This window comes from Onychostoma macrolepis, chromosome 18 (genome assembly GCF_012432095.1).
Source record: "Onychostoma macrolepis isolate SWU-2019 chromosome 18, ASM1243209v1, whole genome shotgun sequence".
Lineage (NCBI taxonomy): Eukaryota > Metazoa > Chordata > Actinopteri > Cypriniformes > Cyprinidae > Onychostoma > Onychostoma macrolepis.
In genome coordinates this window covers 14,389,950-14,534,128 of record NC_081172.1, presented here as the reverse complement: position 1 = coordinate 14,534,128, position 144,179 = coordinate 14,389,950, and the positions used below count along the sequence as shown (strand labels likewise).

Genomic DNA, 144,179 nt, shown 5'->3' with positions numbered 1-144,179 from the left:
TACTCACCTGCCATTACCATCTGCCTAAGTTGCTGTAAATAAAGTTACCTGTGTATCTTCTAATCCTCTGTCTGAGTCTCCTTCCATAACAGAAGACCGGACCATTAAAGGATTCAGCAACATGAGTGCAGCTGATCTGTTCCAGGAGATCGTGGATGCTCTCGAACAGATTCTCACTTCTGCACCAGTTCCATCACCACCACCTATACCACCAGACATCAACACTGCCAATCCTTCTTCTCCGACTATCATTACCAGTCCCATGGCCAAACCAGCGCCCTTCTCTGCCTCGGCGGAGGAGTGCAACAGGTTTTTACTGCAATGCTCGCTTGCTTTGGAAATGCAACCGCATCTGTATCCAATGGAAAAAGCCAAGATAGCATTCCTGATCTCCCTGCTGACGGGGTGAGCGCTCCAGTGGGCCGAGACCATCTGGTCACAAGCTGGTACTATAACCCTCTCTTTTGGTAATTTTGTTGCCCATTTTCGAGAAGTCTTTGGCAGACCAGCAGGTGATTCCTGTCAGTAAACAACTCTAACATCTCTGTCAGGGGCTCTCTTCCCATTAATGTTTATGCTCTTCAGTTCAGAACCCTCGCAGCGGCTGGAATGAGCGCTCGCTCCTCACCACCTACCGGCAGCGATTAGAGCCGAGAGTGTGGCTTCAGCTCGCTGCCTATGACGACTCCTATAGTCTGGAACGTTATATACAGCTGTCCATCTGATGTGCCACCCGTATGCAATCTTGTATTGAAGAACATCAACTGTCATCTTCCACTCCACTCCTTCACCGGCCAGACGCCATCAGCCCTCCAGAACCAGGTCATGAGCCTATGCAGGTGGATAGTGCTCAACTCTCTTCATTGGAACGGCAGAGATGGTTGACCCAGGGCTTATGTTTGTACTGTGGAGCCAGTGGGCATGTGATCGCCGCATGCCCAATTCGTCCACCAAGACCCTTGGTGAGTGCCATTAAGCTATCAATAATCAATATGCAGCCCCTCACCTCTATTGTGAAGCTTACTGCCTCCGGTAGCTCCCTTTCAGTACACGCCCTCCTTGACTCCGGGTCAGCCGGGAACTTCATCTCCGGGAATCTCTGCCACCAGTTCAAGCTCCCGACTACTACCACCAAACCCACCTACCAAGTCCAATCGGTAACCGGTAGACCACTCAGCCGAAAACATGTACGTCACAGCGTTGGACCTCTTCACTTACAAGTGTGACAATTACACGAGGAAACTCTGCATCTCCTGGTTCTGGAGGATTCCACTGCTGATGTGATCCTAGGGCGCCCATGGTTTGTGCAACACGATCCCATCATCTCCCGGAAAACTGGTGAGGTCCTGAAGTGGGGCAGTACCTGTTTCCTTGACTGTTTCCTTCACACTCCTCAGCCATCATCTCTTCAGCCTGAAACACTCACTGTCAACTCCACTACCATCGAGAGTCCCGTCGAGAAACAGTCAGTGGATATTCCCACCTGTTACACCCCCTTCAGTGATGTCTTCTGCCCGAAGAAAGCCTCCCATTTACCTCCGCACCGGCCATGGGACTGTGCCATAGATCTGCTTCCGGGTGAGCCAGTGCCCCGTGGTAAGATTTATCCACTATCACTCCCAGAACAGAAGGCCATGGAGGAGTACATTGAGGAAGCTTTACATCAAGGCTATATCCGCCCTTCTACGTCCCCTGCTGCTTCGAGCTTTTTCTTCGTGGCCAAGAAGGACGGAGATTTGAGGCCTTGTATAGATTACGGGGTGCTGAACAAGTTGACAGTCAAAATCCGCTATCCACTTCCCCTTGTCCCAGTGGCATTGGAACATCTCTGCGGAGCCACAGTCTTCTCTAAGTTAGACCTCCGCAGCGCGTACAACCTAATCCGGATACGTGAGGGGACGAGTGGAAGACTGCCTTCATTACCCCTACTGGTCACTATGAATACATCGTCATACCGTATGGATTAGTAAACGCCCCCTCTGTATTCCAGGATTTCATGCACGAGGTTCTCCGGGAGTATCTTGTTACGACCCGGGGTAGCACCTGTTCCCTAGAGGGGATCTGTTCGCCTCTAGGTGCCGTTTTGGGTTCTGGTTTGTGTGTGTTTTCTTTTGTCTGTTTGCAGGGTGGCAACGAGTGGCAGGTGCAGTGGATTTCAGATGATGAGTGGACTGATATAAGGATCTCTGTCCTACAGTGTGAAGCTTCATTTGGAGCTCGACTTCTCTCCAGCACCAGACTTTGAGCCTTCTTTAATTGTTTTCTTTTCTCTCCCCCTTTTGGGGTTTATTTTTAGTTTAATTTACTTTAATAAATGTTTATTTTGAGTTAACTGATTTTGTGCGTGGCCTCCCCATTATTGTTATGCTGCCCTGAGCCTGGTAGTTTGTAACAATCTCCATCGGTTCATTCCCGTCTACATTGATGATATCCTAATCTACTTCCGGAGTATGGCCGAACATCGCCACCACGTTGCGGAGGTCCTGCAATGCCTGAGAGAATTCCATCTGTTCCTCAAAGCTGAAAAATTATCCTTCCATCAGTCCTCAGTGCAGTTCCTTGGCTACATCATAGACCACAGTGGTATCCAGATGGATGAGGGGAAGGTAGAGGCCATCTGGGACGTATCTCATCATCAGCTTCAGTGGGCAGTGCGCAGAACCAAGACGACAGCAGACCTTCGTAGGGCTGAAACTCCATCATACCAACCTGGTTAGAAGGTCTGGCTGTCCACCCGCCTGCCCTGCAAGAAGCTCAGTCCCAGATACGTTGGCCCCTTTACCATCATCAAGCAAATCAATCCAGTCACGTATCAACTTCAGCTTCCCTCACAGTACAAGATTCACTCTTCCTTCCATGTCTCACTACTCAAACCTTATCATCCTCCCGTTTCTGTCTCCACAGAGCCTGGCACAGAGGAACCCCCTCTCCCGTTAATCTAGGAGGACGGTGCCATCTATACAGTCAACGAGATTTTGGACTCCTGGCGCCGTGGTGGTCTCTTGGAATATCTTGTGGACTGACCACGAGAACCAGACAAGTCCTCTGCTCAATCTGACCTGTGTTTCAGCCTAGAATTAAACCACGCCATGCTGGTTTCATCTGGCCAGAAGAGAACTGCCCCCTGAATGTTCCTGGTTGCTCCCAAGGTTTTCTACTCAGTTTCTGTCACCAATGGAGTTTTGGGTCTTTGCTGCTGTAGCCTTTGGCTTGCTTATTTGGTGACACTTAGCTGATTACACAGACATTATTGGAAGAGAGCTGAACTGGATAATGTCAACACTGAATCACCAATTAACTGATTTTAAATGGAAAAATGTCCTCTTGCGTTATTGACAAACTATTTTCCTGTTTGACTCTGTAAAGCTGCTTTGACACAATCAGTATTGTATAAAGTGCTATGTAAATAAAAGTGACTTGATTTGATTTTATATTATATACTGTAACACTTACATTTATGTACCGTAACACCTGGTTTATTTTTTTATTTTTTTACTTCTGCCTCATTTTAAAGATGTAATTGTGAACATTAATAATATTTGTAAATGTTTGTTTGCTAACATTTTGTTTAGCTTGTATAATTTTTTCTTAGTTCATTAAAGTTTAAACTGAATTTTGCAGTTGTATTACAGATGTAATGTTTGTCAACTGGAGCTTTAAAGAGATAGTTCACCAAAAAATGAAAATTTGCTGTTAATTTAATGACCTTTAGGCCATCCAAGATGTAGGCCCTAGGTGACTTTTTTCTTCTTCATTCCTGTATGTTTAGTTTGCAGGGCTCCAGACTACGACTAATACGGTCGCATTTGCGACCAAAAATATTAATTTGCGAGTGAAGTTTTTTGCTGCGATCGCCACTGGCGACTATATATATTTACATGTTATGACTTAAATATTTGCATGCAATGCCTTTTTTCCTGATTGTTTTGCGATCAAATCTTTTGTTATGTTCCCGTATTAAATTTAAAATTAAAAGACGATGTGCATCAAAGTTTTAGTGGAAAAAAGAGTTTGAGACAGTCCTCGTCTCTGCCGCGCAGCAGCGCTGAATCACAGTCTGCTAAACGCAGGGCCGGATTATCCATAGACGGGATTGGGCGAGTGCCCTGGGGCACCAGCCAATAGGGGGGCACCAAGTGATTACGATAATGACAAGACCTTTAAAATATTTTTCATGTTTTGTATATATTATTTTGCTGGAAGAGATACAGATGCATAGAAAATGAACAGTTAATGATACAATATACAGAGAGAATATCAAATATATGCACGCATATAAAGAATTGCGATTGGGTCAGGTCCCAGTGTATTTGCCCCTCCCCAGTCAGAGTCGAGCATATTTATTCACAAATGGATAGGCAGCATCGACTTGGCGGTTGTGCGAAACGTAAATTTAAAAAAAAGAAGAGAAAATATCATGACACATTGCCAGGGCTATACAGGGCGACTGAAAAGTAGCTACTGTGTGCGACTATCAAAACATATTTAGGAGCACCTGTGCGACTAACCCGATCAGCCAACCCATTCTCACTCCCAAGGCGTCAAAAACTGAAGCATGGTCAAACGCCTTCGGCGTCACTATGAAGACGCCAAAAGTGCTAAGCGTCATTATATGACAAAATAGGAACTCCATTGCTTTCAATTGCTTGCTTTATGCGTCAGGTCAAGACGCTTATGGAAAATGACAATACGTTCTCCGCCGTTGTTTTCAGTTGTTTGTCTTAGTTTAATGGTTTGCATGCATTTGTAAAAAATATAAATAATTTTATATACATTTATACTTTTATTGGAGCACCTTACCCACCCCTACCCTAAACCTACCCACTTCTGAACAACATAAAACACGTAACAGTTAACAGGCAAATGTAAGTTAAGTCACCGGTGTTTATTGCAAAACTGCCCATAAACAAGCAGTATAAAAGCATTACAAACAAGTCGTGCTGCATTCCAGGTCTTCTGAAGCCATACGAAGTCTTTATGAGAAGAAGAGAGCAAAACATAAGGTTTTAATCGCTGAAAATGATCCCGCTCCGTTAACGCGCTCACATCTCATTCAAAAGATACTCAAGTCCCGTAGCATGACGCAATTGGTCACGAGACACAGAAGAGCCAATAGCCTGTCAGAACAGCAAAACGCAATCGGTCACGAGACACACAAGAGCCAATAGCATTTCACAACCAAGGCTTCTTCTGGCGGCATTTTTGAATTCGCGCACAGACTGCATACGGATGAGCTTAACGCGTCTACTCCTCTCACAAATCAAATGTTTTGCCTCGGAAGACTTGGAATATTAATATTTTTGAATAAATTATGACAGTAGTTGTATCTGCCTGTTATATCTTGTGTTTTATTGACAAATTTAGGGGCAGGGGTTGGGTTATGTGCTCATAATGTGTAAATAATGTAATATAAATAAAACTGTTGTGGCTGTTTACATTGAAAAATCACACCCCAACATATATGCAATAATGGCAATGTTATTACACAATATATAATTTAATTATGACGATAAAATTCCCAGTATGGCGTCGGCATATTGACGCTAAGGGTTTCCTATTTAAAGCAACGGAGGACCCTGCAAGTCGAAAAATGACGCTAAGGGTACCTTGAGCGTCAAAAGCGACGCCAAGTGGTCCTGACCAAGCTTCAATATGTGACGAGTTGGGTGTGAGAATGGGTTGGATCAGCATAGGCTATTTGTGTTTGCGCTGAGAGGAGCTTCAAAGATTTCTACTTGCGTGTTTGTGCAGCGTTGAGTAATGTATCGCAGACATATGTTGATTCCTTGAATGCAATGTTAATCAGAATCCACTCACTGCTCAAAATACTTTTGTTCATTGCTGAGTTATGCACGCTCACAAATGCTCTCGTTATAACAAACAAAGTGTAGATGGTGTAAATAAGAGATTCGTTGTGCAGTGTAGAGAGCTTCATTGATTATAATGGAGTTTTGTGAGATTGCTGAAGTGAGTAACAGCTTTTAAAGATTATTAAAGGTGTTTGTAAATGTGATATTAAATTAATACAACAGCTCAATAAACAATAAGTTATATAAAGTGATGTACATTGTATGACTTTTAACAATATTGCCTGATTTTGCTCTATTTAGTCAAGGAACATAGTTTCAAACAGTCACAGCCGAGCCGCTGCGTCTCCATTCAAACATAGCGGTGTTTCATTTATGAATGAACCTGCGTTTTTAAATGAGTCTAGTGAGTCAGTGATTCAATTACCCACTCATAAAGTGAGTCACTTGCTTCGTTCCTGAATGAATCAGCTGTTCAAACGAATCAGTGATTTACCGCCACCTGTTGGCAGTTTTATTTTATGTTTAAAGTGTCCTTTCAGTTATTTAAATAATTTCAATCAAACAATAGTTCTATATTCAAAATGTTATATTTAAAACATTAATCTCACAACATTGTTATGAATTTAAAACATCCATGCCACCTCTGAGCCTCTCTAAATGTCTGTAAATTTACCTACATGCCACTTTTGTGTTCTTCTGTGCCACCTTTGTAGTGGAAACTAATTTTGTTAAATGATTTCTTTTGATTAGTAACTTATTCTTCTTATTCTACCTGTTCTTATGGAATTTTTTTTTTTTATTAAAAACGGGGGCACTTCAAATGTGGTCACCCTAGGGCACTACACTGTGTTAATCCGGGCCTGGCTAAACGCAGCTCAGTTGTGCAGCGCGACAGAGTTCGAAATGACGGAGACGTGCAAGTGAAAGTGCAGAAAAGCTGTGTCTATTTCGTGCAAAACTTGAACAAACTATAACAGGTAAAGCGGTCAGCTGTGTGGATATTGGCAATATCGTCAACAATTCTCATTTATAATCATTACTAATATGGCTTCTTCTTACCAAAATCTTAGTCTATGCTGTGTTAATGCGTGAACTTAATATTATTTGTAGCGCACTTGCCGTCCAGTAATCGCAAAAAGCTTTGTGCTCTGTCACTTTTTAATAAACAAAGTATCAGCTTTAAAACGATGCCAAATTCATAACGAAATTCAAACAATACGGTTTTGGCGCTCTTTAATGCGGCAGGTGCGATCGCTTTAGCGCAAGTGAACCCATTATCTCTTCTATTTACTACTATAGTACGAAATGAACCTGGATTAACATCAAAAGGTAGGCTATTTTATAAGAGAGCCTACAGTAAAACCTACTGAAATGTCTCATGTAATCACTCATTCTGTGTCAAACTGCAGAAAATGTGTAAAGCTTGTAAACATTGCAACGTAAGACATTTACCTCAGAATAACCATTCAGTGTCCATAAGCTAGAAAAATAACTATAAAGGAGCATTTTGCTATATTTATGCGCTATTGCATATTAATATTTTTACTTAATCTATACATGATTCAACTCCTCTTATAAAATTGCATTTTACTAATGAAGAAAAACAGACTGAATGTGTGAAACCCAAACTACACTCAGTGGCCAAGTGATGCTTATGGTCCATTATATTAGTACAGATTCTGTGTAATGAACAATTCTTTGTGACTGTATATTTCAAGTTGGAAAAGACATTTAGTTCCCACTTTAAGTGAACCTTAGTTCCCAGGTCGACCTGATCATCTACAAGATGGATTAAAATGCTGTTAAAGTCAAGAAAAGATGAGACATAAACACATGACAGTATGATTGAAAAGTTAAAATGTAGGAAAATAATAATAATGATAATAAAATAAAACACTTTTATTTTGTGGCGCCTAAAACAAATAATATGTTTTTTTTTTCTTATAAGAGCCAATGGCTCCTTACTCTATTTGTTTTTTGTCTGGAGCCCTGGTTTGTATGAAAAATGTTATAAATGGAGATTGTTATTAAATAAAGGCTATTATATGTTGTAAAGTGTGTTTTTAGTGATTGATAAACATAAAAATATATGTTTATGTAGTTCTCCAGCAATTTCTTATGATGCCCTATTTGGTTTAGGTTTTGATTTATTATTTATAAATCTTAGTTGTGGTAACATATAAAACACAAGGAGTAAAGGGTTAAATTTTAATTGACATAACTTGCTGTAGTCTTCTAAATGTTTGATCAATTAAAACATTTTAGTTGAATGGAATATAAAACTAGTTCACAAAAGCTTGAGCCAACAAAAAAAACAAAAAAAAAACAATTCAGATAACACTTTGAAGTCAGAAATTGACTGAACATAAAATTTCTGTGGAACTAGTTAATAAATAATAATTAGTTGAAACCGCTTGAAATTTTTTACAGTGTAGAATGTTTGCTCTTCAAGTCTAACCAACTGTGATGATGTCATCAGACTGTTTGCATACTGTATTGATCTTTTTTTCTTAAATATATTTGCACACTGACATGTGATTTGATTTTCTTTGAGGTTGATTTGTTTGACCTTTATAAGTTTGTCCTCGCTAATTGCACATTAGTTGAAGGGAATTTAGTGCTGTCATTCAGGTGTTTGTCCTCTTTGAATGTTGCTTTCTGCTCGTTACAGTGATAAACGTTACAGTAAAATATTGACACAGAAAGTGCGTACATTATGTAGTGGATAATTCTCCCAGAAAACCTTCTTTTGGGTTCTGCAAAAAGAAAAAAGAATAGAATACATATATGAAATGAGGATGAGTAAATGAAAACAGAATTTTTTTTTTCTTTTCTTTTCTTTTCTTTTTTTTGGGGGGGTGGGGTGGGGGACTTTTAAATATATTGAAAAAAGTAGAAAATGAATTAAACTGGATCAACGAAAATTAATGAACCTTTTCTTAAGGATGAAAAGTCAGGTCTAGAAAGCTACAAATGTGAAAATGTTTTATTTTGAATTATATCAACATAAAAATATATAACCCGTGGGTTAACGGCTACTGGGGTTGAAGGAAGCTGTTATCTGATGCAGCTGTTAAACAAAACGAATTGGGTGCTTGGATATGAAGTGAAATAATGGACCAGTGAGGATGTGGCTATTTGTTTGATATATCCATTCATCCTCTCTATTTTAGAACCTGATATATGTGGAAAAGTCACCATATCCCACAAATGCACTCTGGATAGTTTCTGCAAACCACAATTTAAGTGCTTCATTGCTTTGGTTTGCATGTAGAGCTCTTTACGTGATGCAGTTTATTGGCTCACTATAATGCATCTTGTTAAACCAATACAGATTGCTGCTGTTGGGCTTGTCTCTATTCATTACCTGAATCCTGACTCCCAGAGGCTTTCCCCCTTTTGCAGCTGCCACTGACTACTTTGCTCTTATAGAAGATGTTTCATTCTAGGATGGTGATAAACGGTTGGTCTTTCAAAATTTGGATCAATTATATGATTATGAGAAAGATATAAATGTAATACAATTGAGGTGTTTGCACTTAAAGAATCATTTGTGACATACGTGCAAATTAATATCCTCTTGGCTGACCTTCAGAGAAAAAACATGTCATGCTATAAGGACACCCAAAACCAGTATAATTAAAATGTAACATTTGATTTTTGATTTAAAACTCGTAGGACAAGTGCTACACGTAGTGTTCCATTAAAATGATAGCATCAATTTCCACTCAGCTGATCTCTAATGAGTTTTCTGCCATTTTCAAACAGAGCTGTAATTGAAAGCTGGTCATGCAAGACATTGCAAAGGAAGCATTCTGTCACATTACAAGCTTCAAGACAATCACTGAAATATTTCCTTGTTTTTAATACCTGGTCATTTAAGTTCAGTCGCTCGTATATACAGTATATTATACTCACTGGTCAAACATTTGAAATAATAGAGATTTTAAATATTTTTGAAAGAAATATCTTTTGTTTATTTGATCATAAAAACAGCACATTGATTGTAAAAACAGTAATTGTAAAATATTTGAAAACATTTAAAAATATATTATATTACATATTATTTAAAAAAAAAAAAGCAATACAATATATATTAAAAAATAAGTTTTTTTAATGGTTATATATTCAATATATTCAATTTGTATGTATTCAATAATTTCAAAAATGATATAAAATATTATGTTTTTACAACTTTTTTTTTCGTAACTTAACAATCCCTTTATGCATATAGTTTCACATTACACTCTACCTGATCTAATTAAATGCAAACAGCTTGCTTTCTCCTGTTGCAACATACTTCTGAAGAGCAAAGTGCTTTACGATAGCAGCTCATTCAGCAAGATGCAATTAAGCAAGAAAAAGAACACTTAATTAGAAAGTTTCGATTAAATGCAGACAGCAGTCACATCTAAAGCCTCTAACACTACATACATATAGAGAGAGCCTGGTTCTATATATCTATATCTATATCTATCTATCTATCTATCTATCTATCTATCTATCTATCTATCTATGTATCTATGTATCTATATATACATAATGTGTATGTATGTATACACACACACACACACACACACACACACACAGTATATACATACTAGTATATATATATTTATATATATATTTCAGAATTGGTGCAAACTGCTGTCCCACAACCACAACACATCACATTTAAAAAGCATTTAAGTATTCAAATCTTAGATGTTTATTAAGATCCTTATATTATATGAAATCCTTCTATTAAATCATCATTTATTGGGTACTTTCAATTGGGAGGTGGCTGTCCCAAACCCTGACCCCTAAATTTCAACTTATGAAAATGATATTGAAATCATTTTTTTTTTTTTTCCATTGTTGTTTTTAAAAGTATCTTTTTGCTTCTTTTAAAAGTGAAGTTAAAATAAAATATATATTCATATATCTATGAAATTTATATAAAAAATGTGTCCCGCATTTTTCATGTCACTACCGAAACAGTGTATGCTTTAGTCTATTGGCTGAGACTGATGTTAAATAAACCCAAAAATTTATGATCAGGAAATATTCCTGTGTCTCCCTCTCTCATAGCTACAAGGTGTGAGTAGACAGGTCTCTTCATTTTGAGGTAAATGTGTTCAAAAGTCTGAACAATCTGTGTGTAACTTTAAGGAACATCACTACCGAACACCTTTTTTTTTTTCTGCAGTTAAGCACACTTTTTGGGAGTTATTCCATAGCATTTAGTTTTTATACTGCTGTTCAGAACTGTGCCAGCTAACCATGTGCTGATTAGCATCTTTAAGCTAGGTTCAAAAGTATCTAAAATTGTCACTACATAAACAGTCACTACCGTATTTGGTGAAATTTTCGATAGTGACATCTTTGTTTTTTTGGTTGTTATCCCATAGAATTGTCACTACTGAAACAGTTACTACCAAAACATGTCATGTACACAGGTAGTGACAAAAGGGAACACATAATCCTCATATTTGGAGAAAATAAACAAAATGTTTTAGTTTTTTTTGCATTTTAGTATGTTTTAGTATGTAAGTTAAAATTCTGTAATGTGATGTGCTTGCTACCAAAGCATTACTGTCACTACCGAAAATGTGCAGTCACTACCAAAACATGGGATGCTTTGTCAAAAATAAAGTATACCGAATTATCAACTAAGATGTTATGATAGTTTTTGTTTCAATGTATATTCATGAATGAATGAATCCTTAATGAATCCTTAACTTTGAAATCAGTATGATCAACTTTTTGCCTTTTACAAAGTAAAATTGAATTCAAAATACAACAAATCTCATAAATTACACATTAAATATTGTTAAAAATGTAATTGCTATTCAATTACCGCTAAAATTTTGGAAACACTAGAATATGGAACACTTATTCACTATTAACTCCGACTTTTCCCTCAATAAATTCCTAATTTGCTGCTTAATAATAGTTAGTAAGGTAGTTGTTAAGTTTAGGTATTGGGTAGGATTAGGGATGTAGAATAAGGTAATGTAGAATAAAGCATTAATATGTGCTTAATTACTACTAGTAAATAGCTAATATTCTACTAATAAGCAACTAGTTAAGAGACCCTAAAAAGTGTTACCGAATTAAAAAAAAAAAAAAATTGAAAAACAAAAACAAACAAAAAAAATACAATCTAGATGTAAGTAAAATCTGAATAGGTCGATATAACCCTTTTAATTAAATTATTATTACTGTGTTTCAGTAGTGACAAATTTGTGGATAAGACAAACATTCCAAAATTTTCTGAAAATACAATATGAGAATTAACTGCACAATTACTAGAAATGTGTACCTTGGATATTATACAATTTGCAAACATACATTTTTTTTTTGGAAAATTTAATTTTTTTTCCAAGATGTTTCCAATTCTGAGTTTGGACCAATTCTGTATAGAATGCCCCATATATATATATATATATATATATATATATATATATATATACAGAATATACGTATATAGAAATAGTGGGGGGAGAACTGAAGATATTCTATTTGCATTATTACAGATGTAGCCCTCCAGCCCAACCCCCATAACCCTGATTTGTGCCTTTGAAGTCTGCATGGAAGAACATAAAGAGCCGTTTGAAACCAAGGAAAATCTGTATACATATCCTCTTACATTCCTTTAAGATCAGGTAGCATTTATACTGTTTATTGTGAAGGTGTGAATGTACTCGGTAGTTTCCAGGAAACAAGGAGTATTAAATAACAGCAAAACAAACAAAACAGTAGCAACAAGCACACCTGTTATGAGAGTCTATTGAACCTAAATTGATTAAATATATAATGTCAGCCCACAATAAACATTTTCTGATGTGTATTAAACCCCTTTCTGTCAATTTGTCTTCACTTTGTAGTGTAAGACGGATATGAAATATTGATGGACTAAGCATCATGGAAGCACTCCGGAGTGCTGGAGAAAGGTCTAGCCCTTTCATCGCCGCAGCACAAAGGGAGCTATCATTTAGTGAAGTCTTTGTTGCTCCCCACCAAATCAATATTCGCTGACATTTTTAGTAAGGGCTGGGCCTATGGGGGGGTGTAGAAGCAAGCAGTGCTGGAACAAAGGCAATGCTTTTGAAACTATGACAGGCATTGCATGGCCATTAGCTTCTCTCTGAATCCTGCCGAGAGGTGGAGGAAGAGGGGGTGGCCACCATGGAGAGACTGTCATTTCAGGTCGTTCTGTTTCATCAATATTCAACACTCAGTGACACTAACACCTACCAGGATGCAACTCGGTGTACAGAAGAGGTGCAAATAATTAAACCGGGATGAAAACACCTGCTTAAATTTGAAACTATAATACAATAATGTCAATAACAATTATAAAAGACAAAAATACAATGTAATCAAATCAAATTGGTTATTTTGTGCTAAATATATCTGTGGTAAAATGTTATGGGACACTGTAAATTTATTTAATTCCTCCAGGAGTCTCATCCGCAAATTAAAATTCAATTATTCATATGAATAATCCTAATGTAGGATACCGAGATGAAGGAAATGCATAAATGCGCTCAGTTATGTAAATATTATTTACATAATTATTGGGCATGAAAATCAAATTATGATACCCAGGAATGAGGATATTAATTATGGCCAATTTTAAAAAAAAGAAAAGAAAATTGGTAGTAGTGATGAATAATGAATAAATGGTGATTTATTAACAAAACTACAATGTAATCTATTAATGTATTAATCTATAAATATATCTATAGATTAGATAGATAGATAGATAGATAGATAGATAGATAGATAGATAGATAGATAGATAGATGCTCTCAGTTATGTAAATAGTATTTACATAAAATATGCATGGACATCTAATTATGATAAATAAACGGTCATTTAATGACTAGACAAAAATTTTATAATATTAAAAAATGCTCTGCCATAAAATACTATTGTAACATAATTATTATTAAAAATATAATAACAAATCACCTTAGAATATGATCCCTGTGCAGAATCACGAATACTATTACATTTCACTCTAGACTTCTGGAATAACATATTTGGTATGTATGTATGTATGTCTTTTCTTTTTTTTTTAACTGAAATCAAAGCGAGAGATAGCACAGTGAATGTGACTGTGGATTACAATATCGACTGGAGCGGTAAAGTTTATCTTTATCATGCACAGACTGTCTCAGGCGATTGACGAGATCGAAGCCAGCTATAGGAGTTCGCCACTAGGCTTCCCTCGAGGAAACCTCTCCAATAAAAGGCATAAAATAATGAGGGGTAGCAAGTGAGGTAATATTAATGATTGAAAAACTATTCCTGTCAGAGCCCTCACTGGTTCAGTGGAACTTTGCAGGGTTTTTTATTAACATGTTGTGTGCTGTCGGTGTCAGAGGCTGAACGGACAGACTAGCCGTGGGCTACTCATGTGTGAGGCTGCTGCATTTCTCACTTTTTGACCTCCACACTAGCTGACAATTCACTCTCAGCAATGACAAGAAACTGCCTCAGGCTATTCCTCGCTCCAGACATAAAAACATACACGAAGCAGACTCGTTTTATATTTATTGGATTCTGAGGTGTTTATCTGTGCATTCAGAGAGACCTGTAGCTCTCCCTCAAACACAAACATACTGTATACAAGTCCTTTTCTGCCTTTGTGAGATAAAATAGAGATATGAGACATAAAATCACACTCTTGAGATGTAAAGTCACAATTATGAGAAGTAAATCCAAATTGTGAGATTTTAAATCACATTGTGAGATATAAAGTCATAATTGTGAGATATAATGAAATGTAAGTACAATAAATAAATCTAAGATTGCAAGATACAAAGTCATTTTACGAGATAAAGTAAAATTTAAAGTCACAATGTGAGATAAATTGCATTCCCAAGAAATAAAGATGCAACTGCGTGATATAAAGTCATATTGTAAAACCTTAAGTCGTATTGTGAGATATAAAGTCAGAATTATCACATACAATAAAGATGTGATTGTAAGATATAAAGTTGCGTTCACAAGAAATACAGCTGATTACATGATATTGCAAAATATAGTCACTTTGTGAGAAATAAAGTTGCAATTATTAGATTTATTTGCAATTGTGAGATATAAAGTGGCATTTGCAAGAAATTAAGCCACAGTTGTGAGATATAAAGTGACATTGTGAGACTTAATGCCAAAATTTTAAGATATAAAGTTGCATTTACAAGAAATAAAGCCTCAGTTGCAAAATATGAAGTCATATTGCAAGATATAAAGTCACTTTATGGAGCATAAAGTCATAATTGTGAGATTTACTTTAAAGTTACAATTGTGAGATATAACCCCATAATTATGAGACATAAAGTCACATTGTGTAATATAAAGTCCCAATTCCAAAAAAATAAAAATAAATCTGCAACTGCAAGATATGAACTCATATTGCGAGATATAAAAGTCATAATTGTGAGATATAAAGTCGCTAACATAGTTGTAACATTCCCCGAAAGAGAAATTGTAATTGAAATATAGGTTGAAAATGCACCGACACCTTTATGTATTTGTTTTCTATTCCTCCCTGCAGTCATTCAAAAACTGATATTTAATCCCACCTGATGTCCCTAAGCAAGTGCATATACCTATTCATTTACAGAGGCAAGACTATTCTTCTTGTGCATGGCAGTTGAAGGCTCCGATATTTCACTCGTGCCAGTGAAACCTGGGAGATAATCAATATGACATGCCAAACAATAGAACACAATGATTGGAGTTTAATACCCTCAACTCGAGAATCGCTAATGTTCCTGTTGTAGAAAATCGATCCTTCTAACACCACAGCAATTCGAACTTAAACGCGCACTGCTGGACGATTACAGCACCATCGATGGGAGTCTCAATAAAAACAAAAAGTAATAAGATAAAGATTGAATATTTTGGGGGGTTTCAATACAGTAGCAAGGGCATTTCCCTCCTGTAAAAACAAATGCTCAGCTCCTGTTTATCAAGAGACTGTGAAACATCCAGAAAGGGTATTATGATATGTGCCTGAGGGATTGATACAGAGATAGACGGATGAGCTGTCATTTTAAGAGAGGATACTGTAATACAATCTATTTACTTTGTCTTTCGTTCTTGATAAAGCTATGGGTCTTATTATAAGCTCTTACATACAACATAAATTAGACTAAAAACAAGCCTGTTGCACTACCGCACAGTCTTTAAAGCTAAAAGATGATGTGTTCAGACATGTCTTTGGGAGTAAGGGAAGCTTTTAAAGAGGGGCTCGATCAGGAGGGCTACAGATAATTAATTAAACACAACCAGGGGGAAGCTGATGACAGCCATATTGCTCTTCTTCTATAATAGGGTGTTGAATTCCCTGCCCCTGAGGCTCGCTGCCGCTCAAGAACCTTTTTCCAATATCAGGGAGGTGATAAATATTCAATGACGCAGAGACTTGTGGGCAACAATTGGATCCGTTTCTCTCTGTGTTTGAAGGAGGAGGAGGAGGTCGCTGGTGGAGTGACATAATGCGGTGATTCTGTGTGAAAGCTGAAGTCAAGACTTTTATCAACGCCCCCTGGGATACTCGCTCTGATCTCCAAACCCAGAGACTCCAATGACCAATCCCCAGATGTCAGTAACTAAACCCCAGAGCTCACTGCATCTATGCTCTTCACAGGTAGATGCTAAAAACACTAGTGTTATTGATAGACTGACCAGAGAAAAGGTGCGCTCTGTACCTTTTTGCTTATGTTTTTTCTTCATTCCACTGGTTCTGGACTTTATACACTCTAAAAAATGCTGGGTTAGATACAACCCAGCGCTGGGAAAAATATGGACAAACCCAGGAATTGGGTTGTTTTGACCCAGCGGTTGGAATTAAATGTTTAACCAGAGGCGTCATGCCCATTCAAAGTGATTTGAGATTTTTGCAGCTTCCAAAAGACAAAAAATAGCGATTAATATTTTCTATATTTAATACAATCACACCAGCGTGATTAGAACATTCAGTACGTCATATCATCAGCTGCTAAATTCAAATGTGCATTCGCTGGCTGGCGCTAAGCCAGAGACAGAAGCGTTTTTACAATACTGTGCATTATAACCAATCACACACGATGCTGTTGAGCTTATGAATGCAGTAGCCAATAAGAGGCGTTCAGATGAGTTCCAGTTCTACTTGCTAAGAGAATAGGTGGCGACACGTCTTTATAGTGAGTCAGTTGAATCATTATTTACTCATTCATTCAGGAAATGTCTTTATGAGTGAGTCAGTGAAGCCTTCACTCATTTAGTAATTCATTTAGTAATGAAGCAGTCAGGGTCTTTATGATTTAGTCATTGAATTGCTCACTCAACCGATTAGTTTGAAAATGCTAATTAATTCAGAAACAACACATTTTCTGCTTTGACTTTGTTTTGAACTATTTACATTGATGGAGAAAAAAACTGAACTGCTGAATCCACCATGTTTTTGATGTAAGAGCGTACACTGCCAATTGTATCTTGAATGCCCAAGGTTTCTGGTGACATCCACTTTCAGTTATTTTAGCTGTACAAAAGCAGTCTGTTATGCTGCTTGATATTATTTACCACCATGTTTACACACACACAGCATAAACACACTGTTTTTTTAATAATCAAAAACTACTGAGTACACCTTATAACGTTAATTTAGGAAATGTAGTTATAAAGGTTACATAAGTGGATAAAAGTAAAGGTTTGCTCTGGAAAATTCACTTGCTGTCAATGTGTGTCTGGCCTTTTGCTGACTTAAGTCATTGGCTGACAGACTGATCAATAGAACAGATTAGTTCCCACTGTCAGCTATCACCTTTCCCTTGGTGTAGGGTATTTGAGCTCGGACTAGTGGTTTTGGGAAGCAGTGGTAAGTGAAGGAGGATTTGAAAGAGAGGACAAGAGAAAGAAAGAGTGTGTAAATTAGAGTTATATTCCTGTTGGACTACATTATAAAGGTTTCAAACCAATTTCAATGCAGAATTATAAGAAAATAATACATTAAGAAGACATTTTAAAGATTGAAAATTATTATAAAAATACTGGTAGAGTAGGGAGGGGGGCAAAACATTAATTTTGGTTACTCGACAAAAGCATGTCTGGTGTTGTCACATGAACAAAGACGGAATATGAAACGGCGATAGCGCCCATCCCAGACTGCTATTATCTAACCGCGTCCCCTCAGTCAGCCAGTGTCCCAGACTCTGACCCTAATTAAGTCATCAGACACAGGCACTTGACCAGGGGGTCGCCTTCTCCACTGCAGTCTGGATCCGTGCGGCTCACTCTGAATGCTAAAAACACTTAGAAAGCCGCTCTGATAACCTGCTCCTCTCATCACCGGCTCTGGCCGTGCTCGATTACAATACTCTTTGGGTTCACTGACTGTATTACTTATGCTCTGAGTTTTAATAAAACATTTCATACGTACTGAGAATGAAAAAGCAGCTTAATTATGGCTTCAGATTGACAAGGCTCTGACCCTTTTCACTGAGTTCAGGGCCATAATCAAATTATCAAACATAAAGCTGTTTCTGATAAAGGATGAGGGAATTATTGCTTTGATTAAAACAATGCAGCGTAATTTCAATATTCAGTTAGTGAGATTTTTTATGTTTTTGAGTCTCTTATGCTCACCAAGGCTGCATTTTTTGATTCAAAATAAGTGAAAACAGTAATATTGTGAAATATCATTACAACTTAAAATAACTATTTTTAATGTAAATATATTTTAAATTTCTGTGATGGCAACTGAATTTTCAGCAGCCATTACTCCAGTCTTTAGTGTCACATGATCCTTCAGAAATCATTCACGATTATTTGGTGCTCAAGAAATATTTCCTATTATTATCAATGTTGGAAAAAAACAACAAAAAAAAAAAACTTTTGTGACATTATAAATGTCTTTTCTTTTGATTATTTTAATGTGTTAATAATATTTGACTCAACATGCACCACTGATAAACAATAAAAAAAAAAAGAACAGCAGAGACAGTAGGCCAAATGTCAAAATAAACTTTCCTAAAATCTTAGGAAAAGATTAAATGGATAGTTCACCAAAAATGAAAATTCTGTCATTAATCACCTTCATGTCATTCCAAAACATAACATAAAGTCGTTATTTTTGTTTTATTTGCACACAAAAAGTATTCTCATTGCTTCATAAAATTATGGTTTAACCACTGATGTCACATGGACTATTTAATGATGTTGTTACCTTTCTGGATCTTGAACGTGGTAGTTTTCTATTGAGGGTCAGAAAGCCCTCAAAAATATCTTAATTTGTGTTCCGAAGTTGAACGAAGGTCGCTCTCAGATTTCATCAAAAATATCTTAATTTGTGTTTCGAAGATGAACGAAGGTCTTACGGGTTTGGAACGACATGAAGGTGAATAATTAATGACAGAATTTTCATTTTTGGGTAACTATCCCTTTAAGATTTTTTTTTTTTTTCATACTACCATAATATTGTACTTTAACACAAAATAATATGGCCCATGCAATATTGGATCAATTTATCCAAGCATTGCTGACAAGCAGTTTTCTCCATCTAATTTCAGTTGATCTGGAGAGTGATTGTATATAGGGGTGAAAAAACAGAGGGTTCTTTGCACACTATAATCCTATTAACATAGATCACTTACACATGGTACAGCAGCAAGTCAATGGGAACAAGGACATGTGTAATCGCATTGCTTCAGAAAAAGGGAGATTGCCCTGAAGATACCTAAAGCGGTGTTTATTTCATGCTATTGATGCTATGGGTGGAGGCTTTTGACACACACATAAGGTGGTGTCAAGGAGCTGTATGGCTGCATGGCTGTATGTCGAACATTTAATCACATCCACTTGACAGCAATTTTACAGTATTTAAACTGTGTCAAAATCACAAAGAAACACTGTAATTACCATACACCTGCACCATTATTTGTCACTCAAGACTGTAACTCTGCGCCCACCGGTTTAGCCTAATTGTGTATAATATTCAGCATTCCGTGCCCCTTATTATGTTTAGGAATGTATATTAGATTTATGTTTAAACAACATCCGCCCTTTGACCTGCATCATATTGATCGCTCTTTTTCCTGCAGCTTCTGTTTCCATAGTAACAGAGCTAACCCTTGGGAATGACCTTTTAACAGACAGATACTATTGGGTAGTCTTCGGTTTGTAGGACAAACACTCACACACACTGGCTCAGGTGTCAAAATAGGCAATGCATTTAATCACTGGCTGATTCATCTCCATCCAAACTGTGGATAATGGTACCGGTGACTAATGACTCCATCAGCCTGTCATCCACAACACCAGCCATCTGCATATAATATGACAAATAACTTATAGTTTTACCAGGACAGGTCAGTGGCGTGACCTCTATTGATTTTTTATTGATTTGAGCGCAAGATAAAATCTAAATGTCTTATATTTCGATAATAATACTTGATAAATGTCCAGTACTTTATAATAAGATTCAATTTGACATTTGGTTCAACATGAATTAAAAAAATATATATACATTTTTTACAACATTTATTAATTTAGTTTAATGTAAATTTATGCTACTGTTGAAAAGTTTGAGGTCAGTAGGATTTAAAAAAAATAAATATTACTTTTATTCAGAAAGAATACATTAAATTGACCAAAAGTGATAGTAAAGCCTTTTATATTTTTTACTTAAAAAAAAAAAAAAATTATGTCTTAATAATTAATTTATATATTTTTATTATTATAAATATTAATGTATTATTGTTCATTATTAATACTATAATTCAGCCATACATTTAAATTCTGTCATCATTTACTCAATTTTGGCTGAACTATTCCTTTAATTCATGTTTGTTCACAATATATTAACTAATGTGAAATATAATTAAAAGTAAATAAATAAATAAATAAATGCTATTAAAGAACCAAATCATTCTAAACAAATGCATTCATGTTTGGTGTGAATGAATCGAAACTTGTAAAGCATTACCATTAACTTTTATTAAAAGTGTTAACAAATAATTTGTGGATTAGCTGACAAAGAGATTATTGTGCACTGCGACGTATCACAGACTTTCCACCACAGCTTTTTTATGTTTGTATGTTAGACTAGCAAATGGCTTTTTCTGGATTCAAGATCCGAGAATGGAGGCTCCAAATGACTCAGAGCAAAGCCAAGACTACTGCTGCTTTATGAAAGAACACCTGAGAGTAATTTACCACAAAACACTGGAACAGTCAAGTATAAGACACAGCCTGCAGCTGTGCCTGTTGTTTATGAGTGAGAGAGGACAAGAAAAACAGATAAAGAGAGGTTCCTATAATTAATCCGTCTCTCTGGCTGTGTTGTTTCAATTGACAAGAATCTGAATCAAGGGATGATGGGATATTTTAAGGACACATGTAACTTGATAAAAGCCAAAGACGTCCTTGATTATTGTGTGTTTTCTCTCAAACACAGATTTACTGGGGCATGAGACCCAGTAAAATACTGCTTGTCCCACTGATAAACCCTTTTCTGTTGATGGAGATTAGCATGTACTGACTTGATAATCATTTTCTGTGATGATATTTCAGCAATCATGTCATATGTTTTCCATTGGTTGTTTAGAATAAGAACTAGCGATTCACAAATGAGTCATTATTGATCCAATGGATCAAAAGCTTTTGAAAAACTGGTTGTGATTCAATTTGATTCATTCAGAAAGTTCACTCGTGCATGGAACCGTTTGTAGCGGTTTCTCACACCATAGCCTATTTACCTACAGGCTATTGTTTGAAAAGACTCACGTCTTCTATCATGTGTCAGGGATGAAGCAGTACTTTATTGCATACTTAAAAAATGCAATAAAAGGTTATAGGAAATACCTTGTTCATGATATTGTACCATCTAAAGTGCTAGGATCAAAAGGCAACAGTTTAGACAATAAGCAATCTGCAATCCTCATTTGACAGCTATTCAACAGTAGCTCTGCATTTAAATTAAACAAATTTCATGTTTTGTAATACTATATATGTTTTATAGGTACTCATTTGTTGTTTAGAGGCTCTTAAAAGCACAAAATAGGCATAAATTTTTCACTATAGTGAAGGTGAGTGAAAACGTGACTGCTAACAGCTAAGCTATCTCCAGATAATACAGACATTCTTGACCAGCATACACACAACCCCCATCCCACCCTGTTAATTTCTGCTAAAAATGGAAAGTGTAATATAAACTGATAGTTCTGCTGTTGAAAATGTTTGTTCTGGATCCAGCTATCTCAGCTGTGCTGCTCAGTTATGCTAATGAGCTAAGGGAGTCTCTGATTCATACGGTATTTGGAGTTCCCTAGCAAGCACTGAATATATGTCATGTTTTTCAACTGCTAGTGTTGGTTACCCACCAGTTTGACATGGAAAGTCTGAGTGAAGACATTAATTAATTTAATCTTATGTCTGTGTCTATAGTGTCCATACAGGGGTGTCTTTTTATGCCATAGCTGCAGACTACATGCAGCTCTTTCATTATTGTGCTCGATGGTGTCTAACCTCACATAATGAACTCCTTGTTGGTGCTAATGGTTACTATTATAAGACACTGTCAAAAGTTCCACTTACAACAGCCCTCTATGACATTTACATCACAAATGTCTGGGAAATTGGCCACACTGGAGCAGACTGTAAGTATTTTGAATGGCTTTGTGTCATGAATTTAATCCTGCACCTATGTTGTTTGGTTACATAATCAGTGCTGGGTTTTTTAATAAAAGTTGCATGTAACAGAAGTAGCATTCAATTTTTTTCCCATATTGCAATGAACAGTCTGACAGTCTGAGTTATGTTTTAATTAAAATTTTAAACATATATTAAGAAAAAAAAAAAATCATTCACAATAAGGTCAATAACATGCATTTTAAAAATAGATAAGGAGAATTTCCATTTCATACCAAATTCAATGTAATGGAGAACACGCATTGCAATGTTTCTGTGATGCTCAGTGCTTTCGGATGTCTTACATTGAGTAAAATATGCACATACTGATTTGCTTGAGTACCAAATCCTATTTAAATCCCCCCATTCAATGGCCTCTTCACATGGCCTGAAATGCAAATGGGCTTAAATATGGGTGTATTTTCCATTATTTGTTTGGGCACTAGAGAAAATGCAAGTGGTTCCACTTACACATGTGAGAGCCCTTCAGATCCCCTGTTTTATTCCTGTGTCTCCTTCCTTGTGTCCAAACACTGTTTGGGGTTTGATGACAATTTCAAATGCATTCCTCCAAATTAGACTGGCACCCAGTCACATCACGCAGCAGGGAGGACTGGAGCGCAAAAATCGGCATCGCAGTTTTGCTATGCTAGAATAAGGGGATTATCTTAAGAGTTTTTAATCTCTCACAGACACAAGTAAACATTCATTCTTGCATCGCTTCCTCATGCAATTAGTTTCCATCCTGTGAGAAAGAGAATCTTAATCGATTACAGTTGAATGGGGGTGTATGTTGCTCTTTTAGTTTGGCTTATCTGTGTGAGACTATTTTACACAGAGCATTTTATTATTCACAGTAGGATGTCACTCTCGATATCATCACCAAATAATAGTGAAATCTATTATGTGGAAGTGTTTAACGGGAATGTTTAATGATTAATGGAAATGATTAACAGGAATTTAGTGGTAAATATTTATATAAATCATTGTAAAAAGGGCGATGCGATGAAAACTAGAAACAATAGGGGAGTCCTTTTTATTAATATTCTCATATTTATTTACAAAGTCATTTTGGATTGCAATACTAGTTAGCATCATTAAATTATTGTTGTTATTAAAACTACCAAAACACGTTCGTTAATTTGAAAGAAAAACAAAAAAAAAATTATATGTGTGTGTGTGTGTGTGTGTGTGTGTGTGTATATATATATATATATATATTATGAAAAACTAATATTTGAAAAATTAAACAATTAGAAATGCTAATTAGAAATCCTTGGCATCTAACTAAGTTGAAGTACTAAGATTAATTAAAATGAAAACTGATGTAAAAATAAATTAAAGCTAAATAGAAATATAAAACAATAACTAATGAAAATGACAAAAGAATATAACAAATTACTAAAACCTAAACTAACATTTAAATATGAAATATATACTAAAACACAAACAAACAAACAAACAAACAAAAACTAAACATTCAAAATATTAATAAATGCTACAATAGTAAATTATACTAAAATGATGCTGTTTTAAATTTTGTACATGATTTAATTGTGGAAATGAATTCTAAATTAATTCGAAATTTCTAAATATTAATAAATACATGATTATCATCAATTAAATCATATACCATTGAATGATTAATTAATATAATTTATTTTATAGTAGTTTGTAAATGATTGTTAACTGTAAACTGGTTTTGAAAATGTGCAATAGAGATTTCACCCTTGTAGCAGATTTCTAACTGGTTAACCCTTAAACACACCTGGGGTCTTTAGTGGCCCGGGACATCGTCCGCTACCCTCTCTCATCTATCCATTATCAACAGATGCTGAATATACCTGAGTGTAAGTGATGATGCTGGTGAAGCAGTTGCCCAAAACGCCCTTTCAATTTCCAACAGAAAACAAAATATGCAGTATTTTATTACTTTGTAATTGTTATTAAATTACCATTAATGTTTTATACTATTGTGGATTTTACTATTGTGAATTGTGGTTTAGAGATTCATCCAAGTTAGATATACATTCCAGGTCGCTAAAGACCAAATGTTTTATAATAACTGGTTAAACATTAATGAATTTAAGGGTTAAATTGATTGTGTTACAATTCACTTACATTCACTAAGGTCTCCCCTACTGCAGTGTCGTATAGTAAGAAGTATAACAGTGAAAAGTCAGAGGTCGCCTTGCATTTTTGGTTTAGCTTAGCATGAACATGTATGAACAAGAACATGCACACACATAGAAACCCTCAGCCGTTCAATCTTCACACACTCACACCTGCCCCATCTGAAAAATCTGGTTTGGCATAGCAACCCCATGTCCTCTGAGCACCTGCAGTCTCTCCAACAAGGTCATTGGCAGCATAGACGAGGCCTGTCTGAGGTTTGCCAGCAGCAGGACAAATGAGAGGAAAGCGTTTCTTGTTCCAATCCAGCTCTCCAGCAGAGGTGACAATGGTTAAAGCAGCATGCCAATCCTGTCTTTGCAAAGAAATGCAATCACACAAATTTTTCATATCCTTTGCCACCTTTGGAGGTTTCCTACAAGTCTGTTTCAAATGGGATTGCCGGAGGATCTGTGGTTTTTGGTCTATGAGTAGCTCAATTGATTATAGACCTCTAGACAATTGTTTGCTGCAAAAAAAAAAAAAGATGGTAAAACAAACGCAGTGCAATACAAAATTAGATGTACTAGATGACGGCACAGTAAGTGCATTTCACTAATGTAATTTGTGCAAGTGTTGCCAATCATTAGCAACTGCAAATAAAAGTTTGCATTAGCCATCATATTTGTAAGTGGCTGTCATTTGATTGTCGAGCACAGTAATTACAAACAGGTGCACTAGCTAATTGCAATTAAAAAACAAAAACTCTTCCTGCAAGCAACCCTTATATTAAAATCTTAATATTACCATAACCACACTTTGAGAGATCATTACACTTGTACTTTTTGTAGTTTAAGTGGATCAGCATGAGTGATGTTGCCCTAATTATAGAGGAGTGTTTTGTGTGCATGCTAGTTTGTGCTGTTTTCATAGACTATGGCTATGAACATAGTTTTTTTTTTTTTTTTTTCAAATAGTATGCAGTAGCATTGGCTAATATTCTATTCCGAACATACTGTATAGCCTCTGTGGTGCAGTCCTGCCAATCATTATCAATGTGCTTTGATTTGAAGGCAGGATGCTGTTTATTATTCCTGGAGGCTTGTGAGTTAAGAATGATCCTCTTAGAATTTAGCTGAATTTTGGCAGAAGGAATATTTTAAGGAATTATATGCTGATCCTCTTGAACACTCCAGAAGGCACTTATGCATGAAAACGACGGAACAGAGCTGATGACCCAATCAGAAGAGACCCTTCTGAGAATGAAAGAACTTTGTAGTGTTTCTACATATGGATGCAATCCAGAATGATCTAAATGCACTGCTGTGTCTAACCAGCCCATGCGAGTGATTCTGTGTGATTAACATTGAAACCACAACACAATGACAGTAGTTTGTGGTCTGGCCATGATATAAATACCATATCATCATATTTGCCAACTGTCAGTTTTTATTCTTTTAAACATGCATGATGATCATACAATTATTCTCAGATTTATTTTTGCCTAATTATTTCTGCTAAACAAACAAACTTTCATATTCCCAGTGACAATGCATTGTCCCTTATACTTTAAGTTAAATGCTATAATTGATGACTTGACATTTCATTTTTAAAACAAACTCCAGGCAAGACTGCCAATATTAAAATAAAAAGGGGAAATTACAAAATTTAAGTAACTCATTTTATAAAACAGAGTTAAGTATTCGGTGTAAAGCCACTGTGGCTTTATTATCAGAGATTAGTTTCTTTAGAAACTTCGCAATTGCCAGCTCACTTCCTCAAAAGCAGCCCAAAAACCTGAATGTTTTGGGACAGCAGCTCAGGTTAAACTTTAGGGCTGCCATCTTAACTACAACTATTTCCACTAAAAAAGATGAAAAAGGACATACAATTTGTATTCAAAAGTGTTCTGTGAGCAAGAAGGACATAATACAATTCCTATTAAGCTACATGACACTTTAGAGCAGGTAAAACTCCAATTTACAGGAGAAACTATAAAACAGAGGTGAGAGATACTTAGCTGAAGATATTGCTGTTAACTAAAATGAATTTTTCCAGATCATGGACAAAAAGCCATTCTAGCTAATGTAGTTCATCTCTCCGATGGCCTGGCCACACCCAGCCAATAGTCCTTTCTCTTGTGTCCCGGTACGTCCATAACCGCTGATTGATTGACCCCTTCAGGCAGGCCGACCGAAGCAACTAAAGATCCTCAGTTTCACGGCTTAGAAAAACTGAAGTATAGAGTTGCACAGCATTGAGCTTTAGGGTGATTGTATATGGAAGAATAGCTAGAGGTGATATCTTGATAAACTGATAAACCATATATGACAGTATATTCTCACTTATATATTGACTTATGTAACATACAAAATAATTATAAAAGAATAACATTTAACATTACATTTATCTTCAGAATGAAGCATAATATACATTTCTGACATTTATGATTTGACTCACCAAGTACTGAACATGCTTTAATCTTTTTGTTCAAACAAATTCTTTGTAGCTTTAATCACACTTTTTATTTTTTGGTATGTGACTTGTTTCCATACTTTTCTGTGGAATTTTTTATTTATTTTTTTAAATCAGACTAGATTTAACAGGAATAACTATGTATTCAAAAGTCACAGGTATGGCTCAAATGTTTGTTTCTAGTACTGACAAAAGTGAATGAATTGCAATGTTTCCATTATGATACAGTGGATATGTTTGCTTATGATGGAATTTTACTTTTGAACAGATTTGCTCAGATTTTGAACAGATTTTGGATCAACTGATACAAACGTCTTACCTAATTAATCTACAACTAGTTGTGCAGCATGAATGGTCTTGCCCCTGCAGGTTTGAAATATTAGAATGGGAAAGAGGTATTGGGGTTTGGGTGGGTGGAGGGTTAGGAGAGTCTATAGGGGATTACTTTTTGTTTCATAGCAGACTCTGTTAACAGCTATCATTCATCAAAGTTCAGTGATCTTAAAGAAGACTCGGAAACCTTGCACAACAAGATCATTGTACGCAAGTACAGACCTAAATATAAAAAAGATCATATGTTCTGCTGTAAATACTGCTATATATGGAAGCCCGTTTCCGCCACTGAATAAAAAAATAAAAAAGGTTATTGCGACTTTTTTTCACAGAACTGCGTGATACAAACTCGCAATTGCGAGTTAAAAAGTCATAATTCTGAGATATAAACTCGCAATTCTGAGAAACAAAGTCAGAACTGAGAGATATGAACTCACAATTCTGACTTTATTTCTCAGAATTACGAGATTATTTCTCGCAATTCTGACTTTTTTTCTCAAAATTGTGAGATATAAACTTGCAATTGCGAGTTATGAAGTCAGAATTGTGAGATATAAACTCACAATTCTGAGAACATATCAGTCCCCTCCCCCCCTCAAAACTTTAACTCGTAATTGCGAGTTTATATCACGTAATTCTGACTTTATAATTCACAATTGCGAGTTTATATCTCACAATTCTGAGAACAAAAGTCAAAATTGAGAGATATAAACTCGCAATTGCAAGGAAAAAAGTCAGAATTGCGAGTTTATATCACGCAATTCTGAGAAAAAAAGTCATAATTGCGGAAATGGGCTTCCATTATTCTATTACTTTTTTTCACAGAATTGTGAGATATAAACCCGCAATTGCGAGTTACAGTATAAAGTCAGAATTGCGAGATACAAAGTCAGAATTGCGTGATATAACCTCAGTCAGTCTCTGTTAGCTGAAGATATTGGGGTTGCTGATCGTTTCCACCAAGTCAGGCAGGGCATTTGACATTTCCAGAAATGCAGTTTTGCAGTCTGACCTGACTCTGTTGGGTTATACACCCCAGCGGACACCCATTCATAAGGGTCCCTCTTTCAATAAGAGGGTCTTAGATGAATTTCACATTGGCCTTTATAAAGGGCAGATTCTCAATAGCAGAGTGATGGTCACCAAAAGAAGACGGTACATGAAATATATATTTTGAGGCACTCTCTTTCTTTAAGATTTCACAAATGAATTTATTCTATATAAGTGAAGACAACATTTTGGGGTGACGACTTGTACATTTCAGAGTTTTTGTACTATAAATATGAGGTATACTGGACCAGATTACAGAGAAAGTAACTAGTATCCATACAATATTGACATCAGAAACCCGAAATCGCATATACAAAAAAAGAAAAAAAAGAAAGATGTTTGCCATCTTCTCGCCATGAGCTCCTCAGCTGCCATAAGCAATCACAAAGCTACACTGAATTTCAATGAAGCTATTTTCTTTCTTTATCATTGTATTTCTGAAGGATCATGCGACACTGAAGACTGGAGTGAATGCTGCTGAAAATTCAGCTTTGCATTACAGAAAGAAATTACATTTTAAAATGTATTAAAATAGAAAACATAATTTAAATTGTAACAATATTTCACTATTTTTACTCAGTTTTTTTTTTTTTTTTTTTTTCTATTATCGATAAAATAAATGAAGACTTTATGAACATAAGGGACTTCACTTCTTTCAAAAACATTTAAAAAATCTTACCAACCTCAAACTTTTGAATTCAGCAATTTTCTGATGGCACATGCCGGTGGATCTGATCAACGCTTATTTTACATCCATAACAAGCATCTGGGAAGAAAACAAGGAAACATGCAAATTTTCTGCAAATGATAGGTTAGCGTACATTACAGTATTTTACATCAATACCCAGTCAGTCTGCATCTGCAGTTTAAAGGAGACCTATTATGCCCCTTTTTACAATATGCAATATAAGTCTCAGGTGTCCCCAGAATATATCCGTGAAGATTCAGCTCAAAATACCCCACAGATAATTTATTATATCATTTTGAGTGGAAGCAGAAACACGCTGTATTAGAGCATGTCTCTTTAAATTCAAATGAGCTGCTGCTCCCCGTCCCCTTTTCCAGAATAGAGCTGCACCATTACAGCTTGTACCTGCTAAAAAAAAATCTGTTTTGGTTCTGATTATCATGTTTATCATGCTGAAATCATGCGTTTTAAACCATATTAATTTGAACTTCTGATATATGGTTTTCTGAGCGCACACATCTGAAGCACACGTACAGAAAGCGGCTGTCACACGGCATGTGAGTACTAAACTAAGTTCTCATTCACACAAAAGTTTACATTAAAAACACACGAGTTACAAAAACAGTCGGTTATGTCTGTGAAGGTAAACAGCTGGGAAATAAATCGCTTTTTTATTTTATATCTGTGTGGCAGCAGCAATATACAGTAAATAAATCAATAAATCAACTGCTCTGCTGTCTCCTCTGAGGCTGGGACACTAAATAGTGTTCTGTGCTCAACTGTGCAGCCAAAGGTAAAACAGTTAACATGTTTTGCTCAAACTTTCACCATGGCATTAAAACTGGTACACCGTGCTCACTTGTGAAATCAAAGTTGCTGGGTTAATCTTTTTCACGTTTCCTTGGTTGGTAGATGCACCAGGGACATGATTATAGCACTTAAAACCTGGAAAAGTCAAATTTTCATGATATGTCACCTTTAGTGAATCTAGATGTTTATTTGAGGTGTTAAGCTGAGCAAAAAGTGCAAAATGTATTGTTTTGGATTTCAGCAACATACAGTACAGATACAATTCCAGGAGGCATTATGATGTGGGTAGCAGAATTTATTCACACACAATAACACAACCCTGCATGTGTGTGGAATATTAATTTAGGAGGTGCAATAACTTGCACAATCCCATAGGACTAAGCAGGACAAGCACGTTTTCTTTCCTGACAGAAACTTACAAATAATATTTTGCCACAGGATTGTGAACAGAACTGTTTTATTCCAGCGATTGATTGTTAGAGTCAGTCATTTACTAGTCCACTGACAGAATAAGAGCACTGTGTGATCCATAATATCCAAAGCCAAACTTAAAAGCTTGACAGGCAGCTTTACTCTAGTGATATTTTTAAATAAAATATAAATAATGTATTAAAACCCAGTCCATCATTCAAGACCCCCATTGTGGCCGCAAGCAGTTTTGTTAAGCTTTTTGTCAAGCAGTGCTTCATTGTCAAAGCAGTAAACACTAGACTCACTAAACCATCCCACTCACAACCTCAACAACTGATTCTAGTGCACTTTTTTAAATTATATTTCATGTTTATCTGCACTATTCACTTTACATAGTCACACAAATCTCATATTGCTACATAGCATATATTTACTTACTACTATATATGTACACTAATGTTCAAAAGTTTGGGGTTGGTAAGATTTTGTGGTAACACTTTATTTTAAGGTCCTTGTTACATGTTACACGTACTTACTATTATAATAACAATAAATTATGCATAATTACATGCAAGTACCCCTAACCTATAGTAAGTACATGTAGTTAATTAATATTACTCAGTAGGCTACTTACACTATACACAGTACACAGTAATTACACTGTAACAATGACACCGTAAAATAAAATATAACCGACTTTTTTAATGTTTATGAAAAGTTTCTTACATGCCATTGGATTTTTAAAACCAAACCAAAGGTTTTGACTGTCGTTTTGAATAGGTACCAGCTAACTAATGGAAGCCTCAGACTAACTAAAGGCTGTAATATATGCAGTCCTGCACTCTGTACGCGTGATATGTTGGGTCACAAATTTTGTTGTAGCAGCAATAAATGGTTCTCTTCAATGAACAAATGCTCTTGATTAGTTTCTGACTTATTTTCAGGAAAAATAGGCAGTCATGTCTGGACTGTTTCCATGGTAACAAAAACAAATCCGAACTTTTGATTGGACAAGTCTGTGGTTAGAGCCTACGTGTGCCTAGCAACTTGGAACTTTTGTTTAGTTAGCACAAACAAAAACACAACCGTCACCTGTTGACAGAATAAATGTGCTACACAGAGGTGTGGCCAAAGCTGGACTGTTATTTGCACTGCAAGTGCAGGTTATGAAGAGAAAGGTACAGGTAAAATGTCAAAATTTGAATAGCTGACTAAAATACACCTGCATTGACACACAGAGAGCTATCACTATGCTTTTACTTAGACAAAAGAAAATCAAGGCCATACATTGTAGATGTAAATTTACATATATAACATATTTCCTTACTTTGTAATTAGTTGTACATACTTTTACAGCAATTATTCATCTTGATTTACAATTCATTTTTAACATTTTAAGAAATACATTACCAGAAATACATGTATTTTTTTTTACAGAAATAAATTTTTAATATTTGAAGTTGCATATCAACATTACGTAGTGTTTTATGTAGAACATGACTTAATGATTCATAAATTAATATTAATCACAGACTATAAAAAGTGTTACCTAATGCATTAACTAATCTTTATGAATTTAACCTTACTGTGAAGTGTTAGCAGTATTTTTAGTTAGAATTGAGTGGACAAAAGCAGTCATATCACCACAGCAGATTCTGAAATTAGACCTGTTCTGTGTTTTCCTCAGAAGTGAGTTGAGCGCTGGAGTGCAAAACAGTGTAGTGTGTGCAGTGGAGAGGTCCTGAAGTCATCTATTTATTAACAGGGCCGACTGGAGGAAATCCTCAGGGGCACAAGGCTCACTTTCAGCAGAAGGGGAGAAACACTTAACACTGAAATAGACATCCACGCTCGGCATGCATCCCGAAGGGTGTGTGCTCCTGGGTGGGTTGGGTAACCGCTGTGTGCGTCCATATGGCAAAAAGCAGGAGTTAACAGTATTTTTACAATTGTACAATGTACTTTGCTTAATTAATTATATTGGGTTTATTTTTATTAGCTTAAATGGGAATTATTGAACAGAGGTTCATGATGAGTCCTCTGGTCTTCTATCATTTTAGATGATTTATTATTATTTTTTAATAAAACTAGGAGAATTTTTTGCCACTTGCAATCAAATGCAAAACTCTCTCTCTCTCTCTCTCTCTCTCTCACACACACATACACAAACTTACACATGAGAAAAAGCTTAATTTGTCATAAAAACTGTCACACTTGTGATCATGATAAAGAGGCTATAATTTACAGAGCTAATAGCTAATACAGAGCTTACAAAGATGCTAGATGAGGAGGTTTATTTTCACACATTGATTCTAAACAGGTTTGTGTTTGTAAACATTGCATATTTTTCTTAACTCACATTAATGCTTAGTCTGGATGACACTGTAATTGGATCTCAATGGGATATTGATTTCAGCATGCAAACAACTAGGCTTAATTTGTTACTGGGAAAATCCAGTCTAAATGGTTCACACATTTTAATCAAATTTAGCATTGTATTCAAAGGCCTTTGAAATTCAATGAAAGAATTGTGTGTTTTTAAGTACAGCACATCCAATCAAAAGCACATAAGAATTAAATCAGATTGACTCACCAACAAATTGTTCTTGAAAATGAAGCAACAACCTGATTTTCCTTTATTAAATCTGTCTGTCCATGAATTAATTTACTAACATTTGAAAACATACATCAACCTCTGATTTGAACCCTTTTCACACAAATATTACAAAATGAGTGTTATTATTTGGTCAATTAAGCACTAATTGTAGAAAATTAAAATAAATTACATTTAAAGTCATTAATATAAATCAATATACAACCGCAGTGCAGTCTCATATTTAAAAGGTTCACTGGCTTATATTTCCCAATTGATCCTTAATCTGCTTTTGTTAAAAACTGTAATGAGATTAAATTATTTAATTATAGTATATAGTTTATATTATTCAAATGTTTACTCACAGTATACTATTTACTACGATAAACAAACAATACAAACATACAAACCAGATGTCTATGTGGGCTGTAACTGAAAGAGCATGTAATAATGCAAACACTGAGCATGTGTTGTATGCCATTTCATCATGTTTTTATTGGCTCAGGGTCACATTCAAATGTGGCCTGCAGAAAATCATCACTGGAAGCTTGTTACACTTGTGTATGATTTTCTCTGCACAAGCTGAGCATTATAATATAATAGGCTAATATAATTTTGCAAAGCTGTAGTCTTGCGTAAGGAACATAAAACATTTAGGACAGAAAAATATATAATTGTCTAAAAAGAATTGATCATGCAATACGTTTTGCACCACAGTGCCCCATCTGGAGACACTTGGTCACACGGCCTCTAATTGTAGACACACCACTGACCACTTATTACATTCCATGTGTCTAGCATGAGCATAAATGGTTCAGGCAATGAGAGAGAGCAAAATGTCATTCGGTGAGTCATTGGAATGGATGAAGTTCCTCTGGAAGTGGCCTATTTTTTTGTATCAGCATTGATGGAAGCTGTTTCACATGGCTTGAGGAATTTACACTGAGTTTAAAGTAAGATCTCCAATCTGATTTCCCATATGGGATCTCACAATTACCGTGGTGGGACTGGGCAGCAGACACCAACAATCCTACTGGCACATTGCACATGTCTCAGCTGCCAGCGTCAATGTGTAATGGTCAGAACAGCATATCCAGATATAGCTAAAAATGCACAAACTGTAAAGATGTTCCCAAAAGGCTTACTGAAATCTCTAATTTCCGTTCTCTCTCCCTCTTATTTAGTTATTTTTACCCCATTTTCTTTGAGAAGGAGGCGTAATTAGATTTGGGGGGAGAAAAAACTGTTGCCATGTGCTTATTGCTAAAAAAAAAAAACAGCATCTATTAGCTTGCTCTTCTACCTCGACTTTGGGTTCACATTTATTATTACACCCTTTTGGATCCTATTACAGTTTCTGCTCCAGGGTAACCAAATAAATGATGTGAACAAGAGAAGCGGAGAGCGTCACACTTTCATTTAAGACCCCTTCCGCCGGTGTGACAAGGCCCATCTGTTTTAAGACCTATCTGCTGTCCAGCTCAGGCCCAGCAGCTTCAGCAAAGAGTGTTCAGGGTAGCACGGTGACAAATGACATTTCATAAAGCTTTATATCATCCAGGCCTGCTGTCTGGGGATACTCTTGCTGTCCCTGGAGAGAAAGCCATCGTTTATTCTTCTTCTGCAACACAATCTAACCTCAGTTAATGCAGCTATGTCTCAAAGGGGTGTTTGTGAGTCTCCCTCATTCATTTAATCCAACAGAACATGAATTTTATGAGTTTAAATCTCATATCTCAGTAGTACTACTTACAGTACTGAAGCCTGTTAGTGTCTTGACAGTTGTAATGTAATTGGAAGAAAATCGCAGTGAAGTCAAAATGGTGAAGACATGGAGACAATGGTGAAGTGTCATTTTTGTAAAAGCTGTTATTTATGCGTTGAAAATGTAACGCGTAGGTGGAAAGCCTCTCTGGTTTTCAGTCTGCAGATATTTAAGTGAGAGAGAGAAAAGGAGAAGTATATATCTGAATCTTGGCATTATCTTTATTGCTGTCTGCAAATACATTTGTCTCTCCATTGCAGACTCAAGCTATTATCACATGTTTTTCAAAATTATAAACGTGATTGAGCTAAAGATCATGAGTTACTTACAATAAACCATGAGACTTTTCAATTAAACGTTATAGCAGGAAAAGTGCTTGCAGATGCTTTTCTGCTCTGAGAGTTTGATGTCTTTCATGTGCAACTGTAAACTTGCAACTTGCTAAAGTTGAAGTTTGGATTTAATTCAGTTTAAGTTTTTAACATTTCATTCTGTGGACAGAGAACATGGCACCTAAAAGATGTTGATGTAAACCAGCTGTTAAATAATTATTAATTCCTCTCTGAAATATATTTTAATGTGAGCTGACAGCACATAGAACAGCCTACATTTGTATATAGACTAGCATCTAAAAGTTTGGGGTTAGTGATAGTTTTCAATGTTTTTGAACATCTCTTCTGACCAATGCTGCATTTATTTGATCAAATATACAGTAAAAACGTTTAAAATAACAGCTTTCTATTTTAATATATTTTAACAAACTGATTGTTCAGCAAGTTTTTAGTGTCACATGATCCTTCATAAATCTGCTCATAAATAGTTTATTATTAAACTAGCTGCTAGTTAAAATAGCTGCTTATTATATTTGTGGAAGCTGTAAAAAAAAAAAAAGGTAACACTTTATTTCGATAGTCCACTTTAGACATTCAGTAACTTTGCAACTAGCAGTCATTAGAGTATTAGTAGACTGTCTGCTTAATATCTTCTAACACTTTATTTTGATGGGTCCACAACATACTGACTATGAGAAACTTTGCAAGTATATGTCAACTTATTCTACTAACCCTAAACCTACCCTAACAATCTACTCTGACAGTTAGTAGACATGTAGCTACACATTAATAAGAATTAGTTGACATGTAGTTGACATGTAGTTACAAAGTTACTTATAGTTAGTAAAATGTCTAAAGTTGACTGTCAAAATAAAGTGTAACCAAAAAAAAAAAAAAAACCTCTAGGGGCCATTATTGATAAAACTAGGCTTGGACAAAAAAAATGGTTTGGCCCCAGAAAACTTTTCTCTTGCAGTGTATTAGTTTGCTGTTATGCTGTGTGGTGCTTTTTTGAGTTTCAAAACAGATGTGTGCACAGAATGCCTCACTAAGTGTCAAGTTGAGTTCAGAACAGAAAAGTGAGCTGGGTGAAGTCTCATTTGAATGTATCAAACTATGCCTGCCTCCATGCTTGACAGATGAACTGTTATCTAGACAATTGCTGTGTCTTTCTACACAATGTTCTTTTTTAGTCTGGTACAAGCTGCTTTCTTAACAGAAAGCGATTATTCCTCATAATTCGAAGAGACCATATCATGGATTTTGCTAGAATTAAAAGCTTTTAAAGTGCTACCTTGACTCCTTTCATCCCCAGTCCATTTAGACCATATTGAAACAAAGCTGCAAGAATGGCTCAACTGAGAAGTCTTATTAACGTTCAGAAAGATTTGTGAGAAATAAAGAGATGACTTTAACACAAATACACATACCTCAGAAGAAATATTCAATGATTTGGAGACCCACCAATTTGTTTTTCCAGAATACATAAAACAAAACATAAAATGGCTTTCATTTTAACTTATACGCAGTTGCGTACATGCAAATTTATTTATTTATTTTGGTAGCACTTATAGTACAGGGACCAATTGTCACTATAAACTAGTTGCTTATTAGTATGCCATATTATTAACATATTGACTGTTTATTAGGAGTTATAAAGCACGTATTCTGCATGACAAAATTCTACATTCCTAACACCTAAACGTAACGACTACTTTACTATTATTAAGCTGCAAATTATTAGTTTATTGAGGCAAAAATCATAGTTAATGGTTTGTTAATAGCAAGAGTTGGCCCTTAAAATAAAGTGTGACCTTTATTTATTTTTTTTATTTTTTAAGTTTTATGACTTGGTTTCATGTTTGCCATCTTTGAATTTCCCTGGATAGTTACAACTGAATCCATCCATTGTTAAAGCCACGTTAAGTAGATGTTCATGTGTTGTTTGGACATTAGCCCACCTAAAGTTCAATAACAGCCTCTTGCTGAGACTCTTCAATAAGTCACTTTAAGTTAAGGATTAATGTTGATGTGAAATTTCAAGGGAACCCATTAACCTACAGTAATGATGTTTCAGTATGAGATTATTCTGCTTTTCCTTGTCACAAACACAATGGTTACAACAGATTAAATCCTCAGTGTATTGTGAAACCGGTCAGGTATTATAAAATGGCACATTTTATGAAATGACCTGATATGAGCTCAATGCATTCAGCTGTTCTCACAGAATGATGGTGTGAGCGTATATGGAGATGTGCAGCTGTCTTGCATTGACAGTATTACCGGCACATTACTGCAGCCTCCCTCCGGCTAGATCAGGTGTCTGCTGCTCAGGATGTGGTGAGACAATTCATCCTCAGATTGATTCACTTCCTATTGAATTGCTCTCCAAACCTGAGGTGTAATTTAAGCTGTCCTTGTGAGTCTTACTGCTGTGCTTCACTTGAAAAGATGAGGTTATGTTTTCATGTCGTCTTTTTTCTCACCGTGCCTAACATAAGCTGAAAGCAGATATTATTTGTCTGCACTGACAAAATTTTCCTATGGAAGAAAGATCACATCAACAACAAACATTGAGGCACTGCATCCATGTAGAAACTCTATCATGCAGAATAAATTTGCCACTCTCTAATTATTTTCAAGGATATGCATGTTGGCTTTTGTTCAAATCAGTATCATTTTCAGTGAATGAGAAAGCTAAGCTAATAAATGCACCTCCTTAAGGCCAGGAATTGTCAGGCAGAGTGTGTGGTGTTAATTTGAGCTGAAGGCATTTAAACTAGAGGAAAGTCAAATGATGTGTCCTCCCTGTGAGACGTGCTCTGTCGATGAACATCGCCCTGGGCTGCTGTTTTAACTCACGGCAATTCTAGATTACCACTGGGAGATATCTGCTTCAGCGCCTTAAAAAACACATGAAGCTAAACAAAATCAATGCAGCACTGTGCAAAATAAAGCAACATTAATATTAAAGACCATCCAGGATGGGTTCTCTGTCACTGAGGAAGAATTATTTGCTGAAGTAGACAGCTACTGTCAAAAAAATAAAAAATAAATTAAAAAACAAAATTCAACACAGCATGTTCTCTGCTTGATGGCTAATATATTAATGCATTAATCAAAGGGAAATGAAAAGTGTTTGAGTGTCAAGCTCTTGCCATTTCTGTTTTTTTCCTTTCAATAATATATTCACACAGTTGAAATTCATTTTTAAGATTTACTATCTTCAAGAATCATACTTTTTTGATTAAACTTCAAGGAAACTGCACTTGCATTTATGCATTATGCATTGTAACTATATTCAAATTACAGCCTAATTGTTTTAGCCTAGTTTATTTTATACAGCAATAGCTTCTGGGTCAGTTATTGTGCTTGCTTGGTTAAAGAAATAGATCACGCTAAATTGAAAATTTGCTGAAACTTTACTCACCTTCAGGCCATCCGAGATGTAGATGAGTTTGTTTCTTCATTAGAACAGATTTCGAGTAATTTTGCATCGCTTTCTCACCTCTGTGAATGGGTGCCGTCAGAATTAGAGTCCAAACAGCAGATAAAAACATGACAATAATTCACAAGTAATAAACACAACAAGCAACGTAATGCTAAATTTCTTCAAATCTGTTTTGATGAAATAAAACCCACACTGTAAAAAGTGATGTTGACTTAACTTAAAAAAATTGAGTAAAACCCGTTGCCTTAAAATTTTAAGTAAATGATAATTAAAAAAATAAGTTAAGTGAATTGTCAAGTTCACTTAACTTTTTTAATTATTATTTACGTAATAATTTTAAGGCAACGGGTTTCCTCAATTTTTTAAGTTGTCAACTTATCACTTTTTACAGTGCATGTATTTCTTGCATTCTCAACAATTTTTTAATTTTAGATAAACTATTCCTTTCATAGATACAAACACAATATTTGCCCTGTTACGAGACACATAAATTCAATGTTCAAATTTTATTAACTTTTTTTAATTTACATAATCATTTATAATTATTGTGAAATTAAAAAAAAAAAAAAGTTCCACAATTGTTATTTTTCTAATCCTTGCTAAAGAAACCAATGGGCCTTATTCATGAAACGAGACTGGATTTCTGTGTAAATGTAAACCATGCACTGAATGTGACAATTTTACGTAAGAATAAACTTAAGCAAGATTTACACAGAAATTCGTTCTGCTCATGTTTCATGAATGAGGCCCATCGATCAATTTGAAATGTTTTCTAACTGTCCAAAACTGACACACTGACAGAAACAGTACAGCTTATGTAAAGTTTTGTGATTAACCAATAGCAGTTCAACATACTGAGTATTTGAAGGCTGTCCTCACAGCTCTAGGCCAGCATTGCATCTTCATGCTTTTCATTTCACTTCCTTCTTTTTTAAATTTCTTCATTCTTCCATTGCCAAATCCTCTCACTTCCATGCCAAACTAAATTCCAAAATGCTACACAAAGAAAGAAAATGGTAACCCAGGTAACAACACCCTTCAAAGGCAATGCAATTTTCAAAAACGTCTCATCTCCATTCAGAGAGGACCGGGGGGCGTGAGCATGCGTTGCTCTTTGATCTCTCTGGGTTCTTTGCCTTTCATAACTGCGTTACAAGATGGAGGAGCCATGACACTCTCACTAATTTGACCTGAACATGCTGCACTGTAACTTTACCTCAACATTCCTGAAAATGAATCATCATCGAAACTTCCAAGCACAATTATTCACATTTCATCCCCTGATCACAGAATCAGCCAAACAAGCAGATCACTCAGTCAAAAATCCTCATCTGCCATTATGTAATAAAATTGCAGCCTTTGATTTGATATCTATCTATCTATCTATCTATCTATCTATCTATCTATCTATCTATCTATCTATCTATCTATCTATCTATCTATCTATCTATCTATCTATCTATCTATCTGTCTGTCTGTCTGTCTGTCTGTCTGTCTGTCTGTCTGTCTGTCTGTCTGTCTATCTATACTTACATACTCTGACTATTACTACTATATATGGTCACACGTTAGTTTGGTTACCAATTCACACTGTTAACTTACTATTGACTAGTTGCCTCTTAATTTGCTCCTTATTAATAGTTAGTAAGGTTGTCGTTACGTTTAGGTACGGGTGGATTAAGGGATCTAAAGTATGGTCATGCAGAATAAGGCATCAATATGTGATTTATATGTACTGATAAACAGCCAATATGCTAGTAGTATGCATGCTAATAAGCAACTAGTTAATAGTGAGAATTGTATCATTGACAAACTTTTATTAATATTTTGAATCATTTTTTGTTCAATATTTATTTCAATTTTTATTTCAATTTAGTTTTAGTAATTTTGTGGTACGTCTTTGTCATTTATATAGGGTTAGATATAATAGTACTAGATATGTAGTATAAACATTATTATGATATATATAATATATTGTGCAAACATTAAACTGTTTTCCAGGATAGATAGATTATGCATTAACCAGCATTAACTACCAATAAGTAATCTATGGCAACACTTTATTTTAGGATATCTTAACTAGTTGCTTATTAGCATGCATATTACTAGAATATTAGCCATTTATTAGTAGTAATTAAGCACATATTAATGCCTTATTCTACATCTAATTATTAATAAGCAGCAAATTAGGAATTTATTGAGGGAAAAGTTGTAGTTAATAGCGAATAAGTGTTCCCTATTCTAAAGTGTTACCTAATCTATTTGTCATAGTATTTATTTGTTTGTTTGCTAACATTGGTTAATAAAAATATTTATTGTTAGTTCACGTTAGCTTAGGGCCTTTAAATAATATTAACAGAAACAACTTTTGATTTTAGTAATATATTAGTAAATGTTGAAAGTAACATTAAGATTAATAAATGAAAATAAATAAATAAATAAAAAACTATATTCTTCATTGTCAACTAATGTCATTAACTAATGTTAACAAATTTAATTCAGTGTACGTATGCAAGACTAAATTTTGTTTGTATATTGTAAAACATAATGTTGTAAAATATATATATATATATATATTTTTTTTAGCAATTTTCAAGTAAATTGGTAAAACTTTTAAGCATGAACACTGATGTGATTCACAAATTCCCCACTGTAAATTGAATTTCTTTATGGTATCTTAACTGCGCAGTGAATGTTCTCCTAAAATGAGCAAACAAATGAGAAAACTGGTGCAGGGGGTTTTAATTGCAGCTAAAGCACTTAGTGATAATTATGGCACAACAAGTCAATCAGAGAAAAACAAACATGCCTCAAGGTTTGTTCAGAGGAGGAACAGCAGGGCTTGCTGGGGTTGCAGGGGGCTCCGGGCCTCTGGAGATGTAGACTAATTAAACAGACTTTTGTGGTGATGGTTGGGAGGGAATGCTAAAGGTTGCAGGATAGCAGGGGGAGTTCTCTGCAAACATGAGCAGATTTTGTAGGGGATGAAGGGGGAGAACGTTGCCTTCTGTGGCAGCGGGAAACGGTGGATCATGCCCACACTGGTGTGCAATTTGCAGCAATTTCCTGCTGCTGTTTGTACAAAACTTGAGGCTGTGTTTAAAGGGTTAGGATGGAAAAGCAATCCTGACTCCTGTCCAGGCACTCACTGTGTGCCCACACCAACACAACCTCCTCATTTCAACAGAGAATAACACTTGACTATGTAGATGTCAGTTACTTCATAAAATAAACATTTTTTTCTTTCTCTAGAGTAGAATTTTTTTTGTAACAAGAAAACAAACAATAACAAACATCAGAGAAAAAGGTTGGCACGTAGGACATCAACTTATATCATAAACAAAGGAAAAAAGACCAAGATCAAGAACAAAATAAGAAAAAAAAATAATGGTAAAACTTTACAAAAAGTTTCCATTTGTTAACTACATTAGATAACATTAACAACAAACTAAAATATGTAATTGTATATTGTAAAAATAGTAGTGCTGTCAATCCATTAAAAAATGTAATCGCGTTAATCACAGTCATGGACTGTGATTAATCATGATTAATCGCAAATTTAAAATACTAGGATTTACCTGTAAATGTGTTCAAAAAGAAATGCATGACAAACTAGTTTAAGGAAACACATTTCGGCCAGGTATGAGACATAATCTTTATTATTCCTTTATCATTATTCTTTTGTTTTTATTCAGCCATAAATCAACCTTTAAACTGGCAATAAAACGTTTACCAAGCCACATCGCTTCAATCCCAGTATACATTTACCCAACTATTATCAAAAGTATTTCTAAATAAATACAACATGTGTAGTATGTGAAGTATTATGATAAAATGCATTATAAATAAGAATTGGACCTGTTCTGCAGCTGCATTAGAGCTAGTATTAGCATCATGCTTCATAAGACAGTTTATGAGATTAATAGTGCACTTTTACTCAGAACTCACTCCAAACCACCATCGAGTGTTTGTAATAACTTCCTTTTGCGATTACATGTGGAATTTGGTCGTTTACTGTTGTTAAAATATGCTATTTATAGCCTTTTATGTCGCTGCACAAATTAGCATTTCAGATGTACACATTCAACTCAAGAAAATCACATACAGACCATATCTATCGTAATCGTGTGTTTTATTATCTTATATAATCTATAGTGGCTGTTGTCAAGTTTATTTCTGCTGTGTAAAAGCCTTAACATGTATGATCTGCTGAAACTCACGTTGTTTGTGATGTTACAACTGCCTCTCTGTTCTTAAGTTGCCAGGGATACAATCCAAGTATAATACACATTAGTAAAAGGATCTATTTTCATTTTATTTGTCAATATACACTTTGGGGCAGCTGCGGTACATTATAAAAGTAGCCCAAAAAAACGCAACCCATGGCTCTGTAAATTTTTCCCGCGACTGTATTTTCAAAATAGCCCACTTGTGCCGCTAACGTTACCCTGGCAACACTGGTGCTGTACCCTCATCACACAGTGATGGATAACCTTCCGCGCTGCGATGACGGGAAGAAGTTGGGGTCAAACCTTATCAAACGATTAATCTGCATTAAAAAAATATTAACGCGTTAAATGTTTTTGATTAATCGCATGCGTTAACGCGTTAACGTTGACACCCCTAAAAAATATTAAACCATTTTTTTTCTATAAGCAATTTGTAAGTGTTCAAGTAAAACTGTAAAACTTTACATGCATTTCCCATTGTTATCTTAACTGCACAGTGAATGTTCTCTAAAAATGAGCAAACATTTCCAATGAGCAAATAATAATGGTAACACTTTATAAATGATTTCATTTGTTAACTACATTAGCTAACATTAACCAACAATGAACAATACATTTAAATCATTATAGCTTTGTTAATGTTAATTTAAGCATTTAATAATACATTTTATCTGTTAACATTACGTAATGCACTGCCAACTGTCATGAACAAATAATGAAAAAAAAAAAAAAATAAAAAAAAAAAAAAAAAAAAATAAATAAATAAATAAATAAAAAATATATATATATATATATATATATATATATATATATATATATATAAGTAACATTAGCATTAATAAATGCAAAAGCACACATATGCTTTAAACACATACATGTATGTGACCCTGGACCACAAAACCAGTCGTAAGTCAGACGGATATATATGTAGCAATAGCCAACAATAAATTGTATGGGTCAAAATGATCGATTTGTCTTTTATGCCAAAAGGGTATTAAGTAAAGATCATGTTCCAAGAATATATTTTATAAATTTCCTACCGTAAATATATCAAAACTTAATTTGATTAGTTAATATGCATTGCTAAGAACTTTATTTGGACAATTTTAAAGGCGATTTTCTCAATATTTAGATTTTTTATTTTATTTTTTTATTCCAGATTTTCAAATAGTTGTCTCTCAGCCAAATATTGTCCTATACTAACAAACCATACCTGAATGGAAAGCTTATGTATTCAAAATGTATGTATATAAAATTGACCCTTATGACTGGTTTTGTGGTCCAGGGTCACATATTATTCTTTGTTAGTTCATGTGAACTAATGCATTAACTAATATTAAGATAACTTATTGTAAAGTGTTACCAAAATAATAATAATAATAAAAAAATTCTTTATATTTCATGGCATATATTTCAAATATATATATATATATATATATATATATAAATGTTGTTGTTACGCCCCGTCTAGGGGTAAAGGCACAACATGAAAGAGTACAAGGACATGGAGGAGTTTTGGAAAATGAATCAACAGTAGTTTAATGAGAACAATGATTTAAACAGTACAACTGTTGTATTTTAGCTTCAGGAGCCGACAATGCAAAAATAACCAACTAATTTATCCCTCTAAATTCCCTAGTTCACAAAAGAAAATGAAATAAAATACAATACTTCCCTAACTCCCTGTCCAAAAACAATCAATAAAAAAGGTTCCAACAAAAAGTTACTATATACAATTATTTACAGTGGTTAGCAAACGAGTCCAAGCAGGGGCAATCCAGAATCAAGGTCAAAGGACAGGCGGTAGTCAGTAATACGAACAAATGGGCAAAGCAAACTAACAAACAACAATCAATTTCTCACAAGCAAACACTCAACTAAGCACACACAGATATTCTCAGTCTTACTAACACGGTTTGTAACTAACTGGCAAAGTCAAACAGAGCAAACACAGCAAGCGAGCACAAGGCTGAAGCAGGAAGTGATGACGGAGTCTTTATAGGCAGCAAGGAGTCAGCTGACCAGGCAGGGTGTGGCCAATTAGACTGCAGGAACCAATCGGGCTTCTTCCTGGACAGAAGACACACAAACACTTCCCAAACAAAAGAAAACAGAGAGAAAGAACAGAAGGGACGTAACAATATATATACGTATATATAATTTATATATCAAATTTTGGTGTCTGCATCAAATCAAATTTACAAAAGAGATTGTATATACAAAGAAAATTGAACAACATACTTATAAAAAAATATATAAAAGAATAAGTGAACATATTGAATTTTACTATATTTTACATGATTAAAAACTTCTTGCTGACAAATGGGTAAAACCCGTTTTTTTTTTTTTGGTATATGAACTATTATTACCCTAAATGACTTGTTTTTCATTAAAGGGGTGGTTGACTGTTTTTTTCCTAGGCTTGATTGTGTTTATGGGGTGCAGTCAAACATGTGTTCATGCTTCGTTTGTTTAAAAAAACACATTATTTTTCACATAATTTACCTTTATTCCACACCTCTCTGTCCCTTCTCTGATAAACGCCACAATTATTTCCTGGTTTTATTAAGCCCCTCCCTCAGTAAACGTGATGGGCTCTGATTGGTTAGCTGGTCCAGTGTGTTATGATTGGCTGAACCACCTCTACTGCGCAGTCTAAACGTCCCGCCCATCGCCTCAGCGGCCTGTGCTCCGGTTGTATTGTAAACAATGGCGTTGTCTATATTGCTTATCAATTTGAGCCCGAATGGGACGCAGAGGATATTAGTGAAGAGGATTGCGCAGAACCTGTGTAAGCACGGCTTTTAATGGTATGCTTTTTTGTTTGTTTGTTGTTGGTTCATACTTTTAGATAAGCTGTTATTTGTAAGTGCTACTGCTTCTGTTAGCTTTTTTAATCCTAATTAAAGCCTTAATACAGCACGGCAACCGCACGCGCGTCCATGTATAATGCTTCTCATAGCTATGTGAAAATAAGTGTATAATTGGAACAGTTTATTGGTTCGGTTGTGGGGTGGGGTTTATCTGGGTTCGTGACGTAACGGACCCGGGAAGTAACTCGTTGTAGTCCCTTCGTTTTTGTAGGCATTAAACTGTCAGAATTTTACAAAGACGTTATCTCCATTTGCATTGAACTTTCAGCGGCGTAACTTTGCAGATATTGTTTATGCTCAAACAGCAACATTATACACTAACGTTAAAAAAGTGAAATCGCAATTCTTTTTTCTTCTCTTGTTTTATTTATTTATTTATTTTTAAGCAGGGCAAGGCCATAAATGTAGTTAAAGGAAAAAAAGAAAAAAACAACCCCCCCATTCCCATTAATTACATTCCATTGATTTCATTTATCAGTGACCACTTGATAAACTTTCGGTACTTGATAAAGACAGTGTAGCACTATAGCACTGGGGGGCGGACAGGCTAGTATGTGAACACATCACACAGAAGCCGCTCTAATCAATAATGAGCTTATGACAGTGATGGACTGCCTGAATCTCCAGAGAAACAGGAGACAAAAGTGTTCACTGCTCACAGTGCTGTGCCTGCCCTTGCCCCAAGGTCGTCTACTTTTTCACAGTGACTGGAAACAAATGTCTGGATAAGACAATTTTTTTTTATTACAGTATCTTCTAAATAACCTTGACCTGAAAATACTTTTGGACATGTGCGACTATATATATGGAAGACGTTTGGTGACCTAGTGTAGCTTATGAAAATATTTAATTGTTACTCCCTTTTTTGTGAAATTAGCTGCAGATTTGAGCTCTTTTAGTAGCTGGGTGGTTTAGTAAGGGCAAAGGCAATCATGATACATTGTCAGTATTTATAGTAGACTGAGTTTTTGTCCCATCTCCAGCCCTAAATTGAGGGCTTTTAAACAGGAACCACATTATGGGATAAATATATTGCATGGGTTTGACACTTGACCCTTAATGAAAACAAAACAAGCAAAAAAGGAAGTTTAACTCACTGTGGAGCTGTAGCACTGAAATTTATTTCCTTTTATTGGCCATAAAAATAAATTGGCTCCCTATCTATTATTTTAGCAAATAGAGACTTCTCTTCCCTGCTTAATTTGAGCGAAACAGTAAAAATCTCTTGCAGCCTTCACAGTGTCACATCTTTAAAGCGGCTGAATCTTTGATATTCTGTTGTGCACATCAGAGAAGACAATGCCGAACGTATTAAAATGTCATCTCAAAATGAGTTGCAAAGAACTGAGAGAACGTTCCTAGGATAAATGTTTTTAACCTATAGATGTGTTCGTTTCAGATTATGCCTGCAGAGAATTGAATAAACATGAACTTCATTTCTCTGAAGTAAAAATCAAAAGTACAATCACCTTGAAAACGGAACATAAAGTGTTTCAGTACGACTTACTGTCAATGTAAGAAATTCAAATTCTGCACACATTGGTTGAGTTCTTTTTTGAGGTCTCGAAGAAAACATGACATTGGACTACTAATGTTGGCGGTATCCCAGCTGCATAACAATATGAGTGAGTGAGTAACAAGACATTATGCATTACAAACAGTTACCAAAAAAACCCCAAACAACTTCCCTGTCAAATCAATAACTTGTTTTTAAGAGCCTCTCTCACAATGCTAAGGATCTACTACTACTAGTATAACATAGCAATTGCCACCGCATTCACATTACCACATATAATTCACCAAGCAATGTAATTTTGCGCAACAATTACCTTAATGGTTGCTGTGAGTTTGCCTGTTTTACCATTATGTTGCAAAGCTCATTTGTATTCAGGGCCATGGATGATTTTAGAATGTTTCCTTTAAATTGGTAACATATGCTTCAAATGCTCCGTCTCTAGACATGATACATTATTCTGCCAGAGCATTTAGCATACTTCTCATTGCATGGGGAAGGGCACAAGCTAATATAACCCAAACTGGTTTTTAACAAGCCCTCTATTTCCAGCTGTGTTTCCTCAGCATGAATCCCTTAGAAAATGCTTCAAGCGCTTTACTTTTTCATTGTGTAACTAAAACAATTAGAAAACAAAGTCTTGGTTTGGTTTTAAAATACTGTAAGCATTTCTAATGAAGCTTAAATGTTATTTGCCATCTCTAAATCAAAATATAAAACTAATTAACATGCATCTGGTGTGCAAATTTAAAAGTGACATTCTGTCAGAATTCTACATTTCAAAGCTGTTAAGCAATAAGATAGAAATGAGGATGTAGCTATACTGACAATATTGTTAACACCACATTAAATGTTTATACAAAGGCAATATTATATTTCTAGCTGATACCAATAAGACAGTAATTACAGTACAATACATTAAATGACAAATCTATACCATACTATTTGTTACAAATAATTCTAAACTATTTTATTAACGGTAAAAACTGAAATGAGTCTTTTTAAATTTAGGCATAGCAGAATTTTAATGGTGTAGAAACAATTTTCACTCAGAAAGTGCGAGTAAATTTCACTAATAATTACAAAGAATCAAGTAGTAACACACTGAATTAAATGTAAATTAAAAAAATTATATATCACATGAGACACGGAGCCCTGCACATGACATGCAGCGAAAAAAAAAAAAAATTTGTACTCACAATTTACTAACTCAATTCCTCGGTTTACTAAATTGTGGGCACAATTTACTAATTTGTTCCCTCATTTTAAGTAAAGCATGCACAAAATAATAATTCACTCTACTTCCTGTCCGCATTCTCATAAACCAATGTAGATGCCTCTCACTTAAAATGATTCCATGAAGTACTGCAAGGCTTTTGAGAATGTCTCTATAAATCATTCCTAATTCAAAATAAAATCCAATTAAAGTGCATCTGTCCATATCATATAACAAAAGCAACAGTTTTATGAGATTGCGGACAGGAAGTAGAACAAATTATTATTTAGTGTGTACGTTTTACTTAAAACGAAGAAACAGATTATTATATTGTAATATCTTATGTATTATATTGTGGGTGCGATTTACTTATGTGCGGGGCTCTGTAAATCTAATATTTTAAGATAACCAATGTGGTGCTTATACATAATGCATCCCTAATAAATAAACAGTCAATCTTCCATTAAAGTATTGTTTAAACATTATGTTGTGTATTTAGAACAGTGAGAATGTATAAACCAATCAGGATCACGACTATCTGTTTTATAATATGCAATATAAAATGTACGACACAGATAAAGTGTCTCTATAGTGCATGTGGCATTTATAGACTGGGAGAACATTGTAAAATTATAGGAAAAAGGTTGCAAACTCATGTGAAATATAGTGCTTGTCTCACAAACAATACATGCACATCACCAATACCAAGATCTGAAGCTCAGCACTTCCAGTTTTGTTCCCATAGGCTGATTTTATGGCCTACATTACTGAGCTCCCATGAATGCTCATGCACAGGCCAAGAAAGCATGCGCCTGGCATGCGCCTGTGCCTGCTCCGCACCCATCACCCACACCTCAACAGATTATGAATCCCAGCCCAATGAGCCTCAGCAGAGATCAGAGGTGGCCACACACAGAGGTCGACCTAAGAATTCTCCCATCACACAGTTTTTTATTAAAGCTATATTTCAAAAAGCAGAGTGTGGTGAACACACACACAGCTTCAGCGAGCCACACTCTGGCAAGCAGCTCCAGATTAACAGAGACACCGTACGGGAATGGAGATCCATCCTTGGACAAACTTGAAAACAAACTCTGTCAGAGTTCTAAATAATGCACAAAAGCTCTGAGGACTGTCTAGCCTGCAAGGAGTCGTAAATACAACACACATGGTGTGAAGCCTTGATAAAATATGCATTCGCTCCAAGTTGCAGACAGCAGGAATTTTCACCAAAGCTCAAAGCTGGAACATGGGTGACAAAGGACATTATGTTCAAAAGCGGTTTTTCGCTTGATGTGTGTTCAGCCTAGCAAGTATACACTCTCGCGTTCTTCGAGATTCTGGCAGAGGTGGGTCAAAAGACCACAATGTATTACGTTTCCATAGGCTTCACTTCACTTCAAATTGCTGCTGTACTCCAAGAAAAAAGGATCTGAAAGAGACGGTAGAGAGTGAGACTGAGGTTTATTAGGTATAATTCTCTACCTCATCTTTACCTTTAGCTTCACTTATTGCTCCCACTCTGATCTGATGGAGCCACAGCCATGAGAATTATTCTGAGACTCAAAAACTAAAGAAATATGGCTGTTTTTCTCTGTGTTTGTGTAGTTAGAAGGGAAATATTTCACCCAGGCTATTAGCAATAAACTTACAAACAGTCATCTCCCTGTTCTAGCGTGTAAAAGATAATAGAAAGCTGGACGAAAGCACAAAATACTCCAAAAATAAATGCTGCTTTCTCTCTCATGCTGGAGGAGGCCAAACCAGGAGATAATTAAAAGGGCATAAATCACGTTGATAAGGATGATGTAATTAAACACTAACACATTTCACTCAGAGTCTCTTGTGTTGAGAATGTTGAGAACACTCTCCGCTTGGAAAGAGACTGGATTGAAGAGATTTGAGCAAATGCTTATGAATGTGGGCAAAGATGTTTCATTTTCACAACCGAGACCTTTATTTTGTGCTAATGATAATAGTTACAGTGGCCCAAAAAAGTATTCGGACACTTTTGGACAACTAAGACACACTTTAAAATGTCATTCCATTGCATATACAATAACAAAATATGTAACCATGTGACATCTGCAGATCTTTTCTCAAAACTACTATAGTCTTTCTGTGAAGATTAGTTCACCAGAGATGTAGATCATCATATTAAGGTGAGACACTGCAGGTGAATAGGGTAAAATTTTTTACTAATAGTTATCGCCTTACTTACTGTCGCGGTGCACACAGTAGGGAGGAACGAGGAACACGGAGATGAGGATAAACTTCAAAATAATAGTCTTTAATGACGACATCAGGGCAAGACAAGGCAAGGTTGACACCGACAGGAACACCGAGAATAACGAATAACGAGTAGACCAGACCAAATCTAACTAAACAGGCAGGAACTAAATACACATGACAATCACTGATAATTACTAAAACACAGCTAGACAAGACTTAACTAATAAAATCACACTTAACAAGGACAGGAACAAGACCAAATATGGAAACAAGAGGCGTGAACACATGACAGAGGACTGACACTTACCTAGTTGATTGATTACATTGATAATTGCAAACATTTTTTGTATTACAAGTTTTCTAAAATGTTAGGTTTAAATATGCAAATGGGGCATTATTTAATGAAATATGCACTAATTTGCATACATTTAGTACAAAAATCTAAACACTAGATGAAGTCAGTTTCAAAATTCTTGTTTACTTTTTTTGACATATTACAGTTACATCTCATTTTGTCACTCAGACAGAAAACACTATATTTTGACAATTTTGGGGGGATTAAAATGTTGTGTATAATCAAGCAAATTATATATGAACAAATCCCTCTGTAAAAACCTTCAGGATATAGACAGGAATAAAAATGTAAAGTTTGGTGTGTGTAAGTGCTACTGAAGTGGAGATTTATGGCTCAGTGTAGGAGAAAAAACTCATTTTGAGAAAACGGCCTTTAAAAATATGTAGTGTAATTGAAATCTGTTGACACAAATAGATAAAGTGCTATAAAAGAAACACTTAACAGTGTCTTTTGGATGTTTTCGTTCTACTAGTCTGAAAAAACACTTTATGAGAAACCAAAAAGCCCAAAATCTCAAAATTGACAGGTGCATGAAAAAACAGTGTTTTTGCCTGCAGTGTCTCCCCTTAAGGATGGATAAATTCCATAAAGTCTGTCTACTAGAAAGTGTCCAAATAACTTTTGGTTAGTGTGTTTGTGCTGTATTGCTTTAATGTCTCTTGGTTTACTAATTTTGTTAAAATATGTTTTTGAGCCACTGTAGTTGCTCATTATGCTCATTAAACTATAATTAAATGTTCTCTATTAAATGCTATTTCTGGTTTATGTTCATTTATATAATTTCTATTCTGTCAAAATTTGTAGATTTTATTAATATTTTGTTCTTATGTTAATTTTATTCTATGTGCGGAGAGTCAAAAAGAATTTCACTGTAGTTGTACTATATGGTGTGACAAATATATATATATATATATATATATATATGTAATAAATGTTTTATAAAATTTGTATAAACTTGATCACAATTAATTAAAATTGTGGAGTAAATGGGTAACACTTTATTTCGATAGTCCACTTCAGACATTCTACTAACAGTAAGTAACTTTGCAAATACATGTCAACTAGCAGTCATTAGAGTATTAGTAGACTGTCTGTTCAATATCTTCTAACATTTTATTTTGATGGGTCCACAACATACAACTTTGCAAGTATATGTCAACTTATTCTGCTAACTCTAAACCGTAACAGTCTACTCTGAGAGTTAGTAGACATGTAGTTGCAAATTAATGAGAATTAGTTGACATGTAGTTACAAAGTTACTTATAGTTCGTAGAATGTCTAAAGTGGACTATCAAAATAAAGTGTAACCATTAAATGCAATTAATATGTATAAAATAAGCATAGATGTGTAAAGTGTGAACAAAAAAACAATAAAGATGTATATTTTGACATTAATATTTAAAATCAGAGCTGATTTGTTTGTTTTATTCCTTTATTCATTTCATTTCATTTCACATGTGACAGGTCCAGTGCAGCCACTTTTGTCTGCCAGCCAGCTGTGCTGCCTATCAATGCCTTATTAGATGACATGGGGCTCACAAAACAACATGCCTTTTTGGTACCGCCATTCCAAATATACCAAAAAGGCATGGAATACTTATGATCTAATTACAGTTCCTCTCCGAGTAGCTTCAGGGCTTACTGTCAGCCACTGTTCTTGCTCATCTGAGGGTCTTTACAACTGTGCATGTGCAAATCTTGTAAATGAATGCAGGCCGCTGTCTCATCCCTGCTGCCCAGTGAACTCTGAATCCATGAGTCTGTGTGTCTGGGCTCTGGGCTGGTGATGAGTTACAGAGGTATAAATCCCTTGTTATTTGGCACACAGAAAGGACTGCTCCATTGGAGGGTTTGTCACTGCAACTGCACCCCAAGACAGCATATGTGCATTCTTCGAAGGCTTGAAATCCCTGTGGCATGTGGTTCTGGGGCGTCATCCAGAGCTCCACCACCAGCTGAGCAGATTTAACTTGACAATTTGCCTTGTATGACTGTAGTCCTCATCCCAAAGGCCTGAACCTGAACAAAAATAAATAGTGGCATAAAAAACAGAGGAATAAAATAACTGGAGTAGATCTAAGGAAGCCTCTTTTGATAGAAAACTAAAAGGAATAAAAGCCTGTGTTGACAGATCGAGGGTTGGCATAAATGATATATGGGAATTCGAGCTCTATATCTGACATGAATTATATACCTCTCAAGTCTCACCATATCAACATGGAGGAAGTGAGATAACTGTGTTGTTTTATAGCCCTGATGTTGAGTCTTTGTGATTAGTATCCTCTCAAGGTGTTGAAGGATTGTTATGGCATGAAAAAAAGGAGAAAACAATGTTTAAACATGTTTCAGAAATAAAAAAGAAAGATTTCTCCATTTCCATAAAACAGTTTTTCCATTGATGCTATTCTTAGTAAACACTGAATTTGTAATTAGTCCTTGTGCAGGTAATGTATTCTAAGATGTTAATTCTAAATATTTTGAGACCACACACACTTACACAAGTAAAAGTTTTGATGAAAACAATTTCCATTGGATAAAAGGGGGAAACAACTTGATCAAACAATATCTTGATAAAGGGTTTCTTCATCATAGTGTTGATATCTGGTAACATGTCAAGACACGGTTCTGGTGCACACAGTCTCTCGTTTCTACTTGAGTTGGTCCACATGTTCCTGCTAAGCAAAAAATAGTTTCATTCATTTGCAATATTAATTCATTGCTGTGTAATGGATCTAAAAATAAGTTATGTATGATATGGAGATCAGTGATTCACATCTGTTTTAAACTAGCTTGCAGCATTAACACTCTCACAATGAATTAAAGAGATAGTTCACCCAAAAATTCTGTCAACATTTACTCACCCTCAAGTTGTTCCAAACCTTCCCCCCATCTTCTGTTGAGCAGAAGAAGATATTTTGGTAACACTTAAGTATAGGGGCTGACTCTCACTATTAACTTGTTGCTCATTAGCATATTAACATATTGGCTGTTTATTAGTATTTATAAAGCAAGCGCATATTCTGCATGCTCATATTCTACATCCCAAATCCTATCCAATAACTAAACTTAACAGCTACCTTACTGACTATTATTAGGCAGCAAATTAGGAGTTTACTGAGGCAAAAATCATAGTTAATTCTTTGTTAATAGTGAGAATTGGTCTTTAAAATAAAATGTGACTGACATTTTGAAGAATGTGGGTAACCAAACAGTTGCTGGTCCCCATTGAATTCCATAGTATGGGAACCACAAACTGGTTAAGGCTCGCCCACACTAAATGAATTTTCAAATCTTATCAGATTTTCAAAATGTGAGAGACCACAAACCTAAATGCAATAATAAAAAATAATAGATTTAACAGTTTTGTTCCTATAGCATGTGTCGCGATGTAACCAAAACGTCACACCACACACTAACAGATTCCATTCACAAACAAGCCTCAACTGTGAACACAGGAAGTCTTGCAAAATCTCTCGCGGTAAAACGTGACTTTAGAGTAAACAAATATTGGTTGACAGGCAAAAAGAAATGGCAATAATAGTGTTTGAATTGTTTTTTACAGAAAATTTGCGGAAATAAAAGAAACCAGTGCCTTTTATTTTACTTAAACCTTTATAAGTACTTATAAAAAGTACTTATGCACTATTCTATGTCATTTTTGTATTATAAATAGTAGTGCGTTCACACTGAAAATTCCAAAAAGAAAAATTGCAAAAAAGTTAATAAAAAAAAAAAACAAAGTGTGGAATGTTGGACACTTCATGCGTTCATCTGTCGGTGAGTAATACTTCCATCTTCCATCAGCTCGCTTTCTGATTGGGAGTCGTTTCATTCCACGTGACAATCTACAGTGTGTGTGTGTGTGTGTGTGTGTGTGTGTGTGTGTGTGTTTGTTTGTCCTCAGAGATCCCCCCACACAACAAGTTTCCTGATCATAAATATTCAACAAGTTTGATATTCATGATTTGAGATTGGTGCGGCACCAAATCTCATCATAAGATGATAAGATCATTTGTAGAACTATCACGGCTTTATCTAGGATTGTCGGAAGTGGAGAATTCAGACCAAAATCGGCCCGATTATCTTGTATTTTTTCCCCAGCTTTACCTACATTCTTCAAAATATCTTTTTCAGTGTTCAGCATAAGAAAGAAACTCATACAGGTTTGGAATAACTGCGTGAGTAAATGATGAAGGAATTTTCATTTTTGGGGAAAATATCTCTTTGACATGTTTGGATGCTTTTGTTTGATCTTAAAACATCTGAATGCCAGTTAAGCAACTGATAGTTTAAATAAATACAATGCAATTTAATTTATTAATATAATATAATATGCAGAGCTGTCACACACACACAATCGATCTCCGACTGCTACTGAGATAATCTGTGTCTTAGGTCATTCAATATGGTCTGATCTATTACCTATCAAAGGCCATCCAGCCGTTCCTACAGAGGCAGTATTAAATACAAACCCAAACCTCATTGATCTCCTCTCACGAGGGCTATGAAAACAATGAGTGTGTGGAGTAATGTTTCACAGAGGAAATGTTTGGAGTAGATATCTCTGAAAAGGTGGCAATGTAACCTTTAAATAAAAACATGGTTCAGATAAGCACAGAAAAAAGCTTTCAGGCTTTGAAAGAACACGGGACATTGTACTCTATTTATCTTTTGTCGCTGCAGAGATATGATTGTTTGCAAGTCTTTAGATTAGTTTGTAGGCCAAATGTTAAGCATAGAATGTATTGTCACTTTATTTTCCATTGCTACAAGAGTTTAGACAGATAAAAGACTTAAATTAACATATTTTGGTTAGTAAAAGAACATTATGATGCAATACAATTATAACAAATATAAAAATAACACACAATAAAATATAATTTATCGTAATAACCAAGCTATCATGACATGGCAACAAAATCGTCTGGCCTGTGTGTCTGATATCTGAAAGAAATATTTCCCAACTAACAAGGTGGCTGCTTTCCCTTTATGCTCAATTTGATGCCTCCCACTTTCATCAAGATGTTCTGCACTGAACCACCAAGTCAGAGCCTCTCTTGAATATAATATACAGTCTCAGTACAAAATAAAGCTCAGACCGCCACAGTACAACTAAGAGATTCCAACTCCTCTTTGTCTGCCATGCCGCTCACAGTAGAGATAAATGTGCGGCTGGCTGACTGTTAACACAGCAGGCAGGTAGACTTCCTTTGAGTTACTGCTTTCATCCAGCGTACTTCCAGAGCACTATGAAAGTTGATGATGCTGAGCAATTTCAGCTCTGACAGAGTTGCTGTAGAAATGCTGCCAACAGAAAGGCAATACATTTAGCAGCGTGCATTACAGGTGCATTTTCATTTGAGAGGCAATTACTCTCTGCAGTAAAATAGCTTTCTCACAAAGACAGCTCCACCACTGGAGGGCTGGTGATTTGTTGTGGCAGGCTACTTGGCAGGAAGTACAGGACTGATGCTGGTTTTCCAAACCATTGTTTAAAAAAAACGGTAAATTTGTAAGCAAATTACTCCACCCTGTCCCATTTGTCCCATCTGAACCGGGATTCGGTCACGTGTGCAACTCTTACAATTCAAACTTGTCATTGCATGCATGGAATGTGCTAGTAAAACAAATAAGGTTGACATCAAACTCTTCAGGCTCCACCAAGCAATCTTTGGTTAATTAATTCTCTTAGACGAAACCACAAAATATTAGTTTCTACCTGTTTCTACCTTCTACTATTCACAAGCTATTTTTTTTTAATTGTCAGATGCCAGTGATTTTCATTAAAATTAACATAAATATACCTTTTTTTTCTTGTTGTATATTGAATATTGAGTGTCATTTCCACTACAAAAATCAATTTTGCACAGATTAGTGTACTAGTGTACTTAGTGTACCCAAGTTTTAAATGAAATATGGGAAATATATTTCTATATATTATGCAAAAAGTTTAAAATATTGTTTAACTGTAGGAAATTGTCAGGGTTCTGTCACTTCGGGCTAGTGTTATTCATGGTTTTGTGACAGAGCCCTGACACTCCCGTCTTGTCCTGTTTTATGTGGGTGCGCGTGCGCTCTCTTGTCTGCGTGCCTTGTTTCGTGTTGGAGCGTGGTGTTCGGATCCAGGCACTCATGTCTTGAGTTTCGGTTTTGTGTCGGGGTTCGGACACTCACGCTCCATGTTCTGTCTCGTTGTGTGAGCGTGCGGTCTCGAGTTCGCTCGGCCGCGCACTCTTTTGTCCGTGTATGTTGTGTTTTGTGTTGCACGCAGTTCGTGTTTTTATCGGCTGCGTGCATTCATGTTATGCCTTGTGCTGTGTGGCACGCAGCTTGTGTTTTTCATTGGTATGGCAAGCCAAAAGGGTCAGATTTACGCGATAGATAAATCGCGTTAACATACAAACGCCGTCAAATACGGCGTTTTAAACAGTATTTGCGGCGCAAAATATGCCGTTGTGATTACAAACGCCGTAAAAACCGCGCGAAAATACGTCAATGGCGCCGTATCTGCCGGCGTTTTAGTGCACATGAAAAGCGCAGCTTTTTACAACGTTCATATTACCATATGACGCTGTAAAAAAAACGCCGTTTAAAGGCCAATTCACACCGCACAGACAAACGCCAACAAACAAGTTGGCTGTTGGATTTAGAATTTTATTAAAAATAACTGTCATGTTCACACTGCCCCAACAAACACCAACAAACTTCGAGTCACAAAGAGTCAAGTAACACGGTGTCTACACCGGACGCGACAGTTGTCCCATCGCGACGCATCCAGTGTACAGCGTCACTGATTATAATCAATAGAACCTCTATTGTATTTTGTCTCGTTGCACCGCGCCACTCGCGTCTGGTGTTGATGGTGGAAGTCTTATTGGGGACGAAACTGATGATCCTGTAACCAGAATCAAAATTTTATTGTTATTAATGTCTTTGCGTGTCATTCTTCACCTGAAAACATGGCGAATAAAAAGGAAAGAGGCCGTGGGTGGAGCACGCTTTAAGTGAAATATGCGCATCGTCATGGAAACGGTTCGTGGCACGTCAGAGTTTGTTGTAGTTTGTTGGAAAACCCTTTCACACTGCTCAGACATTCCACGACCAACAAACGCCGATTAAGCATGTTCAGTCGGGTGAAAACAAACTCCAACCAACGCCAACAAACGCCAACAGGGGTAACACACTGATCCAACAGACTAGTTTGTTGGAGTTTGTTGGCGTTTGTCTGTGCGGTGTGAACTGGCCTTTAGTTGCACAGAGCGCTCGTCACTTATGGCGTTTTGCTTATAGTATAATGAGCCACGCCCATTGATTTCCACAGCCAGTAATATCGAACAGTTGTCACCCAATCAATGATGCACAGAACCAGACCAGAACAATTCAGCACAGATCATTTGTGGTAATCCAATTTGCATGAGTTATTTGCCATTAAATAAGCAGAAACCTCATATCATTGATATTACCTAACAAGTTAAAGTAAATACATTAGAAAACTGCACGCTCTCAAGGACGTGCATTTAATTCATGCGCAGAATAGTCACACACTGGATGAGAAGCACAGCGCTCACAGGTACAACTTACAGGTATTGCACCCAATTCAAGACAGCAGTCAAACAGCTCATATAAAATCCCACTTCAGGAATGAACAAAGTTGCATCGATGAGTTTGAAGTACGGGAGAAAGGCGATCTATGGCTATAATTAGCTCCCTATATAAAGCATATGGACAGAAAGACAAACTTTGTGCGGAAAGATACACAATCTTTCAGCCTAGAATTAAGTCATGAACATTAACAATAATTTGGGACAAATATAATGTGATTGTTTTTTTTTTTTTTTTGGTAAACTATGTAAATGGCACTCTGTGGTGCAGCAGGATTTGGAACAGCATCCTGAGTCGCAGGACAGTCTTTAACTTTAAATTAATGTTGTTCAACTGAATGTACAAATCAAGCTGTTAGCTGAAATATCCAAGAAATAAAAAACACCAGGTGCAGTTTATGTGTCAATCAGATGCGCACTAGTTTCGTTACTACAGCAGCAGCAGAGTATTCTTTCAGAATCATCCTGCCTCCAATTCGATTAATATTAAATTAAAGTGCTATACTATACATATTAAAAAAAAGACTCTGAAGGGGGGGACTCTGGTCTGGTTCTGTGCATCATTGATTGGGTGAGAACTGTTCAATATTACTGGCTGTGGAAATCAATGGGCGTGGCTCATTATACTATAAGCAAAACGCCATAAGTGACTAGCGCTCTGTGCAACTAAAACGGCGTTTTTTACAGCGTCATATGGTAATATGAACGTTGTAAAAAGCAGCGCTTTTCATATGGACTAAAACGCTGGCAGATACGGCGCCATTGACGTATTTTCGCGCGGTTTTTACGGCGTTTGTAATCACAACGGCATATTTTGCGCCGCAAATACTGTTTAAAACGCCGTATTTGACGGCGTTTGTATGTTAACGCGATTTATCTATAGCGTAAATCTGACCCTTTTGGCTTGCCATACATTGGCTGCGTGCTTTCATGTTGTCATGTCTTGTGTGAACGCGCGGCTTATGAGTATTCTTATTAGGTGCGTGTTTGTGTCCTGTTTAGCACATGGCTGGTGATTTGTGTTGCTGGCCATGTGCTTGTGTTTTTGTTTTGTGTGAGCACATGGCTTTTGTCTTAGTTTTATGTGTGCCATGCGCTCTCATGTCAATTGTCTTGACCCCACCCATCTTGTTTCCTGATTATTGGTTAATTTGCCCCACCTGTTTTTCTCCTTACCCTCCTAATTTGCTCCCTTTATAATCTCCTTGTGTTTGCAGTCCTGTGCCAGTTCGTCATCTATATTCCTGTGGATGTATCCTTGTGTTTGCCTTGCCTCGGTTTTCCCCTACGGGGTAGTTTGGTTTGTTTTATTTATTTTTTATCAGTAAAAGCCCATTCTCCTGCACCACTGAGTCCTCGCCTCATCCCTTCACCGCAACCCTGACAGAAATTAAATAAAATGCTATAACATGAATATGAAATTAGCCTCAGCATGACAAAGGAGAAGGCCTTTTATTTAAAAAATAAATGTAATTTTCAAAATATTCCAGTATTCCAAAAAATATTCCAGTATTCCAAAATGTACTGTAATTTCCATCACAGAATTCTATTAAACACTTACAATATTTCAGATATGATGGAAAGAACATTAAGAAGAGAGAAGAAATTATTTTTAAATTATTTAGACATTTTAAATTATTAAGAAATTAAATTAAAAAATCTATATTATATTATATTATTAATAGTAGCATAATCTTCTGCAATATTTGCCTGCTGGTTATTTATCCTAAAAACGTTTAACTTTAATATGCCATTTGTGTTATATTATAGTGGTAACAAGTCTCTGCAAGCTTTCATTGGTTGTAATATAATATAATAATAACCATTACCAAAGTCCACAGAGCCAAAAGTGCCCATAGTTGAAAAAAAAAACAAAAAAAAAAAAACTAAAACTTGTAATCTGAAAAAAGTGTTGCCTTTTAGCACTTTTCTTTTTACTTTGAGAAAGGAATGCTTATTGCTAAATGCTAATCTACAATACAAATTTCAACATGCATACCGTAGTTTTCACTCACAACCAGATCATATTCACTTCATATTCTGGTTCTGAAAGTATTCCACACTTAAAAATCTTCGTTTAATCCTCAACAGTCCCTATCTGATAGAACTGGACTGAAATATGCCAAAAAACCACATATCTATATTGCTATCTGTAGGCAACCAGTTGAGCGTAAACCAATCTTGCACATGGCCCTTGTGATTGAAATCTGTATTTTCTATTACCTCTCTATAAACAGATGGCAGATAAGAAATGCCAGCAGCTTTGAAAATGCCACCTCCCTGGTTCCTTCCAGTAGGATGAAGTGTAGCCTGCAGAATGGGGTTCTCCGTGGTGGTACGGGAATGATTACCCCCAATCTGTCTTTGAGCTGCAAAGCTTCCCCATGGACTGCCATGACAGCTCAGCTCAGAGGACAAAATGAACATTTTTCACCGAGCAAATTGCTGGCTTGGTGTGATACGGATTTGCGCTAATTGACAGATGATGTGTTTCCACAGTTCTTTATGAAAGTTAATTGAAATGAAAGCAGGACTGTGAACCTTTGACCTTGAAGCATGCTTCATAATAGTGAGGCATGACCAGGTATAAGAGACAGATTCTTATCACAACACAATACTGAAAGGCACTTGAATGAAAAAATGCAGAAATATATTCATCAATTTATACACATTGTTTGAGCAGCAATCTTCATTCTCTCATTCTTCAAGAGTTTTATTAAATCTCTACATGGTTGCTGCTGATTACAGCTTACCCTAGGACACCCAAGACATGTCATACGCAAAGTAGACATTTCATAAATCATTTAATTAGGATTCCATTAGTGAATTAATCTGCCAGCTGCATGCCGTGATAAGACAGTTCACCAGAGGGTGTCCGGGGAATTTACTCATGTCTGTCTGTATCTAAAATGGCCTGTCTGTCACAGTACTGTGGGGTTTGGAAGGCTGTTTCTGAAAATGACTTGCCTTATGAATGTTCACCTCACGCCGCAGTGACAGCGGGCAGATTGCTCTCCGTTGCATGCTGCCAAAGCTGTGCGACAGAAACGCTCATCACAATACTCCTATCTGGAGAAATTGGAAAGGCATGAAATCAAGGTCAGGTAACATCAAGCTATTTGTTTACCTACAGATTCTTCAATCCAGGGGTGAAAAGGAGATTTTGGAATCACTTTAGATTTAGTTTTTTATCTTGACTGGCAAGATTGCAGTAGAGAAAGGTTATAAATAGCAGATAAAGCCCGTAGAAAATGTGCCAGTGACATGAATTCCAGAGTACATGACTGACTCAGATGAAAGACAGAAACATATTGCAAGCCAGGACTAAAAAAAAGGGGAAGGAGTATCTCCAAAACGCAGTCTGCCAGTGAATGGAATGGTCATAAATTTGTAGGTTTTGAGCGGAGTTCATTTACTGTCTTGTCTTTCATTGTAAAGTCTGAGATGAAATACAGCTATATGTTTGCACATCATTGTGGTTGTGATATTGTAGCGTGGAGCCAGTCCAGCACACAAACCACCACTTACATACGACTCTCACTGAAGTCAAACTCCATCCATTTATAGCACAGTGCACAGTGATTGCTTCACCTTTGGCTATGTTTAGGTGGAATGGCACAATATCAGAAGAAAAATTAAAGTGGTTATAATGTTTGTTCTCTTGGTAGCAATTAAAAGTAATGTGCCATCATTAATCTATTACAAATCAAATATAGACACATAATAACTTTGACTATATACAGTGCCTTGCGAAAGTATTCATACCCCTTCATTTTTTTCACGTTTTATGTTGTTGTTATATATATATAAACTGAAATAAGTATTCATACCCTTAACTAAATATTTAGCTGAAGCACCTTTTTACAATCTCAAGTCTTTTTTGTTTGATGTGACAAGCTTTGCTTATAAGCATTTGGCAATTATCTGTCATTCTTCTCCTCACCTCCTCACCTCTCAAGCTCTGTCAGGTTGGATGGGGGCAGATGCACATTTTCAGGTTTCTCCAGAAATATTTGATTGGGTTCAAGTTCTGGCTCTGGCTGGGCCACTCAAGGACATTCACAGAGTTGTCTATAAGCCACTCCTGCTGTGTGCTGGGGGTCATTGTTCTGTTGGAAGGTGAACCTTCTGCCCAGTCTGAAGTTCTGAATGCTCTGGACTGAGTTTTCATTAAGGCTATCTCAAAATTTTGGTGCATCGAGCTTTTCTGCTACTCTTATGTGTCCCTCAGTCCCTGCTGCTGAAAACAGCCCCACAGCATGAGGCTGCTACCAGCACACTTTACTTTTGGGATGGTACTCTGCAGGTGATGAGCAGACCTGGTTTCCTTCAAACATGATGCTTAGAATTGAGATTCATCAGACTGAGGGTCCTTTAGGAGCTTTTTATGCAAATTCCAAGTGTGTTTTTCATGTGTCTTCACTGAAGAGAGGATTGAGTTTGGCCACACCGGCATTAAGCCCAGATCGGTGGAGTGTTGCAGTGATGTTTGTCCTTCTGTAGATTTCTCCTATCTCCACACATGATCATGGAGCTCAACTAGAGTGACCATCATGTTCTTGGTCACCAGTCTAGACAAGGCCCTTCTCCATCATATCTGTTGTTTAGTTTGGCCAGGAGGCCAGCTCTAGGAAGAATCCTGGTTGTTTCAAAGTTCTTCCATTAAGGGTAACAGAGACTACATGCTTCTGTGATTTTTCAGTGAAGCAGAATTTTTTTTTTTTAACCCTTCCTTCAGATGTGTGGCTTGACGAAAACTTGTTTCTGAGCTCTACAGGCAGTTCTTTTGTCCCCAGGGCTTGGTTTTTGCTCTGATATGCATTATCAGCTGTTAGACTTTTTATTAAGATGTGAGTGCCTTTCCAAATCATTCCCATTCAATTGAATTTGCCACAAGGTAACTTCACTCAGAGTGTAACATCTACAAGCAATATGAATGCTCCTGAGCTAAAATTTCAACTGTCCCAGATAAGGGTATGAATACTTATGCAATGGAATCATTTAAGTTTTTTATTTTTAATAAATTTGCAGATGTTAAAAAACTGTTTTTTTTTTTGCTTTACCATTATGGTGTATGGAGTGTGGACTGATGTGAAAAAGTAATTTAAATCAGTTTAACATAAGGCAGCAACATAAAAAAAAAAAAAAAATTAAGGGTACTTTTGCAATGCATTGTATATCAAGGACATTCAGTCCATATAGGCTGTGCATGCTCTGCATAACCAAGCCATTTGAGAGACTGGCAGAGGGACTGGGACTAGCTAAATATTAACATTGCAATAGATTCCATTGTCATTTGAGGTGTAACATAAAGCTTAATAAAATATTGGGATTATGCATGTAACTGTCTGTAAATGTTTTGCCAAACGACAATAATTTTTTGCAAATCTTTGCCAACTATATGGAGGGATTCAGGTGAGTGGATACACAACTGCTTTGGCGTCTGCATTCTACTGCTATGAATTGTCACTGCTGGCATGCGGGTGATTTCATGCACAAGTGGAAAAATGTGCTGTTGATGACAGATCTCGATTACAGAAAATTACATTGTACTTGATGCAAAACTAACTCAGCTAAATATATATGCAGTATATATGAAAGTCTACTGCAAACATTACTTCTTACTTATTTAGGGGATTTGACCAAAACATGTTGAAGGTACATGTTATTTGGGAACATGCTTGAGCAAACTAATCAAAGTGAAAATGTCTCTGCCACTGATTGGCTATTCCTGGCCCTGCTTTTAAAACAAAGCCTTGGTGTTTCTTATTCATCATCTGTGATGAATTAGATTGCATACCTGGTTATTTGTACCTAACCAAATTTGCACCTAATCAGAGTGGGGAACTACTGTGTAACTTCAAGAAAACAGAAGACTATGAAGGCCACATTTACAGTGTCATGATTATTTTTCAGTAACATCTGGCACAGATCAGATCTTGTTGTATGCATTTAAATAACAAAAAACACATACAACTTACATCAATTGTTTATTTTTATACCAAAAGAAAGAAAAAAAAAAAGCCTAAAAAGTCTAAAATTAGACATGTCTGAAACAATCTAACTTTTTTATTAATAAAGTTTATCATTCTTTGTATGAGTGCATAGAAGAAATGATACTAGGAAAACATTTAAAACACAAACAATCCAGCTCAGAGGCTCCACTGTGATTATACACAAAGCTAGTCCAAGTCTTTATGGTATCCAGCCTTTATGAGTATGACATGGACAATTATCACACCAGACCCGAAAACCCATCTCTAACCATTCCACTGTACAGAGGATAGTACTGCCAGAGGCGGGCCTGGTCATAGAGCCATAAACAGATAATAACTTAATGGTAGACCAATTTGGAAGCAGCTGGAAGCAGGTCTGTAGAAGCAGCTGTTTTAACTCAGACATACACACATGGACACACACTGTATGCATGCACTGGCACACTCAAACACCACCACAACAACCTCAAGACATCTGATTTCTGCTGCATAGCTTATTATATTTGCATTTTATACATGATTAGTGAATATGCCGGCTCTTACAGTAGATACATGTGTGCAGACACACACTCACACATTGCTCATAATCCCTTAGCTTCTTCACACAACAATACACATACAGTGGCATGAACATGCAAATACACACATATGAATTTTTGACTTTAGAATTAACTTGTGTCACATTCTAAATATGTCAAACCTTTAATTGGCAAACTAAGGCGAACATTTTTTTCAAGAAATAACAATAATAATAAAGATAGGAAATAAGCATTAAAATGGGATCAAAACAAAGAAAAATGAAATAAGCAACTAAATATAGAAATAAATGATAATAAATAAATATTTACCTATTTATTTTATAATAATAGTAAATAAATAAATATTAAGGAAATTGATGAATAAATAAATAATTAAATATGCATGCAAGTAAATAAATAAACATTTGAGTAAATAAATAAACATGCATGTAAATAAATAAATAAATCCAAACTGTTTATCCTCTGTAGGGTCACGAATAAATAAATTAATATACAAGTAAGCAAGTAAATAGACAGTCAGAGAGACAGATTGATCGATACATACATACATACATAATATATAGGCTAGAAACATGTAAATGCCAATGGCTAATTAGTGTGATAGTATAATTATCTGAGTTTCTAATATGTCATGACCTGAAATTTTGTCAGTTTAGTGTCTTCTTTTGTCTAGACTTTCTTCAAAACACAGCTTTAAATAAACAAGGTAAGACCTACTGAATTTCCAGATAATTTCCTGGTGGATTAATTAAAAGCGAACAAATCTCAACTGGGATGTGAAACGAATATCCATGTCGACAATGAGAATTAAACCAGGATATCTATATAAATCTAGGTTAACTAAATTTATATTCAAACTTCACTTCACAACATTTTACAGCATATCGCTCATTACCATGCCTTTCTTTTGCTGGTGCACTGTAAGGGTTAAAACGCACATTTGCAAATGTCTCTTTGATTACAGATTCAGAATCTACAGCTATAGCCATATATCTGCCAGACCATCGGGGTGGAACTGAATTCATTACCCCACTGGACCCACAGTCCCATTCCTCATTAGTTCAGCCTAACTTCATGGGAATAAGACATCTCAATGAAGATCCATTTCATATGATTTAGAAAACTAACAGCTTATGCATATGGTCTCACCGTTACTTTGTCCAGAATCTATTGGCATTCTTAAACTGTAAATAAATCAATGCATTTGATATGTGGTAAAGCAGTACATGAATATTTATATGTGCATATATTATGGATCAGAGGGCACTTATGGTCACATAGCTTCAGGACACATATTGCCCTCTGCTGGTTGCTGCAGCACTCGTCTGCGGTCTGGGACGACATGTCTAAAGTCCTCATTAGAAAACCGTTGTGCACATTCCCGCGGCCACAAGCTAAGATACTGTAATTTTGTGGCTTGGACGGCTCCGCTCTCTCACAGGAGTTCTCCACTCCGCTTACTGATTTACTGTACTGATCTCATAAGCACAACTCAGACTGTTCATATTACTGCTGTCCACCCCAAACACAATACATCAATCAAACCCACACCTGTAATATTGCTCTTTTTAAAAGACTCACATTACTCAGGGAATATGAGAGTTGGCAGCTTGGAAACAAAATTCAAGTCTTATCATTCCTGTATTGACTTGTAAGCCTATTTTAAGGCTGAGACAGCAGCATCCTGTACAAAAATAAAATCCTGCAGGTATGGTTTGTGTCAAAACACAAGGAACCAACCATTTGTTTGAGTTAAACTAAGCAACACATCTAAGCACAGCTTGTTACACATACACATTACTGACCAGTGTGCCTGGAAAGCCTCAAAAAGAGAGAAGCCAACCTCGCCAAAACAGTGTGGAGAGAGATTTGTACTTCCATTTCTGTTAACTATCAAAGCACTCGATAATATCCAATAATATTATAGGGGAAAAGACACTGTCCTTACAGAAGCCAGTGAAATAGATCCATTTGTGGATCACGTTCTTTCTGTTAGTCACACAGATATCCTTTCACAATAAAGACGAGTAATTAAACAGCATAGAAAGCAAATTATGCGTTCTATCTAACTTGATTGTGTTGTCTGAGTGAACCAATTTATTGCAACACTATACCTTTTGGAAAATGTACAAAGATTCCCAAGGAGAGAGAGAGGGAGAGAGGTTGTATTGTGCTCGTCCTCTATCAGGAATCTCAGTCCAAAAAACTCACAATAGCAACTTCATAACGGAGTAAAAAACAGCCCCAGGCTGCATACCTCCACTAGTTCTTATTCACAGCTGTGAGAATGAGGCACATGATCCCTCATTTGCTCTTCCTATTGAAAGAAGTACATGGAAAATTAACTTTCAGTATTTCTGAAGGTTAGTTGGACATGCTGGTTTTGGTTGTTCATGCAAAAGTTATGACAAATGCCTATGACATATGACAAACTTTACACTGCAGCAGAGAAGCTGCATTTAATAGGCATATAAATTACATACATAGAAATAATGTCATGAAATTAATGTTTTGAATATAAAATAATTTCTATCATGACAACTCTCAGAAGATTTTAGCATGGTAAATGCTAATATATGACAATGTTGATATATTTGGTCTTGGCAGAATAGATCTGCTACACTGCTGCTGCTGAATTGCTGAAAAAAAGCAAGTATAGGAACTTGCTACTGCCAATACATATACATACAGTGCTGTGAGTATTTAAGACATACTGCTGCTGCACAAATAGCATATACAATAACCTGTAGCAGATCTATACAGGTGGAGCTGGGGAGGTGGAGGGTTTCAGAGGAACTCTGAAAGAGCGCTGCTAGCTGTTCTGGAGAAAGCTAACCAGCCATTTAAATGTAAAGCAGCAAGCATTGGCTGCATATACAACATGAACCAATCAGGTTATGCCAAGTAGTTTAACGCTGTCAATATCATCAATTTGTATTAACGACCCATCAGCCTGCGCCACCTAGAGTTTTATGACAGAACTTGGCATGAATACGTAAACATGGAAAAATCATTTAAAATATAAATATCATCAATTTGGAAATTACATTTATAAATCATAAAACACATACTCCGCCATGACAATTGCTCTGAAGTTGCATTTTCTTCACACACTCTCTCAGAAAAAAAAAAAAGAAAGAAAAAAGCTGCCACTGCGGCAGTACCTATTCAAATGGTACACCTTTTTACCTAAAGGGTCCCTACCGGGACCTTAAAGGTACATACTAATACCTAAAGTGTGCATATTAATACCTAAAATGTACAAAAGTGTATCTTTTGAAAAGTGACAGCTTTTGCACCTTTTTTTTTTCTGAGAGTGCAGAACGAAAGCTGCTTCTTATGCTACACTGCAAGAGTCATTCTCTTAATCAGCGTTTTGAGGGTTTTTTTAACCACATTGACAAATTGTTTTTGTTTAGTTTGTGTTGTTGTTTGTTTTATTGTTTGTTTTGTTTTGTTGTATTGATAGAATATAATATAATATATATATATATATATATATATATATATATATATATATATATATATAAATTATTTGTTTGGTTTTATCATTTTAAATAAACAAACTGCATTTACCAAATGGGGCAACAACAACAACAAATAAGCTTAATGCTCTGAAAACTGGCATGACAATATGACCAAAACAAACAAACAAACAAACAAAAAAAAACAGATAATTGGAGATTTTTAAAGCATTAACAAAACATAAAAAGTACATAAAGTTCTTAATTAATTTATAGTTTCTGTAATGTCATGACTGATAAATGTACATGCCAAAATGGTTTGGCTCATATATGTCAAGGTTTCAACTACTCTGCTCTAAACTGTAAATGTGAATAATGGGAAACGTCTCCTTGTCTCAGCTGTGAATGTTCATGAGCTGCAGTCAGAATGCCGGAGTTTTCTCCCGTGGGAATTCAAATAAAATCATCATTGTTGAAAGATTTTGGCATGAACGCCAAAAGGCAGAGATTTGCATGGAGTCATCTTAACCCTTTGCAGTGCAAATGTTTGCTTTCCAGCGTCCATGAGCAACTACCTCAGACCTCAGTTTATACATACTCTATATATGTTTTAAGGTTCTCTCTCCATTTGCAGATATGACATTTCTAAGTTAACATGAAGTTGCTGACTAGGTTGTTTTAATATAGCCTGACTTTGAGAGAATGAGGCGGGTGTTGTAATGAAATAAGCCTGCAATTAATTACGATTATTGCTGGTATCATTTACACGACTGCAGTTATAAATCATTGAAGTTGTTTACCACAGAAATGCATCTTAAAAAGTTCTCAGCAAAGTGTTTCTTCCAGACCTCTTTCTAACAGCCAAGGAGGCAAGGACATGGATAAACAAACAACTCAGCGTTCTACATCAGAGCTCATGGCGTATGAAGATAACACACTAAATTATTAAAAGCTCAGTTGATTAGACTGTTGTGCCACAGTCTTTGTGCTATTTTCATCCTAGGATCAGGTCAAACACACCAGCTCTGATTTCACACACACACACACACACACACAGAGAGAGAGAGATCCCGTGTGTACAAACTGTCTGCAGTGCTTCCATGGAGCCCACTTGCATTTGCCCCAGGATGCAACCTTTCTAAAATCTCCATTTTGACATGACAAGTTTAAACAAAGCAATTTCAAGCGCAGCTGCACCTGCCGTGTCCGCAAACGTCCTCTGCACTGTCTAGCGAGAAGACAATCATTTGTCTCGTTACACGGCTGAAATGAGCTCAGGATCTCTCTCGCTTGCTTGCAATGTGGGTCTGTTTGGACAGAAATTGGTGTGAAGAAAATATGTTGTTCAGATGGTGAAAAAGTGCACGAAAACAGTGCACACCATAATTGAGCTATTATATGGGGTTCAAATGTTTCAAAAACATTGCATTCAGTACAACACAAAGACAAATACCGTAGTAGTTTAGACATACCAGAAACAGGAAAATAGGAAAAAGCTCTATCCAATCAAATATTTTTAAGCAAATCCGTCTGTACCTCATGCAGAGATACTGCCACATCCATTGAGATTCTGAGAGACCACTGCATCACCATTTGCAATCTTCATGAATATGGATGCTCCCCTATTTTCATTCACAAGGACACACTTGTGAAAAAGAAAGAAATGATATTAGCTTAGAGCGTTAAACGGTTTGGGGCTTTCTGAACTCCTTACATGGGTGTGAGCAGGTTTTAACAGTGCTGAGGGACCGTTAAGGATAAGTGAGATTTGAGGAAGGATTTAAATAATGGCTGATGTGAAGACCACTGGAAGGGAAGAGACACATGCGTGGCCATGTACCAAACACAGAGGAGGTTAACATAACAGAAATACATACAGTAAAGTTAACATAACATAACATAACATAACATAACATAACATAACATAACATAATATAACATATAACATAAAAAAAAAAAAAAAAAAATATATATATATATATATATATATATATATATATAAAGATTGTTATATTATAGTGATAGTTGTGTTTTTTAACAAATAAATAGAGTACACACAAAGACTGAAATATGAGTTAATAACAAATGAAACTCTCCATTATAAAGAGAAGATAAAATCTAGTTTAAAACACACCAAAGTCTTAGATCTTCATGTAGTTTTTAAAAACTTTTATATAATTTTCAAAAAGTTTCCGTTTAATGACTAGTAGTAGAAACATAAAAAGTACAAACATATTTTCCTTCCTTCTATCTTTATTAATTTATAACTATACATTAAACATGAACACACACACACACACATATATATATATATATATATATATATATATATATATATATATATATACAGGTGCATCTCAATAAATTAGAATGTCGTGAAAAAGTTCTTTTTTGTAAGTTTTGTAAGTTCTTGTAAGTTATTTCAAAAAGTGAAACTTTCATATATTTTAGATTCATTGCATTTAAAGTAAAACATTTCAAAAGTTTTTTTTTTCTTTATTTTTAATTTTGATGATTAGAGCTTACAGCTCATGAAAGTCAAAAATCAGTATCTCAAAATATTATAATATTTACATTTGAATTTCAATTAATGACCATCCCTACAGTATAAATTCCGGATATCTCTTGTTCTTTGAAACAACAATAATGGAGAAGACTTGGCAATGATCCAGAAGACGAACATTAACGCCCTCCACAAAGAGGGTAAGTCACAGAGGGTCATTACTGAAAGGTGTGGCTGTTTACAGAGTGCTGTATCAAAGCATATTAAATGCAAAGTTGACTGGAAGGAAGAATTTGGGTAGGAAAAGGTGCACAAGCAAAAGGGATGACTGCAAGCTTGAGAATACTGTCAAGCAAAGCTGATTCAAACACTTGTGAGAGCTTCACAAGGAGTGGACTGAAGCTGGAGTCAGTGCATCAAGAGTCACCACGCTCAGACGTCTTCAGGAAAAGGGCTACCAAGCCACTTCTGAACCAGAGACAACGTCAGAAGCATCTTACCTGGGCTGTGGAGAAAAAGAACTGGGCTGCGTTCCCCAAAAGCATTGTAAGCCTAAGAAGTTAGTAAAAACGATCGTACGACTGATCTTAATATTACGGTCCGTTTCCCAAAAGCATCGTAACTTAAGTAGCACTTGAAAATCATCGTAGATCTACGAGTACTCTGGAGTAATCGTAAAGCCCTATGTGCATCGTAAGAAGACAGAATTATGAGGTCACCTGCAGGACAATCGGCAGATTACACCTGTAACTTTATTCAAGTGCAATGTGATTATAATTAAAGCTTTTGATTGTACTTTATTGCACACTTTACAATGTTTAAAAAAAAAAATAATAATAATAATATATATATATATATGAAATTAGGCAAAATAATTAAAAAAGGGCAGATAACCAAAAAATCAACGCATCTAAATTAAATGACTGAACAAAAAAGAAAGAATAAAAGAAGTAATGTAGGAAATGCTTCAAAGACTGGGAAAAATAGGGATAAACTCATAAAAATCTGTCAATGGCTTGATGACATGCACGAAAACCAAATAATGTCTCTACAGATATTATATACTATATAGAATAATATTAATTTACAAATATAATATGAATGTACCATATAATATATAATACAATATTAATATATAAAGTAGATTAATATTATACTTATCACTTATATACTTATTATATTTACTTATATTATATACTCTAGCAATCTCTATTCTAATTCTATTTTATCTATCTGTCTTATTTTTATAAAAAACAAACAAACAAACAAAAAACACACACACAGACACTTGACCCTCTATCAATTGCATATTTATTCTGCCTGCTTTTCTTGAAAAACTAACACTAGCTTTCTTTTTTTCTATTCTATCTACTTGTTTCTTATACATAAATAAAAAAAATAATAATAAAAAAAAAAAAAAAACACCAGGTTACTTTTTTCGATATTCTATCTACTCGTTTTCTTTAAAAAAATAAAATAAAAATAAAACCTTGCTACGTGTACTGTGTTAGGTTAACCGAGACTTGTCATAGCACTTCCATGTTGTTGCTCTTTTGTTAGGCAGAATTAGGTTAACATTTCAATAAACGAGCGTGTACTACAAATATAAGCCATTCTATAAATTGATATTTCAGCACTTGACCAACGGATAGCGACTCCTAAGTAGCACTTAAAGCATGGCTACGTGCGATTGTGTTAAGTGCATTTTTGGGAAATGCACGTGAAACAATAACGAACGTTCGTAAAATGACTCGTCTGAAGTCCACAGTCAACGCAGCCATCTACCAGGAAATTTTAGAGCACTTCATGCTTCCTTCTGCTGACAAGCTTTATGGAGATGCTGATTTCATTTTCCAGCAGGACTTGGCACCTGCCCACACTGCCAAAGGTACCAAAAGCTGGTTCAATGACCATAGTGTTACTGTGCTTGATTGGCCAGCAAACTCACCTGACCTGAACCCCATAGAGAATCTATGGGGTATTGTCAAGAGGAAGATGAGAGACACCAGACCCAACAATGCAGATGACCTGAAGGCCGTTATCAAATCAATCTGGGCTTCCATACCACCTCAGCAGTGCCACAAACTGATCACCTCCATGCCACGCCAAATTGGACCCCTAAAGGAGCCCCTACCAAGTATTGAGTACATATACAGTAAATTAACATACTTTCCAGAAGGCCAACAATTCACTAAAAAAATTTTTTTTATTGGTCTTATGAAGTATTCTAATTTGTTGAGATAGTGAATTGGTGGGTTTTTGTTAAATGTGAGCCTAAATCATCACAATTAAAAGAACCAAACACTTAAACTACTTCAGTCTGTGTGCATTGAATTTATTTAATACACGAGTTTCACAATTTGAGTTGAATTACTGAAATAAATGAACTTTTCCATGACATTCTAATTTATTGAGATGCACCTGTATATAATAATAAGTAATTATATTACATAATTAATTGATTAATTTATATAATAATAATGCATGCATTTTTAATGCATTTTTGAATAAATTAATACATCCAGGCAAAACAAAATTAGTGTCATGTCACTGACCCACATGCATTTGTTTCTTTGGGGTATTTTAAATGTCATTTGGCTAATCTCCAAGCTCAGTTTGTTACCATTCATGCATACTAATTAAAGCAGGCTAACATGGGTTTTAGCATTATGAGGGTTAATCCATTTGTCTCCCTATTTGAAAAGATCCATTATTATGATTTTTAAAAAGCGGATCGACTTTCCCTTCTCAGTTCCCTCTCAGGGCCTAAGGGGCCTGTTGCTAGGCAATAGTGGCTATCTCTGAGGTGACGTGATCTCCCGTGGGCCTGCTTCTCACTCATCACCTTCCACATAAAGACATATGCACACACACACATGCACACAGATAGGCAAAGGCATACACAGACCTATGCATAAAAAAGAAATGAAAGAGAAAGTAAGCAGGCCAAAGATAACAAGGTGAAAACTGAAAGAGAGAGTGTGAGTTAAACACATTCACGCTATCACATTGCTTCCTCTCGACTCGTGTCCTTATCTCTAGCAGCCTGTTCTCACTCACTCATTGCAGTGCTGAGAGGGGCTTCCACACACAGGCCAGGCCTCAGTCACTGCAGTGGCCCTGGAGGACAGGCAGATGGCTGGAATGAGGAAGCCATGGGTGTAAGGGCGGGCATCTGGACGTTTCCCCCTTCTCCCATCATCTCTTCTCCTCTCCAGAGCTGTGAACGGAGCACTTCAGGCGTTCATCAGCCAGAAATTAGACGAGACGTGACTTGAGAAAAATTTATCAAGAAAGCTTGAAATAGCAGGCCCCTCGGCGAGATTTTGAGACTGCAGGCCCCACAGCTTCAAATTTATTTGCCACTTCTTGGGATTCTGCAGAGATGGTGAGAGTGTTTGAATCAGGGTGGCAGGCCAGGTGCTGCTAGGGGAAGTTAGAATAAACTTTAGCAAGTTTTAGCAACTTTAAATGGCTCAAAAATTTCAAATTTACGAATTTCATTTAATACTGCTGTTATTTTAGTCAAATTCAATCACATATTCGGTGTTCCAATACTGAGCTGTCTACAGAGGGAGTATCTTAAAGCATCATAGAACTTAATTGCATTGCATGTATCCTACATGGAGAAGACAATCCCAGAATCCAGAATGACGACAAGCCAAAAAAAAAAAAACACTTCATACCCTACATACAGGATCAGCTACAATAATTATGAAGCGACAATTTTAAAGTTTGTTTGTGTACCATGTATATTCATTTGTATGGCCAATAATAACATGTGTACAGTATCAAATGAATGTATATGCATATTCTGTTAAGATGACTACATTAAAAAAAATAAATGAATAATAAATAAATAAGTAAATAAATAAATAATAATAATAAAAAAAATAATCATTGTTTATGTGCAGAGTCATATGCAGTCATTTACGCTACCGTTCAAAAGTTTTATTTTATTTTAATTATTATTTTTTTAAATTTTATTTCTTTGGGGTTTTTTTGGGGGTTTTTTTTGTTTGTTTTTAAAGAAGTCTCTTATGCTCACCACTGCATCTATTTTAACAAAACACAGTAAAAACTGCAAAATTGTGAATGATTGTTTTAATTTACTGATTTTTATTTTAATATGTTTTACAATGTAATTTATTCCTGTGATGGTAAAAGCTGAATTTCAGGCTTCGGTATCACATGATTCATAATTCTTAACGAATCATTTTATATGATGATTTGCTCATAAAGACACCTTTCTTTTTATTATCATCAATGTTGAAAACAGTTGCACTGCTTAATATTTTTGTAATCATGACAGTTTTTTTTCAAGATTTTTTGATGAATGGAAAATTCAAAAGAGCAGCATTGATTTGAAATATAAATCTTGTAACATTATGAATGTCTTCAATTTCACTCTTGATCTATTTAATGTATCCTTGCTGAATAAAAATATTCACTCTCTCGCCCCAAACATTTGAATGGTAGTGTTACTTTTGCTTTTTAACTTTAGCTTTGGTTGATGATAATCTAAAATATTATTATTATTATTTATTAATTTTTTTTTTAATGTGAACTGTAACTTGTGGTAAGAACCTGTGGTATCGCAATTCACCACAGAAGACCCCTGTATTAGAATATTGCATTGTTCCTCTCACACAGAGTTTCTGCCTTTGTAGAGCATTCCATATCAGTCACTTATGAGTTTTCTTGACAGTTAGTGAGCTGTCTATGGTGGCCGGAGGCAGCATACTGGGTGTTGGAACAGAGCTTTAGTGTGTGCCAATGTTTTAAGAGGAATGTTTAAGACAAATAACAGTGAATGGTAGTCTGAGAGCTCAAGCCAGTTTCACTAATGCCAGAGGGCCAGCAAAGACTGAGTGAATGTACAAACTGCATGAAACAGAGCCCCCATTCACCTCTTAGCACGACATGACAGGCTATGTCTGCTGAACATGGCTGTGCAAACACACAATCGCACAAGAAAACCTCCAGTTGGTTTTCAGCAAAGCCAGTAAAGTCCCCATCAGCAGAGTGTTTATCTGATCTGGGTTCAGAGGCCCCAAACAGGCCTGACTGTGGAGCGTCTCCGCAGCGATGATGAGAGACATGTGCCTGGATCCTGTGTCCATCCTCAGAGTGGCTAATCCATCTATCATGTCCGGCCCTGATAACCTCCTCCACATTTGGCCTCTCATGTCACCGCTGCTTTGTACACTTATCTGCACCATAACATTGGGTAGTGTGGGATCAAGGAGTATTAAGTATAGCCAGCATCAGGGCAGAATTGTCTTGCATGGCGTATGTTGGGTGGTTGTCCTAGAATGGATCAATGTCATGATGGTCACTTTCTCCACTATCTGTTTATCTATTCAAAAACACATTAAAAAAGCACACATAAAATGACTTGAATATACCTCTCCTTGGATGAGCATGTTTTTAATTTCTGTATAATAATAAATATTTTTTTATTATTATTATTATTATTTTATTTTATTTTATTTTATTTTATTTTGTTTTATTTTGTTTTGTTTTGTTTTGTTTTGTTTTGTTTTGTTTTGTTTTGTTTTGTTTTGTTTTGTTTTGTTTTGTTTTGTTTTGTTTTGTTTTGTTTTGTTTTGTTTTGTTTTGTGGCATAAAGTCATGATGTCAGTTGTTCTGTTATCCGGTGTTGTTTTCACTAACTCAACTTAAAACAATTAAGAAGAAAGAAAGAAAGAAAGAAAGAGAAAGAAAGAAAGAAAGAAACTGTTTTAATTGAAATTAAGCTGAAATAAAATTACAATAAAATAAAATAATTAGATGAAAAACCTAAAAGAAAACAAATAAATAAATTAAAATTATACAACTTTAAGTTGAAGTATTTAAATGATAAATAATAATAATACTACTAATAATAAAAATGACAAAAGTAAAAATGCACATTTTAAAATGTAAAAATTAAAGTTAATTAAAAATAATAATACATAATATAATAGTGCATAAATAATAATGGGTGGGGGGCATAAACTGAATGTAAAATGACATAAAATAACTGCATATGTTAAGGTCAATATTTAAAAATATCAGATAATAATACAAATGTAAATATGTAATGATATTTATAAATTAATAACCTTGAAAATATATTTAAAACCCTTTTTGAAAAATGCACTCATATGTATACCACATCACCACATGATCCAATTTTTTATAGACATAGATTTTTTTTTTTTTTTTTTTACAGGTGTTTTACCATATTGTGAATTTTCCACTGCATTGGGTTGTGTTTTAGGGTTAACAGAAATGTCAGTAAAATAAATGGATACTGTCCTGGCAGTTTATTTTTTTATTTTTTTAATTGCAAAATGAATACAAGGAGTACATTTCTAACTTGACACATGTGTTAAACTAGAGTTTTAAAAGATCTGTAATTTTCTTGTCATAGACACGTCATTGACCGATTTATGCCACTGCCCTAATGTCCACCGTGGGAAAAGTGTAGTGCTGAGTGGGAAAACCTGTGAATGTGATGCAGAGCTCCATGTCTGTGTATTCAATATGTGGCTTTCTTACACGTAAACAGAAAAGACACAATATGACAAAGAAAAGTGAATGAGAAAGAGAAATCACAGTGTGTATGAAAGCTATTGTTAACCACACTGATTAAGATTGAGTTCACTGTGATTAGGGCCGCTCACACTTCTGGACAGATGCCTTTTGTGCCTTTTCCATCACAGCCACTGAGCCAAAGACATGTCGCTTCACAAACACAAGCATATACATGCAACATGATACACAAATATACACTATTTCCACAAAGAAATTATAAATATTTCTTTCACACACACAAAAGATCTTTTTTTTTTTAACTGCCCTAAGACAACAGGCTCCGGGGAACATTTGCTTCACAGCTGTGTGGGCACATCTGGGATGGCAAGAAATTCAGCGGCTGTCAGTGTGACGTGCAACGAATGTTTTCCAAGCACTTCAGAGGATGAGCTAAACTACAAACCCCCTCTCCCTCGACCGTCTCCCACCCCTGCAGAATTTATGGAGTCCGGCAGCAAGTGGTTTTCATTAACCATGTCATCTTCTTAACAAATTGCTGTGTTGCTCTCACAGCTGGGGATGTGCTTATGGGGACTTATGATGTTATTTACCCCATATTGTGCTCAGTTTTGGCTGAATTAGAATAGGTTGAACTGTTTCTGAAAGTTTTTTCACCTTATAAAATATTATTTGGTTACTGCTCTGTAGTATGGGAGCATACTATTGTTGCGAACTGTTGCAGAAATGTTCTTTGGAAGTTAAATTAAACAGTGTAACACTTTACTATGAGATTCTTTCTCTCTCTCTCTTATTTTTTTTTGGTCATTTACATATTTTATATGCATTGCGCATCATGAACTAACAATGCATTTAAAAACTTTAATTAATAATGAATTCAATCTGTATTTCTGGATTTTTTTTTTTTTTTACATTTTGAGTGCATGAATTAACCAAGTATTCTGTAAAGTAATAGATTTCTTATATTAATAATTACTATTAATAAATTTGTTTTTATTAATAAAATTGTTTTTCATTGTTAGTTCACGATACCTAATGCATAAACTAAAGTCCTACTTACAACACTTAAGTAAAAATAAGATCAAGACATTTAATTTTTATTTTATTTATTGTTTAATAATTTATTAATTGAATTGAATTAGTTTTTAGAATTATTTATTAATTATAGTTAAAATGTTTTATTATTATTTTTTATATATGTCTGTATAGCTTTCATTCATTTTTATTGCAGTTGTAGTTGTTTTAGTAGACCAAGCTAAGCTAATAAGCTAAATGAATATACAAAATTTTGCCTATATATATATATAGTATAGTATATTTTTTTCTTTTTCTTTCATTTTTCTTGTGAATTCATTAACTTGTAAATTAAAGTTGAGCTGTTTTATAGTACATTGAGCAAATATTTAATTCCATCTCGTTCTGTCGGTCTTTGAAATGTAATATTATTCTCTCTGCTTACTTTTCAATGTAATTATGGGTCTGTCATAATTTAGCATTCTTCAAAAGTGAAATCTGGAAAATGTCACAAAGAGAATATGTATTTTCTGTGACTGAAGGGTTAGGTGTGACTTGAAGCATCTGTCCAGCATGAGCCTGACAAGGAAAATAAGCATGAAAAAGAGCTGAAACTGAGGAAAAAAATCCAGAGAAAGAAATCCACACCTTTATGGAGAAGCTTTTTTGTTTCCAAAGCCACCCTGCATTAACAGCTTTCATCTGGTTTTCCTTGGCAGCCGAGAACTAAGATTTATCCAGCAGGAATTATGGTATAAATTGTTCCTCAGACAGAAGAAATGAACTGACTGCACCTGGCCTGACACAGCTGTTTTGCGCATAGCACAGGGATCAATAGACAACCAATTGTTCATCACCCTGAAGAAAGCTCTTGAGAGCAAATTCATGAGTCTGTTAGAATCAAGGAATGACCACGTAAGCAAAAAAAAAAAACATATGTGCAACTCAACAAGGTCTTTGAAGGTGCCACAAAATGACCATTAAAAATAAAATAGTAAAAATAGCTGACTATAGACAAACAAATTGTACCAAATATTTTCAGGAACATCACATCAAGATCAAGTAAACCTTTCGTAGAAGTTCTATACTAAATATTAGCCAACTAAAAGATAAATGGAAAGGCCTGTTAACAATGTGACAGCTTAAAAAATGACTTTATGGTGAGAAAGAAGAAGATCTACAATGGGTCTTTATTGAATTTGTTATTCTGTATCTCTTTAAAAAACTTTGAAGAATCTTTTCTAATCTCCACGAAGTCCAAGTCATCTCTTTGCAGCAATGAGCCTTTATTTTTAAGTGTAAAATATTTGTACAATTGAAATATATATTTGCACCAAAATTCACATCAGTATTATGTGGAAGAATTTCAATAAAAAAATAAAAAATTTAAATGTTTTTGTTTGGCATCTGAACATGGTAATTAAAAATAATAATAATAAAATAAGTTTCGGTACAATATTTAAAAAATGAAACCTTAACCCTATGAAGCCTACTGTATCATGAATTCTTAGGCCTCTAAATCATGAGCATGATCCAAAATTTGATGAAAAATCTTCTGTTCACAATTCACATACATGCCATCTGTCTGAGATTGATAGTTAATACTTTTTAAGCAAGTAAAAGGCTTATAATAATTCTAAAAGTGTCCTCCTTTTTTCAGGTTGTGGTAGATGATTGATTGATTGACTTATTGACTTAATGACTTATTGATTGATTGATGTGAAAACTTTACAATTTTTTAAGGTAAATATAAGAATAACTTTTATATTGTTAGTAATATCTCAAGATGAACACTTTCTGAACTGAAGCAATTTAGGTTTACTCGATTATGCGTACATAATTTTTAAGAAGAATTTTGTTAAAGGTGACATATCATGAAAATATGACTTTTTCCGTGTTGAAGGGTGTAGTCACACCAGGAAAGTCTGTTAGTTCACTTGCTTTGGTCCAAACCAAATACAATGTTCATTGTTTTTGTTTGGTGTGGTTCGCTTTTTTTGCAAGTGAACCAGAAATTGTAAACAAAACCACACGTGTGCTAAGGTCATCTATTCATTGGTTCATCCATTCAACTGCACCCGAGTTTATTCTTCAGCTGGGTCTCGGTATGGTTGTTTGGTCTGTACCTGAGTGCGATTGCTGTATTCACACCTGCCTAAAAGATCCGCATGAAGAGGAGAAGCAAACTTGAGTTTGATTCAGTCGAACCAAACAAGACAGGTGTGAATACCTAAGTGATATAATCGGGTCCCCAGTGCATCTACCAATTGAGAAAATGTAAAAAAAAAAAATGTAAAAGAACAACCCAGTAATTATTTTTTTTTATTATTTGCTTTTTTTTTGGTAAGCCTTTCTCTGCAAGCTTGTGAAAAAACAAGCCGCTCATATTTCGCTCACCCGTGACGTAGGAAGATATAATTATCTTATTATAATATTACCACCCCTTAATCTGCCCTTTTTTTGTTTTCGCAAGTGACAGCAGTGTTCCAGTTCTAACGCCATAGTGAAAGTTCAAGCAAAGCATGCTAACTGTTCTGTCTTTGGTTGCACTGATGAGCACAGAACACTATTTAGAGTCCCAGCCTCAGAGGAGACGAAAGCAGTGCATTTATTGATTTATTTAATGTATATTACACTGCTGCAACACGGATCTACCTTAACCTTTTTAATTATTCATGCCCCAGTGCATGATGGGGAAAACGGGATCATTACTTTGATATTTACTTAAAGAATCCTTGTAAACATAACAAACAATTCCAATTAAAATATACTTATAAGTTCAAACTTTAATTTCTACAAGCTTAAATTGAGTACTAATATAGAATTTACTTTAATGTTTTAATTCTTGCCTGAACTAAATTATTTAATGTAGAAATTACATTTGTTTTCATGTAGCATTTACTTTATCACAAAATAATTTTTATCAGTGTGTTTTTGTAACTCATATTTGTTTTTAACATAAACTTGTGTGTAATTGACAGTTTAAGCGCAATAAGATGTGAAAGAGAACATAGTTTACATCCAAACTAATTGCACTATGTATAATCATTTTCTATTCTTAACTGTTTTAAATTATTTTTAAATCAATTTTTATATCATATTGTTTCTGTTGTTGTGATTATTATTATTATTATTATTATTTTAATTCCTTGTGATTATTAATATTTTTAATGACTATTTCACTTCCTTTTATGTAAAGCATGTATGAAATGTGCTATATAAAAAAACTTGCCGTGCCTTGCCTTGCCTAGCCTAGTTTAGTTCTCACAAGACTGTGACTGCCGCTTCCTGTGTGCTTGCTTTGGATGTGTGCACTCAGAAAACCCTATATCAGCAGTTTAAACTGATATGGTTTAAAACGCATGATTTTAATGCGATAGACATGATAATCAAAACCAAACAGGTTTATTTTTTTTAATTTAATTTAATTTATTTTTTTATTTACCAGAGTATCTGAGGTAGGAGCTCTACAGGCACAGCTCTATTCTGGAAAGGGGGTGGGGTGGGGGGGGGGTAAGCAGCAGCTCATATGCATTTAAAGATACATGCACGAAAACAGCATATTTTATATTATATTTCTGCTTCCAATCAAAATAGGCATTTTCAAAATGATATAATAAATTATCTGTGGGGTATTTTGAGCTGAAACTTCACAGATGCATTCTGGGGACACCTGAGACTTATATTACATATTGTAAAGATGGGCATAATAGGTCTCCTTTATTTTCCTTTAAAAATAATTTAAAAAATATATTATTTCAAATGACAGACTTTACACAGTTAAGTAAGGTTGTGCTATCAAATAGTCATTGTGAAGGTTTTCCTGTAGAGCAGAAGGACGGCTGCTGCCCCACATGCAGATGGAGCTCTTCCAGTGTCAGACATTCCATGAGCAGCTTGTAATATTTCCAAGCCTGGCTCAGTCATATCCTGACGGTCCTGCACACAGCTGCAGAGCAGTACAGTAATACTGCCTTGAGGATGTGAGCACATTACAAAATGGGGCCCTTTATGGTGAGAGAAAATATAGCAATCAAAACTGAATAAATTACAAATTAAAAGTTTCAGCACAAAACCCAAGACAGCACGAGCGAAACAGCTGAAGTCTGCAAAAATACTGAACTCCGCTAATACGATTTGTCATGTGGGTGCAGTGTTGGAAAAAACTGCCATTTTGGTTTCATACAGAGAAAACAGCTAAATCAGCTTTAAATAATTCACTGGCCATGGTTGTACTTTGTTTTCATTTGTTCATTTGTGCTATAATAACAGTACAGTATATACTATTTAAAATTACAGCATGTAAAAGCCACCAGGGATTTTATTCCTTGAATGGGCCTTTGTACACAACACATGAGCAAGGCTTCAGGCTCACCACAATTTGTTTGGATGAGACTGCCACACACAAGTTACGGTCATCTTTTTAGCAATTATCAAACAACTACTTCTACAACAATGCAAAGTTACGCAGTGCCCTTGGCGAGGATTTTCAAGTAAGCTGAATCCATTTAAATCTAAGCCTGCAGACAAAAAAGGAGTCTGTTCTAGATAAAGACTCTCGCGGTTTAAATCCACTTCTTACAGCGGGACTGTTTGATGTCCTTCTCTACACCTGTGGATTGACTCTGTGAGCATGTCACCTCTGCTAAAATGGCTTCAAGGGCACCTAATAAAGTGAACATGTCTCGCGTCAGCATAAAAGTCACTATCAATGTCAAAAATGTACCTTCTTTTTTTAAATGATTAAAAAGTAAAAGTATTGCTGTGCTTATTTTGAATGTGCACCTCATTATTTGTTTATAATTCATGTGCCCAAGTAATCTTTAATCTAAAACATGAACTTCCCTTCCCCCAACAACAACATCTGCGGTCGACGATGTATGAACCGTCATGAGGATGGGAAAAATCTCTCCCCTCCAGCAACCTGTCAATCACATGAAATCGCTGCAATTAGCAGTCGACAGCAATCCAATCAGTTCCCGATGGACAAAATCAAGTCCCGCCTTACGTTTTTTTCTTGTTCAAGAAGTCATTTCACTTAGATAGCTATATGTCACAACAGAGAAGAAAGACAATTGCAATTTCCATTTCTTGTCGACTTCTTTAAAATCACCAAGGAAATGCATTTGTGTTTTGACTATATGTTATACAGCTCCACTCCAGTTCCGCTTAGGGTTTTCCATTTCCCACTCACCCACACATGAATGTTTGAGTAAGAAAAACAGACAAATTCGCTCTTATTCGTTTTAAACCCACAATGAAATTACTGATTAAAATGACTGTTAGCAAAATACTTATTATTTCAATAACAATAATGAAGATGGGATGAAAATTTCACAGCATTACTATAATTAAACAATTTTAATTAAAACACAAAAATATGACGAGTAAACAATAACACCACAAAATGTGAACAATAAATTTGTTCTAAAATATTTTTTAAATATTTGTAATTGTTTCATATAATCAATGAATAACTAAAGCATATTTACAAAATTATTACATATTATCTGTGTACTCATTATGATATTATATTATATTTTTGATACTTAAAATGTTGATACATCTTAATATATATATGTGTGTGTGTGTGTGTGTGTGTGTGCTTGTTTATGCTACATTGTGAGGACCAATGTCCCCACAAGGATAGTAAAACCTGAAATTTTTTACATTTTTGACGAGGGAAAAAAAAATAGTAAATTATGTTTATCTGAAAGTGTAACAATGCAAACAGGTTTTCTGTAAGGGGTAGGTTTAGGGTTAGGGGACAGAAAATATGGTTTGGTCAGTATAAAACTAAAAAAGTAAAAGTATAAAAGTCTATGGAAAGTCCCTACAATTCACAGAAACCTAACGCGCGCGTGTGTGTGTGTTTCAGTAATAGTTAAATAATAATAATAATAGTAATAAAAATAGTTTATTCCGCACTTTCATTAAATAAAATGTTATTTTCGTAGGGTAAAATTAGAGTAAAATTTGTGTAATGTGTGTATATAATAATAATAAGAAGAATTTTTAATTTAATAACATTTGAATTTCATAAATGAAACGTACTAAAATGTACTAAAATATGATTTTATTTGAATGAATATGACAAAATATTGACTGAATTTAAAGAATATGTACGTCAAAAGACAATAATTATAACTAAAAAACTGTGTAAGATAATTAACACTGCTGTCTCACTCACTCCTTGTTCAAGGTAAAAATCACACAAACCCACTTCCACTCCACATCATTCACATACTTTTGTCTGGGACACTGTGAATGCGGACAATTGGGGTGTAACAGTATACACATAGGCCTATGTGAATAAATAAATAAATAAATACATTTCTGAACCGTGACTTCAAAACCAACTGTTACACCCCTAGTCAAGCCGAATTATACAAGATTGAGGTTCCCCATGCTGCTATCAGAATGCTGCTCAGGCAATCAAATTCAAGGAAAATAAAATAAAATGAAATTAAATAAAAACCAGAGCATTGTCTGCATTTGTCACAAAGAACACATAGGAGACATAACTGCACAGAAATTTGCTGCGCAGATTGACTGCTTTATTCCATATGCCGTGCCTGAGCAGCTTTTGCTGGAATCAGCCCCAGCTTTCCAGAACCCAAGGCCTCTTGGTGGAATGTAAAACAGGTGCCATGCCATTGGTTCCCCCCACGTTGGGGGAGTAAGAAAAACTCCCACCCACACAGGAGCCAGGACATGACTGACAGCACATCACATTCTTCGGCCAGCTGTGTCTTCTGCTGATTTTCCATAAAACAATTCCCAGGAGACACTGAGAAAAAGATGCTCACCATCACAGCAAAAAATCATCCAGAAGAATAACACATGTCTGACCACACACACGCGACTTGTAAGCTTTGCTGTGGTTTTCTTCTCTTCACACCTTACTTATTGCATTTTAAAGCTTATTCAGGTCTTTTCTTCAGACATATTGCGATGCGCAATTCTATTACTGGCAGTTAGAAGAGAAAAAGATGGAAAACGTTGCCAAGAACGCATATTCGCTAAAGAAATCAAACTACCCTATTTCTCCCCTTGATCCATGTGTGTTTCCTCACAGTTCTCTTTCCTCTGGTATGACCTAAGCCATGTAGGAGACTTTTGGCAGGGGATTTAAAGAGTTGAACTGCTATTTGAATCAGCACCAAAGCCTCAGAGATTATCATAATTCCTCTTGGAATAAAACTGCCAAATGCACGCTTGTGTGTCTGATGATATGACCTTCGTACTGCCTCTTGCTGATGCTCATGTCTACATAAGCATTTCAGTTACTAAAACAAAGCACCAAAACAAATTGCGTGCTGAGGGTTTATTGTGTGTGAGTGTGTGTACATATTCCTACAAGAACTTTAGTAGAGAAAAGATTATGGACCTTACATTAGAAGGCCCTCGCATAGAGGTTAAGATATTTATATAATTTCTGCTGTAATTATGACTGCTTTGTTGCTTGTTTTCAATTTTTTTTTTCAAACTTATTGATATATTTATAATTAACCATGATTCATTTTACAATTCCAGAAGTTTCAAGACCCATATGTTGTTCAATAAAAATAATAATTATTACACTCGAGAAACTATCTCAGCAAATTATTCCCTTATATCACTTCTAACATATAATACTGTATTACTTTTGTAGAACATAAAAAGAGAAGTTCCAGTGCAAGAGGATGGGAACCAGGAGCTTTCAAGTTTATTTTTTATTTTTTATTATTATAAAAATAATCAATATGGCTAGTGCACTAATTGTTTTTAAAGTCATATTATAATTGTGTGTGCAGAAGATGTTATTAACAGAAAATCTTGCCTTGACAGTTATGGTCACCATTCGCATTCATTGTGTGAAAAATAGCAGCTTGGACATTCTGATAAATATACAGTGAGGAAAATAAGTATTTGAACACCCTGCTATTTTGCAAGTTCTCCCACTTAGAAATCATGGAGGGGTCTGAAATTGTCATCGTAGGTGCATGTCCACTGTGAGAGACATAATCTAAAAAAAAATCCAGAAATCACAATGTATGATTTTTTAACTATTTATTTGTATGATACAGCTGCAAATAAGTATTTGAACACCTGTCTATCAGCTAGAATTCTGACCCTCAAAGACCTGTTAGTCTGCCTTTAAAATGTCCACCTCCACTCCATTTATTATCCTAAATTAGATGCACCTGTTTGAGGTCGTTAGCTGCATAAAGACACCTGTCCACCCCATACAATCAGTAAGAATCCAACTACTAACATGGCCAAGACCAAAGAGCTGTCCAAAGACACTAGAGACAAAATTGTACACCTCCACAAGGCTGGAAAGGGCTACGGGGAAATTGCCAAGCAGCTTGGTGAAAAAAGGTCCACTGTTGGAGCAATCATTAGAAAATGGAAGAAGCTAAACATGACTGTCAGTCTCCCTCGGACTGGGGCTCCATGCAAGATCTCACCTCGTGGGGTCTCAATGATCCTAAGAAAGGTGAGAAATCAGCCCAGAACTACACGGGAGGAGCTGGTCAATGACCTGAAAAGAGCTGGGACCACCGTTTCCAAGGTTACTGTTGGTAATACACGAAGACGTCATGGTTTGAAATCATGCATGGCACGGAAGGTTCCCCTGCTTAAACCAGCACATGTCCAGGCCCGACTTAAGTTTGCCAATGACCATTTGGATGATCCAGAGGAGTCATGGGAGAAAGTCATGTGGTCAGATGAGACCAAAATAGAACTTTTGGTCATAATTCCACTAAACGTGTTTGGAGGAAGAAGAATAATGAGTACCATCAAGAACACCATCCCTACTGTGAAGCATGGGGTGGTAGCATCATCTTTGGGGTGTTTTTCTGCACATGGGACAGGGCGACTGCACTGTATTAAGGAGAGGATGACCGGGGCCATGTATTGCGAGATTTTGGGGAACAACCTCCTTCCCTCAGTTAGAGCATTAAAGATGGGTCGAGGCTGGGTCTTCCAACATGACAATGACCGAAGCACACAGCCAGGATAACCAAGGAGTGGCTCTGTAAGAAGCATATCAAGGTTCTGGCGTGGCCTAGCCAGTCTCCAGACCTAAACCCAATAGAGAATCTTTGGAGGAGCTCAAACTCCGTGTTTCTCAGCGACAGGCCAGAAACCTGACTGATCTAGAGAAGATCTGTGTGGAGGAGTGGGCCAAAATCCCTCCTGCAGTGTGTGCAAACCTGGTGAAAACTACAGGAAACGTTTGACCTCTGTAATTGCAAACAAAGGCTACTGTACCAAATATTAACATTGATTTTCTCAGGTGTTCAAATACTTATTTGCAGCTGTATCATACAAATAAATAGTTAAAAAAAATCATACATTGTGATTTCTGGATTTTTTTTTTTAGATTATGTCTCTCACAGTGGACATGCACCTACGATGACAATTTCAGACCCCTCCATGATTTCTAAGTGGGAGAACTTGCAAAATAGCAGGGTGTTCAAATACTTATTTTCCTCACTGTATCCTTCTGTATTTCACTGGAAAAAAAACATCCTACAGGTTCAAATCAATGTGAGGGTGAGTAAAAGATGACAGACGTTTTATTTTTAGGTGAAGTATTCAATAAAAAAAGTATGAATGTAATAAGAATGAATTAAAAATGCAAATAAACAATCAAAACTCTGCACTCCAGTTAAAAAAATTTAAGCAAACAGTCAATTCTTTAAGCATTTTTAAAAGCTGCTTATACAAGAGGAATGTATTGTTCTTTTCTCATGTCAATATTTAATACAGTCTCAAATCAGCCTAAAGAATATCACATAAAAAAATTATGATCATCCATGTTCAGTCACATATCATTTGAAGACTATTGAATCATTTATTATTATTATTTGTAAATCTTAGTGATACCTCAAAGGATCACCCTCCCTGCCACCTTTCCTGCTATCAAACCGCCCATGATCTCAAAGCCCATTGCCTCACGACCCAACCTGCTGCTGTGTAACAATGCTCATATTCACAGCCTTCAGCCATCAAATTGCTTCTCTCATTCCTCACCACACCCTTGCGCTCAGCCACCTGCAAAACGAACCCTGCTGGAAATTTCACTACAAATTACCCTGTGTCTGCTCAATCCCCCTGGGAGAAGAAAAACCCCTATTCTCTCCAGAGCCCACAGTAACCGTGCTTATCAAGCACACATATAGAAAGTTACAATAAAACAGCACCTGGATTAAAGCTACAATATATGCACCTTGAGCTTTGGGTGCTTAAAATAATACATATGTATGTGTGTGTATATGTTTATATAACCTATATGTACGCATTCCCATAAACCAAGCCTGAAATTGCTATGTGCAAGAAAGTTTCAAGGGACAAATGAAAGCAATACCTAAGGCGTACTGTAAATAACAATCTTCTACACGGAATGCTTTCATTTTTTTTTTTTTTTTTCGTTCAACTTTAGGATAAGGCTGCCCTCTGGTGGATTTTGCTCACAAAACCATCAAACCGGGTGATCTATACATGCAGACGGATGAGTTTGAGGCAAAACTGCCAGGAAGGTGAGTGTTGAAAGCTCCTTGGAAAAAGGATTAGGGCTGTTTTGTGGCCACATGGCATTTTGCCAACTGCAAAAAAAGTCTTTAAAGCCACAGTGCCCAAACCTCCTCACTGGTTTTTTACTCAATGCAGATGCTTCAGATTGAATGATTTGTCCCACAAGTAGCCTACATAACATTGAACCTAAGAAAACAAAGCACTTCTCTACAAACACACAACACACACAAATGGATACTTTCAGGGTTGCCAGGTTTTCGGAACAAAACCGGCCACATTGCCACTCAAAACTAGCCCAATCGTATTTTGAGGGGGGTCCCCCAGTAAAAATCGCGGTAAGAGGGCTAAAATACACGTTTTTTGGTGGGGTTCCCCTAGTACAATTCACATTCCAGGGGCTAAATATCACGTTGTTGGAGTCGCTTCAGCCCGCCGACATGAAAAAGCAACAGTGTTAAAGTAGCCCAATTCCGCCGGAAAGCAGCGGACTTGGCAACACTGACTTGCTCCCATTTCGGCCCCATCAAAACAAGATTCCACTCATATCAATGGCAATCAAATATTCTAGACTTTTAAAAATGGTTTCAGAATGTGTTTTCACAGCGATGCCATAGGTACTCAAAAAGTTCAGAGGCCAAGCGGCCTCTACATACAATGCAAAGGGCCACAAATTACAATTTGATGATGCAAATGATGCAAGACTTTAAGACAATATTTGCAGATTTACTGATTTAGAAATACAGTTTATTACTTATCTAAGTGTTGCTTGTCCTTGTCCTATTTAAAATAAGACTGAGCATGAAAAAAAAATATATAATCATATATATATATATATATATATATATATATATATATATATATATATATATTTATTTATTTATTTATTTTTGTTTTTAGTAAAATCTGGAACAAAAATTGGATTAAAAGTTTGTTTTGCTATATTGAACAGAGTAGCCTATTGAACAAACTCAAAATGCTAAAAATAAAAACATTCTTGAGCAAACAAAGTATTTTAGAAAGAAGTATTATTTTTCATATTTATATTAACTATATTGTATCAATATTTCATTTTTAAAAGAGATACCACTATTCTCCCACCATGATTCTGAGAAGAACAAAACGAGAAAAAAAACAGACAACTAAACAAAATAACATTTACTAGAGTTTCTAGAAAAACATTGTTGCTGTCTATTTATAGAATGCAATATTCGACTAATTGATAAAAAAAAAAAAAAAAAAAAAATTAAATGATTCATAGCTCAGCTTCATGACTTGCTCATAAAGACTTCACTTGTTTAATTCCTGAATGAATCAATGTTTTTTGAATGAATCTCAGTTTAAGTCACTGGCTGGCAGTAGCAGTACATTGTAATTGATGCAATCTTTATTTGAAGCATCGTCACTTTCAAAAAGGTGATTTGTTCTATTTTGATCGCTAGACATTATATCCGAACAATAAACTTTTATTCCAGTACTTCTGTGATTATTTGAATGTTTGTAACACAGAAATAACGATACGAAAGACTTTGTAAAGATGTTTCATATAAACTGCTCTCTCTGGATCAGCGGCAGCAGCGCCAGCGCAGATTTGAGCGTTACATTGTGATTTAAGACTTTAATAGACATATGAATCCTGTCATTTATGAACAAGATTGCGTGGGTGATTGAATCTGTTCGCGATCTGACTATTTATACTATATCCAACAGTATAGGACAATAAACATACGACGCGACAATATATGGTTTAACGTAGCCTATATTTATAATCCAATGATGATCGACATTGCCTTTACCATATAGAATATATTATCTGCCTCGTTCTGTGACAAAAACCGCACATCAGCTCACAAAATGAAGTTATTTCAAACACTGGACTGATAATAAAATCATGTTGTCCTCTTTTGTTGGACAACGCCTCTCTTTTACGTGGTTTGGGGCGTGGTTAGTTACGGCGCTTGCAGAGAACGAGCAGCTTTTACTACTGCGATTGTATAGGCTACATTTAATTAAAAAATAAATAAATACCATCAAACTGCCTAATATTTTGCGCGCAAACTGTAATAAAAAATACATTAATCTTCAGAATGACGCGGGCCACAAAATTAATGCAGATTATGACCCCTGTCATAGAGGAACCATTCGGCTAACAGTTCTGAACATTATAATAATCGGAAGAACCTTTTTCCACTGTAAAGAACCTTTTGTGCAAAGGAAAATTTCCATGGATGATACAGGTTCTTCAAGGAGCCATCAACGCCAATAAAGAACCTTTGTTTTTAAGAGTGTGGAAATATTTTATGGATGTTAGGTTCTTAATGGAACCATTGATGCCATTAAGGAACCTTTATTTTTAAAAGTCTGTGCATGTTTTTAATTGATTTATAGATTGCAAAACCCTCAGAATACACACTATGGGAGGTGCTCAGCTTTTTCAATTTGTGCTAAATCTGTCTGTGTACTGTCTTACCAATATTCAAAATTTGAGATAATGTTCCTAAATCTTGGATCATGCAGAAATCAAAAAGCATTAGCAAACAGATCACATCAGAGCTTGCTCTGGGAGTGTTAAGGTTTGCGTAATAACTGCGGTTTGGGTTTGCAGACAAAGAAAGGGGTGGTCCTCTCGCCCTTGGTCTGTGCTGCAGCAGCCGAGATGCAGACAGAGAGAAGGCACAGGGCCAAAGCTGTGGGGCCTGGAGCAGGATCACAGCAGCGCCTGTTTCTGTGAGCTGAGCCTGTGAGATGAAGTTTTCAGGTTGTGAGAACACATGGAACTGAGTCTAAGCAGCTGTTGAACGAACAAAACATATTTTTTTCCTCTCTGTAAATTTCTTTTGATTTTCATGTTGACTGTTTCGCTATGGGCATTTCACATTTAAACAATTTCAAATATTAATCCGATATTTGTAGTATTTATTTCATATTCCATATTACCTGCCTGAAGTCTTTTATTGATATGAATACAAATTCTATTGTTTTATCCCACCATTACCTATTACTCTGCCATACCATTCAACTAGGCAAATTTGAGCAATAAATTAATCTAGACTGAAAACAAACAAACAAACAAACAAACAGTTATTATAGTTAAATACAGTTACAAACCCCCAAAAAAATGTCCGTTACTTAAAATAAAACAAACGTTAACTGGAACATAAATGTACTTTATTTCAGCTAGTTGCCACACATTTATTTTTCAGTTAGCTTAACCTGAAGTACTAAAATAACTAAAACTGAAAGAACAAGAAAAATTATAATTAATAAATACATAAACATATTTAAAAAATAATAAAAATGACACATAAAATTCCTAACTTTAACTACAATTTAAATGAAAACATAAAAATGTAAACATTGAAAATCGAATTCAAAATATCAATTAAATGTATATTAATGATGCTACAGTAAATAACACGGCTGCAAACTAAAGTGGATGGGAAAAGAAAAAAGGACAATGAAGACTTGGAATTGGAGTGCAAGAAAGATTGGAAACACATGGTGTAGGACGGAAACATGGCTGCAAGTCTGTGGGCAGAGACAATTTGTTGGTGGCCTGTTCCTTTTTAAGATAAGTTCCAAAAATGACAGTTTGTTTGAAAGCTAGTTCCTCTAAAATAAGTAAAACTTAAAATATAAACAAATAATATTAAAAAGACAGTGCACATTTTTTAAAAAGCCTTTAAGCACTGTCCCATCCAGTTGTGTTTGGGTGGATGGGACAAAATAAAAACAACCAAATTCAGAAAATAGAAACATGATAATAACACTTTTTTTATTTTACTGATTTTGTAGAAGCAGTGTATCATATTTATGTTTCCATCAAATGTTTGCATAATATAGTAGCTATGACAATTTTAGGACCTTATTATGAAAACGAAATAAGCAATAAGCAAAAGCTTATGTCATTTTCCTCAGTTAATGCTTTTCATGGTCAACTTCCTGTTTGATGCATGCCTGGCCCACCTAAATGATGTCACACCAATGAGGGCATCCCATTTTAATTATGTGGTCTTACACAAAACACAGGACTCAGCAAAAAAAAGTTTTTATTTTCACTCATTAGGTGAGAAAATAAATTCTGTATAGGCTAGTTATACTGTCCCATTTAACCTTATGTCCCAATCACCCTTAATTCACCAATTTAAATGTTTAATGGGTAGGCCTATATTGGGTTTGTACAGTTTACTATTACATAGACTTTAATCACTCACAATCCAAGATAGCAGTAGACTGCTTTTTTTTTTATATTACATAGTTCCTAAATATGTAACCTTTTTATAGAGAATAATGACTGAAAATCAGCTTGGGTCCAGGTTTTCTTCTGTTTACAACCACATAAGCAACTATATAAGACATTACTCAAAAGGCCATGAAGAACCTTTTCTTAAGGCCGGTGTTGTGCCCAATTCTGACCCCTGCCAGATTATTACCTCCCCTAGGTTTAGGGTTAGGTGTGGGGGAGGGGTTAGGATTAGGCAATCATTTAGCGATTTTAACGAGAGGGGTAATAATTTGGCAGGGGGTCCAAAATGGGCACAACAGTACACACCAACCCGACTTCAAAGAACTAGCGGCGAAGAAAGCCGACGGTGTTGTCGCCTCGCTTCAGCAGCGTTGGACCAAAAAAACTACGCTTGAACAGACCGCACAGACTAAAAAGTAACACATGCGTTCTGCGCATGCGCGAGAGGAATTAACTGTCCATATCAGCAGCTATCAATAGTAGGCCTATATATTCCTCATTCAAAAGGAGAAACCGAAACAAAGATGTAAGTCAAGAGATAAAGGCAGATATAGGAAATGTAAACAAAGTAGCGCTTGCTTACCATTTTGAATATCAGTAACGTTGATAGACTAACTTTAATCATTTATGCGGCTCATGTTGTTATGAAAACATTCGCCATTAGAATGATTGGGAAAGATCACGTAACATTTAAACAGCAGTCTGTCTGTACCGCCTTCATTTACATGCTTGTTTTCATCACTTTCACTTTATTTCTTGGGCACTGACTCCTTCGCTAACTGAACATCCAATCAGAGTTATCACCCTCGCCGACTTCCCCGACGCCGATTCGACATGTTGAATCGGGCAAACTGCCGCCGACGTGAGCCCGACAAGAGCCGATGAGTGGAACACACCAAACAAACTAACCCGACAGTCGCTCGCCGTCGGCTTGGTGTGTCCCGGCCTTTATTTATTTAATGTAGGCCTATTCACCCATTGGCCACCCCAGTGCAATAATACACATATCTAAGAAAAAACAGTACTATGATTCAAAAGATATGTTTTAATATGACAATCCAAAGGTCAAAATGTGTCCATCTGCACATGAGCTTAGCCCTTCCTGTGAAATATGTCTTTATTGCACTTCTAATGACTGAACAAACAGTTATTTAATACAAGTCCGTTCTTTGGCACTGCTGGCACTATAGTGCGTTTCCACACTGAAATAACTATTTGGCAGTAGTGTTCAAAATCAAAACAAAGAAATGTATACAAATTTGAGTTAGCACAAAATAACATTAAGGCAAACAGATATAAAACTGCAAAACATCATACCCAATTTTATAAAGTACGTTTTTGCTTTTCCTTTTTTACATTTTTCTGTAATTGTATATCAATGCTTGGTGAAATTATTGCAAAGACAGGACCACAAAAATATGATCAATTTGATGAGAAAAGCTGTTTCATTATTATTATTTTTTTTGTATTGTTTTTTTGTTGTGTTTTTCTCCACAAAGAAAAACTGTTATAACCATTTCATTATTCTGTTAAATATAGCACCCATAAAAACAATAACAACAGTTTCAACAATCTGAGTGTGGAGTGTGAGCAGATACAACGCCCAGTTTGTAACGCAAACTCATAATCTCATAAATGATCTCTTTAGGTACCTTCACTATGCAAATGAAATTAAAGTGATAGCTCACCAAAAAACTTGTGTTATCATTTACCCACCCGCATGTCTCTCCATATTCATGTTACTTTCTTTTTCTGTGGAACACAAATTTTGAATAATGTGATCTTTTTCAATTCGAATTCGTACGATTTGTCTAAACCCCAGTGACAGGTAGATTTAGGGGTGGGGTTAGGTTGTAGGTCTTTCGTACAAATTTATACGAATTGTGCAACTCGTAAAATGCGTACGATTTGGCAAAAAAGTAAGCTCGTACGAATTAGCCACCTCGTAAAATATGTACGAATTGCCATAAGATCAGGCTGTGTGAACTTATAATACTAAGTTTATCAATGTACCAAAGAAAATTGTAGGCATCAAACCAAATTACAAATTTTCAAGTGCTATACTCACTTTTTTCAAGGTGATTTTCTATTATACTCCCGAGGTCCAATGAGCTGACGCTCACCCTGTACTGTTTGAGGTAGGCACAGTGATGTTGTTCATTCTATTGTTCACTACTGATTCACCATTATCTTGAGTTTTAAAATATACCACATAGAATATTGGCAGGACAATGCCAATGAGCAACATGGCAATTACAGCGTTCCACCACTGGATCCCCCAGTCTGCACCATAGCTGCGCAAACGCTGGCTTCTCCACCCCCATCGTTTGGATACCTTAGAACTGTTGGAAAATACCTCTTCTGAGGGGTCTGTGCTTTGAATCAGACGCTCAATGTCACTGTCCACCTCTTTTAGGTAATTGGTGTACTCCTGCACCTGAGGTCTTCCTGAGACGTTTGCTTCAGCACTGTCTGACGATGCTACATCATTGGATGGTCTTTGCTGGGGGTTCCTGAGCTCAGAGTTGGCCTCGGTTAGCAAGCCATGCTTCTTTATAGGAATTTTGATGGACTTCAGTGCATACATGTCCTGCTCTTGAAAAAGGTTGTTCACCCTTTTTATGTCAGCCACCTGGAAGCCATAGAAAATGATTATTTTTAAAGGAAATGTTCACTCCAGAAATGAAAATTTGCAGCAAATGTACTCATCCTCAGGCCATCCAAGATTTAGATGAGTTTGTTTCTTCAGCAGAACAGATTTGGAGAAATTTAGCATTTAACAAACTCATCTACATCTTATATGGCCTGAGGGTGAATAAATTTGCATCAAATTTTCATTTTTGGGTAATCTATTCCTTTAAGGGCCTAAATGAGAATGATCTACGTTATCAAACATGATACCTTGCATCCATATTGAAGAGCCAGTTTGTTGAGATTGTCCTCATGTGAGATGTCCCGTTCCAACAAGAGCATTTCTCCCACTCTTTCTCTCTCCTGTGAGGATGAGTCTCTGCTTCGCGGCCGGAGCTCCATGACATTGAGTTCCTCATCCTCAGATGACACGTCTGGTTCTTCTTGTCTGTGTCTGAACATGTATACTTGGCCATCCGCACTGGCATGTACATCCACTGGAGCCTGAAAGGCTCGAGGGATAGGATCTCCTCGCCTCATCACTGCGACTAGACCAATATCTAGAAGAATAAGTAGTAAGGCCAGTTCAGTTTGCATATACAGTACATTCATTTTCAATGGTTTGGGGTGAGCATTCTTTTAAGGAATTAAAATTTTTATGAAAAAAAAAAAGATTAATTAAAATTTGAAAGTAATTTACAATGTTACAAAACATTTTTATTTCAATTAAATGCTGTTCTTTTGAACTTTCTATTCATCAAAGAAAAAAAAAAAAAAAAAAATATATATATATATATATATATATATATATATATATATATATACACACACATCCCTGTTTGTGTAATGCTTCCCTTGCCCTCATGTATTCGTGCTATTGATTCTCTTGTTCATTGTGTCATGTTCTGATTGGTAGTCTTAGTCATGTGTCCTGTCTCTCATTGGTTGGTTCTTGTCATTTGACTTGTATTGTTTGCTATAAGTAGCCTTCATGTTGCCATTATTCCTTGTCGTGTATTGATGTTGTTACCTGCTGTCGGTGAGTCTAGTTTGTCCATGCTGAGTCAAGTCAAGTCTCGGATAGGGATGCATCGATCCGATACTCAGTATCAGTATCGGTATCGGCTCTGACACGGTCATTTTCTGCGGATCGGGTATTGATCAGACAAGACTGATCCAAATCCGATATTGTGCATATACTATTCTGTGGTATTGTTGAGCCCCACGAAAGGCACAAAGACATTATAAAGCACCATAAAGTTTTTGTGCACTGTATTTCAAGTGTTCTGAAGCTGTTCCATAGTTTAATCTGAGGTACAGATGAATATTTAACTTGTTAAATTCAAGTTCAGGTAAATTCTTCTCTCCGCTGCAGCTGTCTGTTATCCTCCATTCAGCGTCAAACTGCATACACGTTTGGTCAGGACAGTCAAACTCTTTTCAAGAGTGCACAGTAACTGAGGTTTAAAACTGATAAAAGAAAAGGATCAATAAACTAACGCACAGATTTAATACACTACAACAATACAAAGAGCAATGTGTACCATTTGACCAGATTTAGTCCTACACTTATTCACTTTTATTTGTAAATAAAAATGTTTCACTAAGTTTTATAAAATTGTGCACCCCATTTTTCTAGAGTATCTTTTGCTGCTGAATTATCCACTAACCTAGTTTATAATAGTATGTTTGTTATAGATTATGATGATATATTTTTAATATTATTAATATAATATTAATCATATTAATAATTTAATTTAATAATATTAATATAATATTTTATATTTCATTAAAATGAAGTTATCTATATGTAGTAGATTGTGTTTAACACACAAAAGAGTGACGATCAGGTCAACACAGAAGTATAGCAATTCTACATCGATTGAAAAAAAACTGCGCTGGTATCGGATTATGATCGGTATCGGTAGATACTCAGAAGATCGGATCGGATCTGTTCTGAAAAAATGGTATCGTTGCATCCCTAGTCTCGGATTATGTTTGTATTTTGGATCACGTTTGTAAATAAACTGCATATGGGTTCTTAAACTTGCCGTTCAGTGGACTGTCATTATAGTTAGATTATAAATACATGTAATTTTTTTTTTATTATTTGTTTGTTATATGAAGATAGCAATCAAACTTTATTGGAAACATTATCCTTACCCTCATGAATTATTTATAATTATTTCTATACTTTTCATGTATAATATGTATTGTAACATTTTACAGTTGTACCAGGAGGAAAACAACAAACAGGTGAATATTACTTGTAAAAATAATACTTTCATTGCACACCATGTGCAAACAGAAATTATGTTAAATTATGCAAAATATGCAAAATATGATTTAATTGTGAATATTTATTATACATAAAATGCTAGCTATAAAATTAGCCTTATAAAGATAAAGGAGTTGAATTTTATTAATGTTTAAAATGTTATTATTTCAAATAAAGATGCTATTAAACATATAATTTAAGATGTATTGACAATTAAACTGTGGGAATGTTCATTGTGGGACTGTCAGAAAATATGTTCTTCTGTGTTGCATTTATACACTGTCAGAAATTGGTATTATTAACCAAAATAAATAACCTATTTAGGGTGTGAAATTGTATTTAAGATTTCTTTTAAGATCATTTATTTTCTACAGGACCAAAAGTGCCCATATTCGAAAAAAAAAAAACTCCAACATATTACTTTAACTCTTGCAAGGAAACAGCATTCTATCTGCAGTCAGGAGATTTACAGCAGTAATAAAAGGTAGAAATCAACTTTATTGTAATAAAAAGTTTGTAACTAACGTTAGAGTAAGAAACATACTGCAGAATGTAAACAACACGAAACAATGCATCATTGTTCATAAGCATACAGCTACTGTACTGTGACATTGTGGAGACTTAGTAGCACTACCTCAGAAAAAAATCAGAGCTGGAAAGTGATTATTGTCTGTAGTTGAAATAACAGCGGATCAAAGAACACCGTTACATCAACTGGCATCGACTGAAAATATTTTCCCCCAAAAATGTACAAAACACAAGGCAAAAATCAACAAAATATACCTTAAATTTGTTAAGGAAAAAATGGAGTATGTGTACAGTAAACACTAATAAAGGTTACAGTAACCGACACTCGTAACGTTAAGCTAATTCTATAGCCAACTATCATCTCCGAAGTTAAAAATCCGCCTTTTCATAACTTTCCCAATTACTGAGCTGAATCTGAATAATACTCACCTTTCTAGACAAAAACAGCTACATGGTGCTGACAAAAATATCCCCAAGTGTCATTTTAGAAACTTCATAACGCAACCTAGCCTGCTGGTGCTGGCGCGGAAGGCCACTGTAGATTGACAGGTCCTCCAGCCAATCAGCTCGTTGAAAAAGGCGAATTCTCTACAGTAGATTATGCTGCCTATGGTGGAGTGGTTGCGCCCGTCCCGATATATATATATATTGCAAATAATATATGACGTCTTTATTTCGAAATCAAAATCTGGTGTCAGGCGTTCAATTAAAATGGTAAAATGTCATGGTGCATTACCCCTGGTTTATGTTTTCCCAAGACTATAAAGTTTCTCTCTGTTAAGTGTGGTTGAGAAACAAGGGCGCCTCTTACGTGTCACGGCAGGATGTAGGCTAGTATTCGTTGTAGGTGTGTAGTCTATAGATGAACACTTTTACTAATTTACTTTTTTTTTTTTAAATCTTACTAATTTACATTTACTCATTTATGAATAGTTGTGCAAATTTAATCATTTACCTATTGTCATAACAAATTAATATTGCATCTCCTTTAAAATCAATAGCCTATTAAAAAATGTTTGTTTGTTTTTCTTTCTTTCTTCCTTCCTTTCTTTCTTTCTTTCATATTTTTGTGGAAACGTTATTTATTTATTTATTTATTTTCAGGATTCTTTGATGAATAGAAAGTTTAAAAGAAGACCATTTATACATATTTAGTAGGCTAATATTTAGTAATCAAAGACATTACATGTAGCCTATTTGATGCATCACTGTTGAAAAAGCATAATTTTTTCATTTACGTACTGTAAAATATGATAGTCACATGAATCTTTCAATGGATCATACTTAGATTACAATTTTTATTTCAGTCACCAAATTGGTGATTACTTCGGCGAAAAAAAAAAAGTCTTCGGACCATATGAACAAATCTGAAATCTTGAAATTCAAAAGCAGTAACAACAACAGATGTGGGTTATTGTTACATTGCTTCCGCGTTGAAACAAGTCAGTTGAGGTTGGAAACATGAAGCTGTGGGTAAGGCATTCTGACAAAATTTTGAACTGATCACGAAAAGGTTGAATCATGTGATTTCGAAAAGGTCATGCATATTTGGAATGACACGAGGGTGATTAAATGATGATAGAATTTTCGTTTTGGGTTAACTATCCTTTTAATATGCTAAATAAGAAGATTACACACACACACACACACACACACACACTACCAGTCAAAATGTTTTTGAACTGTAAGATTTTTAATTTTAATTTTAATCTCTTAAAATAACTTTTGTCTATTTTAATATATTTTAAAATGTAATTGATTCCTGTGATTTCAAAGCTGAATTTTAGCATCATCACTCCAGTCACATGGTTCTTTAGAAATCATTGTAACATTCTGATTTATTGCTCAAAAACATTTATTATTATTATTATTATTGTTGTTGTTGTTATGATGACTATGTTGAAAACGGTCGGAGTAGACTTTTTCAAGTTTCTTTGATGAATAGAAAGTTTGGAAGAACAGCATTTATCTGAAATAGAAATCTTTTGTAACATTATAAATGTCTTTATCATCACTTCGATCAATTTAAAGCATCCTTGCTAAATAAAAGTATTAATAATCCCCCAAGCTTTTGAATGTTATAGTGTATAATGTTACGAAAAATTTTTATTTCAATGCTGATCTCTGCATCTTTCATTAAAGAATCCTGAAAAAATAAAATAATAATAATAATACTGAACTGTTTTGAATATTAATAATATTAATAAAGAAAAAATGAATATTGAATGTTTCTTGAACAGCAAGTTATTTTAAATAGCAAAAATATTTCACAATATTACTGTTTTTGCTGTATTTTGGATCAAATAAATGCAGGCTTGGTGAGCAGAATAGAATTAAAAATCTTACTGTTCAAAAGCTTTTGACTGGTAGTTACAGATTACCCTGAGGATGTGCTGACAGTCTCCGAAGGATCTTTTCAGTCAGTCTACTTAGCAGCACTTCTCAGTTAGACCTCAAGATGTCGCCATTTATCAGCAGTAGTTTTAAAACAATTTGCACAAGGATGGTTTGCAGTAAAGCGTTTTAAACCTCTATTTGCCAAAGGTCCATGTCCCCCATTCACCTTCTTTGTCAGAATATTCTTTGTCTGCTCCAGTCCAGGAGTCAATTACCATGGCAGGGCTGTGTCAGAGCACGCAGTGCTATAGAGGTGCTTCAGGTCGCCTTAGTCACTCCTGCTAAAGCACAGGTCAATGCTCAGGCTCAGCAGTTCATCATGGAGGACAAGAACCTGCTGTAGTTGATCCACATTTGGACACTGATGTTGGGAGCCCTGGGACATTTGTCAGTCCTCTCTAAGCTTGACTAGCAGGGATTGTTTGAGCAGATAATGCCTTCTGCTTGCCATTATGGGGTCAGATATAACAGTAAGTTACACACACAAATACGTGTGTGTGTTTTGGCACTGTTCTTGTGCTGTGTGAAAAAAGCGATCTTTTCAAATCCAATTTGGGCCATTTTCATATACGGTACAAGATTTGATACATGGTCACACAACCCAAGTGTGAACTGTCAAATCTGAATTAATTTTCAAATTAATTTTAATTTTATTGTTAATTAACATCACACATTACAGTGTAGGAGAAAATGCTTGTCATCGTTCAATGCACTTTGTCTTACCAGACAAAATTATAACGAATCAACGAAGCAACAGAAAACACACTGAAATAACTATTGTAATTGATTTTTGTAAGAAACTTCAGTTGAGAATACTGGAATATATTGTAGTCGAATAAATCTGTTAGACTTTTAATATGAAATTCAACTTATAACACAAAATGCAAGTTTACATATTTGACATTTTTGCCGTTGTTTGCATCCGTATGGATAATGCACATGACATTTTTGTAAATATGCAGGTCATTTCAGGTCAAAGAGCAGCAGCAATCTAAACTGTCAATGCAAAACTAAAAGTCTCAGGAAATGTATTATTGTAACAAAATATTATAATAAAGTAGTTTTAACTTTTATTAAATAAAAATAATAAATCATGCAGTCGTATAGTACAACAGTGTTTTTGCTGAAAATGTACTCTTCCTAGGCTGTCCAAGATGTGTTTGTTTTTTCAGCAGAACAGATCTGTAAAAATGTCTTTTCTTTTCTTTTCTTTTCTTTTCTTGCATAATGCATTGACATTACAGTACAAAATGGCTCTTTTGGCATATCCTGAGCAACTGTAAGCATTAATTTCATATGAGAGGTGCTTGGGAGCATGCGTAAATGTCATTTAAAATAAAATAGGAGACTATTTAAATATCACCAGATCTTTTAGTAATTATATAACTGCTCACTGCTGAAAGTCAATGACAGGCAAATATGCCATTCATGCACAACAGTACAGTTAACCTTCCCAGTACAATCCTTCCAAGAACTAGGCATATGTGCATTCTCAGTGGCAGATTACACAGACGACATGATCTGATGAGCATACAAGCTGTTATCTGGGTCAGCGCTAGTCTCCAATTTCACGCCCTGAAACATCCATCATATCTGTATTGTTCCTCTCCAAGGAGTTTATTGACCTTCGTTTCTCGGCAAAAGCAGACTGTCACCAAAATTTATTTGCCATTTCTGTAAGTTAGCATGTATGTTTAGCCTGTGTTTTGAAGTGTGGCGTGCTAATGGAGGGAAGACTGCAATGGAGCCTGAGCTAATTGAAGCTTTGCATGTTTCACTGCTTCCACTCCTACGAACTGTTGACATTTAACTGACCCCATGATTTATATATAACTCTTGTAAGCCACTTAAGCTTTTAAAAATAAGTCAAATTATTATCATATACAGTATGTCACAGTATGCGTCATATTTTACCGTCCATGCACACTTAAAACAAAAAGCCCTTCCAAAAAGGGCAATCAGCTGATCTTCAGTCTTCAGTATGGTACCTCAAATAAATGTAAGCACGGCACTTAACTACAGCTGACCTATTTTTACATAAACGCGCTGTGTGAATTTCAACACTTCCTTCTGACCTGAAAAAACATTTACTTACGTATAAGTATGTTTTACTTAAAGTAGATGCTGAACAATTGTATTCATATTGATTTTTAAATTGGTTTAAATTGTCACTGATTCAAGGCAACAGACAGCAGCTGGGCACTTTTTTTATCGTCTTGATAACACCTTCATTCAATGCAAAAACCTCCCTGAAGGGGGAGCAGGAGCAAATGTGACAAAACAAAAATTAGCACGAAGCAGCACATCATATCATTTACATCACATTCAGATGCAGGGTGCAACTCTGAACATGGTGCAACAGAGTGGCATAACATGCTGTGTTTCTGGGCCACTGAGCAGCATGTCAAACTGACAGAGAGAGAACAAAAAGATGGAGAGAGATGCTGAGAGAGAGAGAGGAAGGTCAGACGCAATGTAACAATGAATAATTTGCGGATAGTGCCGCAGAAGAGCAACAGAATTGCAATCATGACACAGTATATGTAAGTTCTGTCTATTTATCTACATACTGGACTATAGGCACACACATATTGTTAATAATAATAATGATAATACCAACAACAAAAACAACTATAATAACAAATAGTATTCAAATAATACATATTTATTACTATCATAATTACAAACCTTAAATGACAATTATACTTAAATGGCAATGTTAAATATATTGTATTGTAATTAAAAATAGCATTCTCATTTAAGTATTATGTTTTAAAATACTAATTATATATGTTATGTATAAATATTATATATTATATATAATTACCAGTGCTTACCATAAGTATGTTTTATGTCAAATACATTCTTATCAATTGTATTACCATTGATTTTTAAATTGGTTTAATCTGATTCAAGTATCAGACTTAAGGCAATTAAGAAAATACATGTAATGTAATAATTGTAATATATGATAAACGATTATGAAACCAAATTTATTTAATCCTAGAGCCAAGATAAAGCCATTAAGGTTAAAATACGTGATTTATATGATATCCTCAGCTTATTTTTTTTTAATATAGGATGGATTTGAGTGTTTTAAATGTTCATTTGATCTGTATCCACCTCTAGATGGCAGCATAGTGCTTTGTATTTAAAGATATTTTAGCCCAGATGTTGTTGGATATTTTTCCAATATAACACACACTAAACAAATTCATTAATTTGGGTAAAACCCTACTGCAAATATTAATTGATCTACAGACTTATTTCTACTAAACATAAATCTCCATAAAACTAATTTGAACAGACCTACAGAACCTCAAATACAGACTTCAGCCAAAGAAACACTTTTAAAAATCTGATGTATGTAAGAGAGGGAAACTGTTGTTGTTTGTTTATGCTCGCTGCATGTCCGTGTCCATGTTTCTGGCACAGGTGATTTGCCGATCAGCGTGAGGCCAGTCGTTATGTCTGCGGGGGGTCAGCGAAGGCAGTGTGGGGAAACAAAATTAATCCTCGTGGCTCTAGGTTATGGCAACAGGTCAGGAGTTTATTGATTAAATGTCAGCTACCCAGGTGAATGTGATTCGTAACTCTGAGGAGGCCCCTGCGCACGATCCATCACATGATATCCAAAGGAAGATTAAAGGCCATATGACAGACTAAACACTTTCAGGCGGGATGAAGGTTCTGCCAGCCGTCCGTTCGTTTGTTCGTCCATTCATCCATCCGTCGGTTCCAGACTTCAAAACTCAAGCCTTTAAACCTCCTGTTGTGTTCAAAAACTGAAACAACTTTTGTGTTGGGGGTCAAATGGACCTACGTTGGTTTCCATGCAATTTGCCAAATATCGACCATGATAAATAGGCCTACTGAAGATTCACGTAAAAACAGAATACCTCTATTGTAGCTTGCCAGAGACTAAAAAATATAAAATACGTCAATTTTATTGTGTTATTTTCTGTTGTGTTAGGGGTCGATTTGACACATTCTTATGTTCGAAATTTGGCTGCACAGACACAAATGAAAACTTTTTTTTGTCATGACTACTTGCAGTGACTATTTGCACACTGAAGTGCAAATAACTATAAGCATAAATAGCATCTAACATTATTTGTAACACGTGACAAGAGTGATGGAAGAAAGACTGACACTATGATGGCGCTACTTTTGTTAATACAATTTATATTTCTTCGTTTAATATAAATGAGTGTATTGTTGCTGTGTTTTCATTAAAAAAAAAAAAAAAAAAAAAAAAAACAATGAACCACAAACGTTTTAAATAAGGGAAAGAGGTTATTTATTTGGGTTACAATAGAAGGTTATATCCATATTATTCATTTTGTTAATAAAAGTTAGATGTTTAATATATGCGAATATGCCATTGTAGCTACTATTTTATGGCTGATGTGTTTTAATTAATAAGATAATAAACCACAAACTATGATCGTTTTAAGCCTAAGGGGAAAACCATATTTAGCCTATTTGTGTGTTAAACGGGTAAAACACAGTTTAATGTAGGCTGTCATTGTAGGATTGCTGATATGTTTTTTTTTAAGTGTAGGCTACTATTGAATCAACCGTAAGCATTAATTTTGTTCAATAGGAAAGACCAAACCGTTAAAGATCAAAATAAGCGCTACAAAATAAATGAAAATACGTAGGCTATAAATATTACGTCAAAAAAAAAGAAAGAAAGAAAGAAAACTCGTGGTACTGATACGCAAAAATGGACTTTGGCGTGTCTGTGCTACTCGCGTTTTTAGCGTGCATATGATACGCAGTTTTCGCGTACATGATACGAATCTACACCACAACCCTAATCCTACCCATGCGTAGCATAGACACGCCAAAGTCCATTTTTGCGTATCAATACCACGAGTTTTCGTTTTTATTTGGCGTACTATTTATATGCACTTTCATGAGACACCGCACCCCCAGCACCTCCATTTTTTTTGTGGGCTACACTTCAGGGGGTGCTGCAGCACCCCTACTTCCTGCGGTAATGTTTGTATGCTATTTCCTCTGTTGTTGTTGTTTTTGTTTTGTTTTTTTTGTTTGTTTTTTATGAGTGTTTTTGAAACCCTTGTGAGGCTTTTCCTCCCAATGCAGTCTAGTAATTGAGATCCAAAAAACAAATAATAAAAAAACAGCTGACAGATTTTTGACTGTGAAAGAAACAGTTATATTTCCTTGGATGATTCAAAAGACGAGTCTAAACTGCAAGTAAACCAACTCTGAATCTTAAATTTCTTAAAGTGCCCCTATTATGGGTAATGAAAGGTTCATATCTTGGTTTTGGGAGTCCGCAACAACAGGTTGACATGCATTCAAGGTCAAAGAACACTTTCATTGTCTTATAATATGCATTTATTTTTACCTTACTTGCTCAACGGCTCCCAAACGATTTGCTCAACGATTCATTTTTCCAAACCCCTCCTTTGCATGACCTTAATCTGCCATGATTGGTCCAATTGGTCTCATTTTCATTTAATCATGCCTGTAACGCCTGATAAAGCAGCGTTTGTGAGAGCAGAAACCAGGAAACCGCTATTTTTACCGCTCCAAAAGCGGCACCTAGTGGCAAAGAATAAATTTGCATTTTCATTCAGACCAACGCGAAAAGACCAACAAGTGGGTGGACAATATGCTAATGTTTCATGTTGACGTCAACATGAAACAGCTTGGGATTCGTTTTAAAAACGACTTGTTTCAATGATTCAGAGTCGACTCTTTCTTTTGAGAGACAATAACTTTATACACGGTGCACTTTCAGATTTAAAACTTTGCAGGATGTTTTTATTCACTTAGAGCTGTGTTACACACTGCATGAAAGGTAATTTTCAAAAACCCATAATAGGGGCACTTTCATTTCTCCTGTAGTTTGTATTTTCTACAACAATTTTATTTTTATTTTTTTACCTGACTCTGGTGTTTTTCAAAGGGCTGACTTTTGACAAATTGCATAAAAAAACCAACGGAGGTTTGTAGAGCCTTGAGTTGAAACTTTGCATGACCACATTCATGACCCTGAATCATAAATATTCACCAAATTGCAAGAATAAATAAACACGTTAACCGGTATTTCAAGCAGTTTTCTTAGAACTGAGTGTCTGGGAAATTGACCTGAACACAACAGGAGGGTTAACGTCAGAATCCATAATCCTACAGACAGTCTCCCGTTCCCTTGAGAAAGGTGCATGTGCCATCATAAGCGAATGTGACTGACAAGTGTACTTCAAGGCCCAAGGTTAATGGTGTTGACATCAAAACCATTCAACGGGTTAAAGGCTAGAATGAGAGTTCTGAAGATCATGCTCTCTTTGTCAAATTAAACTCTCTGCATTTGGTCCCCGTTGAATATGTGGAGCAGAGCTGTCAGCGGCATGGGCATCCTCAGGGTCGTGGTGGAAGTTATCCACTGACTCCAGCCACCCAGAGGATGCGCCACAACGGATCGCAAAGTCGTATTTGGCCTCACGGCACCCATGGAGCCCCAGTTGGACGATCTCTTTACCCTAGGGGTAGGTTCACAGGCCATACTGGACTCTGCGGTAGCTTGGAGCGCTGGGTGACACATAACCTTGCCCTGTCACCACCCTCACCAGTGTGTCAGCTGATATTAGACTGATTGACGTTGACCCGCCACTCAGGCTCTGAGGGTTTAGCGGCGCTATATAACCTCGCCCTGACTGTTCACCAGGCTGAGGACATTGGAAGCAGGGCATCCTCAGCTGCGTCCTACTCCCAAGCAAGGGCGAGCGCTTCTGTCGTGTTATAAGAATTACAAATGCCTGCTTTGATTTGTGGATTTTTTGGGCATGCACATTACCATATCACATGAGCGTAGCAATATTTTGTTTGTTGTCTGCTGATTTTATTTTATTTTTTAAAGTTTGCTTTGTTTATGTGATTTTTTTTTCACTACTGATGAAGTGAAATGTGAGTTGACATTCCATCTGATTCAGAGGATTTGGAGTTGTAGAGTCTGGCATGTTTCTTACCGTCTCGCTCTCCAGGTTTACTTTTTTATCTGCTGTTCCACTTTTCTGTTTTTTTTTTTTTTTCAACTTCTATTTTAGCCCCTTTTGACAGCCGCTTACTGTGCAAAAATATAATGCTAGCTTTTATAAGAGGACAATGTTTCAGAAGCCTACAAGTGCACCAAGCAGTGTCATGTATGTTTGTCACTAAAAGAGAGTTACATGAAATTAAATTTCAGAGTGACCACTGGCTCCAAAAAGGATCATAAAGGGTCATAAACTTCCATTCTATTTATTGATTGATTGAAAAAAAAAGAAAAAAGAAATTAATACTTTTATTCAGCTGGGATACATCAAAACTGACAGTAAAGACATTTAAATTCTTACAAAATATTTATTTAAAATTTTATATTCATCAAAGAATCCTGAAAGAAATGTATCATGGACTCAGTGGAATAAATTACATTTTAAAATATATTAATATAGAAAACATATTTTACTGTTTTACTGGGGTTTTGATCAAATAAATGTAGCCTTGGTGAGCATGAGAGACTTTAAAACATTAAAAACCCCACACTTTTGAATGATAATGTAAAAGTAAGCCTACACGATTTTTGGAGCAGGGAAACATGTGAGAACCAGCAATGTTTGATGTTCTTGACATGAAACCTTTGTCAGAAGTCCCATATTTGAGAGCTGTTGTGGGTGTGAATATTGATTTTGATTTTAGCCTGTTCATCAAACAAAGCTATCATGACTTCAGGAAACTTGAAAATAGTCATCTGGACTACTTTATGGAGATTTTATAGTGTCTTTTTGTTGTTTTTGTCCTTAACCTAACATGATCAACAAACAGTGCATGTAAAAGGTGTGATAGTTAATTTAAAAACTGTTAATTTTAATTGCATTCTGTATTTGTAATAATTGTATATGTATATGTAATAATTTATATAGAAATGATTAATTCTATTTTTTCTATTTCTGTTCTACAGGAAAAAAAAAAAAACACGTTTTTGAAACAATATGAAGGTGATTAATGAATTGCTTAATAAATATGAGTAATTGGGAAGAAGATCACAAATCAAAACCTCCCATGGTCCCATTCTAAGCTTCAAAATAAAATCTAAACGAATGGGGTGACTTGGCAACGCAAGAGGGAGGTGAATTAAACATGGATGACAGCAGGGAGAGGACAAATGTCATTTCCAATGATATCTAAGTCTGTCTGCCATTAAAATGTGCAGTGACCCACACTGCATACAAAAATGATATCATGAACATTAACTTCCCTAGTTAATGTCGTGTGCTTTGCCGGGTGCACTGGGCTGCCAGTGCACTAAGAGCATGCTTTTAATATGCTACATGCCCTGACTTCCTCTTTCCGCTTTCCTGTGGGAATTCCTTCTGCTTTTACAGCACACTGCCAAAGTGTTTCTGTAGATTGCAAAGTTCATGCCCTGAAGTAAATGTTCTAATTAAAACAGTAACTCTCAATAGGTTTAGAGCTCTGATGTGACACCCCTCTTGCTTGCACAAAAGGTATACTGACAGGCAGTGCGCTAAGAAGGAAATTCAGTATAAAGAAGGATTGACACATCATGTTTTATTGTGTCCAAGTGAATGCCATGACATACTGTAGCTGAAGGACCTTGTAGTGTATAAACAAACATAATTTATGGCTATTGTTCAGTGCACATTGGGCAACAAAAAAGATTGTCATAACTTACATTTGCACAGTAATAAGCACATATAAACTGACTATATGTGGATGTCTTAAGACTATAGTAAAACATAATTAAAAGGGAGCCTGGAGCTCAATTTCACATGGGGAAGTTGTCATAGCCCATGAAATCTCACATCACTGTTTATGTAAATTTCTATAAAGCAAAAGCGAAAAGGATCCATCCCTTTACTGTTTTCATGAGAATCACTAATTTAAGTGATTTTAAGAGCACAAAAGAAGCTATTTTGAAAAATGTCCAAACAACTTTGGACCCCATTTGAACCTCATTTTAGGATAGAAATGCTGAGACATTCTTCAGAATATCTTCTTTTATGTTCTACAGAAGAAATAAACTCACACAGGTTTGGAATAACCTGGGTAAATAAATGGTGGCAGAATTTTTATTTTTGAGTAAACTATGCCTTTAAGGGTTCATTTTAAACATGCGACAACAAATAGATTCACATAGACTACAGTTAAAAAAAAAAAAAATGGGGTCATAAAGATCTTTTATAAAGATTTTCGAAAAAAAATTAATGAATTTATTCATCAACAAGGAATAATTAAATTGGTCAAAATGGCAGTAAAGACTTTTAGACTATTACAAAATCTACACTATTAGAACCAAATCAGCATATCAGAATGATTTCTGAAGAATAATGTGACGCTGATGACTGGAGTAATGACTTTCCCACTATATTTAACTGTATTTTTGATCAAATAAATATAGCTTTGGTGAACATAAGAGACTTCTTTCAAAATCCCCAAACTTTTGAATGGTCCTTTCACCTTTTATAGACTCTGTGTTGCACTCGTTAACTTCATCACTGCCTTACGTGTCAAATATATGTGTTTGGGCATTAGATGCCATCAGTGGTAAGGTTTGAATTTTAGATTGCGTTTATGAATAAGACATACAAACTCCTAAGAGTGGAGTAATGTGCTCAGTTTCAACCCTCTGTGTTTGTTAAGGTGATTAATAATGAAACATAGAGAATTATGCATGGTGAGGTGACTTCTCTCCTTCGTTCTGAATTCTCACGGAGTTCAGGCCAACTCAGAGTTGCAGTTTAAAGGCTGCTTGTAACACAATCGCAAGAGAAAAATTGACAACGGAGGACACAAAGGCGAGAACTATTGAACCTGTAATGGTTTGTACCCTCTGTGAGAGTTCAAACCGAAGTCACAGGCATCACTGGCTTCCTCCTTCATCTGACAGGATGTGAGTTTGCTCTGACCTGGGGATTTTAATAATGTATACCGATCACACGGTGAAGGCTCCCGCCTCAGTTTAACCACCACATAACCTCAGCACTTCTAACTGTACATTATAGTTCAGACTGAAGAAAAACATATACCTTAAAATATTCATCTCGCCTCTACCAGGGTCCTTATTCGGTCACTGCCGTACCACAACATCAGCCGACTTCTACACTAACAAACTGTGTTTCACATTCTGTGTCAAAGCATCTGTGAATTGCTGACTGTATGACTAGCATAATGTACATAATTATGTTCAAACACAAAGCTATAATCCATGTAGAGCCGTGACCTTACAATACGAGGAAACGTGTCCTGCGTGGTCCAATCTTTTTATCCTAAAAAAATCACTTCTAGGTAATTTTGTGTATTGTATAAGAGGCCATAATATAATAGCTTCCCAAAGCATTTGCCTTTATTGAAGGCTCTTTTTTTAATCTCAGTGTAATTCGTTCACACAAGAATAATCAGCTTAAAAATAAACCCTGCACTTGTGGCATCATTCGTCATGTTTAGCCGGCATTTTTGTGGCAGAAGGCAGGCAAAATATTTTCCCTAATTTTGGCCACCTCTGCTCTTCCCCAAAATAAACCTCCACCCTCAACATCTGTCGTTCCACTTTTAGCACAGCCTCAAATGAAAGTGCAGGTAATGGATAGAAGACCTTTCACACTGTTCAGGGGAGGATGAAAGAATGGTCAGGGATGTGGGGGAAGGGACATAAGAGAGAGACAGAGAAACGAAAAGTGCCCAAAGCCCTGGATTGTCAGAATCGGTTGAAATGAGGAAAATTCTTGCATGAAGACACTCGGCACGGGTGCCCTTTGAATGAACCAGTGGAAAATGGGAGGGAGCGATGAAACGGGAGGATGTTGCTTTGGAATAGATGATTGCAATCCTTGTAATCCACAATGAAACATCTTTAATTCTCACATTAAGACTGTTGATTAAACCCACAAAAAGCTGAACGGCAAGGTAAATCGTCGAATACGTGAATAAGATGGATTGGAAAAACAATGTACAAATGTACAAGAAGTCAAATAATCTTAACTACCACGGTGACTGAAAATACACGTGGCGCTTTCGCAGTAACATGGTATTCATCATTCCTGCATAATTGCGCTGTGTGCCCTACAGCACTATGACTTTTATCCAATTTGATTTTTAAAAACAGTCACAGCAGATTCTTAAAGTCATGAACACATACAGTACTTTGTATTTACAAGATTTAGCAATTCAGTTACTGCTTAAAGAAAGAAAAAAATATATTTAAAAGGAAAAAAGCAGACATTAATCTGCTGTGAGATAACTGATCTTTCATTAGATTACACTCTTAAAAATAAAGGTTCAAAAGTTATTATATATATATATATATATATATTTTTTTTTTTTCTTTGCAGCAGCAGCAGCAGCAGCAATGAAGAACCACTTTTGATTACCCAAAAACCTTTCCTGAACAGTTTTTAAAGAGTATTTTGTTTTCTTGGTGTAAAAAAAACATTTTAAAAATCTAAAGAACCTTTTTCCAGTATGCTGTTTTTCACAGCACAGACCAGAAAAGTCACCAAATGTGGGACTGTGGATCAACCAATCAGAGTTTTCATTGCAGTACTTTCATAGCATCTGCGGCTTCAGAGTTAGCAGTCACACTGCATTTCTGGTTCAAATGATTGACTCAAATACAATTGTGACCCAGAAATGAGGACCAGTGAACAAAGATGGCAAATATCAGATCAAATAATATATGTAAAAAACCTCACACCACTGAGTACTCCCACAGTGTTGTTGTTCCTGTTATCTTTTTAACTGAAACAATCATATATATACACACACATGCATATATTAGATAAAAAAGAACAAAAACACATAATAAAATTACTAAAACTTAAAATCTTCAAATGAAAATCGAAAAAAAAATTAAATAAAAGCTAATTCAAAGCATATATACATATATATATATAAACACTGCCTTAAAAGCTATCATGTTTGACCATCAAACATGTTAACCCTCTAAATCTGTGAATGTCCTTCATACAGTTGTTTTAATGTATACTGTATATAAAAATTACTTTCACTTTAAATTAACAATCCAAAATACTCATTGGAAGTCAAATTGAAGGTTAATTGCAACCAGTAATATAAACCAGTTGTGCTAGTTGACCCATATGGACCTTCTAAAAAGATAAGAGAAAGAGGCAAAATACAGCAGCCCACCTAGGAGCAGTTTTTATAATGAACTCCTGAAGTAAGTGAGGATGACATATGCAGTCTTCTGTTCCCTTATAAGCACGCAGTGTGCTTGTGTGTGTTCTCGAGTGTCGAGCACATACACACGTTTGCGTGTGCTGCAGATGCAGTCTATTAGAAGCAGAGCTGCTATTAGCGACATTACCTTCTTCAGAAACGACAGGTGTTGGCAGCACCATATTCCTGGCACCTTGCTGCATGTGACATCTCCATCGCCTCGAGTTAAAAAGCCATCGCACATTGCTAAATGACTGAGGCCTCTTTACCACAGCGCATAGCTTGGCTGAGGACTGAAGAAGATACACCAAGGTGTATGTCAACTATAAACAGCTTTGATTACTGCTTATCCAATTTGAATTAAGAAATTCTCATATTTGAATTTAATTGACTGAGGAAGATTGCACATTCCAGATCATCTGTAAGTCTGTGTGTTAGTGCTAGGGTTTTTTTCAGTGACTCTTTCTGCATTTTACATATTTACTTCAGTAGCTTGCACTTAGTTCATTCAGTCAACCAGTTTGCTTGAAATATTGATTTATTCAGGTATGAAATTATGAGACTTCAGGAATTCCAAATAGCATACCTATCTTTATATGGCATACATAGTAAGTTTAGTATGTTTGTATGCCATTCAGAATGAGTGAGTCACTGAATCATTCACCCAACTGATCATTTCAAAAACACTAATTCATCCAGGAACAAAACAAGTGACTGACTGCATCCAAAATCACATAATCTCTAAGTAGATACTTCTTTTGAATTCCTCTTCTATGATCTCATGGGGTAGTAAAGTGTCCATTGGATGCATACTTCAGAATCTCATCAGAAGTAGTAAATCACGCAGTTTGCCTACTTTTCACGAATACTGTGAATTTGGACAAACTACTCTTTTAACATACTGTTTTTTTGCCTATCAAATAGTAGAGAAGTACTGTATGCATATTTGGATGCAGCCACTTGTGGCTGAGTCATTGAATTACTCACTTAAGCTATTCGTTTAAAACACTGATTCATTGAGGATTGAAAGAAAGCGTCCTTGCAGCTGACTGTTGTGTGTAGTAGATTTTTGTAACAAACTGGACATGCGCATAACTGTATATTTATTCACAACAGTTGATAAAGCCAAATGTTTTTCTTTTTTTCTTTTTATAAAAGCAATATCACACTTCAGATATTTGGAAAAACAGCAATTTAACACATATACTTTTGCTTGACCACAGAAGACTATAATTTATTGCAATTTTCATATCGGAGTTGGATGCTTGTGTTATGGATTTTTTCCCCCCTAAACACTATTCTGTAATGGAATGTTTTTCATGCTACTGTTTTAGGTCGGCTGGGACTCTAAAAAATGTTAGGTAAGTTAAGTAAGAAAATGGATTGCTCCATACTTTTTTGTTATCCTGTGAATGGAGGATGCTTTGAGAAATAAATAAATAAAACAAATTTCTAAAGCAAGGGAGGCTGGAGAAGAACGTTCACTTTTAAGGTTAATTGGAGCCAAAAGTGTCACATCAATCTAGCAGTTTACTAGAGGAAATTGGCCTGGCCTTTTGTTGAGAAATGGCGGAGATCACCACATGGGGTTTTTCTATATACACTGGGTTGTTAAATTTGTAATGGGCTTACTGTGCTGCTGACCTGGTCTGGTCTGATATATAACTGTCTGTGGTGTAGACAGGACCCAGCCACCTTCACAACTTGTATTAAATTCATATTTTAGGCCTCCTGGGGTGCGATAACAACTCGAAGTTGCTTGCACATCTTGCCCTTCAGTTTGTTCACATGAAGATTTGAACATAGTAGTTCACATGTTTCCAGGTCAAAATAAGAGCCTCTGTACCAGCTGTGTTTTGGATGGTGGCCCATCAAAGAGGTCGGTGGTCCGTATTGCTTCCTATTTTGCATTTATTGCATCAACTTGTTTTTGCAAATGCGATTGGTTTCCCCAGTGTGTACATTTCATTTTAGGGTTATATTCTTTGACATTATAAAATAAATGAATAAATCTTGGCTGCAATCCAAGGACTCTGTAGTGTCTGCAAATAAGGGAGAACAAATCTTTATCCCCTTAGATGATTGCCCAGAATAATGATAATAAAAAGGATTACTCCTGGTCTAAAGAAGGCGTCACGCTGAGCTAAGGTCTAATTGGCGAGTTCCTTTACAAAGTTGATCAAGTCCTGGGGCTGGAAGTTAGTGAACTGGTCAATTAATCTTTCTTCTCCCTTAATGAGGTGAGGGATTTCCTGTGGCTGGAGCCAAGCACAAAGGCAGACATAGTGCCCAAAGGATGTGGCGTCGCGGTACCAAGTGAGCCCCCCAATTAAAAACGGACACCCCCAAACCTCCCCTCCTCTCCAGGTGGTAAATTGGTCTGACCCAGACTCAAAGAGAGTGATCTTAACTATGACTTCAAATCAACTTTACAGGAGGATGGAGGAAAAGGGGAAATTTCCTCCATGAAATAGGATTGCCATGGTCTGGAGCTTGCACCCACGAGGTCCAATCAATTCTTTTGCTAAATAAAAAGAAACTTGTTGAATCCCTCCTGCTGAGTGCCAAAGAGTTTTCGAAACATTATGTTGCGGTCTGACTTAGGATTTGGGGTGGTGGATGAATGTCAGGATGGAACAAGCAGGATGAATAGGGGAATAAATGTGCTTGACATGGTTGGTTGGGTCATATAAAATCCGTGCTTATCAGAGGTCACTCCATCACGAAGGGATCAAAGGTGAGCAAAGCAATGGAAGATTACAAAAACAATACCGTATATGCAACAATCTCATCAAAAGAAACGTTTATCAGAAATACACATACACGTCTGGCTGTTTCTTACTGCATGTTAAAGGGATATTGCACCCAAAAATAAAAAGTCTGACATTATTTCCTGTGAAACAAAAAAGAAGATATTTTGAGAAATGTCTCTGGGGTTTTGTCCATACAATTGAAGTCAGTGGTAACCAAAACGGTTTTCTTCAAAATATTTTCTTTTGTGTTCCTCAGAAGAATTAAAGTCAAACAGGCCGTTCATGAATGATTCATTCTTTTTTTAAAGGAATCATTTATATCACTCTAAAACAATTATCTGCATTAGAGAGTGATTTGTTTATCTGGCCACACATTTGCATTGCCCAGCATCCTTTTGTTATATAAACATCATTTTTTAATATAAAAAATTTATATAAAATTTGTTTTTCAAAAGTATGATAAGCCTAAGTAGATGGTAGAACCATCAACACTGTAAATTTCTGTGATCTATAGGCTTACGCTGTTTTTTGTAAACACAACCACGACTAGTTCATCTCCTCGGTCTGTACCATAGACTGTAAAAAAAAAAGAAAAAAGATGGACGACGGGTCTCTATTTCCTTCTACTGCAGAAAATGAAAGCCAAAATATCCCAGAAATGGTATCTTGCATTGAAAATGTAATTTGGAGACAGAGCCTTCACAGTAGTGATTATGAAGTGGACCCGCAATATCAAGGTCCAACACAAATTCAACTGCAAACACACAATCATGACGCCACACTCCATTTTTATAGTATTAAATAGCACACTACAATCAAACTTATTGGTATGTTAGTAACCAAACTTGCATTTGTAACTTCAACTGTATGGACAAATGGCTGCCCACTGCTCTGGATGTGTTCAAGGTGTATATGTGTGTGTGTTCACTCACTGCTGTGTATGTGCACTTGGATGGGTAAAATGCAAAGCACAAAAAAGTATGGGTTAACATACTTGGCCGTCACGCCACTCAAACTTAAACAAAAAATAATTAGTAGTGTTATTTGATTTTTTTGTTTGGCTCACCTCCCATTCGTTTACATGGAGATGTGTGCAGCACACTTGTTCCGGTAAGCCCTGGCTGCAGCTTGGGCAGGGCTACGCTTTTAACTCCACCCAATAACTATTTTGATTGGCTCAGTCCATCATTACAATGCAGAAAAATAATTTGACCAGAGTCTTGCATCTGATCAAACAATACACAACATAGAACAAAAGACACTCGTATAAGAATAATATTTACCCTTAACATGTAGCCAGCCTTCAGTTCAGAGAACATGTTACGACTTCATTCTGAATGTAGTTTCCCATTGAATTCACCTTCCCCTATGTTGAAGCACATAATGAGGGCTAATGTGTGGTCAAGCCTGCTGACCATGGCTGGGAGATCTCTGTCAGGCTGGCGAGGCAATGCAATTGCGCACGGCTCAGACAGAGAAACTCCCGGGTCAAGAATCCAGCCCTCGGCCATGTTTGAGTTCAGCGCCCTCTCATCAAGACCGGGACCTCCAACAGCAAAACACAGGGCTCTCAGTGATCCCTGCTTCCAGAAGATTCCCCTAAGCAGGCTACAGCAGAAGCACTTGTTACTTTGCGAGTCATTGGACCACGTTTCAAAATCCCCAAGGCAAACCTGCCTTTGTCTACAACAGTGGAAGTAGACAGAGGTAAACTCTCATACTGTGAAATACAAGCAGAGTCAGTGATCCATGTTTCAGGCATCGCAAGCATAGCCTTTGGAAAAGCTGCTTGACCGAGCTCCCCTCCCTCATTAGATTGATAACATGGGTCAGTCCTCTAAAGAGCTTAACGTCTGCTTTCTGACTCTGTGTTGGTACATATAGAAAATTTCACTAAAAGCACTGATCAAGAAAGATTTTGACTTTATAATAACCTTTTTACATATAAAATCCTTTAATCTGAAGACCCTTGGGAGGGTCGGGCCACTGAGGTGAGCTTGATTGGCTTTTGTAATTAACCAGAAAGGAATGGCACAGCATGTTGGTGCTTGATATCATAACAGGGTGATATGATAAGAGTTCATGCTAGCTGCTTTCAACTTTGCTTAGGGTAGTAGGGCGAAAACAAACAAACAAACAAACAAAACTGGTCACTTCAAGAGCTAGCTGTGACGATTGTGTCTCAGACAATTAGTGCCGCGGTTCACGGAGGCATAAGGAAATGGGCACAGTGGCACCAGGGACTTGTTTTTCCACCAGTAGGTGGTAGTCACATTACATCAGAGCATGAGGTTTGTCATGGCTCAGAGACAAAAAAACAGAGTTTGTGGAAAGGCAATCAACCTCCCTATATATAAATAACACTGAAGATCCCATCCATTCTCTTCCTGAAAATGATCAGTTTAGGAGTTAAACTCAGGAAAGATGTAGCTGCGGAAATTATTCTTGACAATACATGGTGGAGATGCGCTAGTTTAAGTTTGGCTTCTAAACGACATCTTTGGTTTTTAAACTAATAATTACTCGAAACTTAAACTATAATTAATCATATCAGTAAATGTTCTTTATCCATTTTTAGAATTTTTTAAATCAATTGTAGTGTTTCTTAAAAATCTATCTACACACAAATACATAATATAGTGTAATTACACTATAAATGAACAGTTTATTAAATTATATATTATTTTCAAGTAATAATAATCTATAAATATATAAATGCATATAAATATATTAGATCATACAAATCATATATTATAAATAGTATAATAAATATACTATATGTGTGTACACACACACACACACACACAAATATGTATTATATTTTTAAATGTATTATGTTTTTTATATGTGTTATATTTTTAAATGCAAGTAAATGATATTGTGGAGTTACAACAATGTAAAGAGTAAAACATAGTTAATAATTTTTTAAAGATTGTATAATACACATTACACTTGCCGAATATCGCTGTGGATTTTTTACAAGATTCTTCTTTAAATGTCCTAAGGTTATACTGCTCTGCTCTACAAGAGTTATATAGATACATTCTGAATATGTTCTGATTTGTCTATAGTATATGCACACATGGATGGGTCAAGTGTAGAGTCAAGTTTTTTTGGCCATGCCTTGCAGAGAGTGGACTGGATGGAGAGTAATTATTTGTGGTGAGTTGAGGGCCCTGGGGGTTGCAGGGTGGGCGGAAGAGGCATGGGGTGCGGTGAGATGGAAAGCACGCCAGTCCCGCTCACGCTTGATGCTCAGTGAATCTGAAAGGTCATGTCATGTTTTCTGGCAATTGACTCGATGGGTTTGGATTCTGCAGCATAAGGCTGGTACGATGTTTTGTGTATGTGTTTGTGTGTGTGTGTGTGCGTGAGTGTGCTTCTGCTCCACACATTTACTGGGAAATGTGCCCCTGGGTTGTTTTTCGCATTGACCTTATTACCCTGCGCTGTGACGAGCTTGCCACAGAACTTGCTATCTCTCTCTCACACACACCCTCCCTCTCTCTCTCTTTTCGCTTGTTTTTCTCCATCTCTCCACCTCAAGATCTCTTCCAACATTAAATGTAATAATTAAAATAACAAACAAAGAACGTACATATTTGGAATTGTTTTAGAAGCCTCACCGAGCAGACAGAACAAGGAGGGGGAGGGAAGATGGAAAAGAAAAGCATTTTTCAAACCCTGTTGCTCTAAATGAGAGGAGACAAACACGGAGTAAGGGCAATATTAGCACATTTAATTAACGCCGATCGCAATCATCAAACACAGGCAGCTCAAACGCATCCAGCAGCCAGGCTAAACCACACAGGACCTCCATCTGCATTTGGCTCCATTCTCTGATATATCTCTTGCCTCACAGCCATTTCTCCAAGTGTAATTTACCAGAACAATGTAATTTTAACCTTTCCCCCTGCCTCATCATCAGGGACTTTAAGTCATTTCACTGGAAGTGAAGAAACACATCTGTGTCTTTTACGGCAGAGGACACACCATAAAAGCCGAATGGTTCCGTTAAAAAGGATCCTCTCCCTCTGAATTAATCCCAACTGTGCGTGCCGTGTCGTGTGATCTAAATGTTAATCATCCTGAAAGCTTTGTTTGAATGCATTTCCGTATGGACTGGAGCATTTAAACTGTTGCTATTGGAATTTCACATTATTGTTACAGCCTTAAAGGAATATTCTGGGTTTATTCGCTGTTTATAATTTGTGGCATAATGTTGATTACCACAAAAATAATTTGATTACCACAAAAATTACGTTACAGTGAAGCACTTACAAATAGAAGTAAATTTAAAGCCTGAAATGTGAAGATCATTTCATAATTTGAAGAGATAATTTGAAGACATTTTTAAGGGCACTTTTCCACCAGTAAGAGCACATAAATTTTTCTGCTAATATATAATCTTATATATATAATATAATATACTGTATATACACACACACACACAATATATATATATATATATATATATATATATATATATATATAAACTAATTTTACTATGGCTAATTTTTCTGCCAAAACATACATTATTATTACATTATAATTTGAGATATTAAGTCAATAATTTTTCTATTTAATATTGCTATTTAACAATTGATTAAATTTACTGCATTACACACACACACACACACACATATATATATATATATATATATATACAGTCATGGCCAAAAGTATTGGCACCCTTGGTAAATATGATCAAAGAAGGCTGTGAAAATGTGTCTGCATTATTAATCCTTTTGATTTTTTATTTAAAAAATTCACAAATATCTAACCTTTCATTGGATAATAAGAATTTAAAATGGGGGGAAATATCATTATGAAATAAATGTTTTTCTCTAATACACATTGGCCACAATTAACGACACCCTTTTATTCAATACTTTTTGAAACCTCCATTTGTTTAAAAACTGTCCACAGTTTAACAGCTCTTAATTTTCTCCTATAATGCCTGAGGAGGTTAGAGAACACCTGACAAGAGATCAGAGACCATTCCTTCATCCAGAATCACTCCAGACACTTTAGATTCCCAGCTCCATGTTGGTGCTTCTTCTCTTCAGTTCACCCCACTCATTTTCTGTAGGGTTCAGGTCAGAGGACTGAAATGGCCAGCCGAAGCTTGGTTTTGTGCTCAGTGACCCATTTTTGTGTTGTTTTTGAGGTTTGTGTTTGGATTATTGTACGGTTGGAAGATCCAAACATGGCCCATTATAAGATCTCTAATAGAGTCAATCACTTATTGATTTTTTATCTGTTGGTATTTGATAGAATCAGTGATGCCACGTGTCTAAACAAGATGCCCAGGACCTCCAGCCGAAAAATAGGCCCACAACATAAAAAATAAAGCAGTATATTTCATTGTACACATGGGGTACTTTTTATCCCTGTGTTCACCAAACCCATCTCGAGTGTTTGCTGCTAAAAAGCTCATTTTTTAGTTTCATCTGACCATAGAAGCCAGTCCCATTTGAAGTTCCAGTCGTGTCTGATAACTGAATATGCTGGAGTTTGTTTTTGGATGAGTGAGGAGAATTTTCTTGAAACCCTCCCAAACAACACGTGGTGATGTAGGTGCTGTTTGACTTTTTTTTTTTAAGGTTTTCTGACCCCGAGACTCAGCTATTTTCTGCAATTCTCCAGCTGTGGTCCTTGGAGAGTCTTTAGCCACTCAAACTCTCCTTCTCACCGTGCATTAGGACGATATAGACATACGTCCTCTTCCAGGCAGTTTCGTAACATTTTATGTTGATTGAAAATTCTTAATTATTGCCCTGATGGTGGAAATGGGAATTTTCACTGCTCTAGCTCTTTTCTTAAAGCCACTTCACTAATTTGTGAAGCTCAATTATCTTTTGCTACACATCAGAACTATATTCTTTGGTTTTTCTCATTGTGATGGATGATTAAGGGAATTCTTTGTTTTCCCTCCTATTTATATTTCTGTGAAACAGGAACCCATGGCTGGATAATTTCATGTTCATAATCACCCTGGAGTGCTCAAAATTGTGAATATTACTTCAGAGATATTTTACTTATAAGAATTTCTAGGGGTGCCAGTAATTGTGTCCAACGTGTATTAGAGAAAAACATTTATTTCATAACGATATTTCTCCCCATTTTAAATTCTTATTATCCAATGAAAGGTTAGATTTTTGTGAATGTTTTAAATAAAAGATCAAAATGATTAACAATGCAGATTAATTTTCAAAGACCTTCTTTGATCATATTTACCAAGGGTGCCGATATTTTTGGCCATGGCTCTATATATATATATATATATATATATATATATATATATATATATACAGTGAGGAAAATAAGTATTTGAACACCCTGCTATTTTGCAAGTTCTCCCACTTAGAAATCATGGAGGGTCTGAAATTGTCATCGAGGTGCATGTCCACTGTGAGAGACATAATCTAAAAAAAATCCAGAAATCACAATGTATGATTTTTAACTATTTATTTGTATGATACAGCTGCAAATAAGTATTTGAACACCTGTCTATCAGCTAGAATTCTGACCCTCAAAGACCTGTTAGTCTGCCTTTAAAATGTCCACCTCCACTCCATTTATTATCCTAAATTAGATGCACCTGTTTGAGGTCGTTAGCTGCATAAAGACACCTGTCCACCCCATACAATCAGTAAGAATCCAACTACTAACATGGCCAAGACCAAAGAGCTGTCCAAAGACACTAGAGACAAAATTGTACACCTCCACAAGGCTGGAAAGGGCTACGGGAAATTGCCAAGCAGCTTGGTGAAAAAGGTCCACTGTTGGAGCAATCATTAGAAAATGGAAGAAGCTAAACATGACTGTCAATCTCCTCGGACTGGGGCTCCATGCAAGATCTCACCGTGGGGTCTCAATGATCCTAAGAAAGGTGAGAAATCAGCCCAGAACTACACGGGAGGAGCTGGTCAATGACCTGAAAAGAGCTGGGACCACCGCTTCCAAGGTTACTGTTGGTAATACACTAAGACGTCATGGTTTGAAATCATGCATGGCACGGAAGGTTCCCCTGCTTAAACCAGCACATGTCCAGGCCCGACTTAAGTTTGCCAATGACCATTTGGATGATCCAGAGGAGTCATGGGAGAAAGTCATGTGGTCAGATGAGACCAAAATAGAACTTTTGGTCATAATTCCACTAAACGTGTTTGGAGGAAGAAGAATGATGAGTACCATCCAAGAACACCATCCCTACTGTGAAGCATGGGGTGGTAGCATCATGCTTTGGGGTGTTTTTCTGCACATGGGACAGGGCGACTGCACTGTATTAAGGAGAGGATGACCGGGGCCATGTATTGTGAGATTTTGGGGAACAACCTCCTTCCCTCAGTTAGAGCATTGAAGATGGGTCGAGGCTGGGTCTTCCAACATGACAATGACCCGAAGCACACAGCCAGGATAACCAAGGAGTGGCTCTGTAAGAAGCATATCAAGGTTCTGGCGTGGCCTAGCCAGTCTCAGACCTAAACCCAATAGAGAATCTTTGGAGGAGCTCAAACTCCGTGTTTCTCAGCGACAGGCCAGAAACCTGACTGATCTAGAGAAGATCTGTGTGGAGGTGGGCCAAAATCCCTCCTGCAGTGTGTGCAAACCTGGTGAAAACTACAGGAAAGCGTTTGACCTCTGTAATTGCAAACAAAGGCTACTGTACCAAATATTAACATTGATTTTCTCAGGTGTTCAAATACTTATTTGCAGCTGTATCATACAAATAAATAGTTAAAAAATCATACATTGTGATTTCTGGATTTTTTTTTTTTTTTAGATTATGTCTCTCACAGTGGATATGCACCTACGATGACAATTTCAGACCCCTCCATGATTTCTAAGTGGGAGAACTTACAAAATAGCAGGGTGTTCAAATACTTATTTGAGAAGTCCTACAAACGTCATCAATATATATGGATAATGTGCATTTGCAAAATAGATTTTTATTACGTGACGACTTCAACATTTACAAATTGGCTTCATTCACTTTCATTGAAAGTGCCTCACTGTAACCCAGATTTTAGTTTTTTTTTTTTTTTTTTTAACCTAATTTAACCAGAAATTATTTTTGTGTCAATCGACCATGCCACAAGTGCTGTCTATTGAGCTTAACTTGTATTGAACCCTGCATATTTTAAGGTAGTTGTTTGTTATCCATGCTAATCTCTGTCTTTCTCTCCATGCGTTCGGCCTCACACTATGCCTGTCTCTCGCTCAGCGGCTCAGTGGCAGAGCTCCAGAATCACTTAGATCATTTTACCTAGGGCACAGAGAGGGCAAAAAGAAGCCACTGACCCCCGCTTGCCCATGCAGGGATTTACGCCTCGCTGACTTTCCTGGTGTGACATTTTCCCCCATATCTGCCCTCCCCCTACCCACAATTCCCTTTCCGACCAACTAGCACAGCACAAGGGGGAGAAGAAAAAAGCTCCGAACGATCATTGTCTGCACAGATATCAATCAAGTGAACAGCAGCCTGGGTCAATCTGCTGTCACAGCGTTCACAACTCACCACCATGGCATTCATGCAAAATGACAATAATGACAGAATGCCACAAGTGATATCACGTCCGATAACTTTTTTAAAGGTAAATAAGAGAGGAAAGAGGAGAACTTGTGTCCATCTTGCATCACCTGACCCTTTGCCACATTTTCACAAGACCTGGAAGGCCCCATATTCTCTGTGATGATAAATATAGCCCCTGCGACAGGTCATGAGATGGTCATGACATTATTAAAAGATCAATTGTGCCTCTAAACATTGCCGATCTACTGTACAGCTATGACTGCGACAGATGGGACTTGTGTAGACGTGACTTTAATATCTATTTAAAGAGGTTTTACTGACAATGATCTAGTGAGACAAACACTTTTGAAACCTATGGCTTTGACAAAGCCCTGACCCGAGTCGAAGTGACAGCTGTGCTGATGTAGCTTATTCCAGAATATGTGGATTGATTAGGAACAAGAAAGTCACACATGAAAAGAACTGAAACACTGAAAAAATAAATGATATGTATTTTGACAATGTTTTATGTCAGAAAATATCCTACATTACTACAACAAGAATAAGAACAAGAAAAAAGATATATGTTGTTGGCATAAGCATTCAGTTCCTGTGTCAGCATTATATATATATATATATATATATATATATGAAGAGTTTATTTGCAAAAACAGATCACTGTTTTTTATTATGTTATCATGCTTTTATTGTGTTTTATTGTGTTAGTTGGCTGTATTTTTTTTAGTTATTTTTAATCTAATCAAAATAACACAACTGCAGCTTGATTGGGATTAATTAGAATGCACAATGGAAAAATATGTTTTTTGAAAATTGAGTTATCTGCTTTTGCAAATGAACTCTTCATATATATGTATATATATATATCACATTTTTTCACAGTCACTTTTTTTTCTATACAAATAACATATGTAGACAATCCTCAGGTAAAATACCCTAGTAATAAATATTATTATGGTTTGATAATTTAATAAATTAATAAATGTACTGTTTTTGTTTTTGCAATTTTTTTATGATTACCAAGGCTTCATTTATTTGATCAAAAATATAATACAAACAGTGATAATGAAATATTATTACGATTTAAAGTAGCAGTTTTATGTCAATATATTTTAAATTGTAATTTATTCCTGTTATGGTAAAACTGAACATTTCGGCAGCCACTACTCCAGTCTTCAGTGTCCCATTATCCTATTTTATTTTAGTTTAGTTTAGTTTAGTTCGAGCCTCGATCCCATCCCATCCCATCCATCCATCCATCCATCCATCCATCCATCCATCCATCCATCCATCCATCCATCATACATGTTTTATTTGTGTTGTGTAGGATTTAATATATTAGCTTATATAATACAAAAAAAAAAAAAATCATATAATATTTACACATTTACAAATATATTTGACCCTGAATTTTGGGGGAATTTTTCTCACTTGTGGAGGCATTTTTTTACCCTGAGCACTCTTTATTTTTTGCCCTTCCCTGTGAGTAATAAATTACCACATTTTGAGTTTGGTTGTCAGAAAAATGTCACAGAGAATTCAATATTAAAGAAGGATTGGTAAATTTGTGAAATGTAATAAAATGTTACCTGGTTAAAGGGATAGTTCACCCAAAAATGAAAATTACCCCATGATTTACTCACCCTCAAGGCATCCTAGCCTACGTGTATATGACTTTCTTATTTCAGATGAATACAATCGGAGTTATATTAAAAACTGTATTGGCTCTTCCAAGCTTTATAATGGCAGTGAATGGTGGTCAAGATTTTAAAGCCCAAAAAAGTGCATCCATCCATCATAAATAGTACTCCACATGGTGCCGGGGGCTTAATATTCGCCGAAAGAAGAAAATTATATACAACTAGGATGGCTTGAGGTTGAGTAAATCATGGGGTAATTTTCATTTTTTGGGTGAACCCTCCCTTTTAAGGGTCTGAATACTTTTGTGAGTATACAGAAAAAAAACAAAAACATATGACCTCTGAGTTCAAGTATGTCTTGTATACATATACATTTGTCATGGGAATGAGTGGCATCTTTAGCTTTCAGCGACCTCTGAGCAACACAGACATTAATGGAGCGAGTTTTTTTTAAAGTTAGCATGAAGACTGATGATGTAGACTAAGAGCTAGCATGCAGTGTTCTTCAGCAGATCCTTCTTGCGGCCTCCAGGGAGGGCGGTGTTGAGTGCTTGTAGAGCAGATATTTAAGGGGCACTGCCACGGTTGAAGAGTTTAGATTTTCCTCATATTCTATAAAGCCAGAGCCAAGGGAGTTGACTGAGGAGACGTGAAGTGTGTGTATGTGTGTGTGAAAGAGAGAAAGGGGGAAAGGGTTAACTAAAAAAGCAGGGCACACTGCGCCAGGATCAACACGTGTCTGCAAAAGCCTAGAGGTTCTGCAACAATCTGTTCCGCTTGGTTCACTGCAGTGCTGTGACCTCGATTTCTGGACTGCTGTTGAGAGGCTCCTTGCACTCAGGCTTGACACATGCACAGGACCGCCCTTCTCAATGCCGCCCACCTTAGCAAACATGAGGATGTGTGTGTGTGTGTGTGTGTGTTTGTATGGATAGGGAGCTGCCCGTAAAGCTGTGCAGTTGGTGCGGGAAAGTGCTGCTCTCTCTGCACCCCTGTCTAGGGTGGGATGAACATCTCAGCAGTTTGGCAGTGCTGAAAAATGACACTTTCAATTGGGGTCAATTGGACCCCTGCCTCTAGATCTGAGATGGCAGCCATGACGAGGGGTAATCTCAGGATGAGGAAATAATTGGCTTTCTGGAGGAAGAGTCGGCTCAGGCGGTGGAGATAGGAGAGGGCTGTGGAACACTAGGGGTCAGTGGAAGTCCATAAAATGTCTACTGATGCAGCTTGGATAGATCTGTGGGAAACAGATGAATTATGTTTAAAAAAAGTTTCTACTGCCTCACGTCCAGCCTTAAAACAACATATTTCTTATTATTATCAGAATTTTTGCTGTCATCTTCATCATTATCACCATAATGTTTATTAGGGATGCAAGTATCTGTAAAGTATTAGTTGATATTGGTTACTTAATTGCCCATGCTCATTTGTTTCTGCTTATTTTTTACATATAGATTACATTTCATGTCATCTGGCGCTCATTTAAAATCAATCTTCAGTATAACTAATAATTAATTTATCGGTTTCAGTTGATATAGACATGCTAATTCCAGACTGTTTTTACAATTAAGTTACATTTGCTGATACGTAACATTCACTGAAATCAAATTTTATCTTTAATAATCTAATAATTAAATAATGCTAAAATGAAAATGTAAGTTTTATAATCTCAATATCAATCAATTAATCAATTAAATAGATTATCATAATATTTTTGTTATCGGGTAATATTTGTGGATATACTGTACTTTTGTGAAATACAGTTGGTGCATCGCTAATGTATTTTATAATAACTATCTAAAATACGGATGGCATTTTGAGGCATTAGACAATATGTATTACAGTCTTCTTGGTAATATTACATACAAATTTAATATCAGCCATTTATCATTTGTCATTACCATTAAAGACACCATGGTCTACACTACAGTATATTGTTCTAAATGTTATTTTGAAGCATTAAGACATTATTAAGAACATTATTTCAATCATATGCCTGGCAAGCCAATAGGAATTCTCTCTGATACTCTTGTCTCACCTCCCTTTCTCCTTGCCTTTCTCTCCAATTTGCTCCAGACTAATTATGCAGGGGTTTATGGAGCATTTTTACCACCCCGCTCCTGTACCTCCAAAGTGGTTTGCTAAAACAGTGGTGACATGGGGCTGTGGTAATTATCTAATTGTTTGAGCCATGTCTGTCTTTGATTTATGGTGTTGCATCAGAGCCTGACCTGATTTATAATGAGGTCCCCCCACTTGTGAAAATCTGAACCTGAATTATGTGGCACAAGCCCAATTATTTCTCTATGAGGTTTTGGTGGCTGTTGACATTGATGGTTTGCATTCTCCAACAGCTGCCTGCCCAGCTTTTGCCTAACCACAATAATATGATCCATCATTTTAGAATAGACCCACCTCTCATCTTTTACACTAGCGCTTACACCAGCGCAGAGCTGCAGACTCCGTCGTTGCTCACCGCAAACAGCACCATATTTCTTCATCACCGCTGTGTTAAAGATGCTTGGTGCATTTCGCCATCATCTCTGGCATAGGGGTGCACAGGTTCCCCCTCCTCATCGGTTCCACCTGCCAGACTGAGACCGCCCGTCTTACTAATCTGTCTTTGGGGAGAACGACAACGGGAGCCGGCAAAGGACGCGGCACCCCCGGGCCCCATAAATCCCGCCGGCTCCCGATTACCCAGTTCAGGCCACAAAGTCAAAGAACTGGGCATTAAGTGGAGCAAGTTGCTTGGCACCAAGGACAAAGCTGACAGGAAACATAAGGCCCCCACATGTGGCCCGGACGTGAAGAATAGACCCGCTCGTGAGGACGTACGCTACACGGATGAGACGGCCCCTCTCAAATTAGCACTGAGCAGGGTGACTGCCACAACGCCGGCTGATGAAGAGACACGCGGCTGCCACTATTTGTGCCGCTGAGGCATTCATCAAATTAATTACTGCTGCGCCCAACCACCTCTCTGATACCTCTTTATTTTGAGTCCTGTAAATGGGGCCTCAGACGAGTCCTGACAGGGAGCCCTAATACACACACTGCCTCTTCTCCAGCAACATAATTAATTGAAAACTTCGCTGGCTTGACAAATTGGAATGATGAATCTATCTTCTATGAATAGCTTAAGGAGAAAGAGAGAGAGAGAACGGAGAGGAAAAAAATGCATAATCAGTCAAAAATGTAGACGCAACATCTCTCTCGCTGGCTTTGCCGTGTATTGAGAGCCATTAGGGCCGAGAGGAGCCGTGGCGCTGCAAAAAGACTGACTCTTCTTCCATCCACATCTCGATTGATAACTTTGGCTCTTCGATTTAATAGAGCGGTCAAGGTGGAGCTGTTCTTCTGTATGGTTCAAGAGAAATAAAGAGAGGTAAGATCATTAATCATGCACTTGTACTCGTTTTTTTTTAACAGTGGAATATAGATGGGTTTCTCCAGTGTCTCTCCAATTCTAACCATATTTATGGCTTTTGCTTGATGCTGTTTCTTTGTTAAACATGCCTTTTATTGTACTATTTTTTTTTTTTTTAAATAATCATTTTAAATGAACAAACTTTTGTATAGTATCAAGTAGTATCAATCAACACATCATATATTTATGTATGCAAATGTACCTTTTACAGGGTAATGAGGGTGACATGCCACCTTAAAAGCCATTTCAAGAAACACCATTACACATCTCTTGATTAATTACAATGACGTCTTAACTTAAAGTATAAAGGCACTGGTGTCCCCCAGAGTTACAGTACATACTGACCTCCTATCACCTTCACTTACTGAAGAGTAAAAATTGTTAGGTGAGGTAATGACAAAATAACAGAGCCATTCAAATCAGTCCATCAAGGGTTTTCACAAAAATAAACAACAACAACAACAATAATAATAATTAATTCATGTATTATTATTAGGGATGCACGATATGAAAAATTTTAACCGATACCGATAACCTATAATTAAGTCCTTCTCATGGCCGATACCGATAACCGATAAATTCACATTTTTATATTATAATTTTCATATAATCTGCAGTTTGTGCACCAAGATGCACTGATGAAACTGATATTTTAGTAGCTCTGGCCTAACTGTAATAGCAAACATCAGTCCTGACTCTTCAAATGTTTTTATTTAATTAATATTTTCTTTTAATACGGCTTTGATTCATAATTTTGATGATGACCTTTCAAGTGAGATATAAGATTTGTTGTGTTAAAACTTGACAACTTTTTTCCTCCTCTCGGAATCCTTGCTCAACATGCGTTGCAAATAGCAGTGGTATTGTCCTCCTCTGCCACCGAGAAAAACTTCCAGACCGGCGAAGCTGAGAGTCTCTGCAGTTTAAAGCTGCAGTCACTTGCACTCGGAAAGTGGATGACTCTCAGATGAATCAGACTGATTGATTGATTTACCAGCAAGCGTACTTTATCGGATCTAGTTATTGGATTTCATTTATTTATCGGAGCAATAAAAATGACGTCATTTTCACCCATATCGGGCGATAATTTATCTGTCCGATAAATATCGTGCATTCCTAATTATATTATTATTATTATCCCATTGGCTTAAAGAACTTTTAATTGTAGCACCTGATTACAATTCCTACAAAATCACATTTATCAAAATTAATATTTAAATGTAATTAAAAGCGTAAAATGTCCACATATTTCTGTTATTAAAAGAACACAGTATTGATATTCAATTAATTATTATTACAATTTATTAATTAATTATGTTTATAAAGTGGAAAAAATGACATTGTCTGATTTGTTTTATTTACTATATTGTAAGCAATTATATAAATATTTGAAATTAATGTTGTTATGTGATTTCTTACAACACCAGACCTTTGTTTCTTTACTTTTTCTTTACTAAGACAAATTACAGAAGCTAACTGCTCAAAATATAAATTATTTTTGTAGGTTTACTTGAGTGAATCTGGGTGAAGCAAGAAGTTTTGAACACTAATTTTCTATGTACTTGCTCAGTAATGGAATTTTGTAAAAAAAACAAAAAACACAAAACAAAACAAACAAACAAACAAACAAACAACAACAAAAAAACTCACAAATGATAAATTCCTCAATAATGTCTTAATATTAGCTAAATGTTAGTTATTTTAATTTTTTTTACATAGAGTAACACATTTATAGATTCAATGACTGTCACAGAGAGTCTTGTGAGAATATTCAGACGGATTTAGAGGATGCGTGACCAAAGTGGACAGCCTATAAAGGATGAGCAGTTGGAAGGAGGTGAATTATTAAAGTAGCAAGGAGGCACTTAAACTCATGTGTGTAGGGAAGTCACAATCTCCAAACAACTCCATAGCGCTGGGTTTAAGGGATGTCGAGCCCCTTACATGCTCGTTTAGTTAAAAAAAATGGTCTAATCTGATAATATTTTTAGCCACCAGAAATAATGTTTTATTATTATTATTATATTATATTTTATTATGAAAGAAGTTTAATTTTATCCCAAAGTCATAGAAAAAAGCTTAGTTCTAAACTATATGAAAATAAATAGTTCAGTCCAAGTGATGCTAGATCTATCATGTGCAAGCTATACATTTATGAACATGTGCACTACAGTATGGGTTTGGTATTTGCTTTTGTGGTATTCCTCACGGGCGTATGTATGTGTTTGTGACCAATCATATATGTCTATGCAGGAAAATATGAGAAGGTTGCAGATGTGAAGGACACACCTTTTCCATGGTAAGTAGTCATCCTTAATAGGTAGAGGCCTGTTTGTGAAATATGAGAGCCAAACTGGTATGTGACATTACTGTCATCCCCAGGGAGGCCGGCAGACTGATTTCAGTTCAGAGAGAGCCTAGACAGGACTACAGAACTAAATAAAGTCTCAGATGGATGGAACTGAACTCCCACTAGAAAACCTGCAAGACAATGAGATTCCCTGTGCCCTCTGAGAAATGTTTACACACTCTTCAAGCACATACACACATATATGAAATATATACAACATTACCCTTTCGTGACTGTGCAGTATTAAGGATATAAATATAAGTGATTGAAATGTCTATGTTCTGAAGACTTGTTATTCATTTGCAATATTGTTTGAAGATGCTTTATTGTATTAAATCTAATGTATTTATCTACTATAATTTAATACATCAATGTAAAATGCAAAAAAATAAAAAATAAAAGTTCTAAAAAGTTGTTTAGAGTATGACTATCTTTATTCCCTTGGCATTTTATCAAGATTCAATAGCATTGTATTGTATATTTCATTCTAATATCATTAGAATAGATTTTAATATGAGGATGATTAGAGAAGATTTTTAATGTGGCACTGTATCGTTTAGTTTCCAGGCCTTATTTTCATGGACTAAATCTCCTGGTTATTTGTGTGTCGTATTACTAGCTCTGGGACCAAGTGAAATCCTTTTTTATGATTTTTTGCCCAAAGCAATCACTGCATTGCTCTTGCATTAACTGGAAAATATTTAGTCCTCATAATATCAATGCTAAAGCACTCCAGGAGATAGGAAAAGTAATAAATTGGATGAAAATCTTGTTAACAGGGATGAGTTGGATTTCACATGAACAGGAATAGATGTTTTCTGAGAAGACGTTTGATGAGTTTTGTCCACTTGTTTTATTTTTGATGTCAATTTTCAAAAATAGTGCATTGTTTTTATCCTTACCATGTTTAAATAAAAATATATACAAAAAGTGAAAAATGGCAATAATAATGTCCAAAAAAGATCATGTGAAATATTACATTATTAAGAATTCAAACAGAAAACTAAATTAATTATGCATTTGCACTCCCCAGGGCAGCTTTGGAGCTCATTTACTCCATTTTACTGGCTGTTCCCCTCAGGTCTACAGTTAAGCTGCTTTCTCTTAGACTCATTGTCTCATTAGAAATCTTCTGAATTTCAGATGAAGCAATGATCCATAAGCTCTGGAAAACAGAGCAGATGAAACATAGGTTCATCCACCTGCCTTTTCATTAAAATGTGGGTGACTGTCATCTCCGAGTGCATTGCTTAGCTTTAATCTGCCTGCTTGAGCAAGAGCACTATACTTTTTCACACACCTAACTATATAATATTCCATGTAAATTTAAGCATCTGAGGCCCTGTAGCTTAGAGCGCTGCAGAACAGGGGGTGGCTAGGTTCATAAATGAATAAGAATCTCCAAATGAGTTTGCTGACCTCTTAAACTCCATGAAATTAATATAAGCAGACATCCTGGATGCTGCAGGGCTGCTGCAGAGCCGGGGGAAGATCACTTAAGCTCTCAGAGTTTCCTGAAACTTTTATAAGCTGACTTTTCAAGACACATTGTTGCGTTTTATTGATGGTGGCAGGGAGCAATATGAACGCAGATAAACCTTCAGTGACTTCACTTAACCCCTCATATAAGAACAGGGGAAATTCAGGCATCACAGCATGTGGCGTCACCCGCTTTCCGACTGCTGGAAACACAACTCTTCGACCCTGCGTCCTTGATTCCAGCACCCCACTTGCTTCCTCTAAACCCATGAAAACAAACACAGCTTTGGTGGAAGTGGTGGAACAAACAAAACAAAGGTGGAGGTGTTTTGGAGACCTGGTGTTTGACGGTTGACAGCTCATTTTCTTATCTGTCACAGACCCGGGGCTTCCAGCAGTTATCGGCATTGTAATGCTGAAACATAATGTTTGCTGAGTCTTTAGTCCACTCAGCTGGGATGCTTTTTGCTAAGCCAGTGTACGGTGCCAACCGGCTTTTCATATCACACTTGAGAGTGGACAAAACAAATTATACAAATGTAAATAAAAGGAGATTAAAGCCTGAGTGTAATGAAGCACTCTAACATCATGCCTTTCATTTACATGCGTAGTGCATCTTTAAAAACTCGGCATGCTCTTCAGTAGCTTAGGCAGACAAGCTTTTTAATTGTTTTTTTATATAAACGTGTTCAGTGAGCATCTTAAAGGCTTAGTTCACCCAAAAATGAAAATTCTGTCATTAATGACCCACCCTCATGTCGTTCCAAACCCGTAAGACACAAATTAAGATATTTTTGATGAAATCCGAGAGCTTTCTGACCCTGCATAAACAGAAACACAACCATCATGTTCAAGGCCCAGAAAGGTAGTAAGGACATTGTTAAAATAGTCCATGTGACATCAGTGGTTCAACAAAAATAGCTTTATTCAACAATTTCTTCTCTTCTCGTCAGTCTTCGATGCACGTTCACGAGAGTACCGCGACGCATGCATGTGGTGCAGCTGACGCAATAATTGGCATTCTGATGTAGAACCCGGATGCATTGCATCTTGTTTACAAGCAGAGGAAGACACATGCTGTACATAAAACAGTCTTCATAAACATGTCTGAAGATTTCGACAGAGAGGATGACTTGCAATTTTTTGCCCAGTGTTACTTATTCGAACCAGAATATATAGACGATGAAACAAGAGAGATGGACGTTCTACGTCAGAACGCCAACTCCTGCTGTCTTGAATCAACATCTCTGTCTCCATAATAATTCATGGTGAAATGTGTAATAAGTTCCCTTAAATGTTCGTCTAGTGTCAAATTGTTCATTCTTCTTATCATCTAGGCTAAAAGCTGCTTGCTAGCAGCTGTTTTCTTTGCTTAAACTTGGTATTTAGTGAGCCAATAAAATACAATAAAATTTCAAATAAAATTAAATTAATAAAATTTCAGCTCAGATCAATAATTTGTTTCCAGTTATTACTTATGTGTGAATTAGTCGTGATATGTGGATAATGCACATCCATACTGAAAAATAAAGCTTTGTATCAGGGTCTTGATCACCCTGTCAGATTTTACAAAATGTAAAAATATGCGATATTCTACATTTTACTGTAAAGTCTGCATTCCTTTAATTCAGCTAAGAGATCACGCTATCTATTATAACGTCTAAACGTGATGGAAGTCAAAAGGTGTGTTTGAATTCATGCGTCACTGTATAGACTAATCGGCGTCTGACTTGAAGCAGTGCATGCCGGAAATAAATTTTCTTTATAAATATGTATTTTTATTTCAGTAATAACTCTTTTTATGTAAACCTAATGTTACATTGTGCCATATGTTTATCAAAATAAAAATGACCCCACTTCATTTAAATTTAAATAAATGCTGAACCTTATTCCTGCACATACATGTTGAATGAAAGTATGAATGAAAAATGAATAAAATACCACTGCATAGCATCTTGCTCCTCTTTCAATGTCTTGCACGTGTGCACTGTATTTCAGATGCTGTTTTCAGTTCAAAGAAGTACTGATGCACAGGGTATTCACTTCTTCTCACTGAATGGGATATCCGTTTACTTCACTTGACTGAATGCAAGAAACTACTTAACTATACTGCCCTGTCGGCAACAGCAGCTAGAGCTAGATTAATCTTAATGAGTGAATAAAGAGGTCTGTTTTAAATCTATGGACAACTACTTGTTGTAGGGTGTGAAATTAATATGAAGATATGAGGAACAGGAAATTGCATGAAAAAGAACATAAACTGGTAACAGGTTGCAAAGGTCTGCACAGGAGGTTATTGATTAGAGAATGTTGAGTCACTGGTTAAGAAAACTGTGTAGTCTACAATAAAGTAATTTATTAATATGGCCTGTTTTGAGGAAACAATAACTTGCATGAATGGTTTTTCCTGCCAAAATGTACACACAAAACATGTTTAGTTTAATGGAAATTGTTTGATGGTTATGAATGGTTGAATTTTAGACGATAAAAAACAGTTTCCAGTGTTTCCATTAGCATTGCATTGCCAGATGTACATTCTGTAATATCAAATTTTAATCCAAAGGCATATGATTATGAACCCAATTATCAAATGAAGAGCAACAGTAGATGGCGGACATGACTTATTGAAAGCGACATTACGGTTGGGTTCATATTTCTAAAAAAAATGTTGATCTTTGCCACAAGATATTATATTGACTCAGCCGTCCTCCAAGATTAAAGTCTTGTTTCAGATTGCAATTATTAGAACTAAAATAAACCCCTCTGGATGAAAACATAAATATCGAACAGTTCAAAACAGTCCATATCAAACCCTGCCTCTGTTCATAGGAGTGAAAATGTTGCAGTGTTTTGTGACTTTCAGATCAATTGCTCTGTAACAGATGGATAAGGCATGAAATTAATGCTCTAATAACTTACTTCTGCCACATTCATAAATGATTTTAGTTTTTACAAAAGTGCACATTGTTTAAAAACAAATTGATTCACACAAAAACTTAATGCAAAATTTTTTTTCTTACAAAAAGTGGCTTGGATTTTGTTTGGCATCTGGGTGTAGCTGCTACTTTCCACTGTGAAAAGCTCATTTTTGTTCAGCAGCAGAAGTACATTCATTACAAAAATGTCAATGAGATACATGACTGAACTCAACAAAAAGTGTCTTTTGTTGGCTCTACAGGATACTTGAGGAGACGCATTTGGGACATTGACCAAATAATAAGCAGCTCAGTGGATGATCTATTTATGCTAGGTTTTGAACAAAGATTTGCTGTAATGATATGACTCGTCTCCATTAGTCCTCTCTGAATATATGAGGTGATAGAACTGTCTAGATCTGTGTAAAATTAAATTAAAGGAATGGTTGACCCAACAATAAAAACTCGCTGAAAATTTACTTACCCTCAAGTCATCCAAGATGAAGATGAGTTTGTTTCTAAATTGGAACAGATTTGGAGACTTTTAGCATTACACTTGCATTTAAATGAATCATTTGGTACAATGCACTTATTGTGTACATACATGTTTTTACATTGTACTGATATTTTTAAAAATACCTATATGTAGTTACATCTGTAATTCATTTCTGTAATTACATTTATAATTACACTGTTGACCCATCACTTACACCTTAAACTTACCCATACCACTTAACCTGTCCCTAACCCATATCCCACCTCAATAGCAGCAAATGTGTTTTGCAATACAGTATGAACACAATAAGTATATTGTACTTATTTTTTGATGCAAGTACATAGTAGTTAAGGCCACCTAATATAAAGTGTGACCCACTTGCTCACCAACGGATTCTCTGCAGTGAATGGGTGTCGTCAGAATGAGAGTCCAAACAGCTGATAACAATCCACTAGTAATCCACACATTTCTGGTCAATCAATTAACATCTGAGGTGAAAGGTTGCGTCTTGGATGGCCTGGTGATGAGTACATTTTCAGCAAAATCTTATTATTGGGTGAACTTTTCCTTTAAATCCCCATTCAACCAAACAAAAAGGCAAAATCCATATTCTAAAATCATTAAAGAAAGAGTAACATTATGTTTAATGTTGAATACCTAAATGTTACTGTAGCAGAGGTTTATAATTATAAACCTATTGGATAACATCTTTCATTTTAGCTTAGTCTTGGTTTTTTATCAATGATGCATTTCAGAGGGTAACAGCTGGCTGTGTGACGGCCACATGCTAAATAATTCACACTTCTTATAAATATCGCACATTCACACTCGGATAAAATCTCACCCGAGATATCTCTTTGGGTTCAGGGCACTCAGAGTTCAGGCAGCTCTGCCAGTCCAATAATACACTTTATGGGACTACTGAGACACAGCAAGTTAAATACATAGTGAGTGGACTATTGTGAGGTAGGTTTTCTTCGCATTTATGCTCATTTGGGTGCAGTACTGTATGTGGAAGTATGTTTAATGTTTACTGAAAATTTATTTTTTTTAGATTGGTTGATGCTGATGTTTTTATTTGCTACCAATTTTTGTAAACTGATGGTTCAGCACTGATTGTGAGCAAAAATTATTAGCTTTGTTTACGTACTGTATGATGGTAACATTTCTGCAGCAAAATTTGTTAACTTGGATATCTGGTGAAACTTTTTTTTTACTGGCCAATTGGTAGATCATTCTTAGTTTGAAAAATACACAATGCAGCAGTAATAACATCAACATTTTGTCTTTGAATATCAGAATAGCCAGTTAATATGCCAGAACAAAAAACAGCATTATTTGTTGGTAGAAATAAATGTGCATAATTGTGTATATATAGCATATTTAATTTTAAAAATAAAATGCACATGCATATAATAACAGAAATTGTGATTTAGAAAGTGCAAAAGTAATTATATAGTCATTCAATAAAAGCGAATAGTTTGTGACTGTGAAAAATGTAGTGTATATTTCTTTACAATTTTCTGAAACTCATTGTTGATGTTAATTTTAACATCAGTATCACATAAAGTGTATGTATCTCTGGCACCGAATAAGGAACCATCTAGTTATGCCACTCTAATCTTTCCCACGCAAACGAAAGGCCTCTGTGACAGGTGAGACTGTGAAGAGTTACTGATGAACATTTGTGCAACTAATGCAGCTGTGCTGCTTCAGAATTAGATTTTATTTTATGGCTGGGAGTTTCTGCTTATTACATTATACTCACACTAAAATTACTAAAACATTTTCATAAAAGTAAAAAGTTAGTTGTACAAAAAAATTAAAGACTTTATTAAGTTCTAATGTTGTGAAAAACAGTACAAATCCAGTTTACCCCATCTGGCTTGTTGCTTTCCAGTTGTTATATTTAGTGATAATAGACACGATGAATCATATTACATGAATATAAGTGCACCTACACTCTCAGAAAATAAATAAATAAATAAAGTACAAAAGCTTTCACTGAGGTGGTACTTTTTCAAAAAGTACTAATTTGTACCATTTAGGTACTAATATGTACCTTAAAGGTGATGAAATGCATCCTTTAGGGATAAATGAAAGGGTACAAGTGACAGCTTTTTTTTTTTTCCCCGAGGTGTACTTGTGATATTTCGACTTGGACCCAAAACAACACCTTACAATATAAAGAGTTTAGTGTGTCAGTGCTAAATAATTAAACAACCACAATATTTAGACATTATGATCACAAATTCCAAAAAGTATCATTTTCTTTAAACCATGACAGTAGTATCACAGATTTTAGAAGTCTGGTTCACATTGCAGTTTATTCTGGACAGTAATCACTCAGTTAGATAATCTGCCCTGTTAGTGTGAATTAAAGTTTTTTTTTTTTTTAATATGCAGTTTATAGACTGCTTTAAATAGTTGATATCACAATAACAGACAGAAAAGTACAGAAAAACAGCATATAACCAGAATACATTGCAAAGTGGACAAAACTTGTCAATAGTCTGGCTGTGTTTGACTACTGCTTTCAGAACTTTGACATGAGGTCATGATCAAAACAAACATTTCACCTGTAATCCATAAACAACATGAAAAAAAAAAAATAAATGCAATGTAATTAAGGCACAAGGTGGTTTTTTGGTCTTCTCCACAAAAGAAACTTGGCCAAAAGATTACTGTTCGCTTGTGCAAATCTGCAATGTAAAAAAAGCATTATAATATGACACACTATTAAAGGTGTAACAGGAAGAGAGGAAGGATGAAGAAATGAATGACCAACCTCTGAATAAGGAGGCGGCGGCTGGAGGCGGAACTGCTGATCACAAGCGAATGCTGAGCTATCTAGCAGCCAGTCTGGTTGTGACTGGCAGGTTGAAGTTCTGTGCTCCTCAAACGGTTCCTCTGACATAACCTCTGCATAGCTTGGAGGGGCTGTCAGGAAATATTACCATGAAAATCAAAGATGAAAATAAGTATATAGTAGTCAGCATTTGAAATGGATCAAAAACGTTCATCAAAGTTGTCCTAAGACAAGAACACATTTTGGTTTTAGGACAACTTTGATGAAAGGTTTTGATCCACTTCAAATGTTGACTACTGTATACACACATATAACAAACACTGTATGCTGCAATTATACACTATTAATGATTTGACATAGAAGCTAAATTCACTGCATCATTAAATTTGCACCATACCTTCAGCTATGTCTGGAAGGGTAAATGTGGGGTATAGCAAGCTCATGTTCACAATGGAATGACTGGTAATGTCAAGACCTTTGGTACCGATCACCACTGGAAACTGCACTTTTTGATTTTTGGTACCTGGTATCTGAACAATAACCTTGAAGATAAGATACAACCATTCACATAAGGGAGTTCTATACATGTAGCTTGTTAAAAAATAACACTAGATGTCAGTAAATCAACATTTTCCATAACTATACTATGTTTGTCAGAAAATAAAGCCTTGTGGTATTATGAATAATAAAAAAAGGAATCCATCAAATAATCATCATACAATTTTTACTCACTGCAACTAGGTATTCCACTCTCAGGATGTCTGAATTCAGAATGGAGGGAGAAACTGGAGGAATCTTCAATGCGTTTCCATTCCACCTGCTGGAAGTGTCAGGTGGCACTACATTTCCTCTAGAACTGGCAACTACCTGTTTGATGCTTTTTGTTTTACCCTTGGCTGTATAGGTCTGTATCTGGTACATCACTGCTTTTGGCACAACTAGACGAGATGAACAGTTCTCAATCAGAGCACAGATTGAGATTGATTCTCCTGGAGAAGAGATGAAAACAATAGTGTGTCACTGCAGCAGATTAGAAGATAATTGCATTGCAGCCATATCTACCTTGATATAACCTCTGAGGAATCGTAAGTTTACCAAGATTTAAAACACGGTTTAAAAGTTTGGGATTGTTAAAAGATTTTTTTCTTTCTGTAATAAATTAATTTTCCTATTACTTATGAAGGGTATTTTAGGTTAACAAAAATCTCAGAATAAAGAAGAATATTTAAAATATTCAAATACCATCATCCTGACACACCCAGAAAGCTCATAAAAACATAATTATTTTCCCTTACCATTGCAATAACCTTGTCGGTCTATGCTGGCAGTCAGTGAGATGGGACCAGAAGTAAAGATCCAGCAGCCAATTATCTTCTTACAGGTTTGTGACACTGGAGACTGTAACAGCAAATCTGAGTCAGAGGTCAGGAGGACGTTTACTAGAGTGCTTCTTTGCTTCAGATTTTGACTACTTGACGTGCAACGTTAAGTAATTAATTAGCCCTTCTAACTATGCACAATTATATGATTAGTTACATGATACCACTGTTTATCTCCAGCTCAGAACAACTGTATATTTGGCCAGTTGAGGGCAACATTAATGTTCCAAGTACTTCTATTTAGTGTTGTAATATATACAAATTCAAGTACAAAATAAAATAGCATTTACAACGCAACTTCCTGTCAAGGTATGGAATGACCTCCTCTATGCAACCTGTTGAGAGTTCATGGTCACTAGTCCCACCATTTACCATCACATCCCATCATTACAGGTCACACACTGGATTTTATGAGGAAATAACTTAAAACTGTTCAAAAAAGTGTTTTATAGAGTATAGTCTATATGTGTATAATATGAATGAAGTCTGAACATTCTACATCCACGGTTTTGGCTTTGTCATGTGACTTACAGCATCAGCCGTGTTACTTTACTGCCATTCATAGGATAGTAAGTTATGCATTCACACTTGTTCTTCCAAATACATTTCACCTACTATTGTATGAATACCAGGAATTCAGACACTACTTATTTCATAAGCTGTTTTCCACTTACTAGTGAAAAGGCAAAAAAAGATTCAAGGTTCAAGAATGTAGCCCTTCAGAATCAAAATGTGGAAATGAGTATGTGTGGGGAAAACAGAAGGCGTTTTGACATACTCACGATTAATGTTGGCACACTGACATCAATATGACTTATGATGCAAAGTTCTCTGCAAACACGTTGACTCTCATGGAATGGCCTTTTTAAAACTGCCTGCACCATGTAGTAAACACAGCCATGTTTTCCAGAGAAAGAAGAAACCAAAGGACTAGGAAACAAAAAAAGTTAGTGCTCTGAATAAGAGGAACACAATATTTTATTTTTAGAGTGAGAACTGCAATTAATACAACAATCTTTACAGCCTTTATGTTAGGCCTTAACACAATGTAAAAAAAAAAAAATATACATATAAAACACTAGAGCAGCGCTGTGTAGAAAGCCCTCAGAAAGCAGATCTGAATTGACCAAGGGCGCCCTGCATCCTCCAACTCAGGGATCACCACACTCGGTCCTGGAGGGCCGGTGTCCTGCAGAGTTTAGCTCCAACTTGCATCAAAATACCTGCCTTGAAGTTTCAAGTATACCAAGCAAGACCTTCATTAGCTGGTTCAGGCGTGTTTGATTAGGGTTGGAGCTAAACTCTGCAGGACACCGGCCCTCCAGGAACAAGTTTGGTGACCCCTGTTCTAACTTGAACTGGGCCCAGTCCTGTGCTTGGGATGACCCTACTTAACATGCTAAAAATCAAACATTTGCACTTACCTTTGAGGTAGTTGGAGATCAAAAGGGATCTCATATATGCCACTATCAAGGATGAGGTTTTGGGGACCTGATCAAATATTAATAAATCAAATTGTACTACAATAATTAATGGGTTTGAAGGCATTCAACCTATCACACTTCGATCATAACAAATATTAATGAGTAAAAGATGTTCAGCTTACATTGCTGACCTACCTGTTGCAACAAGTGTCATGGATAAAGAGAGGCATTTCTTCTCTTCGAAACAGCGGGATCGTTTATGCATCCAACTCACCTGAGCATATCCCTTCAGTAATATGTTTACGGTTTTGATTGTGGTGGCTTCCGAGAGTTTGAGAGAAACATGTCCAGACACTACTTCACCAGGGCAGTAACCAACTCTCTGCTTGTTGTCAAGAATCACGTCCAGTGATTTTACTTCAGTATGCATCATCTTGGTTTCTGGAAAGAGTACATTTCATGTTGTTTGCCTCGTTGCAATCGTGAATTACACATCAAACAGAAGGCTTATCTAATCTCATGTCGAACATTTCTGACTTGATTGCTGTTTAGGTGAAAAAAAAAAACAAATGACATTAAGTTACAATGTTTGCAGGTCAACATAACTTTATGAAGAGGCGTCAACAATATTTAACAATGTTTAAAATTCGCTATATAAATAAATAAACATTTTATAATTACATCTCGCTGTGCTGCAGGCAGCGACACACCCTCCATGCAATGTGTGACTCAGGTTGTTTGCAGGCCACGCCCAACGTTTATGTATTTGCGCCAATTGGCTGATTTACATGTCTTTCAGACACTAGCCCCTCCCATCTGGATGTTACACTAAGTCGATTAACTATACAGTACAGAAACAGATAATATAAAAATAAGGAAATAAAGGTTGGAGTTAAATAAAAGTAACCACTCTCTCTCTCTCTCTCTCAAAAAAAAAAAAAAAAGATTATTCCTTTTTGTTTAATATTATTTAATAAATATAATATGATAAATTATTAAATATTAAATTTAGATAATAAAATACATTTAGATAAGAATACTGAATATTTTTATGGACCGAATCCTCTCAAAAACATGCATATGAGATGAAATTAGGCCAGCAGAACCGCCTATACTTTGTTTTGATTGGTCTGTTTCTGACTCACAGCCAATCAGCTTGCTCGCTATGGAGTTCATGCAGCCAAACAAGATCGCTAGTTCCAATGTGAATCTAGAAACCTGTTGTGCTCTTCAGAGGCGTTTCTGACCCCTAGAAACTTACAAAGAACTTTCCACGGAACTAATGAAAGGTTTGTTATTATGTCCCCATTTGTTCACAACACAAAAGTATATTCATTTAGCTGCATTGTTTCGGTCTTTACGTAATAAATACACTACGTTTGTAACTGTATTCATGTCCACCACTTTCTGTAAAGGTATCCATCACAAAGGAACAGAAGTTTCTGATGTATGCAAATCTTTTTGGGCACTGGCTTGACTTACAATGGAGTACCATGTTATGTATGTTACTGATATACAGTAATATACATTGTTACTGATAAACATCCATGCATACAAGTGCAAACATATATGTACATAGTTTTT

General features: G+C 35.9%; 2 protein-coding genes and 1 long non-coding RNA gene across 18 annotated transcripts in view; 1 reads left to right on the top strand and 2 right to left on the bottom strand.

Moving 5' to 3' along the window:
- Positions 1 to 52,324: 52,324 nt before the first annotated feature.
- On the bottom strand, positions 52,325 to 99,307 carry lysmd4 (LysM, putative peptidoglycan-binding, domain containing 4). 11 transcript variants are annotated; one of them, XR_009267107.1, is made up of 6 exons: positions 96,999 to 99,020; positions 96,239 to 96,528; positions 95,406 to 95,969; positions 74,074 to 74,439; positions 53,105 to 53,585; positions 52,325 to 52,929 (listed from the first exon to the last, which is right to left on the bottom strand). XR_009267107.1 is itself a non-coding variant. In XM_058752350.1 (3 exons), the coding sequence occupies exons 2-3, from the start codon at positions 96,506 to 96,508 to the stop codon at positions 95,457 to 95,459; spliced, it is 783 nt and encodes a 260-aa protein (XP_058608333.1). In that variant the 5' UTR covers positions 96,509 to 96,528; positions 99,204 to 99,307; the 3' UTR covers positions 92,518 to 95,456. The 11 variants fall into 11 exon arrangements, 2 of the variants coding, with proteins under 2 accessions (XP_058608333.1, XP_058608331.1); XR_009267113.1 differs by having other exon boundaries at positions 53,119 to 53,585; XR_009267108.1 differs by having other exon boundaries at positions 53,105 to 53,582.
- Positions 99,308 to 139,291: 39,984 nt separating this feature from the next.
- LOC131524445 (arrestin domain-containing protein 4-like) lies at positions 139,292 to 143,390 on the bottom strand. Its single transcript, XM_058751575.1, has 9 exons — positions 143,277 to 143,390; positions 142,791 to 143,036; positions 142,596 to 142,662; positions 141,954 to 142,101; positions 141,088 to 141,190; positions 140,525 to 140,781; positions 140,190 to 140,334; positions 139,772 to 139,923; positions 139,292 to 139,685 (listed from the first exon to the last, which is right to left on the bottom strand). The coding sequence occupies exons 2-9, from the start codon at positions 143,026 to 143,028 to the stop codon at positions 139,665 to 139,667; spliced, it is 1,131 nt and encodes a 376-aa protein (XP_058607558.1). The 5' UTR covers positions 143,029 to 143,036; positions 143,277 to 143,390; the 3' UTR covers positions 139,292 to 139,664.
- A 404-nt stretch (positions 143,391 to 143,794) lies between these two features.
- LOC131524548 (uncharacterized) overlaps positions 143,795 to 144,179 on the top strand; it is a 129,216-nt gene continuing 128,831 nt past the window's right edge. For all 6 annotated transcript variants that reach the window (XR_009266999.1, XR_009267002.1, XR_009266998.1 and 3 more), the window contains exons 1-2: positions 143,795 to 143,884; positions 144,011 to 144,095. This is a non-coding gene — a long non-coding RNA (uncharacterized LOC131524548). The remainder of the gene's footprint in view (positions 143,885 to 144,010; positions 144,096 to 144,179) is intronic.

What these genes read in the sequence shown, in the direction of transcription:
- LOC131524445 (XM_058751575.1), bottom strand. Translation starts at nt 143,028, where the DNA reads ATGATGCATACTGAAGTAAAATCACTGGACGTGATTCTTGACAACAAG. An exon ending in GATCTCCAACTACCTCAAAG is followed by an intron (nt 142,102 to 142,595) that starts GTAAGTGCAAAT and finishes TTTGTTTCCTAG; the next exon opens with TCCTTTGGTTTCTTCTTTCT. An exon ending in TCAGTGTGCCAACATTAATC is followed by an intron (nt 141,191 to 141,953) that starts GTGAGTATGTCA and finishes TTGCTGTTACAG; the next exon opens with TCTCCAGTGTCACAAACCTG.
- lysmd4 (XM_058752348.1), bottom strand. Translation starts at nt 97,026, where the DNA reads ATGGACAAACTAGACTCACCGACAGCAG. An exon ending in ACTAGACTCACCGACAGCAG is followed by an intron (nt 96,529 to 96,998) that starts GTAACAACATCA and finishes TTATTCTTCTAG; the next exon opens with ATATTGGTCTAGTCGCAGTG. An exon ending in CTCTTCAATATGGATGCAAG is followed by an intron (nt 95,970 to 96,238) that starts GTATCATGTTTG and finishes TATGGCTTCCAG; the next exon opens with GTGGCTGACATAAAAAGGGT.